The sequence below is a fragment of the Corvus cornix genome, chromosome 2 (genome assembly GCF_000738735.6).
Source record: "Corvus cornix cornix isolate S_Up_H32 chromosome 2, ASM73873v5, whole genome shotgun sequence".
Classification (NCBI taxonomy): domain Eukaryota; kingdom Metazoa; phylum Chordata; class Aves; order Passeriformes; family Corvidae; genus Corvus; species Corvus cornix.
Genome location: NC_046333.1, coordinates 117,277,195 through 117,421,373, shown reverse-complemented (window position 1 = coordinate 117,421,373; position 144,179 = coordinate 117,277,195). Strand labels below are relative to the sequence as shown.

The following is a 144,179-nucleotide window of genomic DNA, read 5'->3' as shown; positions in this document are numbered from 1 at the left end:
CGAGGCGTGGAGGGGCGGGGAGCGGCGGCCGCCGAGCGGCGGGGCGGGCCCGGAGCAGCCCGCCCGTGTGGCGGCCGGAGCTGCCCGGGGACGGCCGCGGGCCATTGTTCGCCGTCAGCGCTGTGCCGGGGTCGGAGCGGCCTCCAGGGGCAGGGGAAGCAGCCGGGACCCCGATCCTCAGGGATTCCCTCTGGCAGCGGCTGGGTGCTCTCTCGCAGCGGGTGGCGGGCGGTACCCCAGTGAGCCTATTCCCGTCCCGCTGCCCCGGCCGCGAGCGGGAGTGTCTGGGTGCCTGAGGCTGCTGCTCGGGCTGTTTGATCCCCTCCCTGACCTCGCACCAGTCATGCTGGGGGAAGGGGTTTCCTTCCCTGGCAACGCCATTGTGCCCGGACAGCCCGCCGGCTCCTGCTGTCCCTGGCGGGTATGAACTGGGAATGGGCTCCGGGGAGAGGGGCTCGGCTCTGGCAGTCACCGCTCCTGGAAATGGTAAATCGTAGAGTCGTTTAGGTTGGAAAAGATCTTTTAAATCGTTAAGTCCAAGCGTTAATCCAGTACTGCCAAGTCCACAGCGTACAAGGAGACGGATGAACAAACAGTGCTCTCCAGGGGCCTCTCCAGGGGCAGTTGAGAGAAACAGGATCAGTGGAGAAACTGTGGTCCCTACATCTACATACGTGGTCTGGTCATAGACAAGTAATGTTCTGGGGCGGGATAATAAATCCAAATATACACACCGACTCTTAAAAATACTTTCACACATGGACGAAGTATCGGCTACCTTCTTTTTTTCCCTCTCCAACAAAGTATAGATAAATTAGATCATTTTTTACAAGCATAAAGGCACGTTCCACTCACCAGACAGCACTTTCCTACAGCCTGTTACCAGCTGCTGTTCCACAATACAGAGACTTCTGCCGTGAAACACTGAAGCTTGCCCTGGGGAAAAAAAAAACCACAACACAAAAACAAAACCTTATCTTCTGCAAGGCATTTTAGTGAGATATCTGATTAATGTCTCAAATACACAGTACTGCATCCGCCAACTACATACAGCTGTTCATTTATATATTAAATGGTAGTGACAATAGTCAAATAATTACAGGACTACTGTAAAACAGTATTAGATTTGGAAAGCTGCTTTTTTTTCTACCCTTTTTTTTCACCCTTTTAAGTAGGAAAACATTAAGATAGTTTGATATACCAAACCAAAGGAACAAAAGGAAGACAAGTAAGAAGCAGCTTCTGCTCATCCAGGATATGTATTTGACTAGGTATGTATGTGAGGAGCACAAAATATAACCCACATTGCATAGTATAGAAAACTGTAATAAAACTACCTGAGATTTATATTTCTATGTATGGTTTTTAACACAAAATTCTACCTGGGGCTAAAGTTTACTAAAGTTTACTAAAGTTACTTGTTCTGAGAACATACATATTTTGAAGGATGAATACCTGAATATCTGAAAGTAAATTGAAAAGGTGATAGTTGCCAGAAATACATTGTGCCAGGCTCTGTGAGCTGATAAATTTTATGGATAATTGGTTTTCTATAGAGAAGACTTAGAGGAAGCATCATCTCTCTGGACTTCACTGAAGTATTTAGTAGACCACAAAATCTTTCTAGTTAAACCAAACAATACAGAGATTAATAATAAGAATGGCAGGATGGGTAAGGAGCCAGATAAATGAGCTAGTGCTGAAGAGATTTTACTTGTACTCACCATATTCAGGCCCTAATTTTACATCAATGGGATGAGGTCCATAACTTTCCTCCATTTCTCCCCAAGGATAGTGCTCTTCTGAGAAGTAGCTAAATCCTATGGAATAAGGGGAGTGGAGAACGTGATAGTTTTGGCTGTGATAGAGTTAATTTTCTTCACAGTAGCTAGTATGTGACTGTGGTTTGGATTTGTGCTGATACAGGGTTGGTAATTCAGGGATGCATTAGTCACTGCAGAGTAGGGCTCACACAGCTTCAAGGCCTTTTCTCACCCCTCACCACCAACAAGGGGCCTGGGGGTGCACAAGGAGTTGGGAGGGGACACAGCTGGGACAGCTGAGCCCAGCTGACCACAGGGATATTCTATACCATATGGCATCATGCTCAGCATGTAGTGCTAGGGGAAAAAGGAAGAGGGGGACATTTGGGGTGATGGCATTTGTCTTCCCAAGTCACTGTTACACGTGACAAGGCCCAGCTTTCCTGGAGATGGCTCAACACCTGTCTGCTCATGGGAAATGGTGAATGAATTCCTTGTCTTGCTTTGCTTGTATGCATGACTTTTGCTTTCCCTATTAAATTCTGTTTATCTCAACCCATGAGTTTTCTCACTTTTACCCTCTGACTCCCCTATTACATCAGGAGTGGGCGGGGGAAGAATGAGTAGCTGCATGAGGCTGAGTTTTCAGCCAAGGTTAAACCATGACAACCGAGAGTAAGTTTCATAGAGGCTTATGATTCTCTAATATTTTTCTGTTTGTTTTCCCATTTTCCTGAAGCATTTAGTTATTTATGTCCTCTAGCTAGTCAAAATTGATCCCCCCAGCCCCCAAAAAAGGATGGTGGTGATAAGAATTATCCCTGCATATTAGGTTTCACAAAGAAAAAAAATTACACAAGAGGATGCTGTAGAATATGATTTCCACAGCAGCACAAGGAACTAAAATATTAGAATAACCTTGCATTGCAGCTGAAAGCACTGGGCATAGGAGAGGTACAGGAGAAAGAACCTGGGTCAGAAGGAGGCTAAGAAATGAAGTATGGTTATGAGAAGGCATAGGATTTCTAGAACATCTCAGAGAATGCAATATAAGAATACAATAATGTATAAAGCAAATAGGATGGACTGTATTTTACAGATTTCTCTACCCATGTATTGGATATAGAAGCTGATAGTCAAGCAACCACAGAAAATAATTTCCAGCTTTATAATGAAACAGCCCTAATTCAGCACCATGCATGCCAAGTAGAAAAAGTGGTGTAAGTTCTAAAAAGCCCTGTGGACTCTCTTAATGCCTAACAAGACGTGCTGTATGGATGCAAATTCAGTGCACTTGAAAAGAAAGCATATCCTCAAAAGCTTTATGACATGTCCATGTACACATGGCCATACCCTCACATAAGTATATGATTTCCTATGCTAAAGCTGTAATCATAGGACATCAAAACTTGTGCTTTTCATCTGATTGCATTCAAAGCAGAAAGCCAAGGTTGTTCACATTCATAGAAATACAGCATCACAAGCAGTAAGAGATATTACAGGTATGTCATAGAGACTTCTAATTCCTATAGGTTTAATGCTTGTTATCTTCAGAATCAAAGATATGAAAACTTTCAGGTTTAAGAGCTGAAACCATCAGTAAAAAATCTCATATCAAGAGGATTAAGTGAAATTCATAATATTTGACTGTTCTTGTAGCACTTTAATGGCACATACTATTTGTCTAATAAGCATTTACTTGTCTGTCTTTCCTGGAGTTTTTCTCAGCTTGCACCAAATTAGCTGGTCATGGACCTAGGCTTAAGGAGGTGCATTTTGTTAACTCTGCCCATCGGACTAAAGTAATAATCACAGATGACAGCAGAAACACTTCCTTCGTAGTTTGACTTTTCCGTTTTTGATCATGAATATTAGTCAGAGGAAATTGGTGATGAAAATAAGTAAGAGTGTCAAAGGATAATCCTAATCCTGGGAAGATTTGTGTATTTACTTAATTTTAAACACCAAGCATAGCCCTCGATGCTGTAGGTAAGTACGGTTAGGGTCTGCATAATCAGAACTTAAGAACAGATTCGTGTGGCCTCAGATTTCACCTTTGATTCTGGCATTTTTTGCAGAAAGATTGAGAATCAGAAGCTTTGTAATACTTTTCAAGCTTTTCCAGAATAAGAGAGGATACAGGGATCCAAAAATGCACCTCCATAAAGCTATCAACAGGTCACTTCACTATCACTATCACACTTCAGGCAGACTTGCAGTTATGATAGCTTAGAAAAACATTCCACTGTGTATTCCCCAAGCAGTCTTGAAATACCTCAAGCAAACTAGAAAACCCATGAAATTTAATATTGCTTTAAAGACAAATGAGGGTTTCAAGATATTATCAGTGTTTTTAGTAAATCCTATTTTCAATTTATCCTTCTGAAAGCAGATACACAATATAATGATCTAATTTTTCATTTCGATGTTAACACCTGCTGCTAGGAAACTGCATTCTTCATTAAAATGCAAGTACTTTATGGAATGAAAATATATGTTCATTGTGAATGACCTTTTTTTTTATTTTGAAAGAGTGTTTTAAATGATCAGGCTCAGTGTGGGGAACCACAGTGAGGCACAGCCTCTCAGTGGCTAGGCAGGTCCATGGGGAAAGAGATGGGGACTGGTCAGTGTCAGAGACAGAAGATATCAGACCTGGCTGGGCTTGTCCCTGGGGAGACAGAGCTGTGGGAAGCTGTAGATCAGCCCTGCTGAGGCAACGCTAGAGCAGGGGTTGATGGCCCTTGTGGGGCTGAGATGGGGTCCTGGGCTGTGGGCAGGGTTGGGGGAGCCCAGGAGGTGGCCAGGAACAGGCAGGACTGGTGGTGCTGTCAGGGCCCTGACAATATGAAAGCAGTTTTAAAAACATGAGTGCTCTAAGTGCACCAGCTGACTCCCTATAATTCATTCTGGTTTGTTAGCGGTGGACTCCAGCTCAGCTTTGGATTTGTTTTTTCTGTATTTAGCTCTTCTTATCTTTTTCTCCTTTTTTTTTGTTTTTGGTACAATGCATAATACATGTCTCCATAGCCAGGAACAGAAAAACTAGAATAAAGCACAAGATCTTTACAACTGTCTCCCACATTAATTGCAGGAACCAAAAAGCTAGTAAATTATGGAGATCTAAATATAAATATGATATATATAAATATAAAGATATAAATGTACAGATCTCTTCACTGTCAGTGACAGGACTTGAGGACACGACATGAAGCTGAGTCAGGGGAGGTTTAGGTTGGATATGAGGAAAAGATTTTTCGCACAGACGGAGGTTGAGCACTGCAACAGGCTCCCAGGGAAGTCCTCACAGCCCCAAGCCTGACAGAGTTCAAGAAGTATTTGCATAACACTCTCTGGCACATGGTGTAACTCTTGGGGGGTCCTGTGCAAGGCCAGGAGTTGGACTTGATAATCCTGATGGGACCCTTCCAATTCAACATGTCCTATGACTCTATAAGGGTTTCTCCTTGCAGGTCAGTATTAATTTTGAACCATTCATTGTACATAAATGTTGGTACAATCCTCAATTTTAATACGGGAAAACTTGACAAGAAAACTGACATGCATATTTATGTGGAAAAGTCCTTCAAAATGCAAAGCTGAATTTATAGCTCTGAAATGGAACATAGAATGGATTGTTTTTCTTTGCTCACTGCAGCTTTTGCGTTAGACTCGAAAAGATGGCGCTGATACCAGCTGTGTTATTCACAACCAAGAATTTTAGATGCTAGGTTGGTCTTGTGACATTTGCTGCGCTCATGTTCTGCTCAGCTTTTGTGACCTGGTGAATGAGATTTTGAATCTGAGGGTCAGTGATAAACCATCACAGGTCACAGCAGAGGTTTTGCCACAGTATGAAATGTACTTCCTGTTCTAGAGACATTCAGAACTCCAGCTGAAGTCAATGGGGGTTTGGGAAGCAATGAACACATTGCTAAGGCCTGAATAGGGCTGGGAATTTAGGCTGAGAGGATGTTCCATGCAATTGTTCTAAAGTTTCTGTTGTCAGCAATATTTTTCTCTGAGTAATTCACACTCATTTCTCATCTATTTTCAGGCATTAAATGTCAGCTTTCAATAAGAAAAGCAAAGCTGACTTGCCCACTTGATTCTAAATAACAAAATTTACCTGAATTACAGTTATTATATTTGTAGTTTAAAAACCCTTTTTGTTATGATTGTGAAGCAGAATTTTTTTACATGAAGTTCTTTTTCCATAGAGTGCAAGGCTGTTGTTTGAATCAAGCCTCTGGACAGCGTCCGTCTGAGGAGATACACATGGGCAAGTGTGGTTCAGGGAAACTGTACATTGACTGACTCTCAGTGGAAAAGAGACTGGAAAAGGTTATCTGTTTCAAGACATCTTGGGGGCTTGGAATGCATGGTAGGTGATGAGTCAGACCTTGCTCTGGTGAGGTGGTGCCCTGTCCCCCATACCCCCCCAGCCCCACAGTATCTGTCAATCATGGCACACTCTAGGCAGCCCCAGTTTTGCCTAACCCAGTCTCTGAGTGGCCGAGAGACTGGAAGTCCCTCCTGGCAGAAAGGCCCAGAATGGGCTAAAGAGGTTTAAGAAGGGTCACTACAAGGCAAGCACATTGTCCTTTAACCCTACCTTCATCTTGGAGCTTTACATCACTGGAAACCACAAGCTGGTAGTTATATGTCTGTTTTTCTATATCTTTCCTGTCTTTCTGTTTTTCTCCCTTTCTTCTTCTTCTAACTGTTGTCTCACAGAATGTAACATTGAATAGATTATTAGGTTTTCTATGTTCAATGGGAAAAGTCTATGCTGTGATAAGTGATGTTATTGTAGTATTTACTCTTTTGCCAATGTTCTTTAATTGTCTATAGTTTGCCAGTAAACTTTTGTGTATTTTTACCTCTTGAGAATATTTGGTCGGAATTTTCTCCTTTGCATCTACCCAAAGCAAAAGAACCTTGGTTTAGCCCAGGGTTTAAGAGACTGAGGTGTAACACAGAATTTTTAACCCTATGGAGCCAGCTGTATTCCTCAAAATAAGGGTTAAGGAACTACATATGCATCTGATGCAAATTTCCCTAACTCCATTACTGGCAAGTGAAATGCAGTGATAGATGCAAGTGGAAGATTTGACTGCATAAAGCTGCCTTACCATTACACAATCAATACTCAGAGTAAACAACTCGTGTCTTTTTGTGGAAAGCCATCAGATGAGGTACTGGTAACAATGAATTCCTGCAAATATGAATTAATTGGTGGGTTTTTTTCTAGAAGTATTTTTTGCTATGTTAATTTTTTTCCTTTCAGTGAGCTCATAGTACAAACAATAACTTTCTAGGATGTAATTGTCTCTTCTTTCAGTTTTTCATCAGAACAAATTTCTGTTTGCTAAATCAACCTGATTTACTAATTAGCATCTGGATCTTATGTACACACTGTGCACACACACAATAATACCACAATTATATTATATTAGCTTTTTAAGGGCTCATCTAATTTTACTCTATACATAATCCTTGAAAATGAGATTTGCATAAAGTAATTTAAATAGACAGGGCAAACTAGAAGTATATAATTATGTGCAGCTCTGAAATAAATACATTTTCAGTTTTCAATTTCCATAGCTGAGTTCATAATTTAGCCCCTGAATATCTGAATTAATAATAAAATGACAGTATTCCACTGTCATGTATGTACTTACACAGAATTTACAGACGGGGTCTCCTTTGTTATACTTAGTGGATTGCCTATGGAGTGAGTAAACCTTGATCCCCCTCTAGAAGCTGGAGGAAAGGGAGAAGCTGAGAGGCACTCTCCACTCTAGTCTGTTAAACAACTAAAGATACTTTTTCCTGTCAAGATTTCTACTGCTTCCAATGTGCAGAACTTGGGCTCCTAAACTTGGTTCTCTACATTCCATTGAAATGTGATGCTTGTAATAACCTTAAGACTACAACAAATGTGTCTACCTATCTTTCAAAGTGAACCTTTTCTTCAGACTCACTGTTTGTCTGAGACCAGCCTATTAAATTACTTTCAGAGATTTTAACAATTCTTCAAAGAGAGTTCATAATTATGGGTTTGCATGATGATCCGTGAGGCACAATGAGGTAAATACACTCCTTGGTTTTGTCTATCAATTTTCTACACCTTGTAGCTGCATTTCTATAACCTACTAGTTCTGTTGTAGACTTTGAATTGCCAATACATAAGCGTGCAGTTCAATGCCCATACATACTGGCAGTACATGTTACCACTTATGATGATTTTACCATGTTTGCTAATATTTGTTAGTTGTATAAAGCCATGTTCAGCAATCAAGTGATTACACAGGAAACTTAGTTTGCATAAAGAAAAATAAACTGAGTCTTCTCCATGACAAAGCTGTTAAATGTGTGAGGATAACAATAACACATCGGTTGAATGGAAGCTGAAGCAGTTCCAGGATCTGATAGCACACACTCTGACTGTTCAATGTGATCATGTATCTATATATTGATAAAGAAGGTGATGCTGATAAATTTTCAGCTTGGATGACCAATACTGTCTGAGAAGCTGGGTACTAGTTAATTATTTTAACACACATTATGTAGTCTCATAGTTTTGCATTAATTTGATATTTGTGAAAGTTATAGCCCTATGCTAAAGTTAAATATGTTGTTGGAACTTGTCACAACTGCATCAAGCTCTGCACTTGCTTTTAAAGGGCTCTTACAGGAAAAAACCCGCAGTGTGGGAGGCAGTATTATGACAATGACTCTATGCTGGGAATTAGGAGGACTCCAGCCAACAAAGGAATGAGATCCTAGAACAACTTTCCCAAAGCTATTTGGTGAAACAAATTAAGCCAATGACTTTTTAGACTGAGTTGACAAATTAATGAAGTGGATGACACATAGATACTTGCAATACCAGGACATTATAAAATACCAGGAAGTTGTCTTGGGGTGACCTTATGATGTATATCCCATATCGCTGCCTATGCCCAGAAATTAATTTTTGTGCCTTTCTATGCCTCTAAACTGAGCCTGAAAGGGGGAAGGAAAAAACTGAGCAAAACTTTCTCAAAGCAGTTTGCAGCTCGTTCAAGGTTACAAAAAGATAGCAGGTTTGTTTTTTTTTTTTCCCTAGCTGGGGCAGGGGAGGGAGGAAGCACCCGGCTTGTTTTTTTTCCAGTCAGTTTTTTTGGCCAGTTTTTCTTCTTCTTGTTCTCCGGAGAGAGACTGAGAGTTGAACTTTGGATTTCCTTCTCTGAAATTCCAGATTTTTTTCCCCTTTTCTACTGGACTACTTGATTGCTGTAACATCAGAGCACATCGGGAGGACTTTCCACCGGGCACAGAGGGCCTGGCCCCGGCCCAAGCCCCAGCTCCGAGGAGACCAAAGGGAGGACTCGAACACTTTCCCAGGTTTTTTCCTCTACCGCGAAAGATTTTACCATCTAACATTATTTTCCTTCCCATGTGTTTGTTAAATAAATAGTTTTATCTTCTTCACTTTCCTTCGAGGAAAATTTATTTTTTCCCGAACCTGGTGGGGGAGGGGTAGTTGTGCCTTCTCTCTGAGGATATATATATATTTCTAAATTTGCCCAAACTGGAACAGAAGTACCTTTGAACTATAGAAAACCATCAAAAATTCTAACACAAAAACAGCATGAGGAGCAAAGAAAAGGAGATATGTCAGAGATAGAAAGCCATCATGTCAGCCAGGATAGTTTATAAAGACTCTGGACAGCATGGATGCCTCTAGGCAACAGATCCTGCCCTAAGTTAAGCAGTCCTCCAGGATGCTCAGAAGAAAATGAAGGCAACATTAACAAACTTACTTGAATCATCTGCTGAAGAAATAGCAAATTATGACTGGCTCATACTTGAGAAAAATGGCCAGAGTGAGCAGCTCAGGAGCAGTGCATAAACCCTAACACAGCTGCATAAAGAACTTGCTAAATAACTCTAAATAATAGGACAGCACATAAAAATCAGACTGTTTGCAGATAAATTTCAACAGGAAAAAGCAAAAAAATAAAAGATTACATTCTCTGAACAAATGCTTTACTGCAAATACTTTTCCCAGCTCTAATGAAGAGAGTTTCCTCTAGCAGCAGAGAGAATAGGGCTGTGATGATAGATGATCATTTACACATTTAAAGCTGCAAGGATATTCTCTTCCATACCCGAATTTTACCCATTGCTAAATGAAAAGGACATCCTTAAGTCATTTAATATTACATGAAATGTGGAGTCCAAACAAATCAAGCAGATCTTCAATCAGCACTCAGGGAAGACATGGCCAGGCTAAGAGTAGAAGGAGCAACTTCCTGGGCATCAGGAGAAGGAGCAGTGCAAGCCCCCCTTTCCCTGCCCCCATTGCCACTGCAGCTGCAGCTCAGCCTAAGCCCTTAAGAGTAATTCCAATTTGACAGCTTGCATGGGTGTGAATACATTTAAGTAAAAAGAAACCCTGCCAACTTTAGATGAATTAAACAACTGTGACACACACTGGGCCAGATTCTCTAATGCACAACAAATTTACAACTGTGATTGTTAACTGGAGTCCCAGTTCATTTTTAATACTGTAGTTAACAAAGCTGTATACAGATGCAATGATTGCTATAGAGGTTAGAATGTTTCAGTGTTTCTGTCTGAGACTGCCTTTTGCAGTGGATTTTCATATCACATTTTAAAAATGGTAATCTGGATTGAGGGCCATATTTGCATTTTCATGTCTAATATCTGCTATTTATCCTTTCAAAAGCTTTCTGATATGTTGTGATACATACATACCACTTCTAGACAGAGACTTTGTTCCACTAACTAATCTCTCTTTGGCTCTTAATGTCTCAAAGAATGTTTCCATGATAAACATAAAAAAACTAAACTTCAGGAAAGTTTTTGTGGTGTTATTCTAAACAGCTTATACATCTGCTTTTTTTATCCACTTACCTATATAAAGCAAAAAGGACTTAAAACTTGGGAGCAAATAACAAGTTCCATAATGTTTCTGCAGAAGCCAATGAAATCCAAAATATCCGTGTCTGTCATTTGTTTGCTGAATCAAATATTTTAGAAGAAATGTAATATGTCAGTTTTAAATTTTCAAATGTCACTGTTCAATAGAAAATGTCATCTTTTCAGCAGGAACATGGAACTTAACAACAGCATAATGAAAGTGCAGTGAACTTCTGGATATGAATTTGACCTACCCGTAGTTCATTCTTCATGCCTGTGAAGGGTTCTGGTAGCCTTGAGGAACTGAAAGGTAATATGAGCCAGGCTGGAGACACACAGGGACTCAACACATGCAGCTCCATTGGTTTCTAGCTGTGAGGGTACTCTTGTAGCGCAAATATTAAATACTGAAATCTGAGAGAAATCTTTAAATTAAGATTAAATGTTTTGCTGTAATGTACAGATGTTATCAGCTTTGATCAGCTCTTCTCTGGCAGAAAAAGAAGTATTAAGAAAGTGGGAAGAATGAGGCAGCTGTTTAAAAGATGGCATCTTTCTATTCAACAGGTTCTGCTCCTCTGGGTGAGGGACTATGCTCTTTAATCTTTCTTGTGGAACAGGATTTGAAGCCAAGTACCTAAAATCTGAGTGGTAGAATTGTACAATCTTTTTTTATGACCACACATATGCCTTCTTCCTGATTCCAATAATACTATGCTTTTTTTTACTAAGTGCATCTCTGGAAGGTAAAAATAAAGGAATGGTCCTTTCTTTTTGGTTAAGTAGGTACTTACCAGGAAACCAATATGTCTGAACATGCAAAAGATATTCTGCTCATATTTGTCCATTCAGGAGTTTACACTATGTTTATTCCTCTGAAAAGACAGTTCCATGCAAAGTACATTGTCTGTGTTATGTATTGTCAATAAACATGTTTCTGTTATTGAACACTGATAGGATCAAACCAGGAAGAAAAGCACTTCATATTCCAAATCAAACTTCAGATGACAAGGGCCAATAAAGATACCTTAATGAATGTTTTTAAAAAGACCTTAAATGAGGATTGAGAGAAGTAGAGTAATAAGAACAGAATAATAGTGTCATTTTAAGAACAGGATCACTTTTATACCACATTTCTATGAGAAGTGTAAGCCAAGAACAGCAGCCTTGCCCTTCATCTGCCTCTAAATACAAACTGCTGCCCTCTCAATTGCCCTCTGCTTTAGGCTGACAAAGGCATTCTCATTACTGAGCAGCAGAACAGTTTGAATTAATCTGGATTAAAATTAATCATGACTATTTTTTCTTTCAAGTGAACTTTGAAGTGGACCCATTCTATTTAGCTCATTGCTTGGCAATGCAAATACTTATACTGGCAGCAGGCAGGGAGAAACAAAGGGACAAGGGCAAGCATTTGGGAACAGAGAAAGGGCAGGGCTGTTCTTTTTGGCAGCAGTGCTATACTGCTTGCAGAATTGCAATGTTAATGCATCCCATCCCAACTCTGTTAGGTTATTTCTGCTTATGCTAACAGAACCAAAGCAGAGCAAGCTATGCTGGGTGGGAAGCTTGAACAAGGCAATCAAACCCCACACTGTTAGAGTGGCAAGGGTGTTCATTGGTAATGAGGTCTCGAGTAGTAAATAGTTTAAAAGCCAACAGTGGAGCAATCAGTCATGCAGCTTTTGTGAAACGATGTGGAGACCAAATTCAGATTTGTGCTGCAGCTGGTTAGTACTGTGCTGCCGACACAAAGCAGCTCTAAAGCCAAGGTAGCCAATCAATGCAGACAACTGGCATAGCATGTCTTATACCATTGCTCTCCTGGCAGCTGGTTATTTCTCTGCCTGAAAAGGGAGTGTAGCCAGATCATCCCTGATCTGAGACTCTCTTATCTGTCCCAGGGGCTCTTATTTGTTGGTACAGTTCTGAGCCTATATATCTCATTTAAAATTGCCGTAAGAACAGCACAGGAGTGAATGTTTACACACCTTCAGGCTGCTTCTGCTCTAAGCAAGGTGTGGGCTCTTTGGCTGCACAGCTTTCCTTGTTCCACAAATATGCCCTCCAACAAAGAAAACCAGGAAAAGTAAATACCTACCAGTAAAAGAAAAATATTCTCGTTATTGTTTATGTATATTGGAACACTTGGAAAGTGATAGCTTAAAGCATGTATTTGATGGAAATGAGAAATTGCTTGTGATTTGGGGTACACAAAGCACTCGATAGCTATCTGATCATGTTACAGTGCATAGAAAGTTCACTTCCTAGGGCTCTCTGGGCAGGACAAGCTACATAGCTTGTTAAGGAGGTGTTTAAAGCACATAATTAATTCATCTTTTTCCATGAACATGAAGTATCTTTTACATGATCAAAAGTCACCTCCATTATGCAACAGATGTGTTTTCAGTCCAGAGTACAGGAATCTCATGCTTGATAGTTCCCAGTGCGATCAGTGGTGGGAAGAGCTGTGTGCTCGCCTGTGTGCTCAGTGTCCTGGCAGGCAGCCCACCATGTTAAGAGAAATTCTGCTGTGGTGGCACAGGACTGCTAGAGGATTCACCAAAGGACTCCTGGGAGGGTGCACTGACTTGTAGCCTGCTCACATCACTGTGTTTCCAAGAAAGTGGAAAACAGGGAGAAGGCCTGAGACTGGGAACTGGTCTCACTGCTTCTGCAAGTGACCAGCACTAGGGAAAAGCGAGAATTCATAATGCAGGATGACCTTATTGTCTTAATTACTATTGCATGATATTAAGAGGACATTTCTCGGAGGCGGCTAAACACCTGTAAATTATAGGGACACTGTGTGTTACCAATCCATGGATCTGAGCAGCATTCCTTACACTTATAAAATCATATTGTTGGACTGTCACATCTGGCTAAAAGAATTTACTGACAAGAGCTGATGAAGAGATGTGTTCCCTATGTGTTTGCTCATGCTGATGGTGATTCTGGGTTCATGAAATACATAGTTCAAGGTGCTCTTTCTGCAATCAACATGCTGCAGGAAACAATGAAACTGAAAAATTTCTGTTCATTCCCCATTCCAGCCTTAGAACCAAATTTTGCACTCAAGAAGAAAAATGTGCAGTTTCCTTTGTGCAGCTTTTAATCATATCTGCACATGTGAGAAGTGTTTGAAATAATTACGAACTTCTACCTCTTGATTACCTCAAGTCTGTATTGCATAAAAGGATGTTTTAAGGCTATGGACCCACATTTCTATCAAAATTCTTTGGATTTAAAATCTACCAATGGCCTCATATAGCATTCTTTTTACACGTTCCTATTCCTTCAGCTTTTCTACTCATCTGTTACAAACAATTAAATCACTGGATTTTTCATTGTTTGAAATAACTGGTTGCATTACCATCTGGAAACAATACATTTTAAGTGCATAATTACGGATGTTTAAAATCCCAGAAACCCAACTTTATATGCCCAGGACTAGGAGGCAGCATGCTTGGAAATGGGAAATGTATTGTCAGCTGTGTGATGAACAGTTAAGAGGAAAGGAGGCGCAATTCTCCATCACTTGTCTGCTGCCTTCACGCCATTAGCCTGAGAAAGCTAAATTCAGATTTGACTGCAGAGCAAAAGCAAATGTTTAGACTGCTCTCACTTGCACTGAATTTTAATGATTGCAGTGGCACAAAAGGACCCTAGTTGAGTTGTAGCCTTTAAGTCCTCACCCTTCTTATTACAAGGCTGGAAACCTGACTTTACGCTAATTTCCAGGAAGTGCAGAGATGAATGGAACACATTACATGACAGGACTCTGGAGGATAACCATGTGCATAATAATTTCACAGTGGAAAATGTTTCAATATTCTGAAACAGAAGTTGCAATATTGGATATTGAATGTCTGCAAAACCAGCATATCTCAATGATATGACAGTTAGTCAAAACTTAGCTAAAGCACTGCCTATTAGCTAAACTTTGACTAGTCTAAATGGCTGACTCCATCCCCTTTCCTACCATTCCTTGCCTTACATATGACCTATTTCACAATGTATTCATTTGCCAAAATGTATTCCAACTGAAAATAATCAGACAAGTCCTCCAACTTCACCAATGCCAGCTTCAGGCCCAGCTCAGCCTCAGGAATCACATCAGAGCAAGTACTTTATACTGACAAAAGGTATCAAGCAACTCAAAACAAAAAGCAAAAAAGAGTTCATTATATACAGGCCCAAACACACCATCAAATGTAAATTCTATTTAGCTTTGATTTCATAGTGTCTGTATTCCCACTTCTCCATTATCTTTCTGAATTTTTCCCCTAGGGTGTCTTGGGGTGACTTTGTGATGTGTATCCCATATCACTGCCCTATGCCCAGAAATTAATTTTTGTGCCTCTCTATGCCTTTAAACTGAGCCTGAGAGGGGGAAGGAAAAACTGAGCAAAACTTTTTCAGAGCAGTTTGCAGCTTGTTCAAGGTCACACAGAGATAGAGAATTTTTTTTCAGCTGCGGCAGGGGAGTGAGGAAGCACCCGGCTTGCTGCTTTCCAGTCAGCTTTTGACCAGTTGTTCAGTTTCTTTTTCTCCGGAGAGAGACTGAGAGTTGAACGTTTTTCTCCTTCCCTGGAATTTCAGGTTTTCTCCCATTTCTACTGGACTGGTTCAATATCAGAACACATCAGGAGGACTTTCCACCGGGCACAGAGGGCCTGGCCCTGGGCCAAGCCCCAGCTCCAAGGAGACCAAAAGGAGGACTCTAACACTTCTTCCCAGGTTTTTTTTCTCCACAGCGAGAGATTTTATTATTTAGCATTATTATCCTTTTCCCATGTGTTTGTTAAATAAATAGTTTTTATCTCTTTCACTTTCCTTCGAGGAAAATTTATTTTTTCCCAAACCTGGTGGAGAGGGATGGTTATGACCTGCCTTCTCTCAGAGGATATATTTCTAAATTTGGCCAAACCGGTACATAGGGTTACTTTGCCCTAAAAGACATTTAGCTTCTAGTTCTTTCAAGTTACTGTCTGACAGGGCACCCATCACTCCATTCCCTTCTATCAAACTTCAATACTAGTTGGCTGAGAAGAAAACCCCAAACCTCTGACCTGCATGAATGTCTGCTTGATTAAAAGTACTCCTCCTAAACCAACAAGTTAAAATCCACAAAACCAAGCTTACCTCTGTGAAATTTATTTCTCCATTTCCAAATCATTTTATTTCAGGGCAATAAACCATGCCTCTTCTGTTCACTTTTGTAATGCAGGTATCATTTTAATTTGAATTAATGTATAAAATGCACATGCAAAGATCAATATATTAAATTTCCTAAAACCCCCATGTGGAATTAGCTTTTCACACCAGTAATTTCCACATGCACCTCAGTTTTACTTTACCAGCAGCCTGGTACAAGCATGTAAGACTATGCAAGAGTACAGTTCATTGGAGGACGGCATAAGACACATGACAAGGAGGCCTTGACATAGTGAACGGGAAGGGACTAACATACTGCATTAAAAAGAGAACAAAGCCTGTTTTAAAATAAAAGTCAAAAGAAATCCCTATTCCAATTGAAAAAAAAAAAAACCCAAACCAAACATGCCCAAGCATCTGATGGAAGGACTAACTAGCTTTACATTCTTGGGCATTGAGAAAGAGCCTATCCACCTCCCTCAGACTGTGTATGTTTTATTGTATGAAGATATATTTCCTGCACTGCACTAAACCTCCTTAATATATTGTTAAAAGTTGTATATAATGCCAGATGTTTCTAAACATTTTAAAATATTTGTATATATTTTCTTAAAGAAAAAAGATTCAAAGAAAATCAAAATGGGAGCAACAATCAAACTGAATAAAGGCATTTCTTTTTGGAATAAAATAAATGGCATCTATTGGTTCATGATACACTGACTAAGACACACATAAGAAAGAATGTGATTAAATAGCATTCTTTTGGTGCATTGTTTATGTATTCAGCTCTGATTATAATGTTCCCAAAGACAATCAATCATTGATTTTAATTTACTTTATTGTGCTAAGGAAAAGAGTAAATTAAATGTAAAATTTATTTAGCCTTTCTCTTGTAGTCTGTAATAATCCAGATGGAGCATATACATTTTCTATTTAATGACACTAGCATGATTAAGCATTAAGACTTAATGAGTAGTGCATTTTTTATGGTTCATTAATAAAAGTTAGAGATAGAAAAGATGTATTGGTCATCAGCTTTATCTCCTTACTGTGTTTGTATGTTTATTATACAGTCAATAAACTTGTTTTTATATGATTGCTTTTGTGAGAGGGACCTTAACTGACTTTAAAGTACATGAAATCTTTCTCTCCCTGAATGGCTCAAAATTTAAGATGTGAAGACACAGACTGGATCTGGCACAGATGAATGAAAAAAGATGACAGTGAAGAAGAGCAATGCAGGAATAATTTATAGAAGAAACCAGTTTGACAGAGGAAAGAATTGTATGTAAAAAAGGGAAAAGATAATGCTGAAATGAGAACTAGGGGACTGATTTTAAAACAAAGCAATATACAAGAGAATGCACACAGAGAAGAGTGGGGGGTCTGGAAAAGGACTTGTTCAACTGGTTTATTAACTTGTTTCAATGTGGGGATGATAAATTACACCAAGCTTTAGAGTTGAACATTGTCTAGCTAAAACCAGAAAATGTCTACATTACAGTTGTAACATAGGTACAAGCATTTTCTGGAAGTGCATTTTGAAATGAAAAAAGACCCCAAACCTAATAGGCGGTTTATATCTCTCAAAACTACTTCTGAATCCAGAAGATTATCATATGAGAAAGGGGGCTATTGCAGAAAACCCCACATCAAGGGCAATACATTAGGTCTATAGGTACTCCATCTATTGTCTTCTCTCCTTAAGACAAAAAAATCATGATCAGAAACACCATGTAGAGGCATAATAAAGTAGTGAATGGTAACACAAAACAGAAAAGAAGTAGCAATGAAGGACTTTAAATTGCATATAGACTATACGTTCTGATAATATGTTTCTTGTTTTAATGATTAAATGAATTCACATTACCTGTTTTTACATATTTCCGTCTTTACCCCCTAACACACATACACTCTCAAGCCTCCAAAGCGTCCATCATTTTGGACTGTTGTAATTTGGTATGATGCTTGTCCTATTTTGAAGACAGTCTTGAGTAATGATGAATAATGACGATAGTATCAGATTTTATAGCTGTGAAAATAGAGTCTTGACATTAGAAAAGAAATTTTTACATCCTATGTAGCTTTGGATTTACCTGCAAAGTACTCTCTGCTGGACGTATTTCAATGAGCTTCTTCCTACTGCCTCCTCTTAAATACAAGTAAGTATTTTAGTTCTACAGTTGCCACTCTTTATAGTGCTTCCCCTGCTACAGTTACTGGAGGTATCCATACTCATAATGGTTTGTCTCCGGCCACTACACCTGGAAACAAAGCTGCATGCAAGCCCAGAGCCAGACGACTGCAACACTGAGGATGTGCATCAGTGACTGCACTATTTCAAAAGGGGTTGCTTCCCAAGTAAATTGTGCACAACATAATTAACAGTGTAAAACTTGTATTAAATTGTTATTTTCTTTCCTTGTTCATGAAGGAGTCAAATTGCTGGTCCACAGCCAGACTCAAACTTCAAATCTCGCTCAAGCTATATCTTGAGTTTCATTTTTAATAACACACTCCCCAGAATTTGCCCCACACTGCAATGTCTGCAATCAGTACTCAACTGCTTCATCAGCAGAAGACAGAAAATTGGTCATTGCAGATTTGTAACTAGCTGTGAGTCAGTGTCCTCCTGCAGAGACACAGGCACTCTGTGAGTGTCCCAGACTGACCATAACTCACTGTACAAGGACAGCTGAGGGATGCTTTGTGTGAAACAAGCTCTGGACATCCGCACCCACCCAGGTTCACCAGGAAATGGCAGGCACACCTTCCTCTTTAATGCCTGCATTGCTTCCTAAAGCTTTGTCTTAACTGCCCCACATTGCAGCATCCTAAACTTTCACAGACTGTACTGGAAGACAGTAAAAGCAACCACTTCTGTGTCCTCAGATTGTCAGGAGACAGAAATACAGCTACGTTTTCAAGCCTAGAAATGCAAAGCAGGAGCATGGCAAGGCACAGGCTATGGTGTGCTCTACCAATTGTTACATTGTATCTTCTGAAATCATTAAACTATTTCAAGTGTTCCTGAGTTTATTACAGGAGTACCAAGGGGCCCTAATCATGTATCAGAAGCTCATTATGAGAGCTGATATGCAAACAAATTTAATTAAAAGTTGTCAAGACTTGTATGGACAAACAAGGGGGAATTATTACACTAGCAGCTGTTCAAATTTGCCAAGCCACATTCTGGCAGAAACTGAATCAGTGTGAGAGAACAAGGGAGAACCAAAAAAAATTTCCTGATTAAAAAAAAAGATTAAATTGAAAAATTTCCTCAGGATGAAATTGAGGAAAAAAAAAAAAAAGATAAAAAAGAAGTCTACAGTCACGTAAATTTAAAAATTCAAAACACTTTTGAATGATCCCTGAAAAGTCATGTTTATGTCATTTATATGCAGATTAACTAATTCAATCTTTGCATAATTATTTTCTTATCTTCTCCCCCTTGAAAACCATTTTTAGTTTCAGGAAAATTATTTCCCTTACAACACTCTAAATTCTTTACTTTTCTGTTTTCAGCAGATTCCTTAAAAGCCAGTTATTTACTTATTCAATTTCCTTTCCCTTTAGCACATGCAGCATCTTGAGTAATGACTCACCGTTTTCTCTTGGGCAGGTAAAAAAATCCTTCTATAGATTATGGGAGCAATAAAAATCATGACAAGCTGCAGTAAATGTATGATAGTTATTGTTCCATGTTTGATGGTAGAATTTCAGTACGTTATGGGCTCATTCCTTCCATTTAGGGTAAATGTACCAGCATTTAACTAGCAGAAAATTGTGTTGATGGGGGACTCTGTTCTCCAGCACTAAGGAGGATCATTTCTCACTCCTATCCCCTGCTGCCTATCAGAAAAATAAGCAGGTGCAGAGAAGAAAAATCAAATCAGGCTATACTTTAGCATCCAGTAGTGTTGTGGGAATGTAGAAGATTAGGAGATCAGAACATGGATTTTTGTTGCTGGTGGCAGCAGCTGTAACAGTGCTCATCTATTAGTATCACCACTGCCAGTTTAGAGAGCTGGTAGCATTTGCCATATATAATCCTTGGGGCTTTCAAGGTGAATTGAAAGGTGAGTGAAGAGAGATGGGAGAGGGAGAGAAATGTTCCAGCCAGTGGCAAAACAGCTGGAGTGAGAGGTTATAGAGTACTCTCACTTACTATGCTTAGCTTATAAAGGAGCCTTCACTGTTACTGTTCTTTGTAGTTATACATAGTTACAAGTGTGGGAAATTATACAAGCAGTTGTCAATGCCCCCTGCCATAGCTCCTGCTACAATAAATTATTTATCCCACTATTCAGCCTACGATAATGCCTAGGAGTATTGTCTGTAAATCAGCACCCTACTATGTTAGCTGCTGTACACACACACGGTAAAAGTAAATCCCTCTGCCAGTGTCTTTGCACCTGAGGTAAAATAGCATGTGCTTGTTGCCAAGTTGCTTCCTGCAAAGCAGATACACATTTTGAACAGCGTCTAGAAAGCAGAATTGGCTTTCTTCTCATTTGGCCAGCTTTCAGGTGTGAAGTAGGCATGTAAATAACTGCACATTAGCATCATGGATCCTGTCTTCACTGGGAAACTGAAGAAGCAGCTCAGACATGTGGCACAGCTTGGCAAATTGTCACAACACTGCAGGACAGAACTACCATAGAGAAAGCAAGATATTGCACTGGCTTCTGAAAGGGTCTGTTTGTCTTTCCTTTTCACACACAGAAGTCCTGGGGACTTTTTAGGCTGTCTCCTGATCCACTGGATCCTGAAGTGAAAAGTTTAAATGGCATTATCTACATAATATACACTTGTGGGGATGAGGGCTAAAACCCTAACACATGCTGAGAAAGTCCAGTATTTTTTTATTCCTCTTTGATATTAATATGCATTCTAAATGTTGCTACATGATGCCACAAAATCAATTCTGCATTCTTAAAGCAGTAAGTATGAACCATAAAACCCCTTCAGCATCTACTAAAACCTTCCTTCCTCTTCTTCTTTCCCCTCAAATGCCCAGGAAAGGCTAGTAAGATTAAGCATTTCACCAAGGAAACCTATTAGATTGAGATGGCTTTCTTGAAAAGAGCTGACACTATTTCCAAACAAAGAAAATAGAAAATAACGAAAATCTGACAAATTAAATGTAAAAATTCCTTAAGACAGGCTAATAAAAATCTGATGAATATTTTTCAAAAAGCTTTGAAACTAAAAATAAATCTTGTTCAAATACACAAGGAAGAGGAAGCTGACCAGATAGTCTGTAAGGCTAATAGGTGATGAAGAAATAATGGAGCACATGAATTATGGCCACAGCAGAAAAGTTAGGTTAGCATTTTGCACCTCTCTTTGGCATGCAGGACTCTCTTCAATATCCAGGCAGAGTTCCACACTGAAACACAACAGCAGATGCACCACAGTCCTGTCTCAAATTGAAGTGTGAGTTGAAAACATTTTTGGCCAGATTGACATAATGCATTGTAACAAAACTCCAGGACCAGGGCTAAACGAACTTTACTACAAAACAGCTGAAATAAACATTGTAGGATGTAACCTCTCACTTAAAATTGCCTCAGTGTCAGCAGACATGATTGCTTCTGGGAAGTATCCAGGAAACATTAGAGGAAAAATATTATACTGCACAAAACACTGCAGCAGTGAATAGAATCAGTGGGCATCTGGAGAAACCCTGCTAAACTTTCAGTGGTACCTAGGAACTCTGCTCAAAGACCATGACCCCATTATGCCACACACTGCAAAAGCACAGAGCAGATTGCTTCTAGGCGAAACAACAAGCAGAAAAAATACACAAATACTGAAAAAGGAGGTGCAGTAACACAGACTGACTTTTGTAGACCTTTTGGATGCATTTCTGAATGCCTGTATTACAGCTTGTAAGTTAAGTGTTTAACATACACAGGCAAAAATAGAAATGCCAGGAGGAGGAGAATCTAAGGAGACAGACATTGGCAAGGAAAGAAGCTAACTACAAAACATTGCATCTGCTTGTCCTATTAGTGTTAAAGAGGTCTTACACTGGTGATGAGATGCCCCAGGTAGCATCCCTATGGCACTGACTTCTACTGAGATGTGTGGATGTGACAGCCTCACTTCTTTGCAACTTAACTCTGCTTTTTGAGTAACATTTAGCACCTACCATGTCAGGGTTTCTTAAAATTTTAAAATATGTTTAAAATTTAGTATTAAAGTTTATCCCCTTCTGTTAAGTTTAAAAGCATTGCATTATTTATATAGTACCATGGTATTATCATTACATTATTTTCAACACACTTTCTTTGGAGTGCTTGGGACCTGGTTTACTGCACATGGTTGGATGTCAATACTACAAAACATTTAAGAAGAGCTGATATGACTTTCATGAAGCAAAGTAATGTTTCTCATATCTGTGCCAGTTCTGTGAAGGAGTCAAGGACAGGTATGTGAATCTTGTGAATATAACTACTTAAATCTCCAGAAAAAGTGTCATGAAGACCCCTTGAAGAGCTCCTAGAAAAAAAAAAAGCTGCTTTGGGATAAAGGGAAGCTAACTGGCTGACTAAAGGGAATAGCAAATGGTTAATTTTCACAAAAGAAAGGAGTCAATAATGGAGTCTCTGTAGAGGACATATACTCAAGCTGATATGATTTGTCATATTCATAAATGATCATGAATGTCAAAGTGACAAAGTTTAAATCACTCACAGAACTAAAAATGAAGGCTGATTAAGAAGAGTTGCAGCAGGACTTCACAATACTGTGCAATAAAATACCAAATGAAATTCAATAAAGACAAATCTGAAGTAATGTCAGGGAAAAAATGACAATTCTAACTTTATAAAGTGAATGTGAAGCTCCTAGCTAGCTAATACCACTCAGAAACAGAATCTCAAGGTTATAGTAAATAGTTCTATAAAAATGTCAGCTCAGTGCCTCACATTGGTAAAAACAAAGACAAGCAAAAATGACCAACAGTTCAGGGAGAAATAGGAAAGAAACCAAAAAGATGTAGTGATGCATAATACTGGTGGCATCATTTGCAACAGTGATGAAGAAAATTAGGCAGTGGCTGTCAGGCAAGGAAAAATTAATTCAAACTAAATGCCTTAAGCTGGAAAGAAGATAACTGAGAGGACTATGACAAAGATCTATAAAATTACAAGAGGTTTAGAGAAGGTGCAAACCACCTACCCAAACCCAGGGAAGAGACTTCAGGACATTATGTACAATCAACATTCTTGTTTTAGGATATCATGGATACTGAAAGTTTCCAGGGCTCAAAAAGATTATTTTGTGGAAGAAAAATACATGAAGTAAAGATATACTTCTGAATAAGAAAACTCCCATGATCCATTTCAAAGGCTGGGATATCACATCCACAACAAAAGCTTTACCAGTTACATAATTATAACTTTTGAAGTTGCTTCTGATACAGTTCTGTGCTAGAGCAAAATTATAGACTTTATCAACAAAATAACGGAAGAAAAAGTCAATGAAGGATATTTAGGTATTTAAAAGTATGAAAACTAGAATCAGTCACAATCATCCTCTAATTGCACTAGATCCAAAATTTCAATGTAAGTGGGAAGAACTACTTTTGTTGGAAACTTAAGTGTCCAGGATCATCCAAAGTAAAAACAAGTAAGGCTGACATTGGTGAATTGCATGTAAACATACCTACACAGACAACTGCCTAAGAGCTGGATGTGCATTCAGATTTGCTTCACCTGTGACAACCTCCATTGCTTCTGTACTAGACACAGATTAAGTGTACTAGACACCTGATTAAGCAGCTGAAAAGCAGAAAACTGCATCGTGCCCACCTGTTGGCAGGTGCTTCAAAGACACTGTGAGTAAAATTATCAAGTCTAGAGATGGTCCCTCCAACTGTAGAACATTTCAGCCACTGTAAGAATACAAGTGCAAGCTCTATGCATTTGTCAAATAAACACTGAATTTCAATCTTCATGTCTGCCAATAACTAAACTCATACATAACTCAGGCTTGAAAATGAAGCATCATTGAATCACTTTAAAAGTACAGATGAGAACAAAGATAGGCTTACATTGTTTTAGGAAGCCATGGTTCTGAAAAAACATTGATTTAGTGCTGGTCCATGAAGGACATGAAACAGGCTTTTTAGCAAGAGTTTCAGGTAGGACTGTTCTATGGGACAGAGAAAAATTCTCCTCCCTGGCACACTGTTTCTGTACTGCTGTGCAGTCAAGCTAACACTCTAACTCATATAATGGAAGAAGAGGTGCACCAGCGCTGTCTTTTCCACGCTCCCTTCCAAGGAAGTTCTGGCTACTCCCAAAGGAGAGTTATCCACAAGGTCTGAAAGAGCATAGCAGAGAGTTCTGTGAAGGTCAGGTTGTCCTCTGTCTTTAATCTGGCATTCGTGATGGGTTGACACTGACTAGACGCCAGGTGCCCACTAAAGCTGCTCCATCGCTGTCCTCCTCAGCTGAGCAGGGAAGAGGAAATATAACCAAAGATTTGTGGGTTGATATAAGGGCAGGGAGACATCACTGAATGTCATAGGCAATAACACTTGACTTGGGAAAATTACTGGAATTTCCTACCAGTCAAATGAGAGTAGGATAATGAAAAGTAAAATCAAATCTTATAAAAACCTTAACCCCATCCCTCCCTTCTTATTGGGCTTAACTTAATTCCCAGTTCTCTACCTCCTCCCTGCCAGCAGCACGAGGGACAGGGAATGGGGGCTATGGTCAGTTCATCACACATTGTCTCTGCCACTGCTTCCTCCTCGGGGGCAGGACTTCTTTCCTTGCTCCAGTGTGGGGTCCCTTTCACAGGACATGGTCCTCCACAAACCTCTCCAATCTAAGTCCTTCCCACAGGCTACAGTTCTTCCAGAACTGCTCCAGCACAGGTCACTTCAGTGGGGTACAGTCCTTCAGGAACAGGCTATTCCAGTCTGGGTTCCCCATGGGGTCACAAGTCCTGCCAGCAAACCTGCACCAGCCTGGGCTCCTCTCTCCACAGGTTCTGCCAGGAGCCTGCTCCAGCAGGGGCTTTCCACGGGGTCACAGCCTCCTTTGGGCACCCACCTGCTCCAGAGCATGGCTCCTCCATGGGTTGCAGGTGTCTATCTGCTCCTCTATGGACCTCCATGGGCTACAGAGGCACAGCTGCCTCACCATTGGTTGCGCCATGGACTGCAGGGAAATCTCTGCTGTGGTGCCTGGAGCACCTCCTCCTCCTTCACTGATCCTGCAAGGTCTGCAGAGCTGTTTCTCTCACATATTCTCTCTCCTCTCTCTGGCTGTAATTGCTTCTGTAATTTCTTTTCCCTTATGAAATATGTTCTCCCAGAGGTGTTCTCACAATTGCTGATGGGTTCAGCCTTGCTTAGTGGGAGGTCCGTCTTGGAGCCTTCTGGCATTGGCTACGTCAGATGTGGGGGAAGCTTCTGGAAGCTTCTCATAGAAACTGCTCCTAAAGCCCCATTGCTACCAAAACACTATCCCAATACAGCATTTCAGATGTGGAAGGGTCAGAAAAGGCGGCCTCATGACAACAAAGTAGGTGTGTTTACAGGGCAGCGCAGGCACAGCTGTTCATAACCTTAGGTTTGAAATAAACATTATAGAGTGTTGCTACCTTCCAAATGTTTTCCTTTCTTATTTCAGAAATATAATTAGTACAATATTCCAACAACACATAATACCAAGTCACATATTTCAAAGAAATACATGACCAGAAACCAGTGTTTCTGTTACCTATGCTGTAGAATTCGTTTGCATTAAGTCTTGCCACAGCAAAACTGGACAAAAAATTTTGGCTAGGCATCCACAGATTCCTATGACTAGGTGGAGAACTGGCACCTGGAAGGCTCTAAAATGCCAGACTTCAAGGTCAAAGCAACAGAACTATGCACAAATTACAGTACCAGCAAAGAAACAACCAATAAATAACAGGTACTGAGATGATCAGTACACATCCTAAGCAAAGTTAATAGATGCATCTATGGAAAAATTATAAGCAGAGAAAAATTAAATCTAAAATGAGAATGTTGTCTTTTAAGTGAGTAAGTCTTGTGTAGAAGTAAGGCAGTGCCAAAATGATCAGTCAGAGGGGATGAGTGAGGGGCAGGAGGTGGCAATTTGCCATCCAGCAGTAGGGTTACATAAAAGTGCTGCTCTGGGTTTTCTACAAGGTTTTTATGGGCACTTATGTGTCTAATTAAAAAAGACTGCAAAAGACACCGAAATGGGAACACTGTTCCAGGCACACTTGAGTAGGGTAAAAGAAATAGTAAAAAAAAGCCCCCCCAAAAAAGCTGATGTCTTCTTAAGCCACAATCCTCAGATTCTAAAATGAATGCAATCTTTCCCCCTGTTTCTACACTTCCTTTTCATTCATGGCAGCTCTGCCAAATCACGTGAGAAAGTTAATGGCAAAAAAGATCATCTGTTTCCTCCAACTGGTTTGTTGAGTTAAAAATTGGCAGCCTGGAAATGTTTCAAGCCAGAAGGGAAAAGATTCATGTACCCACACATCCAAGTGTTTCTCAAGACTGAGCATACATAGTTCTGAACATTTCTCAGGTGATCTAAACAGATACGTTTCTAAGATGCTGCTGCTTGAAATACAACAGGCAGTAGGTCAGGGAACACAAAACTGGTTGATCAAAATGAAGCTTTGACTTTACAGCTAAATAAGAAGCAAAAAGGGTTCTCTGGAGGGCTGAGGGAAGGAGGAAATATTAGGTGAGAAATTTATTGGTACTATAAAGAGCAGAAGGGTAATCTTGCTAAAAGAGATGAGTTATATTAAGAAACAGAGCTATACAGCTAAAAAAACCCCAGGAAAATAGGGAGGATTAAATAGCCAGCTGTATGAGATAATTTTTGTTGTTGTTTTAAACTCAAGGCATTGCAATGTATCTGCAGACGGAATTAAGAGGTCTTTGGAAATAGATGTTTACATAAGGATGGTTTGCCCCACTTTTTGTTCCTACAAAATTGAAGCCCCAAATTAATTTGAATGAAAATTGAGCCCCAAATTAATCTGAATATTTAATTTTAATCCAAGATTACAAACCAGCTAACTATCAAATTTTCATGTATTCAGAATACTGTGCGTAGTTTTTCACATACTGCTTGCTATGTTATGCACTGAGGGAAGTCTCACCCAAATATTTTCTTAGGGAGACAATAGCTTCATAGTTGGCAGTGAATTAAGATTTAATATGTTCTGAGGAGATTCCCTTATCTCACCTTTCTCTAGCTTTCATTTCTGTTGTAAAGATGTACGTTATGATTCCACAGTGATATCCAGCATCTTGTACACACAGATGTCCTTTTGGAGCCCTCCCTTTACTGCAGTGTGTCAGCATGCAAAGCCACCACAACACTCTTCAGGACTTTACAAACATTTTAGAGAATATGACACAGGTAGAACAATTCACACACACTAACTTTGCCTAACAGTCCTGCACTTACTAGTGCAGATCAGCCTATAGTTAAATAATACAGCATTATGTGAGACAATACTTATATATCTGCCCTATGCAGCCATCCAAGGAAGCAGACATGATAGAGCTGCTTTTATTAGCAGATTACTCTTCTTTCTTCTTATCATGGAAATAGACTGGAAGTGTGATAGAAGACAGAAGCTTGATTGACTCCATCTTCTATATGAGAGTTATGTAAGCAGATTTTCACTGGCCCCGAGTGTTCTTTGGAGACACTTTAATTTCATGAGTTTCAATGTTTTCACAATGCAAATGTTGAGTTCCAAAATGAGCGAACTGAAACAAGTAACAAGGACCTGCAGTGTCAGCCAGCAAAAACATAACTGATGCTGGAACTGTGTTGGTAGATTAAGAAACACTGAGAGAAACAAGAGTTGAGTCAGCTTTGCTGTGAACCACATGAGAGCAATACTGTGTTAGCCCCCATTATGTGCTGCACCAACAATCTAAACTGAAAACATTGTTTTCAGAAATCAGAAATCAGAGTTGGTCCCAGACACTGCTCCTTAGATAACATTTAGCTTTCCTGCATTTCTAATATCAGGAAAATTTAACACCTCAGAAAACAGTCTGAAAGTGGTCAGAATGGATCAGCAGAAAGAAGCTGATCTGCTCTGTTTGGGTTTCCATTCTGCACTGGTGGCAGCAATGATGCTCAGAGTATCATACAAATCTTTAGTGGTTTTGTACAGGTGAGAGTAGGTACCAGAAGCAGCACAAGGAAAATATTACATCTAGTGCACTAGAAATTAAGAAGAAGGGCTCTAGAACGAAATACAGAAATGGATCTAAGCCAAACATTTTGTATCCAAATTGCTCCAAATGTTGTAGGGTTTTCGTTCAGACTCAATGGTTTGAGAAGAATTTGCCTCTAGACAGCTATTAAAAGGAAACCAAATCATCAAAAAGAAACTGGTCTGTGATGAATTTTGTGCAGCTGCCTAGGGGTAGAGATGGTGCTCATACATGCAAAGGAAACAGACTGAACAAGGCAGCAAGATCTTGGACACACACACAAAAAATTATTTTCTTTAATGAGGCTCTTCTTTTACCAAAGGCATATGAACAAGTGTGTAATAGTGGTCCTCCCCACAGTGGAGTTTCAGTGGATTTCAGAGGGTTAGAAATCTGGGACTATATGAATAATTTTGATGGTCAGCAAAGTCATAGTAGGGCACAACAGGCATACTAGAGTTTGGTGTCTGGTCACTAATGATGTTCTCCAGGGCTCAGTTTTGGGCATGGTCCTGTTTAACATCTTTGTCGATGATCTGGACAAGGGCATGGAGTGTACCCTCAGTAAGTTCACAGATGATACCAAGCTGGGTGGGAGTATGGATCTGCTGGAGGGTAGAAATGCTCTGCAGAGAGATCTGGACAGGCTGGATCAACGGATTGAGGTAAACTACATAGCGTTCAACAAGTTGAAGTGCCACATTGTGCTCTTGGGTCACAACAACCTCAAGCAGCTCTACAGGCTTGGGGAAGAGTGATTTGAGAGCTCAGCAGAAAGGGACTTGGGGTTGCTTGTTGACCTATGACTGGATATGAGCATCTATGTGGCCAGGTGGCCAAAAAGGCCAATGGAATCTTGGCCTGTATAAAGAAAAGGGTGGTCAGCAGGACCAGGGCAGTGATTGTTCCCCTGCACTCAGCACTGGTGAGGCCACACCTCAAACCCTCTATTCAGTTTTAGGCCACTCACTACAAGAAGGACATTGAGGTGCTGGAGTATGTCCAGAGAAGGACAATGGATCTGGTGAGGGGTCTGGAGCACAAATCTTATGAGGAGCAACTGAGGGAGATGGGGCTGTTTAACCTGGAGAAGAGGAGGAGGCTTAGGGGGATTTCACTGCTCTCTACAACTCTCTGAAAGGAGGCTGTGGTGAGGTGTGGGTTGGTCTCTTCTGCCAAGTCTCAAGTGAAAGGACAAGAGAAAATGGTCTTAAATTGCAGCAGGTGAAGTTCAGATTAGATATTAGAAAAAAAAATCACTTTAAGAATGGTTAGGCATTGGAATAACTTCCTCGGGGATGTGGTGGAGTCACCACCATGACACTGATGGTTGGACAAGATCATCTTGAAGGTCTCTTCCAACCTTGATGATTCTGTGATTCTTTGAGATAGGAACACATTTGACATATCTTAAAGTACATTATGGTCTGTACAGTTATTGAAGGTACAGAGCTAGAACTTAAATGCACAATTCTATTGTATGCTTTTTTTTTTTGTTCCTCATTGAGACTAGAAAACAGTATAAGGTAGGAGAACTAGCAGGCACCAGATATACCACTTCATGTCCTGCCTTAGCAACTTTGTCACAATTTCCTCCAGCTGTACCCTGGTCTGAGACAGATGACCTGCAGAATTGCTGTCTTCACCTAGCAAGGGTAGCGTAGTTTGCTGAGGACAAAAAAAAACACCACATGATTTTTCTGTTTTTCATCTTATGGCTGACGGCTCTGCACCAGGGGGGTAAAAAAGCAACCCTCACCCCCAGCCCACAGGCACTGAGAAGCCTATGGTTGACACCAACAGCCAGTAAAAGCTGTACTAATGCTGCCCTCAGGTTCTCATAGGGCCAGCTCCTCCTTCCTCACTTCTGCCTGCAGCTGTTTTGTGCAGCTTCCTCCATTATCTCCTACATGATCTGAAGCAGAATATGTTAAACATGCTACAGTTTACATTATCTCAAGCATGCAGATAAGCCTGTGGCATACATTCATTAAGTGTCTTGCATGGAGAAGGACAAAACTGGACAGTGAAAGTTTTATTTTTGCTTTCTTATTTGAAAGACAGTGACTTAGGTTGTCACGGTCTCCAGCTTGGCGGTGCCAGATAATGAGGCGCTGCGACCTTCCAAAAAGCGTCTCCAAGGCGAAGCTGCTCGGCAGGACCACCACACACTCACACGCGTGCACGCACACACACGGATAGCTCCTTAAAATGGGTTGACGGCAAAGAGGCAGCAAGGGTCTTCGTAGAGAGTTCCACGGGAGAGGTTTATTGCAGCCACACGCGTGAAGGGTACCAGGGACCAAGACAAAGAATATGGGAGGGTCCAGGTTTATATACTGGAGCAGGGCGAGCATCAGAGACCAATGATCTGAGGGCATGGGGGCAGTACACAGGCAGGACTAGGGTATGGGAGCCAATGGGAAACTCTGAGAGAGTGGCAATGGGGCAAGGGCCAATGGGGGAAACTTGGAGTGGAGAACCTTCTAGGGCAGGGACATGTAAAGTAACAAGGGGCAGGGAGGCCAACCAGGGAAGCAGAACTGGGGTACATTAACATAACAGAACAGGGCATCCTGGGAGAAGCCTTTTCTGTCACTCTAACCTGGGGAGGATCTTTTGGTACTAGGCACTGTCCCATCAGGAGATTTTCTTTGTCCTTTGTACCACAGGCCCACCAGCCACCACATTAGGTATTATCTTTCAGTGTTCAGAATGCAGAATACCGTAAACCAGTGTTCTGTCTAGGTCTGAGTCAGTGTAAGAAAGTGGCAGAATAGCTAATACATCCTAATACACGACACAGGATCCAGAACACCAGCCTGACCATTTCTGCACAACGTTATCTTTTTATTATACATACAACCAGAATTTTATTTAATGGGCATAACAGCGATCCCAGAACATGAGAACTGACACCATGTTTTACTTGTTACTGGGAAGGCTTTGCTCCATAGGACCTGTCTATCTAATCTGCGCTAGTGCAAACACAGATCAAATTCATACCAAAGAGCAGTAGGGTGAAACAAGCACCAAGAATTTCATATCTGTTTAACCTGACATTGAAAATTTTTCACCATCAACAGCTCTTTGGGTTTTTTACTCTGATGAGTGGTACAAGACAAAGGAAACAGGTTTCAGTGCCCTACAGTATTAACAGGCCTATGAAGTCTGTATCCTTCCCTTTGCTACCTCTCTTAGAAAGAGGAATATGGGAACCAGCTGTGTCTGTCCCACCACTGCTCTTCCCATCAAGACAGTGATGGGAGGAAAACTAGAGCAGACCTTCCCTTGTGATACTGAAAACCACAAAACTTGTGAAGAAGGAGGTGAATGGAATGGAAATGATTTTGTCCACTACCTTGTATCCTCCTTGTGTTACCAGGCCCACGCATACCAGGAGAGCCCTGGTGTAAGCGCTCTCCAAGGTTGTGCATTATCCCTGCTGTGAAGCAGGAAAAAATCGGGCTCTTGAGCTGTCAGATCCTACTTCCTCTGCAACATTTTAAATGAAACAATTTTTCACTCTCTGAGTCCTTGTAAACAAGTTTTATAGTGCTTTCAACTTGACTCTATTCTGTGTTGCAGAAGAATTGCAAGTGTTTAGGATTTAAACTCTTTTCTCAGAACATCAGGCTGGAAGAACGAATGAAGTCTTTAACAGCTTTCAGAACCTTCCGAGATAAAGTTCTTGGATCTATCAGCATGAGCTGGCATGAGACACCTGGTGAACAAATTGCTCACTCAAAAAGCACGAATGAGAAATGAATACAGAGTTTTGAAGTTCTCTGTTGCATCTCTTTCCACCTACACTCTCTGTTCATTATTGGAAACACTTCAGGCATGGACCCATCTTTTCATATCTGTACTAAGTGCCAAATCCAAGGTGCGCCACTACTGATGCACAAGCTTCTATACTTCAACAAGCTTCAGTTTAGGCCAAATATAAATAGCTATATACAGGAAAGCTCCTGCCAAAATATTTGGAAGCTTTGACTCTCTAAACTTTGCACAATTGTTGCACAATAATCCTTTCTGCTACCACCAGGCTACTTCTTCCACCTCTCTCACTATCCTCCTAGTGCATACATGGGCCCTAGAAGAGTACCCATGAAACTCATTGCAAAGGAAAGAGGCACTGACTGTAGGTCACAGTCACAGGCGAGTTGAGGTCTCAGCATGAAGTATGGAGTAACACACATTCTCCAGTCAAAGCCCAGGAACCAGTTCATTGACTCTGAGTCTTAGGGCATGCAAGGTCTTAGGGCATGCAAGGTCACAGTCCATTCTGCTGAATTTTGTTTTGAGAAACACTCATTTGTACTTTTATTTATGGAGCTAGATTACTGTATTGGAAAATCTAATGAACTCTATATCCAAGTCTTGGAAAAGACCGGGCAACATTTGGAGGCAAATGATTCACTTAGTTGGCTCCTCGGACACTGAATGGGGACACCAAATCCAAGTGACTGCCAGATTGGCAGTTTGTGTCCAAGTCTTGCAGTTCTTTAAGGAATGAATCAAGATAAGCATCAATGGCACAAATTCTGCTGCACCAAGATCAATGCAAAACCTCCTACTGACCTCAGGCACTCGGACTGTGTGGATGTTCTGGGAAGTCTGTATTCTCCTTTACTGGGAAAGGATTTAGTTTCTTTCCAGAAACAGAAACATTCTTAGTGTGACACCTAGTGTCAGAAACAAACACCTTATAGACTCAGATATGACAGACCAAGGAAATAGCTAAGTCAACAGAACTGAAAATTCAAGTAACAAAATTACAACAAAACATTATAAATGCGAACTAACATCTAAAATACAGAAAATTCTGAGGATAAAAGGTTTTTTTGATAAATAAATCCATTAAAATACATACTGGTCATCCTCTGTACCCAAACCCAACTCTGACCTTATTATTTCTTTGGTCAGCTCAGTATATTCTGTTCTCTGGACTCTGCTTATACAGCAACTACCACAGTCCGGTTTTATGGGAGTATTTCAGGTGTCATTGTGGGATGTAAATCATTCCTGCTGACTTCAAAGTGCACAAAAAGAAACTACAGGGAAGCAGACTTTAGAGGTCAACATATTGACTTGAACTATTGTTGTGTTTGTATGTTTGTAGGTGCACATGAAACAAATTCAAAAAGAAAGTTAAGATAAAAAAAGGATTAGGAAATGATGTTCAAAATGTTAAAGTCTCTTCAAAATCAAGCTAATAGCACCTCAAGAAAGGTGCGGGGAAATGTCTCTGAATCATTTACAAGTCAGCAATTCAGGAAAGCTATTAATTCTAAATAGTAATTACAATTGATTAAGATCTGGCACTTTTAGGCCTAGATCTGTTTAAACTCAGAGGATAACACTGTTGGAAAGTGGACTACATAACTGCTGGTGTCTTTTGACCATTTTTTTGGTAAATGCAGGCCAAATACAAAGGGGAACATAGGTTTGGTGCCAAGTTTTTGCAATCTGAAGGCTAATCTGGCAGTCAGGCTTCTGGAGGCTGACTGATGGCTGGATTTCTTGATTTAGCAAAGAGGAATTATGTTTTGAGCAGGCACAGTGACATTCACTGCCATCTTCTGGAAGTGCTTCTGAAGCACTCATGCTGGAAGCATTCAGAGCAATGTCAAGGACTTAGTATCTGTTAAAAGCACAAACAAATCACTGAATTGATGTCAGGTCTCTTTCAAAACCAAAACTTCGTCCCAAAACAGAAATTTTCCTAAACAAAGTTTTCATTTTTATAGAATAAACTTTTCCACTAAAGATTTGCAATGGCAAATCCCTTAGTACTTACACATACCAGCTCAATTGCTGAACAACTATACAGAAAGCCCTTACAACAGCAAACTTACACCCATTTTAAAAAGTTCTGTTGATAAAGGCACCTGTGCAGAAGCTCACTGCCATGATCATATTGATCTGACCATTTCATTCTATGAACAAATGTAGTTACAATGCAGCAAAAGCAGCAACCCTACAATATCTCTACAAGCATTATATAAAGGGAAACCAGCAAAATATGTCAAATTTGTAAGTTACATACATTAAATACATACATAGATATTTATATGAAAGTGGGTAATTTATTTTTAGCTGCCTCAATGTCAGGCCATTATTTCCTGGTTAGCTGGCTAAGTTCCTGTAGGGATCATGATTTTAAAAGACCAGGAGTAATAAGTTCAAGGAAGCTCTTCTAGCCATGAAAGTCAAGGCCGTTGTTAAACGTATCTGTGCAAAGGAACTTGTGGACATAAAATCTATCTGCACAATATTTGATGATGACAATATTAAAAATGATGAGAACAAAATAAAATCTCATATCCTGAATTGCAAGGAGCTCATTTCTCTTGTACCAAAGTTCCCTTCTCACCAGGGTCCTTTTTGTGCACAACACACAGATCCTCCTCCTGGATCTGGTTTTCTACAGCTACAAAAAGCAAAACAAAGTCAGGATGAAAGGTATCCACTGCTACCAGCCTGTGAGGAGGCCACAAAAACAATAAAACAGATCTAGAATCTCTGGCTTTTCAGCATATCTTTGCATGAAATTGTGTTTCCTTCTGCAGGAATCAGATAGGTTAGGCAAGCCATGGACGTAGGATATTGCAGGACTCTTATTCCCAAGGGCTGGAGAGCCCACCAAGTGCTGGAAGGTGTTGGGTATCCTCACCCATATTGCTGGTCCCCCAGTACTGACATCACTATGACAAGGTCGGGGTATGAGAACTTTTTGTCTTCTTCAGTGTACTCATCACGTAAGTGTTAAAGAGGTTAGAAAACATGTAAAGCAGAGCATAAAGAGATCTATTTTTACTGGTTGCTCCGCATGGGTCTTACTTCATGAGTCTTCGATTCCAGCCAAAACCTCTTACTTAGCTGTAAGAGAAATATAGATATTCAGTTGTGAAAATTGATTTTTTCCCTCAGCTATTTTAATTGGAGGTGACTTTGAAAAAGACAGAACTCTAAAAATATTTTTGGTAAGTTTAAACTTACATCTGTATGCAAGATGTTCAGCAGAAATTAATTATCTCAATTTATTAGGGAACTGCTGGTAACACTAAGGTGTCTGCTTCTTCCATGTAACACATTTAATGTCCACTCCATGGGCAGTGTGAAACACATTTACTCTTTAATTATGGTTACAACAGATTTATTCTGCTGCATCGTTGAGTAATCAGTCACCTGTTATCTTCATGAATTTGAATTATTTCTATGACTAATAATGAAATCACAGAGCAGAAAAATAAGATCACAAAAGGGTTTGTATTTTCTCTATAAGTTTGTTATAAGGATTGTGAAAGGTAAATTAATTCTGACTTGAAATCTTTCACTCTTTTAAATATTTCCATAGGTATCTTCTAATAGAAAGTACAGCCAATGCGGTCTTTAAATGTTTAGATACAAACGCAGAGCCCAAACAAAGAAACAGCTCAAATTTCATTTCAAAAATCTACTTTACAGCAGACAGATAGTATTTTAACACAGAACATTTCTTTTGAGAGGTCTTCTTCCTAGCGAAAATAAGAAATTCCCAAAGGAAAGGGTTCAGTCACATGTTTTCTAGAAATCATACATGCACTAACAGTGAATAACAACTTACACTACTTAGTATGTATGACACACATTGAAGGCCTTATTCACGAACTCAGTCTAATACAGGCTGAAATATTTTCTTAATTTTTTTTAGAATCACTCATTAAAATCAGTGTCCAAGCTCTAACTGAGCAAAGATGCTCTATCACGTCCCTAAAACATATGCTTAGCTCTAAGAGTATGTTTAAATCTAATTAAGTGTTCTTTAGAATCCACAGTGTGGGTAAAGAGTTCAGCTCATATAAATGTGAATAAATATTCCTGACATTCTTTGTGGCATAAATATTTTACTTTTTCATGTGGAACTTAAGAAAATTGTTTATGCAAAAACACCATTTTGAGAAACAGCCTAAAACTTCTGTACATTTCAAAATTAAACTTTTCATCTTCTTCAAATACTTTCAGCATTCTTTCCAGATATTCCTCTTCCCCAAACTTGACATCCATCATGAACAATTTTGTCCCTTCCTAAACAGCATTTTTCAGTTAATTTATTTTCAAATGAAAGGAGTTATCCAGTTCTACTGGTATTTTAAATTGGCACAAGTTTTACTTTTCCAAATACAGAGTTTTATTTCAGAGAAGTTTAAAGCACAACTGTCAGGAGCAGAAAACTACAAAGTAGACCTAAGAACTACAGCTTTGTCTGGAACACAGCAGGAAATTTGGCGGGTGACTAATATCCTAATAAAAAGACCTCGTTGTCTTGATAGTATTAATTACTTTAGCACTGCTATGATGTGATCATACTTCCTACTTATGATCCTGGGACACTGTAACCGTCCACAATCCTACATACTTTCCCTCTGAAGGGTGGAATTTTGCGTTTGTGAAATGCTCCTCTGTGAACATCACTTCCTTGTTCCTCAATGCCATAAAAATTCTTTTCTAGAAACTCTGTGAAGCCTCAAGACTAGAGGGGTCAGCTTAAATGCAAATGGACAAGAATATAAGCATTCTTTAATTTTTTGCTTTCTCAAACACATGGATTTATACTGCCTACCACTACCCTACACATAAGTAAGCAATAGTTCAAGAGGAAAACTTGAAAGTACTCCCGACTGTTGCATTTCAGATATGGGTCCTTGTTGCTGGATGTTTTAGTACATCTGGGCTGTTCATCATAGCTTGGAAGCAATATGGTTTTAGTCTTTCCCTGCTTGGTGAGTCAAATGCTGTTTCTTTTTACACTGTTGAAACAATGAAATCATAGCATCATAGAATATGTTGAGTTGGAAGGGTCCCATCAGGATCATCCAGTCCAACTCCTGGCCCTGCATAGGACACCCCTTGTGCCTGAGAGTGTTATCCAAATACTTCTTGAACTCTGTCAGGCTTGGGGCTGTGACCACTTCCCTGGGGAGTCGTTCCAGTGCTAAACCACCCTTTGTGTGAAAAATCTTTTCCTGATATCCAACCTAAACCTCCCTGACCCAGCTTCGTGCCATTTTCTCTGGTTCTGTCTGGATGAAGAGATCAGTACCTTCCCCTCTGCTTCTCCTCTTGAGGATTTTGAAGACCACTATGAGGTCTCCCCTCAGTCTCCTCTTCTCCAGACTGAATAAACCAAGTGACCTCAGCCACTCCTCACAAGAGTTGCCCTTCAGACTCATCACCATCCTCATGGCCCTCCTTTGGACACTCATTTATAGCTTAATGTATTTTTCGTATTGTTGGTGCCCAAATCTGCACACATCACTTAAGGTGAGGGCACACCAGTGCAGAGCAGAGCGAGACAATCCCCTTCCTTGCCCAGCTGGTGATGCTGTGCCTGATGCCCCCCAGGACACGCTTGGCCCTCCTGGCTGCCAGGGCTCTACTGACGCATGCTCAACTTGCCATTGACCAGGACCTCAGGTCCCTTTCCACAGCACTTGTTTCCAAGCTCTTTTTCCCCACACTATTCACACAACCAGGGTTACCCCATCCCAGGTGCAGAATCCAGCGACAAATCACCCAGCAATTACATTCCTCCACCACAGACCAGAAACTGCCCATAGGGCTTGCTGGCTTACATTTTGATTGTGCATTCTAAAACAAGATACTTTTAAAAACCCACTTGGATGTAGATGTCAATTTTTGATCTAAGGAATAACTCAGTTAGAACTGTTCTGCTCCAGAATTAGTCCCAGGACAATGTTCCTGATGCATGTGCATTACTATATAGGCAGTAGTCATTGCTCTACTCACCAAAATGCCACCTGACTTTTGCAGCATGGCCTGTCAATGAATGCTGTGCATTCATTGTCCTTTCCATCTTTTTTACAGCTTCTTTCTTAGAGGCAAAGATGTAACTTTTGAGCTTTCAGAGAAGGTCACGCAGTAGTCATAAAAGAAAACTCTCTACATGGTATGAGTCTGTGAAAGGACTATCCAGAGTTTAGCCAACAATAGCTTACTATTGATTATTTGATATTAAGATATTATTTAATTTTTGCCTACTTTTTTACAATCTGTCTTTACCACAGCCCAGAATACGCAAATTGTCTTTAATCCTGTACCAAAAACTTAAATGGGGAAGGAGCATCCCCCTCAGATTTCTGTCAAGGCTAGAGACAGCCATCTGTCCTTCACAGAAACAATTCTTCACAAAAGAAAAATTAAATGGATGTTGATTGAGAGTTCACCTAAGCTAATGGTTCGATCAGACATTAATGTGACTAATGGTAATGGCCCCTCTAGATGAGTTACGTGTAATAGTGCTCCAGCTGCTTTGGCTTTGCAGAAACCAGTCAGATGACTGAGAATAACTTTTCTGGTCTTCAATTAATCTCTGGTGACTGAAATAACAAATTAAAATTATGAGCAGTTCTGAATCTGGGGGGCGGGGGGTGGTTATTACTATTTCTGTAAGGCTTTAAAGGACATTTAAAATCTCCTTCGCTACTTGGAGTTCAAATACTCACTTAACAGCTTCTCAGGACTTAGACTTAGTGCTGCAGTTACCCAAAACGACAGCCTGATATGGCAATCTGCATTCAGTAAAAGGCCACTGTAACATACAACTGTATCATGAACTTGTTACAAAAAACAACTGCCCCAAGCCCCTTTGCAGTTATGTAGCAATGTAAAGGTTACAAATAAAACCTGCAAGGCTATTAAATTTCAAAGTCATTATATTGTATTTCTATTATGCTCTTGATCATTTTCTAACAAAGTATTTTGAACCAAAACTGCCTATTACTTCTCACTGCCCCATATTTCTGGCCAGTGTGTGGGTTCTCAATACCCCAAAGTTTCATTTTCAAAAAGTCTTTGTCCTCAAATGCTCAAGTAAATACTTCAAGAGTAGAGCTTCTTTTCAGTGATTTAGAGAACAATGAAATTTGGTCTAAGGTACAATAATTTGGTAAATGCTATGGTGCAAGATGCTGATGGTACAGATTACCAAAATAGATACCTTGCTTCACAGACACCATAAGAGATGTCTGAACAAAACTTTTCAGGGCTACAGTATAGATGCATGTGAAGTTGGTATCTTTTGATATAAAATTACTGATTTTTCTTTTTAATTACTGAAATAGTTAGTGGAACAAATTCCAGTGTTGTTGGGGAAAAAGTATCTTATTTCCCAAAATGCAATTACTGAGATTAAGTCTGAGTGTAGTCTGATTATATACACAAGGGAAATGCTGCCTACATGTCCAGTAGAGTGGTTATGAAAGAAAAGAGTGCTTGCAATGACCCTTTTATCATCTATCCAGTATTCATTAGTATTACATACTGACTCCCTTCCTGAACACACATGAAGAAGTGGCAACACAGATGAAGAGTAAGGATAGACCTGAGTAGGTTTTTAGGAACATAACTAGAGACAGAAACAGTATGTGGTAAAGCTACAGCATATTACTAAACATAAAGTGTTGAATTTGCCAGTTTTCCCATAAGTGCTGAAAATACAAAAAAAAAAAAAAATTAAAAATGTAAAATAGAAAAAAAATGTTCAATGGTCTTTTATTTAGGCATCTTAACTTGCCATAGTTATGTAATACTGCAAATAGGAAGATGCCTAAAGAAATACCCTTTCTGGTTCCCTTCCACTCCTTTTCTGCATGAACTTTCTTTTGCCTCTGGGTTGGGTCTTACATTGTGAAATAATTTGGGAAAAAATAACGTTTTGTTAGTGCAGAGTGTTTTCAGATCAGGATTTTCAACACTTTGGCACATTTAACATCATATTACATAGAACAAAGTGCCAGCAAATTAGAAGGTGAGGACAAGTTGGGTCCACAGCACACTTGCTGTGTTAGACCGTTGCTCTGGAACATTTTCTGGAGAGCAGACCAGCACAATTGCACTGAACCAAGCGTGGACTGCCTGGGAAGACAGAGCAGTTTTTAGTGCGACCTGCAACAGTACCTGAAAGTTACAATTCTCTGTCAGACCAGCAAGTCCTCCCTGCTGTTTCACTGAAAGAGAAATAAGGATAAAAGATCAAAATATGTTATAATACTCTGGAAGTTTAAATCCAGCATAGAAAAAATTTCCCCCCATGCTTCAGTCTAGGAAATAAGAGTAAATACAGAACATACGTCCTCCACAATTTAAACAAATGCAGCTCCATGCTGCCATGGCCAAGTGCTAGGACTGTCCTCATTAGCTACTGTTCCGGTTTGGCCAAATTTAGAAATATATCCTCTGAGAGAAGACAGGTCACAACCATCCCTCCCCCACCAGGTTCGGGAAAAAATAAATTCTCCTCGAAGGAAAGTGGAGGAGATAAAAACTATTTATTTAACAAACACACGGGAAAAGGAAAATAATGCTAAATAATAAAAATCTCTCGCTGTGGAAAAAAAATCTGGGAAAGTGTTAGAGTCCTCCCTTTGGTCTCCTTCCTCCTCGGAGCTGGGGCTTGGCCCAGGGCCAGGCCCTCTGTGCTCAGTGGAAAGTCCTCCTGATGTGTTCTGATCTTGAAGCAGTCCAGCAGAAAGGGGAGAAAACCTGAAATTCCAGCGAAGGAAAAAAAGTTCAACCCGCAGTCTCTCTCCAGAAAAAAAGAAGCTGAAACTGACCAAAAGCTGACTGGAAAGCAGCAAGCCGGGTGCTTCCTCGCTCCCCTGCCGCAGCTGAAAAAAAAGTCTCTGTCTCTGTATGACCTTGAACAAGCTGCAAACTGCTTTGAAGAAGTTTTGCTTAGGGTTTCCTCCCCCCTCTCAGGCTCAGTTTAAAGGCATAGAAAGGTACAAAATTAATTCCTGGGCATAGGGCAGCGATATGGGATACACATCATAAAATCACCTCAAGACAGCTACATTAAACAATATGGGAAATCTCTACACTATGCTGTAGTTACTTCTTGTGCATGTGCAATAGAAGCATGACATGATAAAGATAAGGAAACGATATTAAACTACTTTGTGCCTTTTTGCTTCTTTTTCTAAGTTCTCATAAGAAGAAAAAATAATAAGAAAAACAAACATTCAAACAAACATTTAAGAAGACTGATGAGCAGAACAAAACACCTCCTCTGCTATACCTGCTGTTCTCTTCCTCACAGTGGCCCTGAACTAGGGGAACCAAAATGCCAATTCAAATCAACTTAAGTCTAGCTGGCTATACAGGTTATATCTAATGGAGCAGAAAACCTGGCCTTTTATTTGCTGAATTAACCTCGAAACACTTGCACTGTGTAGCTCAAGCAGCCTGGAATCAGAACATGATGCCCCATCATTCCTCACCATGCACTGCCTAGAGGTTCTGCCCATGAAGACATGCTGGGGGCAACCAGGTATTTTGATATCTATAAAGCACTGTGCCCTTTCAGTATCTAAGAGCAATTTTTGCACTTAGGCAAAATCTACAAAGTCTCACAACTGTGCCATTACCCACCTGAAAGGAAGAGAAATGAGAGGGAGACAGAATTGCGTGATAATCACAAAGATTTCTTTTCTCATTGCCTCACAATACGCATTATAATTGCACTATATGCAGTAGAAAATTAAATAATTCTATATAATTTTTTCCTGGGGAGGGTGCATCTCTACTTCCCTAAAAACAGGTATGGTTGCTTCTTACCTTTGAGGCCCATCTATTGGGTCAGATCCCAAATATTTCTATTTTATTTACTAGTTCCCTGCTAAGAAACTTCCACAATTGAACCTTCATCTTAGGCAGTCTTCCACTGAACAGGACCAATTCCAGAAGCTGAATATACATGCAGTCCCTGAGATTCTTTCAAAAATACAGTTGGTCTTCACTTACTACATTGACTTTACCACCTCACTTTAAAAATGTTTATGTTCCTGGGAATAACTATCTCCTATGAGAATGGTAAGCAGGATATACTAATGGATTTCCTGGTACTTCAGTCTAAACAGGTAACTCTGTTCTGTCCATCAGAGCAAGATTCAGTTTTGAGTGACTAATTTCTTTAGGTATTTTAATGTACCATGTTTAACACAGGTCATATTCAAAACTGAAAAAAGGATTCCATTAGTTTCACTCTTGAGATTAATGTGATTGCAACCAGATAGCTTGGAAAGAGCAGTGGATGGAGATGGATGTATATGGAGAAGACAAGGAGTGAAGTTTTGGATTCTTAAGGGAACCCTTTTTATCTTTAAGTTAAAACCCAAAACTTCCATAAGAGAGAGGCACATGTTTGTGCTGACTGATTGTGATTTTTATTCTTATATGGAAAAGCTGAAATGTTTACTTGAAGCTTTGAGCAAAACCTGAAGAGGGGATAAGGAAGGAAGATGTTAACTGCAGAGACTGCTGGGAGAGGTTTATGAGGAACTGCCTTGGCAGCAGTTCACAGTACACCGAGTGCTGAAAAACTGTTTTTTGAAAAACTGTCTCAGACCATGTTCAGAAAGCACCAGAATGCAGTAAATGCTTCTATTGATTTTGCATTATTAAATCCAGAAAATGACCTACCTTTGCATGATACGCAATTTACTTGATTTAGTACACTAATAATTCTGTCTCTAAGACCAAAATGAAAATCACAGTGATTCTCCACTCTGAAATTGGATGACTGCAGAGGAATTATGTAAATTTCTCAAGGAAATTTAAAAGCACTTGTTTTAAACTGTTAAACTGCTTCACCATTCTTACCAATATGAACTGTTAGTCCCTTGGGCTCTACTATTTTAGGGTGCTGACAAAAAAGTTGGCAGGAGGCAGTGGAGTCTTAACAATGGTGAGATTTGGATTGGAGCCATAATGGGCCTTAGAAGAGAGGGGAGATGGGTCTTAATGGTGCATATTGAAACTGGAAGATCAGATGTCCATTCAGGACATCAGTAACCAAGTAAGAGTTACATTGCATGCATTTGTGATTTGAAATCCACATTAAAATACAAACGAAGTCATAAAACCTGAAACTTTTAGATGATACTCACCATATACTCACTATAGCACTGATTAGTCAGAACAGAAGATGAGTCACTGTCCTTAAGGCAGCCATGTGGCTTTCTCCCATGTAATGTATCTCTGTTGGGAGGCATACCGAGATAGTTATTACACCTTTAGTTTGTAATTTAAATCTGTTGGGTTTGCCTACAAAATCATCTAGCATGCATTCAATTCCTGGATACTGTACTAGAACATAAATATTACCAGAGACTAAATTACTTTTATGTTTTATCCAGTGTTCATAAACTATATCCTCATTCATTTTAACATGAAATCTCTTTTAAGAGACTATAATTAAATTCTACATCTGGAAACCAGATTTTTTTTCCGTCTCAAACCCCGAACAGAAGGGAACCAAGTTCTTTAATGCCTGCGCAACTCTTCTTTCCATCGTGCTTCATTACTGACCTCTAATGAGCAGTACGGAAATTGCCTGAAATTCTTAGCCCTTTACAGAGAAGAAATGCGCTTCCTAATACGGGTTTATCCTCTCAGAGTAAGCAGGAATGCTTGCAAGAGTTGCTGGGTTAGATTCCTGTGCTATTCTTCCTAAGAAGCTGCTTTCCAGAGGAACACGTTATGCAACCAGGAAATGGTATTTTTTAACCATGATAAGCTAGTAATATTTCCAAGATACTAGCAGATTAAAACAAATCTGCAAACATGGGACATGATACTGAAAGTCCAGAGTGCTCCTAGAATCAGGTTTGCAAACTCCACGTGAATACAGTGAAACCTGAGTATTTATGAGAAGCAGTTTTGTTGTATATTGTAGAAATAGCACACCATTGAAATAGTCTTACACATCTCTCCCTTGGTATGTGCTTGACTGGTCAGGAATTTTGCTCCTGAGGAATACTGTATACTGTGTCAAGCACATGACACTGAAAATGATGTAAGACTTTGAAAGTATTTTATAGACTTCAGATGGTTAAAGTATTTTTATTTTAGTATTTATTTTAAATGCCTGTCATTACCCCTCATCCTAGTTTACAACATAGTTGATATTATATAATTTGACAGTCTCGTAAGAATGTCTCGGTTAACAGCTCTTACAATTACAGTCCTTCCATCTTCAAATGGTCTATTAAGGTTATCATATTTTTGCACTATACAACTATCTTTACATGATACTGAAAGAGCCTCCATGCAAGGGTAAAAATAAAGCAGAAATGTTTCCATGTCCCAAACAACTTCAAATACCCAGGGACTGACAACGTCTAATTGTGGGAATTTCTGTAGGACTCCCACATGTTTTCATCCAGGGTTCCACGGGAACTTCACTAGCTGTAGTGTTTTTAGCAGTCCAATACAAGATTTCTATTTCTAGTGACTGAGCAATTCAACTCCCAGGAAGAATACAGTATACCTGAAAATTGCGACAAGATATTTCCTAAATTGCTGACAATAACAACATCTACAGGATTTAAGATTAAAAAAAAAAAAAATTTGGAAGTTTTAACAGTTTCAACTGCCATCAAAAAAATCAAAGGAGGACATTATATTACTCAAAATAGTCTGGTGATAATTAGTAGAACGAGAAGGGTTTTTTTAAGAAGAGACAGGGGAATACCAGCACAAGTGAATGACAGGGTCAGTTGTGTGCTATGAACTCCCACAGAAAATATTGTGGAATGAGGGTAAAGTTGCACTCTCTCCCAGAGGGCTGCAGTCCCTTTGGACCTGCAACACACAACAAGCTTGACCAAAACCAGATGCTGCAGTAAAAGCCATTTTGCAACAGCCACAATGGGCGTCTGCATGCCATTGTATTCTGGAGTAAGCAGTCATAACAGGATATTATTCCAGAAGTGCTATTGAGTTTTAAATTCTCTATGTCACTGGATAATAACTTCCCTCAGCTGAGGAGGCTGTAGGCAGTTTTAAACTTATGCACAGATTGGGACTTGGTAAAAGTCATGGGAACAGCAGTATGTTACTTGTACCACTGGGAAAAGGACAAACAACACTATGAAAAAGACAAACAACACTACGAAAAGACACATATTAATGAGGTCTCTGTGTACACAGCACCAAGACAGACACTGAAAAGTGTTGAATCACTCAGTAGGAACTCGGAGCACTCTTTTCCCTTGGTGCTGCCTGTTAAGGAAAGGCAGAAAAGCCTGGGCAGAGGTTTTTGTCAGAACTATCACTGAAATTAACGCTTTCCAATTAATGCCGCAGTGTTGCGCTGCATGACTGCCGCAGTACATTACTGTTACGGCCGTTGTGTTACAGTCTCTGTGCTTCAACAGCAAGGCACCGCCAACACTTCACTCAAGTGTTTGCTTCACCCCAAGGTGGTGGTAGGCTTTCACCTATCCACTGAACCAGGGCAGGAACTCAGTCACAGTAAGAGGAGCTGCAGAAGCTACCAAGTCTGCAACCTCGCTGCACTCAGCAGGAGCTTAAACTGGCAAAGAGAGAATCACACTTTTCCTCAGCCTCAAACTGAGCATTGCTGTTGGGTAGAAATATCTTCAGAAAAACTTCAGGAAGTTTTCTAACCCCTGCCCTGGATTAGTTTGGCTGGAAAACAAATGAGTGGGTTTATGGAATTATAATTGCAAATGTACAACCTTTAAAATTTGAATTATATTTCTTACTTCAAGAAAAAACATACATTCACACCAGAAAACCAGCATGGCTGTAATTACTCTCAAAAACTTAATAATCAAGTAACCAGCATAAACTGAAAAATTAACACAAAAGAAGGGTTGGCTACCTGCAATATATCATATAACTAGGATACAAAGAGGATAATAACTTCTAACATATTTTTGAAAATAACGAAAAAATAATTCTGCCCATACTACAAATAACAGCTGGGTTACATGTGAGAGGCATATAACTTGCATTAGCATTTTGCCATTTTCTAAATAAGACTGTGAAAAACAAACCAGTTAATTCTCCTTTTGTTTTTAAAGACTGTTTAATAGCACTATAATGTTTTTATGTATTTTGCCAAAGCTCCACATTTTGTCAGTAGGAAAGGTGAATATTTTATGCCAATCAATCCTAAAAGTATTCATATTAATGTATCAAAAAAGCTCATGATCAATGAGCAAGCAATAGTCTTGAGCAAGATACCTTACTTTTTCCAAAATAAATAAAATTTCAATCATACTCTTACTAAAAGAGGCACTATGGCACTATGTAGGGGTCCTAAAAGGTAACCACATGCTCACACAGAATAAATAGGACTTATTTGTTGCCATAGAGGTAAAAGACTAATTCACTAGGTAGTGTCTCAGGTGTCAGTAAGATACTTGAGCATAGATGAGATGTTAAAGTTCCTTGGAGGAAAAAAAACCCCAGGTGATAGAGTAAACACTGCCTTATATTATTTAAGAAGAACAGAGAATGTACCTGTGAATGCAAACACAACGTAGGGATTTTGGTGCCTGCTCCACGAAGAACACATGCTTTCTGCTAAAGCCCGTTGTTACTTATAGCTGCTCTGTGCTCAAACTAGCTCATGGTACTAGTTTGGAGAACTGCAACCAGAAAGCAGAATTTCACCCCAGGACAGAGTTATGGGTACAACCTGAGCACTGTCAAGGGTGTCCTATATAGTGGGGTAGTATAAAAGTCCCTAGAGAAACTCGGGTTGCAAAACCCGCTCTGCTCTCAGCCTGTGAAAGATACAAGTCTATTTCCACTTCCAAGGTATGAAAATTGGCTTTTCAGTTTACACTTCCATTTAGTAGTCCCTAGTAAAATCCCAAAACACTGGCCAAAGGCACTGCCATTATACAAACCAGAAATAAATCTGGAAACATTGCTTCAGGTGAAGAGGTGAGTTAATGTTTAAATGACGGCAGTGTCAGAACATTCTTGGGATACAACAAAATGTAAGCCATTCTCTCCCTTTGAGAGCCAAAAGTGATCCTACAGACTGACAAATACCTTCCTCTACCAGAGTGTCCCCATTGTCAGTCCATGGTCTACACTCATCTTCATCTCAGATAAAACCTTTTGTATTCTGCAAATCTTTTTCTGATCTTTGAATGTAAGCAGCCCAGATCACCATCATCAGGCAAAATGAATCCAAGCCTCCTCTTTCTTCTAATCCCAATGTAGTCCTAAGGAAGTTTCTTAAGAGAACCATAGAAATCATGCCTCAGCAGAAACCTGAATGTGTCAGCATAACATCTTTAGCAACCACAGAAGTCTTTGGGACACTCTGGACTTGGGCATCTGCATAAGTGTTCTGAGTCTCAGATAGGAGACAACCTGGACACTTCTAGCACAAAATCCACTGTCGAAATTTGGACTGAAGCAAACTAGAAATCTCTATTAAACCTTCATTTGCTCAATCACGATTTTCTTTTCTTTCAAAAGCCTTACCAACAGACACAACTGAAAAGAGGAAAGAGCATATCTAACATGAGTGTTCAGTTGATAATTTATTCATCTCATTATTTTATTTTGTCTCTCTTAATGTTATATTATAGCATAAGGGTAATTTCTTGACAGATGAATTACATAAACATTGATTAAAAAATTCATTTCTCTCATTAAATTGCATTTATCCAATTACCCATTAAAGTGACTTGTAATGCGAATGCACATTTCTCACATGACATTCCAAAGCAATGAACTGGAAAATGACACCTTGCCAAACTGGCACATTCATACATCTGATAATAGAATTGAAAGACAAAAATAAAAAAACAACAACAAAAAACCCATGAAAAAAAACCCCACCCAAACCCCAAACAAATCCCCAAACTATTGCCAGCTGTTTATATCAGTTTTCGTCACTATCTCAGAATCCAGCATGGTGTTTTGAACTAATATTTGTCTAGAATAAAGTAATTTTATTCTTCACCAAATGGTGGTAAATCAGAAGCCTGAAAAACACTCTACTTAGTGCCCAAAAGAATTTTGGAACTAGAGGAGTTCTAAAGAGCAGAAGAACCAGACTCATCTGCAACTCATTCAAAGGACACTGGAAACAACCTCCCAAATCACTCTGCAATGATGGGTGCAGACAGATCTCAATGGGCTCTGACTGTGCTGAGCATGGTGTGGGCCCAGCATTCTCATAGGAATCTAAGAACAATGAGCCAGCTCCAGGCCACAGAGCAACAAAGCTGCATTAGTGCAGCTCTGTGCCCCAGTTATCGTGCAGTAGCAAGAGTCAGAGCTCATTAGCTCAGGAACTCTGCTAATAAGCTCATTTATACACACAGTGTCTTCAAAACTGAGCTGCTAAGTCTGTGAAATGCTGAACTGTATTTGTGAAGCTACTAGGTCAGACTGCATCTCTGCACTTCGTGCCTCTTCTTAGCAAGAAGATTCTCCTCTGATCTCAGCCATGGTCTGAGGTAGTGCAAATTGACTCTAGAATCTAAACATCACATAGACAGCTATACCTCAGAAAAATCCCTGACCTTTTATCCCTATGCATACACTTAAAAAGCCCCACTTAAAACCTTTCTACTAATACAAAACATATGACTACAACTAGTCTTCTTTTTTTTTTCTGTCAGTATCAGTACTCAGAATAATCTCTCAGAAAAGACTCAGACTAAAGTGTAGTCTCTCAAAAGAGATGAGACATTTTAAATACAAAGACTGAGCCAGCAGAGATATGTGCAGGTATTACTGGGCAGATCTTATGGGTTGAGCGTCTTTTATAGATCTTTTCACATTCCCTCGAGTGACCTGACTCTGTATCTGCTTTATTTTGTCACAGAAGCAGCAATCGCTCTTTGGTGCTCAGCTGCATCAGCAGTGAGCTAGGAACTGTTCTCATTTATGACAGCCTTCTGAGTATTGCTTACAGGCTGCTTTTAGAGGTCTGAGCAGCCCCAGATCTTCATGCTACTGCAACAACTGAATTCCTGGAACTACTCTTTGTTAATACAGGTGCTATGGTTAAATAACACTGAAGAAAGTCTATCCTATTCCAATCCTGTTGGGATTGAACCTTCTTTATAACACTACTGTGTCAAATTTTATACGATCTGCTTTGTACCTTCAGGCACAAAGCAGGTGATCAGGCCTCTGCTTCTGGATTTGAGAAGATAAACCATCACCCTGTTCAGTTTTTCTTTATTCAAAAATCCTGAGATACTTTGTGAGCAGGGAGCCACATATTTGCATGATAGCCAACTGTTCAAAACATCTCTGGTGACTTTATCTAGGTTATCTAGGAGGCGGCTCAACCACATTATTGGAGGCAGAACTGAACTGCCTCGTGCAGGCCAGCCATGTTCTAAAAGAAGTACAGCCACACCTTCACTATCCAGACCTACCAGTTTGGCTCAGCTAAAGGTTCTCTGGTTTCCATGGCCAATGAAGCTTTCTCCTTTTTCCAGTTATATCTTGCATCACAGTTTGCTGGATTTGCTTGTTCATTAATCACATTTACCATGTTTCTGCCTATCCAGCCCCTGGAAAACTGAGCTCTGATAGTACATATGAAAAAGAGGAGCGAAGAAAGAAGACACACAATCACATTTCTATTAAATGTGTAAATTTATGAGCAATACACTCAATAAAAGCAGCAAAATCTACCATGTAACAGAAGTATGTTCATAACTTCATTCCAAACGCTATCAGGTTTACTGAGCTACAATGTAGCCACAAAAGAATTGTGACCATAGGTCCCAATAGTCATTATCTCAAGTTGGCTCTTTTCTCACATCTGTTTCAGTCCAGCAACACATGTATCACACAGTTCTGCTTCTGTGCGCTTTGCCATGATTAATTTCTGCAGCACAGCTACACCTGCAGATCCTTCCTGCAGATCATCTCAGTGTTACCATTGGGCAACTATGACTCTTCTTCCTGAGCTAGCCAAGGAAAGTCCCTTCTCTGCTGCAGTAATTGCCACTATTTCAGCCTGGCCCCATGCCAGTCCAAGCCTACAGGATCTCACGGACCACATCTTCTGTCCTCAAAATGAAGGATTTGGAACAAGAATGCTAGACTTGGTCTTGTTTATTCAGAGAGGCTTTTCTGGTTTCTTGCACAGAACTACTGATGCTTCCCTCAAAATGACAGAAAAACTTTGGCTGGAAGGGAACTTTGGAGGTTATACTTAAATACCTTCAAACTTAAATACCATTCGCAATTCACAAATCCCTGCCTATTATGTCAGGATAACTTTTAACACTGAAACAAAGCACAAAATCTGTATTTGTACTATCATTATTACAAAATATTAACTTAGCAAGAAGATCTAAAGCAGAAAGAAAACAGTACTGTGTAGAACTAGGAATAAATAACAGAATGATTTATGTAAATTGTCAGACATGGTAGGTTGTTCCCCTTTGCTGCCAAACAGTTAATCTTCGCTCCCAGCTCTGATGTTTCTGTCCAGAAGAATTGAACATATTGATTTACAAACCTCTTGAAAACATTTAGCATTCTTTTGGTTATTTTAGTTTAAAATACGTAAATGCTTGACAGAAGCAAAGACCAAAAATAAAGACAGTGGAATATCAAGATTTTCCTAGATTAAAAAATAATGAATAGAAGAATCTCTCGCTCTAGGGAAAGTAAAGCTATGTTTCCAGAGAATTATGAAGTTCCTAATAAAAACAGACTTCTGTTTTGTGGAATTAGAAGTAATTAATCACATTTCTAACTAAAGGACATGCAATTTAACATAAAAGGGATTTATATTAGTACCATTACATTCCCTATTACATGAATACAACACATACAGATTGTAAGACTTTTTAAGGGGCTGGATGATTTGTCGACAAATCAAGAATAGTTCCTTGCTGAGCCAGCTTATGGTAATATGAGCACTCCAGGGTCCCATGCCAGGGCACAACCCAATCACCTACAAAGATTAGAAAGGAATGTTCCTCACATGTGCAGTCCTGAGTAGCTGGCTCTCTGTATCACAGATCTTGATACTTGTTTTTTAACCTTTTCCTTGAGCAGAAGCTTATTACTGTTTCTAGACTAGGTGCACAACAGAACTGATTCCGTATACTAAATCTTGTTCTCTTATCTTTTTACTGTTATAGGATTCTTTGGCGAGAAGGAATAAAGTTCTATTATATATTATATTTCAATATGCAGATGACTTCCAAGGTAATTGCATTTACATTAAATATTTTACTTCCAATTTATTTTCATGGTCCACCAGGCATTGCAAATGAGATGTTATACAAAATAAAAATGCATAGCTGTACACTCAGGCAAATAAGCTCAGCATCATAAAGTTATTCAAATTTATAGAAAATATGAAAGACTTCCTTGATTGTAACTTGCAAGTATGCACTTTTACACAATTTAATTGGATTATACTTACTAGATAACATGATTTAAAAGCCACCCTTCAGTGCTGTAGGCATCACTGGTAATATTTTAAAGGTTTCAATAATACATAAACAAGATAATAAATACTCCTCAGACCAAATCACATAATTCAATAAGAGTGTAAAGTAAACAGATCCTCCTACTCCCCAGAGCCTCCATATTACCACTGGCAACCCCCAATGAAAATCCTGCTGCTCACAGTCACGGGGGTGAGCAGAAGGGCCAGCTTTGCAATCAGTCCAGGAAACTCAGATATCAGATATTTTACAGATATTACAAGATAGAAGGGGGGGGGGGGGGGGGGAAGGAAAATACTTCACCTGCCACTTTCTCTTCGTATTTTAATTATGACTTAAGATAAGTTCCTCCTTTGCCCGTATAGGCTAGCATGGGATGGAAAACATTCCAAGACACATCTTGGCATATGTAGGTCAAAACAAACACTTTAGCATTATTTTAAAAACTTGTGAAGTTCTATGAGAAAATTTTTATCAATAGCCTGTTTATAGAGAGGCTTTAATAAACAGATAGGTATACATATATTTAAGCTCACACACAGAACTACCACATACAAACTCATACATTAGGACTGTGTACAAACTGTGTTTGAACCTGAGCTATTATATATTGCACAAACAAAAAGATGGTACTTATATCCTGCCCTTGGAATGATGTGAACAAAAGAGAGAGCCTAGAGTGTGCTGCATTGAAAGAAGATGTGAAGGTGACAGCAAAGACACTCACTTTGTTCATTATGTCTTGAGATACCCCTCTTTCACTACAGGATCCTGGGATAAAGCAAAGATAAAAGTGGGCAGAACCACCTAAAGAATGACACTTCAAGTATGCAAAAGAATTTTTTTTGTTTGACTTGATCTCTGTGCAGGTTTTCCCCATGAGGCAAGAATGGTCTTCCAGTAGAGATGCAAACATCACTTTTGCTCTCACAGAAATAAAACTTCAGACCCTTAGCTGCTTTCACAGAGAGCAGCAAGATCCTACACCTCCCCCGATGGGATCCCTCAACCCATTTCTGTCACTGCATTACAGTTGTGCAGCTCTATCCTCTTCTTCGTTAATCCAAGTGGAAGTGGCAGCCTACTATGAAGAAGAGAAACAGACTTAGCTGGTCTATACTTGGATGCCACAAGTGGAGGGAGTACCTATACAATAAGGGATTCAAAACACAGCCACAGTTCTGCTGTGGTGCTAACCCCATCACCTGTAGGCTGCTCTCATTTGTGATACGAAATTTCGCTGAGAAACCCCATGGACTTCTGGAGTAGGCAGGTGACTACCTGTCTTGCCTTTCCGTCATAGCAATATCCTCCAGCCAGACCACCAACGGCCACTGATGGGTCTATTTGTCTAATGGAATTGTCTAATTCATAGATACATAGAATATCATAAGTTGGAAGGGACCCACAAAGATCATCAAAGTCCAAATCCTTAGAGTAATTAGCTGCTTATTAATACTTTTGATTGGATTAACGAAGCACAGCGCCATCAATCTACCTTTCTTCTCAGCTTCACTGCATGTGAACTTCTCAGATGCCATTTCTTTGGCTTCCACACTCCCCTTAAGGTCTCAATATTCCCCTTTCAAACAACAACCATCTCTCCCAAGATCATGTTGGACACACCATATTTGCCAGCATTACATTAATCTCAAGTGTGGGTATGTTCTACTCCTTTTCTTAGTTCTTAGGACATGTCCTCCCCATGCAGAGCAAGGTCTCAGTGTTAGGAACTCTCTGCTACCTTGTATTCTTCTGGTAATGTACCTTCAATGTCCACATTATGGCTTACAGTTAGATTTTATAAAAATGTACTTAAAGACAGTTAAATCAATTTAGTAAAGTACATTTGGGTTTAAAAAATTAAAATTTTGTTTGGCTCATGTTTACCCACCTGAGCACATAAAATTCCCTAACTGTACTTACCACTTCTTCTCACTTGCTCCTTCCCTGCATCCCCACCCTTCTCAGCTCCATCCCAAAGCCCAAATACCTTTCCATTGAGAAAACACTTTGTTCCAAATGCACCAGCATGCAAAAGGTTCACAGGCTGTTACTCTAAATTAACATTAATGCCATTTTAGTAGCCAGTCATGAGTAAACCAAACAGGTTCTTGAAATAAGATATCTTCTTTACAACATTAGGCTCAACACTTCACTACTTCAGTTAATGTGTTGTGATAGGAGTTGTAGGTCCATATTACTATCTTCCTGTACATCTGCAGTGAAGTCTCACAGTGCAGTGTAATTGGATCTTCACAACATCACCTTCCACCTACTGGCAAGGGATAATGGCACAGTTTGTAAAACAGCTTACTACAAAGAAAGTAGCAGTCTGATAAATTCAGAAAGATAAACAATGACTGTGTAAACAGAAGTCAGTGGAAATTTTAACACTAAAAAACTAATTTGAATTTGCATTAGAGAAATACATAGCAAGAAATTTGAGGAAAAAAGCATCAGAACTGTAAGCCCTTCACCAAGATGAAGATTTAATGGTAGCTTGATCTTAGACTCCACAGGCAAGTACGTTCCAAACCAGATAATATAGTTTGAGGGCTACAGACCTATGGCCAGAAAGTTTACAGAGGTAAATCAGGAATGGTTAATGAAACAAGAGTTACAGTTGGTATGATCCAGCTCTGTGTGCCATTCAATACTATCTTGGAGCCAGTATAGGAGCTATGCTTATAAATTTCACACGGGAAACAAAAAAGCAGTAACACAGGGCAGATTCTGTTGCTGGCATTACTCTATTCAGCTATTTCTCACTCATATTGCTGTATCAGCTAAGATCAAAAGAACTCTACTATCACAATAAAAGACAGGCTCCCCCTCCCAGCAAAGGAAGACATTCTGTAAGTCAGCCACCCTGTAAGTAAGGACCACATATGGATGGCCAAGAAGTACTAGGAAACCATACCATCCTATTGATTACAGTGCACCAGTCCTCACCATGGGCTAATATTTTTTGTGCCCAAGAGTTTTAAGGTGTTATGTGAAGTAGAAAAAAGAACATAGAAGAAAATACACCAGTGCTTATTATAAAATACAACATATGGGCAAATGAAGTCAGCATCTTAACTGATGAGAAACAATAACTTTAATCCTTGTATGGTGAGTCAAATGTCAGACAAATGACAGGCATCTGTCAGCTTGTGGAGCTGGTACCCACTCATGCTCTGAATGCCAGTCTGGTATTTGTGACTCTATAATATACAGAACTTGGCACCCTGCCCTCATTCCACACAAAGCAAGGGAATGAAAGTTGAAGGCCCTCAAAAATGAAGGAACTTTTGCATGTGTAATGGTAAAAGATTCTGCCTAAAGATCTTTCTAGCTTTTTTTAAACTTGCTATTTTGAATGTTAGTTTTCCTGGACTTAGTCTTAAATTTGACTAGCTTGACTAATCAGATGAAAATAGGAGCAGTTTCAAAGTTCAGAGTCATCTGAATTATTAAGAATGAATGATAACCATTCAATGTAACTGATTTTCCATAACCACAAACCAGAAAACTTCTCATTGGAATGATAGTGCACTTCCACTGCAAAGTAGTCTCTCCCCACAATCTACAGGATACACTGTCATGACCACCACACCTACAAGATACCCAAGTTGTAAGGTGAATTACTACTACCTGCTTCCCCAGAGGAAAACACTAGCTTATACCTGCCAGATGGAACTGGCAGCTGGCAACTCAGTGCACTACAAAGATGTTATGCAAATAGGCTCTTAACAAATGGGTATTCTAGCTTTCTGTTCCCACTCCATTTAAATCTAACGCCTCTGACTCCCACTCCCCACCTTGGCTGGCTCTTTGTTCCTGCCCAGTTCAGACTGCTTAATACACACACACACACACACAATTTTTATTATTTACATAGTTTATCACAGCAAATATTAATTACATGTATTTACTCAAAGACATTGCTTTCAGTTTGCTTGCAAACAGACCTGCTTTGGCTGCATCATGTCAAGCAAAAGAAGTCACACATTTCTGTGTCACAGACTTTACTCTTTTGATTGCGAAATACATATCCCCATTCTCTCACTGAGGGGGGACAAGATTAATAGTACAGCAAATATATATACTGCTGCCCTGAATGTTCAGTACTGCCAAGTGTTTGCCTAAGTTAGGCTGCACCTAAACAAAAGTTAGCATGCCTAACTACTTCAAATAAATGAAGTAATTGCTCTTCCAGTTTGAAAAGTTTAGCAAAAAATTGGCTTTTACTTGTCATTAAGTGCAATCATGCATAAACCTTACCAGTCCAGTAATTTTTGTTAGGAGAAATTTCTGAAACTATTATAGTGAAATACACAAGAAAAAAAAAATAAAAAACAACAAACCAAAACAAATAAAAACCCCGGGGTATGTAAGGAAACAGCAAAATGAACCACTCTTGAAAGTGTTCTGCTTCAGTAGGAGAGAAAGACATACCTGTAGAAAACTGAAGTAGATCTGATAGAAGCACACAGCTGGCAGAAAATGCCTATTGCAGAATGCTTTAAAAATACACAATTTTTAAAAAAGAAGTATTCAAATACATTATTTACAGTCATACAGTAAAAGCTAACCTGACAAAATATAAGAAGAAACTTCATTATCTATCTCAAGAGAGTAATGAAATACAGTGGGTTTTAGACTGACTCCTCTCAGATCTGTCCACATCCTACTCACATCATCAAGCTCCAAAGCTCCATCAAATTCATTCAGTAATGAATAAAACATGGCAAATTTTATTACTGAGAGTCACTTGCCTAATGAATAAAGGATATTGAGTGCGCCAAGATTCTATGATTAAGTTACATTTCTTCAACTGCTACATGTATCACTGAAAAGTGAAATAGGCTTTAAGAGAAACAGAAGTAGTTTGAGACAAATAGAAATGGTTTGCTTCATGAAAACAGCACCCTTAAGCTGTATTCTTTAACCTTGTAAAATGAAAGACCAGGTGAGGGTTAGAAATGCTAGCACTAACTGATATATCTAAGACTTCGTCTCTATGCTAAGAAGTCCCATTTCTTGCGGGTTTGTGGGTGTGGGCGTGTGCTTACCCTAGGCAGAAGTAGTTTCCAGAAGCTGGGAAAAACTCTCAGGCGTGAGAGCTCATGCTACAGGCTATTCCCCCCAAAATTACTTGCAAAGAAAGAGCATGACAGAGTTCTAGCATTTGATCAGTTCTAGTTTACTGAAATGTGTAATTTTGAAGAGAATACTACTCATTTTCTGCCTTGCCCCTTTACTACAGCCAGACTGAAACTAGCTGTGGGGGATCCCTAAGCAAGTGGCCTGGACTGAAAAAGCTTCCTACAGGGCAAGCTCTATCAATTACAGCTCTTTTTAAAAACAATACGAGCTACTGTTTACCTTAAAAACAATATTAACTATTGTTTACCTATTTTTTGCCGGTGTTTTCGGTTTTTAGATTCTTCTAAATCCAGCTAAGTGAAGTCTCTCTGCTTTTTTTCTGGAATGACAGAGTATGTAAAAGCCTCTCAAGGCCACAGAACTTTCCATATGTTAAATAAACTTGAGCAGTATTTATTTATAACTGAAGATACAAAGTTCACTAGAGAGGACTCAGTTCTTTAATTTGCCAACAGGATGACTAATCAGCAAGTATGTGCTGGCCAGAGCATGGCAGCCATTCAGCTATGCACTAACCAGACACACTGGTACACACTACCTGAATATTCCACAGGGATGATCACAATTCTCTGTGGAAGACAGGAGGCTACTGAAGCAGAGGTGGGAGAGAACTCGGGGAAAGAAAGGAAACAAATCTCCAGGAATTTAGGCACAGTGTATCCTGCTGCTCCCTGGACAATTTGTTTTCTTTCCTAATGTGGAAAATTCACAAAATTATTTTATTGGACAGTGTGAACTAGCAAGACTAGTTCAGACATGGCATCTGGGGTAAGCAGCTATTGGTGATGGCTGATTTAATAAGAATATTCCAGGTTGATTTTGGAAAGCTGCCACGTCACTCACAGAAATGTACCATCCATCAGGACAACTTATTAAATCCATTGCTATTTCTGTTCATCTATTCTTCAAGCTTAAGAATCCTAATTTATGGCCAACAGCACTTTTTGCTTTTTAAACAAACAAAACTCTAGAGCTTCTGACCAGAAATTTTTGCTATTCAGATAGCTCTTTTAATATTACTACTTTTGCTCTAGTCTGTACAGCAGTTGTACCAAATGCAATTGTGGGCTAGAGAAGACCTTTTTGATTCTTTCCTGCTTTGGCTAAACAATTCAGATACCTTGAAAAGATCAGGCAGTACGTTGTCAGGAAAGTACCTTCCCCTTATTTTTCCTGCTAATTTCAGTGGCACGTATGCTGGCATGTGCTGGGAATGGCTGACTGAGCTTCATTCTCTCGTTGCCACTCTAATGAGGATTGTATCTAAGATAACAGAAATAATACTGATTCTGGTTTGTTGTAGTGTTTTATCTGTAGTGTTTTACTATTTGAGCTCCATCAGCTGCTCTCCATCTGGAAGGTATGACTTCAAGTTTAAATACCTTTCAAGGCTTATTTCTGATGGTCTTCCAAGCATACACATTACAAGTAACTGTTAAAAGTGCACAAATAAATGTTTACTCTTTTCTTCTGGGAATCTCATGCTGTAGGAAACAAATCCACACATTACTGTGCAGGTGCATAGGGACATGACAAAAGGCATCACTTAAATTCCAAATACCTTCACAGTTTATGCAAAATCTAATCACCAGATGAAAATTATTTCTCTGAGAAGTTTTCTTCATTCTCAGCTTTGATTACACTCACAGGGATCAATTTACCTGAATCAGACCTGGCAAAATCTGCAGTAAGACCTCCAGAATCCAAGCAATGCTGTAACAAATCCCAGGCTACTAGGTCACACCGCTGATCCAAAGGCCAAATGTTATTTGAGTTACTCCTTGTCAATACAAATCAGCTGAGAGCAAGGAGAGCAAGCTATTGACCTACATTTTACCTTCACAATTTAAAACCAAACTTTACTTCAGCCTTAGCTGTGCCTGAACCAGACATGCTCCACCTGGCTCAAGTTCTTTGTGCTTATATTCTGGATAAGTACATACTTCTGAATGCCTTTCAGACAAATGGCTGTGTTCTATTTGTCAGTATCACCAACTATTTAGAAAATGTTCTAAGTTTTTATAGGAATGCACAAATCTAATAACAGGTGTCTACTGACATAGAAGTACTGTTAAAATAAATACATTTAAAAAATAAATAAAAGAGAGATTTCATCCTTAAGAGTAACCAGCTCAACTACACCTTACTTTACTGCAGATTCACCTAGCTGTAAGTGGAACACCAACACAGAAAATGAAGTTGTTTATGTTTGGATAACCGAGACACTCTTCACCTTCTCTTGTCTCTCCCTCTTCCCAAAACATCCGATCTGTTTTTCCACAAGTGGTTAGTGAAGTTTGGCTGATAAATGAAAACATCTGGATGTTGATTCTCTGAACTGCCCGTAACCAGAAAGATGATCAGCATTTCAAGTGTCAACTTGATAATCCAGAAAACAAACAGTAAAACCTGTTCATCACCCTCTTTGCTCTATAGTTATCCAATGCACATTTTTAAACACAGCCTGCTGGTGGGAACACCTTTTCCAACTGGCTAGCAAGGTGCATAGTTCACCCACCATGCACGAAAAAAATATTATCTAAGCAATCAAAAACCTTAAAATTCTACATACCTAAGTTTTCAATCGAAAATCTTATACTACCTTGGAGTTTTTAACATAGTATTTTTAATGCCATCCTGAGAATTCTCTCCCTCTTTTCAATGCAACGTATTATGACATAAAATAATTTTTCCTCTCTTGCTGGAGAATGAGCTTTCCCTTAAAAATCAATTGAAGCTCATTTATTTATGAGAAACATATATAATTGAATGGACAGCTGTATGTCACTTAGAATGATCAACATGATTAACAGGGACACCAATAGAATGAGGGTGAACCCCTTAAGCCTTCAATTATCATACTTTTTCATACAAGAAATGTCACGGCCTATTAACAGCACAACAGATGCCTTCATGACAAACTCAGATAAAAACTGTGAATAGAAATAAACTCACCATAGCACTGATTTTGGCACAGGTGCAGGGGGATTTAAAATGGGTTATTCAGCTATGATACAGGAAGTAAAAATTATAGGCCTAATTTAATGGTTCCTTTAAGGAGATGTCACTCATTCATTCATATTAACACTTTTCACTCTGCATCCCATTTCACTGTTATAGACAGGTCATATATTTGCAGTTCTTTTAGAAATTAGGAGATTAGAGGCTGAACCCTCTTCTTGTGTAATTGTTTCATTGCTGCTTCTGCTTATCACCTTGGATGTATTTCTTTCTGTCAAACAGCAGAGTCACTGTGCTTGAATGAATCAGGACAGCAAAACAGCCGTGACTGCACTAATGCAAAGGTATTTATGGAAACAAAATGCACAGTAAAAACATGCATTTATTTTCCAAGCAGGGCTCATTATTGGTGGCATTCTTTTAATAAAATGATTTATGATATGCAGTATAATTTAAACTTAGTTTAGCTGTAGTCTCAACAAGGAGTCAATTAGGACAGTTTGGAGTGAGGGTAAATGTGATTCTTGCCAAGAGAAAGGATTTTTTATTTTCTCTTTTTAAAAGCCTGATACCAGTAGAAAGACTCCAACTGACTGCTGTGCGGTCTGTCTCATAGCCCTTGTCTTTATTTATAACTCCTGTTTTTATGGCTTTTTTTTTTGCCTTTGCCTTACTAACTTGCTCCTTCCTCATTGTTACATTCTTTTTTCTGCCCTGTTTCTCTTCCTCCTACAAACAAAGACAATATTTCTCTTCTTGTGGTTTCCTGCACACCCTTACAATGTACCAAACACTTAGCTCTAAAACAAATGAGCAGATTAAAAAGTGATGAGCCGTTCACATGCACATTCACCTACCCACACTGATGGCTTTTCTCTTTGCCACTTCTCCCAAAAATGACATTTAAAATATTTGCTTCAATTTTCATTACATTTCAGATCAGAAGTGTTTGTCATATCATTTGTAGCAACACTCACCCTGCCAAATTTAAATCAAATTAGGTGTTACTTTCTCTAAAAGAACCGATATCAAGCTGTCCCAAGCTTCTTCAATGGCACATCATGGATCCCATAGCCTGGACGTATATGGTACTCAGGTGATCCCAGTAGGAAAATCAGGCCTGCTGCTTTCTGCAAATTAATCTGAAAGTCTGCTTAGTCCAAAACCACATATCATGATCACATTTTAAGTGCATGATCAGAGATATCAGGCAGAAATAATAAAAAAAAAGACTCTCTGGTCAGTGGAGGACAATAGCCCCTCTTATCTAACATTCCTCCTCAGTTTACAGTTGTCTGGGGACTGGGAGGAAAAAGTCCTGATGCTATAGGAGATCAACACAAACCTCCAAATGACAAGATCATGCAGAAGGATAGTGATCAGCATGAACATACAATACTGTATGAGCATTTGTACCTCTGGGTGTATATTTAAATCTTGCAAGGGAGACTTCTTGGTCAGAAGTACAAGCAGGTTCTGAGTACACCAATTACAAAATGCTGGCAACTGTGTGCCAAAGTAAACAGAAGTAAGGAATTTGACAATCCATTTAAAGCCCAGAAGTTTTTTCACAGTAAAACATTAGCAATATCCTTCTGAATGTCCTATCCTATCTGCATGTCCAGGGGCTTCAATGTTCTCAGTATCTCTTTTCTTATCAAACTGTCATTTCCAGTAGTTCAGCTTCAGGAAACTGCATCCCACATTAACCACAAACAGCTGTTGTCTCAATTGACAGTAATTGCTACTTTCAAGAATATAGTCACACATCTATTTTTTACTAATTATTGTATTTTCAGTAATCCCAGTACCAGATTTTTTTTTTTTTCTTTTCCTTTCAGGCAGCAACACCTTAGGACAGTTCACTCCTTGCATTGTACTTCCCAATTTGCTGAAATGTTAGTAATTCATCCTGTTAGCTTTTTTCTGATAAATTCTACACAGTCATGAGTACATCTACTCCTCCCTAACAGCTTTTAAACTTGTCCAGCAGCTTTAGCCTCACCAAGTAAAAGGGAAGCATCTCAAAAAATATTAAGTACTTACACATCATGTGAAAATAAGACTGGTAGAGTGCCATAACCAAGCAAAAAGTTCAGATACTCAACTGTACTTGATACCAATTAAGTCACATGAGAGATACCAAGAAGTAGGGTTCATTGGTTTTGATGTTCCCAAAACTTGTTGCTTTTACTTCTACTGTCTGAAGTGATATCAGTGTGCGCACACTGATATCCCATTACTTGACTAAGCATCTAAGTGCAAATCCCATTAAAAAATACTGATTAACGCTCTCCAGTAAATTACTGTTTCTGGTTAGCTTCATGGCATTACTATTCAAAACACAGTGCTGACCTTCGATTTGAGAAAAGGCTTCCTTCTCCACACATCCACTTGCAAAGGCTCTAACTTTCAAAATTGTTTGTTTTGACCTGAAACACTGTATTTATGGTCAGGACTCAAAGCTGGGTTTTGCTTTATTCTTTCAGACTTTGTGTTACACCAAACTGGTATTTAACCCAGTCTCAAACGGAATCATCAGTACCAAAAGGCATCCTGAACCCCTGCAAAAAAAGAGGCTTATTTTGTCACAGGCAATTAAAAGTATTTTTAAAGCCTCAGAAAAGCCTTGTTGGGGAACTTATTGTCTGATACGACAAACTTCAAACTCTTTCACTCTGCTGATTGCAAAGGCGCTCTCTTCGGTTTGACAAGCTGTTCCATAGAATCAGTCACAGAATGGGTCAGGTTGGAAGGGACCACAGTGGGTCATCTGGTCCAACCTCCTGCTCAAGCAGGGTCCTCCTACAGCACATGGCACAGGATTGTGTCTGGACGGTTCTGGAATATTTCCAGTGAGGGAGACTCCACAACCTCTCCGGGCAATATCTTCCAGTCCTCAGTCACCCACACAATAAAGAAGCTCTACCTCATGTTCAGGTAGAACTTTCTGTGCATCAGTTTCTGCCCGTTGCTTCTTGTCTTACTGTTTGGCATCATCGAAAAGAGCCTGGCTCCATCCTCTTGGCCGTTAGGTATTTATACACATCGATGATGTTTCCCACAGTCTGGGGGCTTAACCGGATGAGGAGCGCGGTTTAAGACACAGGACGGGATGCTTTAGGCGGTGTCGCCATATAAATGCCGCCCTGCCGCCCACCCCGCTCTGCCTCCCACCCCGCTCTGCCTCCCCGAGCTCCCCAGCCTCTCCTCCCTCAGCGGCGGGCTCGACCCCGCTCCCCCGCGGCGCGCGCGCGGCCGAACCCTCGCGAGAGGCCGCGGCTCGCGCCCGCGTTTGCCACGTTCAAACGGGCCGGCGGCGGCGGGGGAGCGCGGCGGGCACGCGCAACCGCTGGGCCGCCGCCCCGCCCCCTCGCTGCGCCGCCGCCAATCAGAGACGAGGGGCGTCACGCCTCGCTGGCGCGATTGGCTGGCGGCGGGCGCGGGGCGGGGCCGCGGAGCGCTCGGGGTCGCGCTGCCGTGGCCTCAGCGCGTTCCTGCCGCAGGCAGGGCTCGGGCGGTGGCGGCGGCTCCCGACGCGCTCCCGCTCCGCCCCCCTGCGCTGCCCGACGGGAGGTGCGATGGCTTCCCGCAGGAGCTCCAGGGCCGCCGGCGGCAGCCCCAGCCCTGCTCCAAGAGAGGTGAGCAGTGCAGCTGCTGCGAGAGCGAAGCAGTAGCTCTGCGGAGAAGGGGCGGGGGCTCCAGCGGCGGCCGGAGCCGGGGGAAGGGAAGGGGCAATGTCGCCCCTGCCCGCGATGCGGGGCAGCCGGCGGGCGAAGCGCTGGGATGCTGCGCCTTCTCCCCGCCTCTCCCGCCCTTCACTTCCCTCCCGCCGGCCCCCTCTGGTTCCTCCCGCGCTGCGGGAGCTGGGGACGGGGACACAGGGATAGATGGCCGTGATGTGTCCCTCGCGTTTCCGCCGTTCCCTGTCCAGGGAGTTCACGTGGAGGGGAAAGTTGTCGGGCCTGGGTGGCGGGGACGCCCCTCGAAGGCTCCCTAGAAGGAATGAGATGAACGCCGGGCAGGCCTCAGCATCTGTGAGTATCCCTGAGACCTCTTCCTCCGGGACATGGGGGTAGAACCGGGATGCCCCAATCTCAAGTCTTTGTTATTCTCGTATCCACACTTGGATGTGGACTATCTCCTTAGACTGACCTGGTTAGGTCAAAATTATTAAATCAGTTGTAGATGGAGCACCTAAGCTGATGGTTTCTGTAGCTATCGAGGCAAGGAGGAAGAATCCATAAAAATGGAAGCAGGAGGATTTTTGGGGCAGTGATCCCCACACCTCCCACCCCGCCAGTAAAGAACCCCTCACCAAATCTGACTGTTCACAGACCACTGTGTGTGGACAGTTTATGTAGGGAAAGTTTTATGTGCATTGGCATTTCTCAGCATAGCAGTACACGCCTGAAAGAGGGAAAAAACTGTCTGTACTTCTGGAGTCACTATGCAGCCATGTACACTGTACTGGAGAAAGGAGGTGTTTTTATCACAGATTGAGCGTTTCCACGTCGTAGCTTCTTTGGATTTGAGCTTGGTGTGCATAGAGCTCCAGTGGTAAAATGTGGTGATGACACAGAAATAATATCTGTTGTCCCTCTTTGAATTTAGCAATAATAGTGAGAACAGTGTTCATTAAAGGATGAACCATACAGGATTAGTTTACCTATCACATGATGAATTAAGAGGGAAAGATTTCAAATATTCTTAAGCTTAAAAGAGTTTAGAGATAATATTGCTATCTTTGTAGAAGTGGTTTTTTTTAATTTTAATTCCTTTTTTCAATTGCTGACCTCTGCTATGCAGTTTATGTTAATTACAGTTTTTGCTTGGACTGGAGGTGCTGTGATGATCACCCAGTATTAAGCATGCTGAATACAGATTTTCAATTTTAATGCCTTAAAAACATACATCCCTGTTGTAATTTTGAATACTGAATATGGTAGTTAATATTTTAAACATCACTTTAAACGTTTGTCAATGGCTGAAAAATAAATTTATTGGTAAACTGAATCTCTGACTGAATAAAAAAAGCATTCCATGGGTTTTTATTTGTAGTCTGAGTAAAATTTTCTCTCTTTATATTAAAAGATGCCTTTGAGGGGATGAAGCAGTATGGGCAATGTATTAGGCACTCTACTAACATGTAACCTCTTAAATTTGTTAGTATATGACACTCCTAATTAGAATCCCTTGGACAGCCATAGGAATTACAGCATGAAGCTGATGCTGTTTTCATAATTGCAGCTGCAGAAAGAGGTAAGGGATGGTAACTCTTGTGTGAATAAAGGAACAGCTGGAGCAGCGGAGCCCTCACAACAGCAAGCTTTCCGCAGTCAAGGGATGTGAAAATGAGATGAGGAAATGGTTTTGAGATGGCAAGTAATTGAGACTGGGAAGTATGAAAACCTCAAGTCTGAAGCAGTTTTTGCTTGATAGAAGTATTCACTTTCGCAGCAGTTCTTGAGAGAGGATGTGGCTTCTTGCCAAGGCCTTGCTCACAGCTCTCAAACCACTGAGGCTAACAGCTTATTTCAAAATCTGTGCACTCAAGACAATGCCAGCATCTGAATGTAGTAATCTGCTTTTAGGTTTCTGCATCAGAAAATATTTACAGTAATCTACAAATAGATTAAGTCCAAAATAGTTCTAACTATAGTTTATGTAGGTGTTTTCAGGTACATTGTAATGTCAGAAGTGGAACTAAATATCTTTTAGAAATAGAACTCTAACTTTTACTTTCAGAAGTCATATACTAGAAACTGCCGAATCAGTCCTAATTAAAAAAAAATCTTTATTTGAGCTTTGTAGTGCTACTCATTCTTTGAAAATTACATTTGCAGAATTTTATGACTATACCATTGATTTTATTTAGAGTACAGAAGTGAAAACCAGGGAAAAATTTGAAAGTTTGGGGATACTTAGAGAGGGAAACATGTGTTTGTTATTATCCTTACTGGAAAGTTTGGCTGCTTGTTACTAGCTTGCAGAACCCATTGTAAAGACGTGGCCTCTCAAAAAGAAGAATATCAGTTTTAAACACTAGATGAAGTAATAGATAGTTGCTCCATTGTTAGTTGAAGCATCATTAGATGAGGGACAGTTTTGTTACAGAAACAAATGCATAACACCTGGTCATGAATCAACTCCCTCAAATTTCATGAGATGTGAAATGTGGAAATGTCTTGGGCATTAGCAGGTGCCTGTGGAGGAGCCTTCCAGCAAGACTGAGGATCAGCAGCCCAGCTACTTTTCAAATACAGATGGCTGAAAAAATATGGATGACTTTGTAAGCTATGCTTACCTATAGAAGTCCAGATTATAAGTCAACTATCATTAGGTTGCTGTGTGGGTGTATTGTGTCTTACAGTATGTAAGTGAGGACTTACTTAAACATAATTCTTATTGAAGATAAGTTGTGCAATAATTGTTTTCTTTGCATTTCTGATGGTAGGTGGGAGAGGAATTCTCCGTTAAGCTAGGCACCATACACACCCCACATTTCCAATGCAAGGCATCATCTCTATCTACAGACAACTGTAATTTATATTTAAAAACCCATAGTCCTACCTCAGCTAGTTCTGAGGCTGTGTTGACTTCAGTCTCCAGGATATCAAAGAACTCTACTGTTGCTTTGATAAATTTTCTTTAATCTCTGGAATAACGATTAAGAATCTTTTGACATCCCCTACTTTTCTCTACAAGATCCGAGGAGATGTTAGTTTTCTCATTTTGCTGTTTTAACCATGTGGTTTCCTTACATGTGCAAATGTATTGCAAAGTTTTTAACTCCTTTTACTCATCCTCTGGACCCTCTAGTGCCCCTTACTGTAATTCTTTGATTAATTTTTGGCATTTCAACTTTCTTCAAGTTTGTTTGGGGCTTTTTTTGGTATGCATTCAAGGTGACCTGATGTACTTATCCAAATGCAATTTTGTGCTATCATTACAAATGGTTTAGTTAACTGTATCACTTCTAGAAGTTGTGCCTGTTAATTTGCAAGAACGTCTACTTTTTATCTCATCTCCATTGTAAAGGCTACTTTGGAGTGTGCTTTTATCTGGATGAGGCTCTCCATTAGCTTTTTAATTTACCTAAAGAGCAGGGAAAATTCATCAACTAAACAGGTCACATTTTGCTGCTGAAGTTATTTCGTTGGGAGCATTGAACTTCACATCAGTGCTTCTAATGCTTGAAGTGGGATTGCCCATCCATTCTGTGGTGTCTCTCAGCTACACATTTGTGCTATGGTATAACATCTCATTTTTTTACACCATGGATTCTGTTTAAATACGATATCTACCTAAAAATTTGGTCTCTGTAACTTCTGACCTCAACTACTGTCCAGTGTGCTTGTTTATGATCTTTACAGTTGTGTAGTCATCTGATTTCTTGTATTACAATCTATCAATTATTTCCTTCTTCATGTTAGTTGAAACCCTTAGGAAGAAGGGTGTTAAGGTGTTGGAGGTCATAAGTGAGATGTAAATTCGGGATGCTGTGTGGGGCTTAAAAAATGTTTTGACTTGTCAAACTGTTCGTTGAGCAAAAGTGACCAAAGTCCAAGTGTTTGCTGAACCAAAAAGAATTCTCATGATTCAATTAGCATGCTGCTCCGTGCTTTGTTTTGGCTTTTGAAACTCAGTGTCAAAGTGTTTTCTTGTAACATTATTGGTCTTCAGAAATATACAATGAATTGTTATTACTATGTTAGAGTTTCTGTATGTCTATTGTAGACAAATGAGAAATACTTTGTGTCTTACTGGTGGAAACTTTGTATACTGTTTAAGAAATTCTGCAGTGATTTCTTCTGGAAGTTTGTCCTATTGCCTAGTTTAGTTGCTCACAACTAGTTGAAGGTCTTGTATTTTTACCATTAATGCCAGATGCTAATACAAATAGCAAAATCATGAAAATGTTGACAGCCACCTCCTTGTAATTCATCTGTCTGCCTTGGGTCTTATTCAGGGTGGCTTTTCTGGAAAACATTTTAATATCTTGTAAAATAATCTGCCAAATTAAAAAATTTTAGCAATAGTAATGGTTCAAACATCTGTAATTTGCATGGTATGTTGCAGCAGTGCCACTGGTGAAATTATTACATTTGCTGATTCTCCTTCCTTCTTCTCTTTTTTTTTTCTTCTATTTTTTAAATGTCCTGTACAAAACTGGAGACAGTAACTCTTCAAACAAGCCAATTTGCTTATATCTGATTAAATGAAAGTGATATAAAAACCATGCTTAAAATGGTTAACACAGGTATTCATCATCTTATTGAGCAGATTTGCATTGAAACACTGAATCCTCGATACACTCTTGATTCATTTGTCTGATACTAGAGTCAAGTGAGCTCTAGAAAGACAACACTTCAGGTTTATCTGAATGAAACTTTCTCTACACTGCACATTAACTGTGGAAAGGTGCAGTAGCTGATTGCCGAGGTTACTCTGGAAGTAAAAACAATCTATTTGAACACAGTACATGCTTTTATGCTTTTTTGTTTTTCCCTTGTTGCCTGGTGTTTGTACATCCTTTGCTTTTTCTCAAGGATGTATTATTTTGGGTTTTAGGATTGATGCTTAAGTGTAGCAGGATGGACATAAATGCAAAGAGCCTGATACTTTCCTCTCTATCGCTTTTCTCCTGAAGAATTCTGAAGCACTGAGAGATTCCTCTCCAAACTTCCAGAGATGAATTCTGAAGCACTGAGAGATTCCTCTCCAAACTTCCAGAGATGCTAACACTTGATAAAGACATCAGAGTTCTCATGCCCCTTTTGATCTAGCGTGGGCTGAAATCTTGGGTCTGCTCTGTCTTTTCTAATGGATCTTACATGGGTGCAGGAAGCCATTGTGGGCTAAAAGAAATTATTCACAGTGCTTCAAATATGGAGGAAAGTTGCACTTCATGTCTGTAAGGATGTTTAATATATTTTCTGAGCGTTTTGTTAAGTGTTTAAATTGCAACTTTTTCAATAGCCTTTTGAGGATAGGGCTTGTTTAAAATGCTAGGTGAAAAACCTAAACTATCTCTAGTATCAGGGAGACAGGAAGCTGGAGTATGTTTTCTCACTTTTGGCAATTACTCAGAGAATGCAGGCAAAGATTCCCCATCAGAGGACATAGCTACTCACTGTTCAGACACCAAGGATGTACATCATGTTGGGGGATTAAGAAGTTAAATTTTTTTTACCAGTTTAATACTACAGGTCTGCAGTCAGCTTAATCTAGTTTGAGGCTGCTCTGCAGTCTTCCTCTTTTCAATACCACTTCTCTGTACCTGAGTTATTGACTGTGCAGGTGCAAGATGAATCACCCAGGGAACTGATAAGCAGAAATCTGATTTTTTAATTTCCCCCCCCTCCCTGCTAGACTGTCTCAATGCACAGCTTTATGGAAGGTCATTTGGGGAGGAGGGAAGAGTTGACAATGAGTGGGTGGGCATTAGGAGAGTGTGAGGTTAATCTAGAGTTTTAGGTTTGATCATATAGTCATGGAGCCATGGTGCGAACACAAAAAGTTGACTGGTTTGGTTGGCTATGCTAGTATAATAGCTGGATATATAAGGGCTTCCGTAATGATAGCAAAATTTACTAGCAGTAGAAGGCCTATATGTCAAGATTATTTCTAATTACAGAGCGCATAAAGAGGTGACATTTCAATAATGCTGTCTCTTTAAAGTGAAAACCCCTTGGCCGATCACCTGTATGAGACAAAAAAGGGTTCATTTTCAGCTGGAATCAATTTGAAACATGTAATAAGAGTTCCTGTGCTAATTCTTATGTTGAATTCTTCATTTTAGAGAACTTGAGCAATGAAGTTCTGGTTTGCCCCAAGCAGTTCTTTCCTGACGAAGATCACAATCTGGTAATCTGTGTGATAGCCTGCAGCAATCTTTTTCCTAACTGCATCTATGGGATAGCTCTTTGCATGGAAAAGTTTTGAGCTATGCTTTGAAGTGGAAATCATAATATTATGTGTCTTTAAACATGTTGGAAATGAGTTATGTAGATAACTATGGACTGAGTTTGAACATACTGCAGTACGTGTGGTTCAACTTCGTTAGAGCTTCAAAGATTAAACAAATTTTAGTTTTCTTTATATGGAGTTGCACTCTTACTCTGCATGTACTTAACCTGATGCAACAAATGCTACCAAGTTGTTTGTTTGAAGCCTTTCTTTACAAAACATCTAATAGCTGGGGGGGGTTTAACTATTCAGTAGTGGTTTTCTGGTTTTGCAGTTTTATTTCCTGAGGTTCTGTCTGTTAATTGACAGTTAATTACTAATGCAACATGCCTCACTTTTTAAATTTAAAAATTCTTAAAGAAAGTTCACATAGCAGGTTGTAACTGTAGTCCTATTTCTTTCCATAGTAGCGAGAAGACACAGATACATCTTTTGAAGCCAGAAGTTTCTGTAAACAGCAATTTCTCTGCAACTGAGATCTCCTAAAAACATATTTTAGTAATGTATGAGACACCTAAATCCTCTTTTGTACGCTGTAAGAGTTGCAGGTACATCGCACCCTTGTGGACAAACACCTAATTAAATTGGCTTAGTATCAGACTTGAAACTCTGATAAGTTTTAGGCATTTTAGTCATTTTAATATGATCTTTTTTTTCAATGAGCAGAAACTTGTGAAAAGCAGAGTTGTAGGTGCTTGCATGGCAGCTGGAGTTTTTCTATTTGAACTGCCTCAAAGCATGAGAAAAATTTAAAGTAAACCAACCATAGTCTGTTTTCTTTATTTTGTGGCTTAATTAGGACTTGTTGTTAAAACAAATTGATGTGACCCACATTACAGGATTGGAAAATGGAACAAGGAAAAAATATCCTTAAATTAATGCCAGCATATTATGTACGGAGATGAGGATTTTCAACCTTATGTAATAGAATCTTTTTTAAAGGTCACCACCAGCAAAATTTGCATGTTCTAGGCCCAAGTATTTCTTGTATTTCCTCTCCACATTTACCTTCCCTGAACTCTGTTCCGTCCTAAATACAACCAACCATTTAATTAACCTAGTAATTATGTAGGACTGTTGGCTGCATTAAATCATTCAAATGCAAGATAGGTAGATTGTATAATTTTAGATTTTATTTCCAGATGTTCTGTGGGAGAGAGCGGGTTAATCAAAATAGCAGCCATTAAAAATCTTTAAGCAATTTGTACAGTTAAAATCAGTATTTTGTCTACTCATTGGTGTTACAGAGATACTGTTCTTATAGCAGGAGGCAAACTAAAATTTCTTTTTAGGCATGTGGTCTTAACCTTGAACTTCTTGTCTTGATGTTTGACTCAAGTAAGTTTACAAGAGGCACGTTCTACATTCAGTTTTGGACTTTAATTCTATTTTGTGCTTATATATACATAAAAACAAAACTAGAGAAAATTGACTGAAGTGTTTGGGAAAAAAATGCGTACTTTTCTGTACAAATCTATTTAGATTAGGTAAATGTATTACAAAATATTTTTGTTCTGTCTTTACAGGACTACAGGTTTTTTTTTCCCTCCGGTGCTAACTATTTAAGCCTGTTATTGTACTATCTTTAAGTTTGTGGGGAAAAGGTTTAAAAGAAAAAAAGTAATCCAAAGTATTTAGATAGTGATAAATGCATTAAATATTGCTTAAAATATATTCCTGTTGAAAGCATTCATTATAAAACTCTTTGAAGTTGTAAGCAATGTAGTTTTTAGTCATTTAAGCTGTGTGCACATCTGTATGTATTTCTTACTTGTAATAAATCCTGCTTGAGGAACTACCCAAAAGATAAGTCATCCAAACAGCCAAAAATTGAATAAAAAGCCAAAACATGGCTTGGACAAAATTTGGCTAGGTTTTGGAAGTGATCATCTTTCTATCACATTTAGAAAAGAAGCAGGTACAGATTCAGGATTTTCTCTCATGAATTTACATCTCTGTATTCCTTTCTCCTTCTGACTTCAGTAGTTATGCTTGGATAAATAAGACTTGAGAAGAAAGTTGTTAACAGCAGCAGCTCTTAAGGGGCAAACAGCTGGTGTCTCCAAACCTCATGGAGAAGTGTGGAGCCACCACTGCAAATAGAGCCCACTGCTGTGTTGTATTTAGATCAAGTGCTTTTGACAAGTCTCTTGAAACTGTGCAACCTCCTAGGACAGACTTTCTCACTAAATTTCTCCTTTTCTTTCATTTGTGACTGTTTTTCTCTTAGAGACAAATCCTTAGGTTTTTTAAAAAAACCCAAACAACCAACAACCCTGAAGCTAGTCATTATTGGAATGGGTTTTCTGAGTAGATTTCTTGGGAATAAATTTTATTATTTTTGTTGTGTATATATGTCTTAGAAGAATCATGCAAATGGAAAGCAATAGGATTTATTTATGGTAAGAAAAAATGTAACTGCTGAAGAATAATAAATAAATAAATGTAAAAAACCCCAGCCTGGAAATAATGCTTAACGTCAATCAGACAGATTATAATCTTATTCTTGTTTTGGATTTTTTTTTTCTGAAGAATAATTAATTCTGACTTAGTAATACATCACCTTAGCTTGCAACTAAAAAACTCTTCTAAATATTGTGGTGTTCCCTGTGAGTCAGAAAGCTATCTCTAGGCTTAAAAGTACTTTGAAATGTAGCAGCTTATATTCAGAAGTTGGGTTATTGACTATCTCTTTATAAACTGAATATAAGCCAGGTAAAAACCTATATGTATTTATTTTACTTGAAGCATATTTTCAGATAATAGGATCGGAAATTTGAGTCTTGGGGAACTAAAATGGTTTTGTTCTTATACCTTTGGGTATACTTAGAAATGTCTTTTAGACCTATAAAGAAGTTCAAACAGTGTTCCCTAGAGAAGAGAACTAAGTCTGACCTTTCGCATCCTTACTAAGTGAGGACTTGGAGGAGATGTTTCAATGGAATCACTTCATCTCATGAGGGGAGGAGCTTCCTTTCACTAGGGAAGTTCAGCGGGGTGCTTATGATCCTAGCGGTTTTCTACATATTTTGTGATGCATCCCTTTTTTTGCCATTTATTTGTTTTTTCCCCTCCAGCTGGCCGTTCCCAGCATCTCCATGATCAGCCTGCTTAGTCATCTAATCCTGAACTTGCAACTTTGCTCTTGCTTTCAGTATTTATGTTATTTGATTGTATGTATAGTAGGATATTTTACTGTGAGAAATCTTGTAGGGATTGAAAATTAGGGACCATAAAGGTTTATGTTTGGATTGATTATATGTGAAATAAGGAAAAGTTCCTCAAATACTAATGTAAAAATCTGGTAAGTGTCAGCAGGAGAGCCAAAATTGCATTTCAGTTAGTTAATTTTTATTTCAAATTTATGTTTTGGTCTTTGTGTTTCCTTTGAAGTTAGTGCTTTTTCTGTTCCATCAGTTTCCCTGTTCCTAATCAGTAAGTTTCTGATCTAGGTTATTAAAGTCATTTGATAGCTTGCAGAGGTATCTTTATAACCATATAGTCTAGATTATACAAAGTTTAGACTGGAGATCTAGTTTTTAATGAGAGAATAGTAATTAAAAAAGCTATTTTTCCCACCTCCTAATTTCTGTTAAGGATGTAGTGCTGAAGAAAGTTTCCTAGAAACTAAAAGGAGGAATCAATTTTGTATTGCAAAGAATTTTTATTGAATTTATTGAAAGTAAAACTTTACCTTAAACTTTAGATCTTACCTCTAAAGACTCTGCTGCTATGATTGTTTGTAAACAAACTAAAATTTCTGAGTATTGATATTTTTGAAAATTTAAGATTGGAATATTTCATGAATGGTATTTTAAGTATTTTAGTAAAAATCTCTGTTCCATCTGTAAAGTAAACACAGAAAATAGTAACCCTGTCTCACTTTAAAAAATAAAATAGAGTTCATAAAAGCACAATTTTGTCCATTGAAAGTGTATTATTCTACTCCTGATGTAGAATAACACTGAATGAAAATAGAAGATGAAAATTTTTATTTCAGGATAGCACTTGGAGTCATGATGGTTTAGGGACTTCTTAAAATGCAACAATTCAATATGTGCTTATTGAGTCAATTATAAAATACATATTACAAAAAGTGTGTGTGTGTATACACTTACATGACCTGTCTCTCAGTAGTGAGAGAGTGAAAAAAAGCTTGTATTTTAATAGAAAGGGGGAAATAGTATCAACAGAGAAGGCTGTGAATTTCCTGAGACACTTAAGCAAAATACTTGTTACTGACCCAACTCAAAAAACCCTCTGTGTAAAACCAGTTTAAAATAATTACCTGCAGTTCTATTACTGGAAATGGCTTGCAACACTTGCTTTATCATTAATTATATTGGACAAGATAATTTAGCAAAAATGTCAAGCAGTAGTAGACCATGCTCATAAAACAGAGGTTGCTTTCTGTCTTTGCAATGCTACTAGTTCTGCTCTACTGGTGATAACATGGTTCTTTTGTACCTTATTTTAGCTTTTTAGTTCTCTCCCATATCTGCATTTTATCACACTGCATTTCCTTCTTAAAACAGCTTGTTCTGAAGTCTCCCTGTAATCTAGCTAATTGATAGTTTTTACTTCTGAAATGTGATTTTTAGTTGTTTCTTTGAGGTTAGTGTTTTATTGCTTTTCCTTTTAATGTGTCTTTTTAATTTCTAGTAAGTGCCTGCTTGTGTGCACCCTTATCTTCAAGTGATAAACTATAATTTCTTCCGTATTACTTCCTAATCACCTTTGTGGGAAATAATTATACACATTACAAAAGCTTAGCTTGATGAATTGAAGCCTGACATTTTATGTTCATAATTGACTATTTTTTCCCCTCTAGGCTTCTTTGCTTGCACTTTGGTGGTGAGCTAGAGGTTTAACTAATGCTGCTAGTCTTAATTGTCAATTATGCTTCTGTAAAATTAATTAAAGTACATGGGCTGCATAGTTGTAGCACAACTAACTTGAAAATAGTTTTAAAATTTTGGAATGTGTTTATAAACCAGGTGAAGAATAATAACTTTGAGTGTTAGTGAAGCAATTTGAGTTGCTTCAAAAAGAACCAGCAGTCACAACATTTGAACACAGCAGAAATGAGACATTGTAAGAAGTCTACACTGTTGACTTAGATATCCCAATCCCAAATTGCATTGTAAGTACATATTTGTTCAACTTAACCTTTGTTTTTCATAAAACTAACCAAAATGATATCATTTGGTATATTGAGCTAACCTTGGTCCATATTTGTCTTGGTCCTTTTTCCTTTTGATGAGTTTGAAGAGTTTCCCCATTTTAGCTGTAGCCTTCTTTTTCAGTAAGGAAGATGCTTTTCATTCTTACAGTCAATTAATTTTTAAAGGGCACAAGATTAAAGCTGTGGGTACTTGGCTGGAGGTTGACATATACGTGTTAGTTCAGATTTGGAGTGTACATTTGAAATCAATTTCTTGATTCTCTCAGCTTATTTTGCTTATAAGCCTTGTGCTTGTCCTTGAATGCTCACTTAGATCTGAGTGAAAGATGCAAAAACATGGGCTGAAATAATTATGAGTATTCAGCCAGGTAAGTTCTAATTCAGACCAATCCCCCCAAAATATATATTAGTGGACTGGGAGGTTCTCAGCATCAGTTAAATGCTTTATGAATGTACTTGTAGTGAGATCTGGTGTCTGCAAGTGCAGGTGCAGCTGAAGTGAAGTTGCAATGAATTGCCTAATCTGATGCCTGTCAAAACACTGTATGGTTTATATACAATAGAGTACATATCACTGCATGTAACATTATTTTTCTTAATAATTTTGATTTCTCCATGTTCGGTTACTGTCACTCTGTGTAAATTTTCCCCATGTGCATCAGTTACGTTACTGAAATGTAGTAGTCAGGAGGTCTTTCTTAAAGCAGCTGATTGGTTTAATGTATTCAAGTAGCTTTGAAGATAGTTGAAAGATACACTAGTTATAGAATCAACTGCCTGTAGTTCCTTTTCATCCATTTGAAAAGTCTTAAGCTGTAGTGCTGTTTCTCAATTTTTCTCCCTTGAGCTATTGGGAATTGCATTTGGTAATTCATTGCTGGATGTTAAAACCACAGGAGGTATGTGTTGTTTTTCAAAGTAGCTGTAACGTTCTTCTGTTCACTCCATCTACCTGTTAGCTGTGTTATTTAAAGAAGCATGGGGATGGAAATGTAGAGTGCTAGATCCTAAACCTTTTATTAGTGTTGTAGTGGATGAGAAGTAAGTTCGGTTCTGACTTCCACTTAAGAGGAGCTGGCTTTTGTTTGATAAGCAACAGGAAAAGAATAGTTTGCTAACTGAAGATGTAAAAAAAGTTGAAAAGTGTATTAGTGGGTTTTTCCTCTTTTTCTGGTCCTTAAGAAGAGGGTGTATTGGTGATTAATCATTTATATTAGGTTTAAATTGTACAGGCAGTATGCATGTTGTCAGAATTTAAGGAGGGGGGTGAGTGGGATGAGTTAGTATTAGCCCCTTCTGGAAAGGGTCTGCCAGAAGCAAATACAATGTGTACAGTTCTGATATGAAAATTCTTCGGCAAGAATGCGTGAGGTTGGTTTCGAGTAATTCTTTTAGAAGACTCAAAACTACATTATAGAAATTAGTTGTCTCTTTATTTCTTAAAGTAGTACGTTTGAAATGAGCAGTCTCTGCAGGATACTCAGGAAGCCTGGTAGGGGAGTGCCAACATGGAGAAAGTTTCTTGGATGAGGGCCAACTTAACAAATGCAAACAGGCAAGCTTTGTGTCCAGACTTGTGTTTCAGCTTATGCGCGTGGGTTTAATGTCCTTAGAGATCAGGCACTGTGGCATAAATTGCAGCAAAAGTACTACGGTACATGTGCTTGGTTTCATTTGCTGTTGTTTTTGATGTTGGAGGATTAAGGGGAGGGGAAAGGATCAACTACCCAGGATGCTGTGTGGAGGAGTAAGTGAATTTCATTGTCGTCAGAACCAGATTGCCATATGAGTTCTGAAAAGCGTTTGGCTCTTGAGGATAACTGCTCTAAAAATAGTACTGGAGGAGAGGTTTCTCTTGGGTCCCGTTTCGGGTTCCAGCTGAGCTGGCTTTAGGAAACTTGTTTGCTCCTGTTGCAAGACTACAGTGAGGGTATTTCTTATTCTGCCTTCAGCATTAATTTTTGGAAATACTGACACACTCGCTCTGTTGGTGGAAATCAAGCACTAATGTTATGGCTGACGACACAGGTATAATCCTAACCTTTTTTTGTGAGCAAATGGAAAATGTGTACTTGCAAATACTGGTTATGTCTGATTTTATAATTGGCAAAACGACTGGCTTACTGTTGTCTGTTTGTTTTCTTGCCAGTTTGCTGTTCTAGAATGTTACAGGCTGCTTCTGTTCACTTTGATTGCATGTTCTCTGGACTAGGGGTGTTCCATGAGTTTATGGCAGGTGGTTGATCGTAAATAATTTTTTGCCTAATAGAGTATCTTATTAACATAAGAGACATTGTTTTGTCTTCAAATATCTGTCTTCAAAGTTATTTTTAGAGTATGTAAAACTGCTAGATGTCTTGAAGGTAGGCTAAACTAAAAAGGTTTTCCTACATTTTTAGCTAGATGTGACTTAATGGGGGGTGGGTGAGGTATAGGATTTTATAGATTTGCTGTTGAGCAATAGACCGTGCTTTAAGACTTTCTGATGTCTGCATAAAGACATCTGGTGGTGTAAGCACAGGCTTACCAGATATGGCAAGTGACCTACTTCTGACATGGCTGGCAGCATGTGCAGGGAAAGGGCTTGAGTTGAGAATTAACTGTTTGGAATGAGCTCTGAGCCAGCTTCAGTCCTCGCAGTGTTTTGTTCTAACCCTGCATGTAGCATTATTTGTGCAGATCATAGGTAAATTTTTTGTTACATAACCTCCATTTATATAAAAGTGTTGCGTGATCAAGCTGCCGTGGTTGAGTGGTTGTTCAAGAGTTTTGTAAATAATTTTGCTATAAGGTAGAAAACCACAGCATAAAAATATATTTTTATGAACTACATTCTTATAGCAGAATCTATTTTTGAGGAATGTACATGAAACAGTCTTTGATACTTGAAAAAAATATGAATAGTGCTCCTTGATTACTTAAGTAAGTTGTCTTTTCCTTCATTTTCCTGTTCTTCTGATAAGTAAAGCTTCTTTCCTCAGAGGCAACTAGCAGTAAACGGTAGAAAACAGGCAAATGAGTGTGAAATGCAATAAGATCCTCTTTCCTGTTTGCTCTAGAACCAAGTTGCAATCTGGAATAATTTAAATTGTTTTTAACCTAAGGCTTTCATTTAAATATATACAAAGCTTTCATTAACTGCCTTGGTACACAGGTGTAGTGAAGCCCTGATATTACATACTGTAATTGTTTATTTCTCAATATTAACATTACCAGCTCAATAGTACTGTAAATAATTTTCATATGGTTGGGCATATGTCTGAATGCAGACGCTGCTTGTCTGTCGCTCAATTTTCAGGCTACCCATACATTTCTCACAAGAGAGATATTACAATGAGCTTTGTATATGGACCCTGCACATATGTAGTTAGAGGACTGTGCAGTAGCAAATGATGTGTGCCTGATGTGAGGCTGAGTTGCCTCAGTTTCTCCCTGAATATTATTGGGCATTTGTGTTTAATGTAGAAAAGAAACTTAAATAGTTAGTGTTTGATCTTTGAAGGGAGTAGTCTTAATAAAAGAATTCTTTTCTTCAATAAAATGCTGAGCTGAGTAAGAGTTGATGTGGGTCAGTGGTTTCTTTATTGGTCTGAACTCAGTATATAGCACAATTAATGTAATAAAAGAGTATTTTATTATGGCTGTAAACCTGATGGCAAGCAGGGTAAGTAAGTACTTATATATAGTTCCTGTTACAAAAATAAGTCAGTCGCCCATCTCTCATTACTTATCGTTCAGAGCTACCCTATTTTATTCTAAAAAACAATTGTGTTGACATTTAGCTTGAGAGTATTTTTTTGGTCTTCTATGATCAGTGTGATAAATACATCAAAAACTACTTGCAATTAGTATAATAAGGATAACTCCTTATATTATCACAACATTCATGACGAAGTTTCTTGAAACAGTCTTTAAATCATGTAAAAAATAATTTTGCTTGAATAACTGGGCCTGCATGTGGCTGAACAAGCAAAAGTTGCTTCTTACAATGGAATGAAGTGGAATAGGTTAATGGTCATGAAACTGCAGCCAAGTGCCACCCTTGCAGCAGTAATGTCAGGGGACAGAAGAGCAGACCTTGAGCTTTGGAGGAAGGCCACAGGCAGGCATCTTTTTCAGTACATATTTATTTACTCATATATATATATATATATACATATATATCTCCCTCTTTCACTAAAACAGTCCTAAAACAACAGACCAAGCAATTCATGCCTTCTCTAGTGAGGATGCCCATTTGAAACTTGCCACACATATGCTAGGTCAAGGCCTGTCTTTCGCAGTTATTTGTTTACAACTACGTGTAATTTTTTATATATATTTACTTTCTGTATGTGCAGTTATAAGTGAAACCGTGATTTGTGTTATGTCTCTGTGTCATCCTTTTACTGGTATGTTCCGTAGGACTGAAATTCTGGAGTTATTTAGCATGGAGTGAATCTCTGCTTAATTCTAAGCATCAGGGAAGATGATTTTAGTTGGTTAAGTATCTGAATTTGAAGTCTTACCCTTAAAATAGTTCAGGTTTTAGGGTTTTCTTAGGCTATTTGAATTTTCATGTTGGTTCTGTGAGCTATTTCGACTGGTTTTGAAACTCGATTAAGGAGAAATGCTTCTCTTGCAAAGCTTTTCTGCTGGCCACAGTGTCCTCTGGTGGCAGTCTGGGAACCGCAGGGAACAAATGCAAAGCATCTCAAAAATGTGAAGCTCTGTGTAAATACACATCAAAGGGGAGAGCAAGGCAGAATTTCCAGCTAAGTTGTAAGACAAATCAGATGGGGGCTTTTGGTGTTTGGTTGGTTATGAGGCTTTTGCTTGGATAATTATCAAGCTTCTCATGGTAATTCACAGTGAAATGGAAACCAAGTGAAGGTGGTGAAATTTAAAAAAAAGAACAACCAAAAAACTCCACGACAGCAACAAAACCCACCAAAAAATTGTTGCTCAAATGTCTTGTATTCTGTGTAGTCATAAGCAACAAGTTTTATAATTGTATCCTCAATAATAGTTTTCTAACTCTTACATACATTTTCTTTCCTGTCTTTTTTTAACAGAGACTAAGCATGGAGGAAGCAAGAATGGAAAGAAGGAAGGCCTCTCTGGAAGCTCATTTTTCACCTGGTTTATGGTAATTGCTTTGCTGGGAGTTTGGACATCAGTAGCAGTTGTCTGGTTTGAACTTGTAGATTATGAAGAAGTTCTAGGTAAGAATTTTAAATCTTAAGATTTTTCTAGTAATATTATGATATGCATTAAATGAATGTCACTTTATATTTTTAGATAGATGATTTGTCTACTGCAGCATTTGCAAATGACCTACATGATAAGAATAGGCAGTGTAGTTCAAAATGTATGTTTTAATGCTGAACACTACTATGATGTTAAAATGGGGTTCTCAAAAAGGGTATTAATATCCTGTAGGATGTCTTTGTAACAGGTTGTAGCGGGTTGACCCTGGCTGGGGTATACTGTAGTTCATTGGAGAGGTCAGCTAAATATGCAGTTTGAATTAAAGCTCTCAGAAATTCTCAGCAGTGATTGAAAGCTGACAGCTAATGTTAGCTCTCTTCTGATGGACTGTGGTGCATGTAGGGTCAGGACAACTGATCAGTCATCCTCTCACGAGTGAGATGCTGAATGACCTCAATTGTCCTCAGTTTTGACCTTATAGCGGTGATAACTGTCTCTCAATATGACAATTTGAAGACAGTACTGTTAATATAATATTTAAGGTTTAACAAATTAATATCTCAAATTTCTAGATGTATGTCCATAGGTACAGCTGATGTCCCTGATGTTGTAGGATTCAACATGCACTTTTGCACCTGGTGGCTTTACAAAATTTACAAATTTGTTAGTACATGCTTTTTTTTGATCCGGACTGATTTTTTTAAGAGAAGCTTCTGGTTTGAAACTTAATTGGGTCTAGTGATGCAAATAATGTTTTTTGTATTTTTACCATGCATGCAGCCAAAGCAAAGGATTTCCGTTATAACTTGTCAGAGGTCCTACAAGGTAGGATATTAGAGAAATACACTTGCTTTTTACAGTCTCTTGGCTGAAAGTGTTGGTTTACTTTATTATGGTTTTAATTTTTTTTTAAGAATTACTCTTCTTCTGCAATGACATGAAGCTCAGTCATGTCTCATGTCTCATTCTTCATGATTTTGAAGATAATATAATTCTTATTTCTAGAGAGTTAAATTTTTACACCAGTCTGCTGTGTTTATCCCTGAACAGATACGGCTCCTTTCTAATGGGTTGCTTCCATACAATGGTGATGGACATATTTGTGTCTATTCCAGACCCAAGTCTGAATTTTTTCTTCCACAAAACTGTTTTCTAATTTTCTAAGTGCCATATTAAGAACTATGTTTCATTTATTTTGAAAGCAAGAAAGTTCTATCTCCATGTAGAGAATGACAAGTGTAGTAAACTGTCAGACTATAAGGACACAGAGTTCTGCAAGCTCTGCAGGGTTTGATCCTGTTGCAAGTTGTGTCTGAATTTTTTCAAGCCTATAATTAGATAACTCTCTACTTGTTTGGTGGTCCCAGGACACTTCAAATCCTGGATACCACAATTCTATGCTGAAAATTCCCTTTTAATAGAAACTTTTTAATATTTTAGGAGCTCTCCTTTTGCATATACCTAGGGCTGATAGAGCTGCAGTTTCAAGAACAAAAAGTGAGAAAACTGATTTATTAGTAATATATGAAAGGATGGACAACTTTTTTTGTCTGCATTGAAGGTTATACAATTGTTGGTAAAATTTATGAATGGTTTTCCTTCGTCTGGGAAGTAGGCTGTTTACTTTCTACTGACTTGGCACTAAACATTATATACCTATGTACCTTCTAATTCTAATTCTTCTCCAAGAATTTAGAATTGCAGGAAGAATGTAATCAGAAAACAAATGGTGATTCTTTTATGAATTTTTGTTTTACTGTTTTTTCTTAAACATGTTGAATGTTTCTTGTGAACTTAAATTTTATTCTGAGCAAAGCATGTCCATGTAAGGTCCATAATTACAGACATGTTTTAAATCTGCCGGCTGCAAAATAAATGTGCAGGAAAAAGACAAACTTGTATTTGGTCTCAGGTCCAGGAAATACAGAAAGAAACTTGAAATATTTCTAGTATTTCCCAGGAAATTTAAAACGTGGTTAAGAAGATTACAGCTAAATTGTTAAAAAACATATGGTAGCAACCTAGCATTGGCGGTCAACCATTGCACATTGAAAACTGTCCTGGAAACAAATGGCCAGATCCCTAATTGTCTTGTCTTCCTCTCTTTGCACTTCTAGGCAAGCTTGGGATATATGATGCTGATGGAGATGGAGATTTTGATGTGGAAGATGCTAAAGTATTGCTAGGCAAGTACAAATACAGGTGGAACAATCTATATAATTTAGTTGGCATGTTCATGTTTGGCTTTTTTTTTTTTTTAAAGTCAAAACAATATTTCTGGTTTGTTTGTTTGTTTATTTTTCCTAGTTTGAAAACTTAAATTGATTTCATTGTGATGGGTTTTTTTTCTTAATGCAAGTTGTAGGATTGGGTGTGTACCTCATAGCATTTTTTGTTCTTTTTCTTCTAATATAGCAATGTTAGTGGAAAGCATTTAATTACTTACAGGATGATTTTGAAATTAGGTGGTTGATGCTGCTGTATTGAATGTTGAAAGATGGTTGTGATTATCAGCGAATTTCTCAGATGCAGGACCTAGGGTGCTTCAAGAGTGAAAACACTGTTTTTGTTAACATGTTAAGCCAGGTCCACTTTAAATGTGCCTTTGTACTTCTTAGATGACTAGTTGTGTAGTGTATTTTTGTACTGTCTTTCCTCTATTCTGAATTCTCCACAAGTCTGTTCATTTTCTTTGCCCTTCAGAAACAGTACATGACATGAATTTTTCTTCTCTGACATTGAAACATTTGGTTGAGGTTTCTCTTCCTTGTAATTTGTGAGAATGTCTTTCTGCTCACTGTGTATCTTCAAAGGGAAATGTCAATCACTAGACATGCTTTATGATACTGTTCTTTACTTACATCTTTTAAAGCACTGCCTTCTCCAGCTTCACAGTCAAGCATTGGATAGATACTTCTTGCATACCTGATGGTAGAAATTTTACTTAAGTTTATTTTTCTTTAGTTGGTTTGCTCAAATTTGAACCTATGCTGAGCACACAAACAATTCAAATTAAAAAATGAACAAAACAACAAAACCCCCAGCATAGTAACTAATAGCTTGAGCAGTGGACAAAATGGAATGTATCAAACTGCTCAGTTATCAGCAGTACATTAGGATGTTATGGTTTGCTATTTCAAATTCATACTGCATAAAAATCAGCTTATCGTAATTTTTTTTTCCTACTTTTATCTGGAGATATAAGCAAGAGTTTGGGAGGATATGTGTTCATTTGTTTAATCCCTTCACAGTTTATAGAAAACCCATGTAATCAGCTGAATCAGTTTGCAGAGTGAGAGTCACTCCAAAGAATCTCCAGCATTCTGAATGGCTTCAGAGCTACAGATTGGGTGTTAATTATAATTGGTGACTAAGATAATACTTGGTATAGTTATAATCCTGATCTTTCTCTGTCTATTCTGTAGTGTACAGAAACTGGATATCCCTTCCTTGATGGTCATATACAGCCAGAAACATTCTGCTGCTTTGTTACGTCTCTGTTTTATGCAGCCTGATATAGCTGGGAGTTCTGCCAGTACATGAAAGTGTTTCTATTATAAGCTTGTCTTATCATACATTTAAACCTTATACTTCAAATGTGACATTAAAAGGTCACAGATCAAAATTTATTTTTATTATTTTTGAAAAGTTGCTTAGAAATAGGATTTAATCTCATTTAAATTTGAGAATAATTTTTGCAGCATGACAGAAATGACAAATTCTAAGTTTTGTGACACTGAGAAAATTATTAATATAGAAAATACATTTTTTCTAATAACTAGCATGTTATATTATTAACTGAATTTCCCTGTAAGTTACTGTGCTTGTTTGCAGTTAAAATTTAATATGAAATAAAAAATGAGCACTACAATGCAGACTGAGATTATTTCGTTGATGCAGAAACTAGAAGATTGGATTCCTTCTTGAGGAATTTGTCTTCCAGAATTAAGTCTTTGTAGTAACAGAAACTGTATAGTAAGCCTATGTTCAACTGCATTAGGGTAACTTTCTGAATATTGAATGCAAAGCTCCTTTTATTTGTGAGGATTTTGTTAGTACATGTGCTGTATTTGAAGGCTTATTACTCTCTGGGATTTTTCTCTGGGTCAGAGTGCCATAACAGCAAGTGGTTTCTGCAATACAAAAGGCGTTACTGTACTTTGATGTCTAATGATGGGAATTCATATGCTTTTTTCTCTTCTGTTCTTTAGCTATTACAGCACTAGTATTGTATATTGAAGTTTTGACATGCACAGTGGTTTAATGTTGTCCACTACCGTAACCTTTAGTTTTCACTACAAATTTCAAGATTGAATTTCATATTAATGGTAAATATCTTGGAAGTTTAAATTAACTTAATTAATATTTTGAGAAATGCTTCTACTGGCACGAGTTTATTTTGTATTTCAAATAATGGTTTAGTAGTTGGTAATTTAATAATTTTCTGTACTACTTGGCCATACCTAAATAAAAGAATTAGAATTTATTATTTTATTTCTTGTTTGTAGGTGATATGATAGGATCTGTTCTTTTTATTTGTTGGAATCAAAGGAGGTTTCATGAGTAAGTTCTCTTGAGGGATTTGTATAATTTTAAAAAGGGTGTGCGAGAAGTTTGTTCTTCCCCTCTTCCCCCACTCCCCATGTAAGAGAAGTAAAAAACCCATAAAACCCAAGCCAACTGCACCCCCTCCAGTCAACTAACCCCAAGTACTTATGGAGTATTGTAGCATTTATTAACAAATTATCTGTAGTGGGAATGCAAACTTGTTGAAGCTAGCCTGCCATTATCTTGCAGATTTTGTCTTTTCCATAGATATTTGTTAGGTTCTGTTTACAGAATTCCTTCTGGTAATGGGAGGAGAGGCTTTGTACTCTGCTCTTTTGGGGGCTGCTGTTTGCAGTACTTTGCTTCCCAGTTTTTGTCCACTTCACTCTTGATTGTCCTCTGAAGGGTGTTATTCTTAGGGGGAGTGCTATACCTCTGACCTTGCTTTAGATCAGTACAGGGAAGCAGTGGCTTTAGTGGTATTACCAAAACATGGCGTGTATAGGAGTAGCAATGTCTGTTGTCATAGAGACTTTGGAGCCAAGCTGTTTCTTTTGTGCTTCAGTCCCTTTTAACAAGCAGCAATATCCTGAGAAATTCTGCTTAAACGGTTGCAGTAGTTAGTATAGTTACAGAAGTGCAGCTACAGAAAACAATCCCTTTATTGTACTTGTGCTTTTAGTTCAGTGTGATCCAGCTATGCAGAAAATGGAAAAACCCCATCCTAGTTTATCAGCAGTCAAAGGGTTATAAGCAGTAGAATCCAAGTAAAAAATATTCTTTTCCACTGGTTCACCTACAGTAGAAAAATATGTTTGCAGGCAGTCACGCTGAGATTGCGCATTCAAAAAATCTGTAGTGACATAATAGGTGTTAAAAGAATGGTTTTGCACAGTTCAGCTGTTTAGGATAAGTTTCATGCTCATCCCTATTTTTCTCATGTTCTACTGTAGCACTTTCAAGTATTGATGGTTGGCTTGTGCTCATTCTCATAAAAAGAGGTGTTTACAGGGGAAGAAAGGCTTTGTCTTGTTAAATGCATGTAGGGAAGTCCTGTGCCGTAGTACTTGTGTTAACTTTTGAACAGATAAATATTTTGACTCCTTTGTTCATTTGGATTTAAATTGTCATGTTAAGACTTCTCTTGAAATAAAATAGCTATATCCTGTGAGTCCCTGCTTTAGTAGGGTATGGCTGCCTGCTTGGGCAGCTCTGGTTTTGTCACTGTTTTCAGACACTTGTTACGATGCTTTTGTGAGCTTATCAGTTTTTACTTTGAAAAGCAGTTCTTCTTGCTTATGGGGGTGAATGAGGATGAAAAGTAGAGTATTAATTAGTTGGGGGTTTTTTGTACTCTTTCTTAGAAAAAAAGATAAAACATATGAAATACTGTGTTTTTTTCTTTAACTCAGGCTGAAGTGTTGTCTGAGGGTTTTTTTGGTTTTGTTCTTGGGTTTTTTTGTTCAATTCAAAGGCCATTATCTTAATCTTGTATAATTTTTGCAAAGAATTGTAAAGAAAGGGTTTAGGTTTTTTTGTCTGCTGTGTTTTTTTGGTGAAGACACATGCTTCCAGTTCCTGTGGTTCCCTTTGGTGTCCTAGTATTTTCAAAGAAAATATGCTACTGTACTCTATTTTATAAAGGTAATTGCCCAAAGGTCTTATTCTTGACTTAGTGCAAGAACAGGGGTATCTATATGATTATGCACGTGAACAGAAATAACTTCTAAAGCCTGAGGTCATTTGGGAGTAGTGTGTTGTTTTGGGGGGGGGTTTTGTTGGTTTTTTTGGTTGGGTTGTTTTGTTTTGGGTTTGGGTTTTTTTTTTTTTATATGAGATTCTGACAGACTAGAATGACACAAGTATTATTAATTCTGTATTTATAACTTAGATTGTACTTTAAGGATTTTTGGATTCAAGTGTCCATTCTTAAATTGAGATTTTGTTCTTCAGTAAATACCCTTACTTTAGTATGCCTTTGCATCTTGCTTGATCCAAATTTTGAAAACAAATTAGAATGACTGACTACTGTGCATAAAGTTGTTTATAAAATTTAATTTTTATAGAACTAAGCCATGGAAGAAGTTGGAGAGGGATATTTATAATACCTTGATTGCCTCCTGGATTCAATCTGTCATTTTTAAACCTTTGGGCTATCCAGTGAAAAATTAAAGAGAATGGCTGGTCACTCAAGTAGAGGTTCTGGACATCCAGGTACAAGGATGTGGAATATCATGGACTTGGAAGTTTCCTCAGAATTATCATTGATACTTTCACTATGTGCTGTAAGAAAAACATGTTGAAATGTGTTAAATGTCTCTGCCATGAACTTCTCTATCTTGAATGTTTCATTAACCTGCATCTAATATTGCTTTGTAATCTGCATGTGCAATGTGTTCACTTAATTTTATGTTTCAACAATCTGTCTTCACCTTTAGCTCACTTTTCTGCTTGTCCTTTCAACACAAATGGAGGTTTGTTCTGGTTAGAAGTGGGGGAAATTCCTCCCTCTGCAGCTTTAAAGCATACCAGTAATTGTTTATTGTTACCGGGTCATTCTGTTGTGCTTTTCCTAGAATGGAAAATTTGAAAAGTTATGTAGTAACAACTGTAAAACAGTGATTTTAATTAAAAAAAAACAACCCGAGCAAGATCTCCCCAAAAAACAGGAGGGAAAAAAGCATTAGCCATGGATTATTTGTACTTTACAAATGCCAGTTAGATTAGTGGGTCTTGTAACATAAAGTAGTAACTTTTAATATTAGGGAGTTTAGCAGTGATGAACTCTTTCCTGTTCCGGCCATCTCTACTTTAGCTCTTTACCCTGCTTTAGATTTTCTATATAACAAAACTTATACCCTGTATTGGCTACCTATTCATTTTTATCTAGTGTTCTGTATATCCTCAGGTGTGGAAATAATTCCCGAGGATCAAGTATATTGTGTAGAATATCTATCATAGAAAAAAATGATTGAGAAACTTGTTAAAAAACCCAAACAAGCAAACAAACTGCAAAATTACACCCTCTCCCCAGCAATTAGAATCCTCACTTCTAAGCAAAATTCAAAATTCTGCATGATAGAATGTTATCCTTAACAGTGTGTCTGTGACAGGTTTTTTTATATACTCTTTGCTTTTAAATGTTATTCTCGGCCATCAGTTGCAAGCTCTCAAATTTGAACATGATGGTTTAAAAAAATAAAAAAGGCAAATTGAGTGATTTTAAAGTAGTAGAAGATTACTGATAAAAAGTTGTCTAAAGGTGAATGATGTGGTAAAAAACCTGAATATAAGTGGTTTAGTCTTAGGACTAGGAACAAAGGAAAGCAAAGCTACTGCCTTTTTTTTTTTTTTTTTTTTTTTTTTAAGTAAGATTGTGGCCTAATGTTTTGCATGTTTATTGCCCAAATTATAGTCTGTATTGGAAAGATTCAACTTTCTTAACATCCTTCTATTTCCTAGTTAGCATTCCTGTAAAGACTTCTGTCTGTGACAAGAGATGTCTTTCACAGATCCTCCTTTTACAGTTTCCTCTTTCCACCTAACTGCTGTCTCTTTTTTCCCCTTCCCTCTCTCTCTCTCTTTCCTCTATTCTTGTATAGGCCTGACCAAAGATGGCAGTAATGAAAATATTGATTCCCTTGAGGAAGTCCTTAATATTTTAGCAGAGGAAAGCTCTGATTGGTTTTATGGCTTTCTCTCATTTCTCTATGATGTATTGACTCCTTTTGAAATACTAGAAGAAGAAGAGAGCGAATCTGCAGATGATGTTGATGGCACGTCACAGAATGAAGGGGTTCAGGGAAAAAAGACTTGTGTTATTTTGGATTTACAGAACCAGTGACTGAGAGACTAATCTGATTGGCTTTCGAAAATGTCCATGAAAATCATCAGTATTAATATAACAAGAATTTATGGCATTGAGGGAAACTTCCCAAACGGACACTATAAAGATTGAACTAGAGTTAGGCATGCAATGCTGTTTCAGTAGTTGAAAGCCATTCAATAATTTTTCCATTTTTGTGACAGGATGGCAAGTATTTTGCAGGTGTGTAAATATGTAGAATAAAACATGTATCTGTGGTTGTGTAGTTGGTTTCTGTATGTGCTTCAATTTGTGCATTTTATGCACAAAACTTACAAAGCTTAAGTGTAATAATCTCTACTGTTAACAGTATAACATTTGTCTTTCTAGCAAACATTAACTGAAGCATTTTGTAACAGCCTTGATTATAAAGTGTTCTAGCATGACTGCATTTTGTAAATACATATTTATATGTTAATCATTAATATAGACATGACAATGATAATTCTCTTGTGAAATATAATTTTAATAAATAACTTATTTTGTGATTCACTGATTTCTCAGATAGATTCTTTTTACTTGTTCAAAGAAAAGCACTTAATTTATAAGTGCTTAAAAATTCTACAGAAACATTTATTTTTAAGTTAGCTAACATCTGTTGTATTCAGAAGCTACTGTCATATGGTTTATTCCCACTGATTTGTCTGTTTTCAAACTAAGTCTTCAGTCATTTCTTTATTATGACAATCATATCACAAGGGCTGTTCTAAATTTTTTTAGTTTTTAAGGTGGGCCTTCTATGGAAGTGGGAAGCTGTGATTATGTATTTCTAATGTAATACTGAATATATTAAAGACTAATTGGAAATTAGAATTTAATGTCTTCTATTTCTTGAGAAATTGAAATATTTAATATAGTTTTGCAAATTCAAATTGTTTTCTTGTGACACTGTTTTATGACAGTTGTTCCAAAAATACTTTCCATGTATGTGAATTCTGTCTGCTATCATGAAGTTACTGGTATAGAAAAGGCAGTTTATAATTGTGTCCTGCAGTTTTTTTCAGGTATCAAGTTGAAATTGAGCTGTCCTTTTAAAACATGAATAATGTACTCAAACAAATCACTATTAAAATTATATCAAGTTGTTTTTTGTAATGCCTGCTTTGCTTAAGTTTGTATTGGTTTCCTATATGAAGTTGATACTCAAGTTTTAACACTAGTAGTTGCAGGCTGAAATTTTAACTTCTTTTAAAAATAAATAAATTTTCACTTACTTTGGCATGACAATTTTAAACAATTTGACATGCCTGTTTCAAAAAAACTTCCTCTACGTCATCCAGTTCAGGTTACTGTATAATCTTTTAAAAGTAATAAAAATGTGTTAGTGTTAAGTAAGTGAAATGTTGTGATGGGCTAATACCGCTGCTCAGGGTTTATGATGAGAGCATTGGTCACCTTTTCTTCCAAATATTTGGGGATTAAGATATAAGAAAGTTAACCACATATAAATGTAATGGTTATTAAAAAAAAGATATATAAAGTGTAAGGCAAAGAAAATAAATAAATGCCCAAACATTATAAAAATAAATTCTAGCAGATATCTGGCATGTTACTGAGCAGTTTGTTAGCAAGTGCAAAAAACTTGCAATGTCTGAGATGTAGGAAATAAGCAAGCTTGGGTTGTTTTATTTTGTTTGGGAAGTTTTTGATCTTAATTTTAGAAACAGATTTGAATTAGAAATAAGAGTTTCATCACTGTTTTTGGATAATAGCACGTCTCAGTGTGAATTAAAAAATTGTTATGGAACATTGAATTCTATTGTAGATGCTTCAGTAATGGAGCTAGATAGCCAAAAAGAGAAGGGAAACATCTGCTATAGGAATTCTATATAATGAAGTTTATACAAAGTAGTTAAAATATGAATTGATAAACTGGAAAATTTTCAAGGGAAATCGAGGTGGATTGCTTGAATCACAAGAAAGCTACAGGCACTGAGATAGATCAATAAACAGTGAATTAGTTTAATGTGGGCTACAGAGATGAAATTCCAGCCAACAGAGTTCTAATTTGATATCATGCAACTTCCTTGTTGGTTTTATTGTGTGTAGACATCTGCTCGAAAACAATTCGAGTGGGAATGAAGAATTTGTCAGAAGAGAAGAAGGGGTTAGGGGTGGGTGCAAAGACCTAGGGTAAGTAAATAACTTTGCGTTAGGGTACCTTGTTTCTGGAATATAGTCTTGTTTTTGGAAGTGCTCACTCTTGCCTGGGGTTGTTCCTGTTAACAATTAAACCCTCACCAGTGGTGAGTGGAGCTCTCAAAACTCCCCGAAAGTTTGGGTTAGAGGAGTTTGGTTTTCATGTGTTCTATTAATGGTTGTGATTGCAAGCAGAACTTGGCTAGTATGGGTGGTAATAAGATTTAGTTGAACCTTCAGTTATATCAGCATGGCAGGTTGGTTTGTTTGTTTGTTCATCTGTTCTAAAAAAAAGCATTTAACAGCAAAACACATTAAGCTGAGTATGACGTGTAAATAAGCAAAGAAAACTGAACAGTATCCCAATTTGCTTGTGAGTCCACACAAATAGTTTGAAATTAGTTCAGGAACCTGAAAACTAAATTTTTAGTTTGCTTGTTTGTGACTATACAAATACAGTCAGTATATTGTTTTTAAAGTATTTTAAAAATATGGGTTGAAAGCCACAGGAGCTTTGACTTCTATTATTTTAGAATAATTATTTTAGAAGGCAAGGTTGCTGCTTTCCCATGCAGTTTCTGGTGTGAGAATTTAAAATAGGAGAAAATTAGTAGCAATCAATGTTTTTTATATGGAAAATATTTACTGATTTTATATTAAATTGGACGTGCAGTTTTCATTAGATACCTTCATATTCCTTACAGTTAATTTATATTAAATTTTACAGACCTGCAGAAATAAATGTCTGTGACTAAAATTGTAGTCTTCCAGTTTGTCCAGCATTTTTAGAAATATGTGGGATGTTTTACTTTGTCGTTTGTTGGTAAATGTCTGATATTTTAATTGCCAATCTTCAAACAAAATACTGCATTGACCTTTGTAGCAAAGCTTTTGCTTGCTTTCTTGTGATACTAATGAAAATATATTTATAGGGGAAAAAACCCTTAATACCCATAAATCTGAAATGGCTGAAAACTTTTGGAAGCTTTGAACCCCAGATTTCTGTGACCACCTTCAGCAGTATTTAATTTGAAAGTAGGAGAGTGTTTTATATGGCAAAGAGAAATCACAATGCTCATAATGTATAGAATAACTTTGAATTGAAGAGAATAAAGAGTACATTGCTTGCATACCTGTTGAAATTCTTATTGCAAAAAGTTTTCTTGCCAGTATTTCACCCCTGCCCCTTTTAAAAAAAATTCATTATTAGTTAGTCTCAATTGATTGGCTATAGAAGAAATCAAATTTTCCTAACAGTTACTGGTATAGGTTGCATTTAGATGGCAGTATAGAAGAAGAACGTATTGAAGCATTAGAAAGATTTAAATTTCATTTAATGGTCAGATGGGAGAGGTAAAACCCACCTGTATTGCAATGTAATTTGAGAGCTGGGGAAAGCTGTTGTGTACAGATCAGTCATTTTGGGCAGATGTGTTACTGTATTCCCTGTTCGGTTACCATCAGATAAGCAGGTATCATAAAGATGTCACAGCAGCATGAAATACATTAAATACTGTCTTTCTCGTGGTCAGTTAGGATGTATGTCTCAAGATGAGGCTAATAAAGGCAAGATTTCCATGTTGGTTTCTTGTATCTGCTTGTATAGAATGCAGCATAAGCATCTGTGACTTCAGGAAACACAAATGCTTTCTACCATGTGTATCCGATCTGGATTTTTCTTCTGACATTAGGCAGTTAAATAAGCAAGAGATACTACAGCAATGTATGGAGAATGTACTGAAGCTTGGTGTTTTGTTGTTTGGGAGTTTTTTATGCTAGTTGTATGAATTAAAACTCTTGCTCTTGGGAGAGTTACAGGCTGTGGTAACACAAGTGCTGAGCTCAGTTTAAGGTAAGTGGGTGCTGGCTTTCTATCAGTAAACTAATTTTGTTTAGCAGATGACCTTGTATATCTACTATAACGTATTATAAATGCACAATCATAGTAATAATTATGTGTGGGAGGCTATGCAAACAATCATAAATTTTTCTGACTTGCAGTTCTTCTGGAGAAGGGAAATAAAAAGGAAAGAAAAAATGTTAATAATGATTTTGGCTTACAGATTTGTGTTTCCTTTTTCAGTATTGCATTTTTAACATCATTTGCTAATTTTCTGTGTAGTTAAGGATGGAACATCGTAAATTGAGGAAAGAACACAAAGCCCTAGTGTTTAAAACTTGACACTAAATAAATATTCTGTTATCCAGGCTTTGAACAATGTGCAGAAGGGTAGCAAGTGCTGCCTGTTGGCTGTTTAGTGCTAACCTGGCCCATGTGCTTTGTATGGTAAATGCAAAGTATCCTCTCCCTTTTTCACATCCAAGTGGATAAGCCACCTTAATTAGCTTACATTTGTTTCATGGTGCTGCAGGTTGGAAGTGTTTATGCAGGTAGATGCAGTGGAGAAATTGACTTACAGGAATTTTTTCACATGGCAAAGCCTTTTGTCTAGCAAGGCTCTTAAAGTTGTCAGGATTATTAAGTGAATAAAATAGTATTTGCGTATCAGGTTGCTCAGTATATTGTTAAATATGAGAATATTACCTGTCAACATCTAGGAAACTGCTCAAAACCAGTGCTTTTTACCTATTTTTGTTTTGCAATGCTTATATTTCTGAATAAAAATAGTATTTATATATTTTTCTTTGATGCTTAAGTTCTAAATCTGTGCTCTCTCTTGAGGGTTGTTTGTGGAGAATGCTCTTGAAGGTTTTTATGGGGAAAAATAGAGGAAATGACTGGACTTTGTTGCAGAATAAGAATGGTTTGTAATACTCCTAAGCTTCAAAGAACCAGTTAAGATAGCAAGTTGACCACCTTTAAGCATTATGTGAAAATAACCACTTTGACAGTATTTAATTTTTAGAATGACCGTTTAAAGCAGTTATTTAGAAAATATTGTAAACCTATCCACCTATGCTAATTTTGAACTCAACTTTTTAATTAACTGACTCCAATAGTAGCCATTTCTGACATTTCATTACACCCACATTTGATGTTATAAATTGTATATTTTCTTCTTGTATTGCCAGCATTGGACATTTGTAATGTGGGATTGAGTGGAAAAAAGAAGGAATTTTAAAACTAGCTCAAAACAAGTGTGAAGCCACTTGAATTGGACCTTAGAACAAGAATCTACAAGTTCAACTACATGATTTATAAAATTCTGGACACTGGTTTGTGTGCTCCCAAGCTGTAAGAGCCTAAATCTTTGCCATGAATTCCCTTAGGTGCCAGATTTTGTCACATGCTCTGGGCATTGCTGTATTGGAAAATCAGGTGTTTTGCACCCATCTTGCTTCAGGCTAATTGGGGCTGACAAATGAGATTTTCCTCTGTAGGGATTTCCCCTTGTAGGGATCATGACCAGGTGGAAATCAAGACGCAGCAGGATTTCTGTCTTGAGATTATTGCATAATACTAACATTTTACAATATATTATTTTACATACTTTCCTTGTAAACAGGTCTATTAAGAATATGTTAGAATTTACATGATTTATGTAATTATGTCATTAATTGGTAATTTGCTGAGAACCTTAGTGCTATTCATTGCATAAAAGCACATTGAAACAAAAGTACTGGTTGTCTGAATATTTAACAAATGAAATAACAGTAATCAGTGAACAAGGTATTTTGTAATCTTTCAACATAGTGCATATGTGGTTATTTAAAAATAATTTGAAATATTTGTATGATAGTTTTTGTGTATACTGATCCTTGTAAAATTTTGCAGTTTTCCTTATCAACACATGCTTTTAAGAGTGTCTTAAAATATCCAGTAATGTTTAATTTTAATATGAAAAGAGGGGAGGAGCTGGAAATTTACATACGGCTTTGCAACTTTGCTGAGTATCTTTTATTGTTTATATTTTCATTGATGTTGTAATAAAAGGAAGTGAGAGTCTATTTTTCCTTTTATATGAAAAAATTGTTAACTTATTCTTCCACGCTCTGCTTAGAAATAGTAAGACTGAATAATGATTTTAGTCAAGTTAGAGCGCTGGACTTCAGCAATGGTGGTAAATCTATGAGGGAAGAGCTTGAAAAAACTCATATCCCAGGTATGAGTTTGTAAGGAAATTAATTTATAAATTATATTTTTACTTGACTGACCCTTTTTAAAACAATTTTGGCCATAATGTCAATGCTTGATATTTTGAAAATGTGTGGTATAGAAGTTAGATGCAAAGTGACTACAATGACTACATTCTTTAAATTTATGATTTTATTTATTTAGTATAGGCTATTGGAATACTGTTTGTTTTTCAGAATAAGTGTTGATATATAATGACACAATTTAGGTAGATACTGTTTTCTGGAAACCTAAACTCAAGGTGCAGATGTTCAGTGTAGGTGTTTTGTATGTCTGAATGAGAAGCCTAATGTTGAGATGTGGGAATATCTCTTCTCATTTAATAAGATTATGTATGAGTTTAAAAATAAATAGTTACTGTATTTTTTCAGCTTTTCTTTACTTTCTAGTTGGCTTTTAGGTAGCAACCTACATGATTTTTATGGTTAAAATTGCTGTGTTTGTGGGGTTTAAGTCTTAATCCACAGCATCATGATAGCGATAATCCAGTCTCTTTTAATGGTTTAAAAAAGATGAAGCTAATTGTTATTTATATTTTTGGAAAGGCTTTTGCCTTATGCCTCTTGTGGTACTAGGTATAAAGCACAATCAAGATGCTGAATGCCCTCAGTTTGTTAGCTACAATGGGAAAAGAAGACAGCACCTGATTTTGGAGAATCAGGTTTATTTTTTAAAATAAAAATCTTAACAGTCTTAAGTAGTCTGAAGTAATGCAGTAAGTATTTTAACTGAAATGAAATGGCAACTGCATTTTGGATCTGAGCAATACCTTTGCCAAAACATTTATTTTCCACTGGATAAAGAAATATATGTTGTAATTTATTGTAAGAAAACAATCAATTTATATACTCTACAATACCTATGCACTTGAAGACCTTTTGAGTTAATATGTTTATAAAATATTTATAAAATTTTATAGAAGCATAAATTAGTGTGTTTGAGAGGGATCTGACAAGTACTTTGCAGAGAAATCAGAGGGGTGTTGGTCATAATTACATGGCAGCACTTGTCTGGAGAGAACTGAGCTATCTCCAAGTCAAGAAGCTTCACAAGTAGCATGCATCTGGTAATGTGGTACTTTTCTTTGATTAGTTAGTCTTTCATATCAGTACTTGTGATGGTCCTGCAACTGAACTTGCTTTATTCTTAATCAGTTAATATTTTGTTTTTTTCCATAGCATTGTAGTGTGCTATGTAAAGTGAACTTTTTACATAACATAGCAGCTTGGGAAATTTCATGTCAAGTTTGTTAAACATCACAAATATGTTCATAACCTATTTCAATTTTGCAACAAATTAGGTGAGGAGCCTGGAGGGGTAGCCAAGAAAAAAAGTAAACCCAAAGGTATTTTTAATGCTCTTTTTATTGCGGAACTTTATGCAGATAATGATGAATGTGCATGCGCATTACAAATACCAGGTCTGGGTTATAATAATGGTTACTAATACCAGCTATGTTGGCTAAATATTGTCTAATGGTGCAGCAAACTATTGTTCTTGCAATTTTTTGGTATTTTTTTTTGCTACTGATTGTAATTTAGTGGCAATGCAAGTGCTTTGCTAACTAGAGATTATATTTAGTTTGTGTGGATTTTTTTTACAACAGATGTCTTGTTTGGATTGTAAGGAGTTTATGATAATTTGATATTCTGCATGTTTTTAAGTAAGGTTTTGCTCTGTGTGAAATCCTCTTTTAGTTGTCTTCCATGAATTCATGATACTATTACTATATTGTGATTGGACTCAAATGCCTTAATTCTTCTAAGGCTGTACTTTGATAGTTTCATCTGTTTTTTTTTCTTGTGGGAGGAGAAATGAAGGCAAAGTTCAATAACTTCCCCTTTAATATTATTTGCAGGATGGATTGCAAAATTTTCTAAAAGCTTAACGTAGGATAGCTTGCAACCAATTTATGCCATATATTTATTTATAATTACATTGCTATATGAACAGGCCATATGGTCTAAGTGTGTTAAAGACAAAAAAAGCTAATTAGCCTCAGCAAACACCAAAGTACCAGATATTATTCAGGTGCTTAGCTTTTTATACCTGCTCAGTTATCTCCAGGCAGCATGGGGCTATGTATATTACAAGTCTTTATGTTGCATTAAAGACACATCGATTTAAAGGTGGTTTTTTTCCAGCAGTATGTGAAAAATGCATGCTGTTTACCATACAAACCGTCATGAGAAAAAAAGTGTATTTGCTAAGGAAAGCTCTCTGCTCATTTCAATGTGACTTTTCTTGCATCAAGTTGAAATTTTTAGGATCTGTTCCACATTGTGCTTGGTATAACTTGGTTGCAAACCGTGTGTTTCCGAGAATGTAATAAATGTCACTTAGCAATTCTTTCCTGAGTTTTGGATTATTTTCCATGTTTGATATGAGAATAAAGAAATGGCATGTCATATTTCAAATGTTTTATATCAAAAGCCATTTGGAAGGAAATGTGATGTCATTCCTTTTAGACTGAGCTATGTAATTGAATTGTTCACTCCACAGAAACGTTACACAGCACCTAGAGGCAAACCTGCTTTTTTGCCTCAACAGACTGCAGTTTCTCTCAAAAGTCTGAATAAAAATAGAGCTGTTTATATGTAAAAGTCATTATCACATTCTTAATAGTGAGGGAGTATTAATTTTAAAATTAAATGCTAATATTGCATACAGATTTAATGGAAAAACCTTTAAATTTTATTGACTTAAGAATTCCTTATTCTGGAGAATTCTGCTGGTACTGACAAATATTCCAAAACTGTGGCAAAATGGAAGTAAATATTGAACATTAAACGTATTGAACATAAATTTCAAGGATTCTATTCTGACTGTTCTTATGACATATTATCTGGATACATTGTCACAGCCAAATATGAATTGAAATAGAGAAAAGAAGCACAAGAGACACAACTCCAAAAGTAAAACAAAGAAAAAAGTGTTACTGATAACTGAAAAGCAAAGTTGTAAGAACCAATTTACAATTATTGCTTTGATTTCACTGAGTGTAGTCAAACCCAGTTAACTTTTTTGGACTTGATTTAATTCATCGGGACATTGCTGTTTCTTCTCACTTGTACTTCTCAATACATACTTCCATTATCTTTTTTAAGTCTTTGCTTAATATGAGGCAGTAGTATCAGTAAAACATTTTATTATAGCTTTGTGTTATAATGCTTTAACTATAACTTCTACAACTGTTATGCTGTTGTCAAAGGTTCAAAATTTATTGTGATTTTCATGCTCACAGGCAAAAGTGGTTTTAACATTGTGCAGAAGTTAGCAGTAAGATAATAGAGGCATGGTTTTCTCTAGATTAGGGCTTCATTTGGATGCAGCTGCAGTATGAGCCAAGGTTATTTGCTGGCTGCATGGTGTGAGATGTTGCTAAAAGTCAAAACTAATTTGTTTAAATTGCTTAAAGCTTAGAAGTTAATTATACAAGTTTATATCTAACAAACATTAAATAATAATTTGATCAAAAGCTTTTACTTGGTTGTTCATAAGATGTTTTGTGGCCTAAGAATGGTTCTCTTATTGAACGTTTCCTCTTTTTTAAATGAAAAAATAAAAAGTAAAAGAAGCTATTAAAGAATCACTCAAGAAATTAAGGGAGAAGCAGGAATCCAAGAAGGAGGAAAATGAAGAAGAAAGAAAGAAAACCAGGAAAGGAAAAGATGCTACTGATCGAAAGGACAAGAAAGCTGTTGATATGAATAAATTAAAGAAAGATTCTGACAAGGCTAAAAGAGACAGAGGAAAGGAAAAAGGCCTAGACAAAAGTGTAAAACCCAAGGAGACTACAAAAAAGTCAAGCAGTGAAAAGGATGGCACTGTTCAGGTGGGAAAAGACAAAGAAACAAAAAAGATAGTTAAAAACCAATCCAAGGAAGACAAGAAAGAAAAGAAATAAACAGAGTTCCTCTTCTGCTAATGAGGAACAGACCTCAAGAATGAAAAATTCAGCATATTTATATGGATGTGGTAAATATGGCAATAAGAAAATAATGTTTTCTGGAAATAAGTGTGAAAAAAGGCTATATATAATATATTTTTAAAACTGTTCAGTGTGTGCTGGTATTATAAACACAAAGCAGAAACATCTGCTGTGAAACTCAAGTATGTACATATGTTAATGGGCCTGGCTACCGGTGTGTGTTGAAAACATTCAGATTGATGCCAGTTACTTCAAGCCTACTCTAAATATGGGTTTAGATTTTTTTGGTTGTGGGGTTTTTTTTCCTTCCTTGTTTACTTGTATTTGCTTAATGTGGAGATGAAAGTCTAGTGTTCTATATGAAATGCAAGTTCAAAAGCAATATTAACAGGCTTATCTGGACACATGTAGTGGAAACTCACACATAAAATATTTCTATTTCACAGAAACAACCAAGAGGAGCATTAATGGACTCTAGTGTCATAGGAACTAAGCAAATAAATGTAACTTATTCTCTGCCAAACTTTTTCCCTGAGGGAACTACTTTTTTCCTGGGAAAACTATTTTATACACAAATAGTCAAACCAACTTGAGTGTTGCACTTGTTCATGAGACCCCAGGGTGTACTCAGCAAAATGTTCCAAGGTTTTTGTCTGTTGATCCCATGACAATGTTTCTGCCCTTCTTCCATTCCCTATTTATTTAATTATTTTATTTAGCTATCTTTGGGTTGGAAAACTTGATTCATTATCACTTTTTATTTAACTGTGTCCTGATTTTTTCCTAAGTTTGCCACCCTTTTGGTAATGAATACTGCTGAAAATTGATAAGTATTGTTGTATTCCAGTTACATTTAAAATGTGATATGCTACTGCTACTCTATTCTGGTTGAATTTGTTTAGAGAACAGCTTATGTATTTTTGCAACTATTATTTTCTTCAACACTTTTCAAGTTCATGATGTTTCTATAAGCAAGCTCTTGTGTTAGTTTACTCTTACAGCTTCTGTATTTTTAGCATCAAGGAAGGATTTATCTAGCAGTCTCATTAGAATAAATAAAGTTGCACAACATTTCTGCAGAGATATTAAAGAGATTTCAGAATATTATTGACTCTATGGTTGGTTTCAAGTTTATTTAGAAATAAATATTTTCTAAATGAATTTGAAAGCAAGTATATTGCAAGCAATTGTACAATATAATTACACAGGATTCAGAACAAAATTTGTAATGGAAGATTTATTCTTGATATACCGCAGCATTAGTTTCAAGAAAGCAAAACTAAGGAGTGAAATTGAGAATGAGTATATATATATATATATGCATGTGGATGGTAATGTAATATTGAAGTCCTGAAGGTTAATTCTGTTTGTGGTTTTGCTAAAATTTTGTGTATAACAGTTAGCAATACACTTATCTCAGCTGTTCCATACATATGTCTGCAACATCCTCTGATCCCTAGAGTTATAAGATGTGATAATAAGGTTAAAGATGATTTGGTTTGTTTTTTTTTTTTTTAGAGAAAATGAAATGTTGTTCAAATAGTCATGAAAAATAGTTCTAATTAAAGCTGTAGAAAACAGTACAGTAGCTTAAGATTCTGGCTGTGATAATTAACAGAGATGATATGCTTAGGTATTTTCTAAATATTTATAAATGCATGAAGAGGGAGGGAAGAGATGTGCATTGTGAACATTATAGTGCTTAGCAAAAAATATGAGAGAATGAAGATCTAATAAATGCACTTTCATAATGAACATTCTCTGTTAGGTTTTGGTGATGGCTTTGCTCTGGTAAGCGTTGAAATGTGTATTTGACCAGAGGAGCATTCAAATCACACTTCTCAAGGATGGTGGCACAGTGGTATAGTGCACATGACTTTTTATTTTCTCCCATAATGTGACAGGACTTGTAACTGTGTGGGAGTGAAATTTGAAATTAATTGCTGTTCTGATTAACATATTATTGTATCTATGACCCAAAGTTTATCTGGTTCTGAAAAAGTTGGGTTGTTTTATTTTTTTCTTTCCAAAGAAAATTTTATTTGACCAGCACTCAAGGCTATATAGATAGCCACAAAATAAAGTATTTTTGCCCCAGAGATCTGTTGTGTTGTTGTATATCTCTATGAAATATTACTGTATTAAACTTAATGCAGCAAGTTACCACATAAGCTCAAAAAATGCACCAGACAAGTAAAAGCTAAGTGCAACATAATTTTAATAAACAGAAGAGAGAAAATAATATCTTACAAAAAGCAAATGATGTAATATATTCCATACTTGACAGGATTGAATAGAAATCAGTGATAAATACAATAGATGTGTATAAAAAGCTTGAAGGTCAAGTTGAGAAATGTGTGAGTGAAACAAAGACACACTCTTGCTAGTTCCTTCTTTCCTGTTAAATACCCATAGTGCTTGTTGGGTGTGGAGTATTGGCTGTCTTTTGAAATGCTTTGAATTCATTTATTGTTCATGGAGCAGAGTAAGTGGTTGTCTGGAACTGGACATGTGGGTTATTGAGGATATGAATACTTACTTGAAGCAGTGTATGTGTAAGGGAACTGAGCTGTGTTTGTGAAAGCAAGGTGGCTGTTCCCATGCTTATGGATTCTGAAGTGTGAGAGAGTGGCTAATATGACTGACTGGTTTTGTCTTCATCCAAAGATGATTGTAGAAGGATGTAACTTCTTACTCTTGTAGCCATTAATATTCCTGCAGCAAAAGATGAATGTCTTAATAATATTTTTTTAATATTCTAGGTGGATGGTTTTTTAATGACAGAAGAAAATTGACCAAAAACCAAGTGTAAATTTGGCATTTTTCTTCTAGCTTTTGAATCCAAAGTGGTGGACTCTTAGTTACAGTACTTTTGGATACAGCCTAACTACTTACCTTTAAGTAGTTTAAATTTAAATAATATAAAAAGATAGACTTAATTCTGTTATCCTGTAACTTGAAATAAACACGTTTTTCTCACAATGCATAAAATAGTAACATCTCTCTAGTCTACAACAAATTTGGTTTGAGACACACTAGTCCAATTTGTATTGAGATATGTTTGACTCCAATAGAAATGTGGTAATTATTATTTTTTTAAATTGTACTTACTTTAAATATAATATTTATTCCACTTAACAGTTGCTTTTACAAGATTGATAGTACTACAGGAGTATTCATCATAGTTTAGCCTCTGCTTTCTTACATACTATCTTTTCTATTGATTTCTGTGTATACAGCTGTTGAAAAACGAGTTTGCTTTGGGCAGTGTGTGTATGTGTGTTGAGAAGGGAGTCTTTTCTTAATTGACCTTGGATGTAGGATTATAGGTGAATGCAGTTTGGAAGGGACTTCAGGATATCCTTATTCCAACACCCTGCTCAAAACAGAGTCATTTCGGAGGAATGACCAGGTTGCTCTGGCCATTATCCAGTGTGGTCTTTGAAACCTCCAAGGTTTATGCACAACCTCTCTGTGCAGTCTTTTCCACTGATTTCACTGCCCTTGTGGTGGGAGAGTGTGGATGTGTAATTTTTTTCTTATACCCAGTCTGAACTTCCTGTATAAGTCTTGCTTGAACCTTCCTAAAGGAGAGTTGAGAGGAGAATTAGTCTAATACCAACACATTCTTGAGCATATGGTGTCTTAAGATGTGACATGATCTATCACAGCTGTATCTTTATCTCCTGCCATGATGATGCTGTTGATCACTGCATTTATTGATTGCTCTATTTTCATTGTGTTTTGATCTAGAAAGACTCTGTGGTATAGATAGTCAGGATCTTAGTGGTAAAATTCCATCAGTCATACTTTTTCTACACTCATTTAGTTGTCAAAACAAACTAATCTTAATCAGGTCTTCTAAGATGTAACATATGAATTTAAAATACCTCTTCTCATTCTGTGCAGCTTTTCATAAAGTTCAAATTAGTTCTTCATAGAACCTATAAAATTGATCATATGAAGCACTTTTTGCCCAAATTGAAAACAGAGAGAAAAATTTGCTGCCTGTTTTTTTACTGGATACTGAATAGATGTTGAGAATACCATAGTCATTTGTTCAGTTACTTTGAAATAAAGGCAAGTGCTTAAATTTCTGTACCTTTTATCCTCCTCATTGTATGTTTGTCTTCCAGACATCTTTTACTATCTGAATACTCTAGTCTTTGTATATATCACTGTGTATATTATGACAGCCCTATAACTGATTGTTTGAATGCATTTTTGGAGAGTGTAACATCAGTTAATTTAGTTGAAAGAACTTTCTTAGTTTATAGCTGAATCAGTTCAAAAAGGGCATAAAGTTAACTTTATAACTGAAAAATGCAGGCCTTAAAGAAAGATCTGTCCCAGCACAGCCAGCATCACCAGAATCCGAGGAGACTGTCCAGCCTGCTGAAAAGTCCTATGTCGAATCAGGTAAGACCTTTCATGAATCATAGGCGAAACAAAAGACATGATGCTTCCTTTGAATTATAATTCTGTGTCATTAACATGCAAACCCTTTTATAGATTTTGTTTTGCTTATCTGCTAAAGTTTATTTAACAGGAATCACTATTTATAACTCTGTATAAATCACTGACGATGAAAAGTGTAAAATTTCATGGTTACCATTGTAGCAGTATCACATCAGAATAACTTTCTGATGATGTACGGTTGTGGTTTAAAGATACATTTCCAACTGTATATCCAACCAGAATAACAGCAGATTCTTCACCTTAAAGCAACCAAATAAAACCCCCTCAACAATCAACTTAATAAGATAATAAAGTACTCACTTTACTGCTAAAACCACTAGTATATAATAAGTACAATAAATGGAGCTCCTACTGTTAAAAAAAATTAAATATTTTTAAAGCCCTATACTATTAGTAGAATGTATTAGAATTAAGAGGGATTCAAGAAAAAATGTTTTACACGTCACATTTCACGTATGTGATTTGCATTAGTGTTATTCAGAGAGTACATGTTTTTTCCTGTTTATTGAAGAGGCTTACCCTGTGTGATGTTTAAGTGAGTCTAATACATAAACCTACAAATACAGAGCATATGGCCAGTGGAATCTATGGAATATAGGTTTTGTTTTAAAAGACTTTCATTACTTTTCTTGGGATATAATTTCTAAAATATATCGAATGAGGTTATGGTTTCCTGGTTGTGGGGTTTTTTTGTTTGTTTTTTGGGGTTTTTTTTGTTTGTTTGGTGTTTTTTGTGTGTGTGTGTTTTCTGTTTTTGTGGGATCGTTTTTTGTAACTGGTACCATTTTGGATCTTTATTTGAAAATGCAGCTGTTATCTGGTTTAGAGCTTTTTTTTGTCAAATGTCAAATTGTAGGGTTTCTCAATGTTAATTTCAGGACATTCATATGAAGACAACACTTCATACAAATTCCTGGGCTTATGTGTTAGATGCCAATCACTTGTCCATGAAACCAGTTTGTGATTTCTTCTGGCAATTTGTAGCGGAATTGATATTGTAATGTTAATATCTATTTTCCCTGTTTATTAAGTCGATAAGACCCTACTTCTGCAACTCGCATTTTGTTGTCAAATGTGACTTGCTAGTGCTGCTGCCTAAATTCTAGGAACATAATAGATGAAAGTGTTAGTGAATTAATTCCTTAGAAGAAAGTTCTTGGTTTGAATAGTTATCTGAAGTTGTTACTACCCCGGAAAAAATGCATGTGCAAAAAATGCAGTGTAGATAATTTCTTCCAATTCATCTTCAGATGGATGAATCTGATGTGATTGTTGTAATACTTTCTATATTGGAGAGTATGCAAGACAAAATTCTTTTTCTAATTGTGTGAGTTGCAGAGGTTCACCAGGTCAGTCTCTAGGGAACTTTGTGAAAGGGATTAAGAACATTATGGAGCCTACTAAAAGCTGCAAGCTTTGAGTTAATGTTTAGGTTTTGCCTTTTGCACTTACCTTCACTGCAATTTGTAATCCTTTTAGAGCACAAGACTGCTGACGTAGAGTTGGAAGAGGAAATTCAATCTGTTCTTCATGAAGCTCTCCATTCCCAGCCTGGTAATGCATTAACACTTAGAAATTGCCGAAGAGTTTATAAATACTGCCACAGGCTAGAGGAATCTCAGAGTCTGGTTTTGGTATGCAGTTAAAGTACTTTTGCCTGCACAAAACATTCAAATCAGCTCATTTGTCATTTTCAAGAAAATTCAAAAAGTTCAGTCACCAAATCCTAAAACTGTGTCTTCTTATCCAGACTTGTTTGGTGGCAGTAACTCAAATCAGTCATTTAACAAAAACTTCCTCAAAATACTGGATAGAGGGCAAGAATGGGTAGACCAGAGATGGCCTTTACTGTGAGCAAAGAAGGTCCTGGCAAGTTTGGTTTATAATGCTGGACTGTGTAGATAAGTCATCTGTCAATCCCCATTCCCATTGGAGACTAGCTGGAAAACACAAAGGGTGTACTGGAGACTGAATATTTGCTGGTAATAGAACATACCAAAGAAAATTTATTCACTAACAATCTGCATTATTGATTAGGAGAGAGACATGAAGATGAAAGTGTAAGTGACCAGTGGCAAGTAAAGGAAGAAATACATGGAGAAACTTTTGAAGCTCCTGCAACAGATGACATGCTCAGAGAATTTGAGAATGAAATACCAGACGCGTATGAGACACCAGACTCGGTTCAGAAAGGTATCTGAATGACTAAATACATTTAAAAATAAATTTACAAAAGCAAACCCAACCCAGACAAATGAAAATACATCTCATTAAAACCTGGACTTGTAATTTCTACTTAAAATATAGAGCCATAGCAAGTGTCAACTACAGCATTATTTAGCAAATAAATATATTTTAAGTCAAAATGGAGTATTTTAATGCTATGTGTTTTGGCATCCAGGTAACCATATATTATTAATTACTATTCTACCAGCTTTCAACAAAATTAATCTGTGCTCCAAATATGCATATATCTCCCCAATAGAGGAATGAATATAATCATATAGAATGGTTTTGAATAGTTTGGTTTAAAGATGTCCTAGTTCCAACCCTTCTGCCATTGAGGACACCTTTCATTAGACCAGGTTCCTCAAAGCCCCACCCAGCCTGGCCTTGAACACTTCCTGGGCTGAAGCATCCAAAGCTTCTCTGGGCAACCTGTTCCAGTGCCTCACCACCCTCATAGTGAATAATTTTTTCTTTATATCCGATCTAAACCTGCCCCTTTTCAGTTTAAAGCCAAAACCCTTGCATTATCACTACGTGCCCTTGTAAAACGTCTCTCTTCAGCTCCTTTGTAGGCCCCTTAAGATACTGAAAGGCTGCAGTTAGGTCACCCCACAATGTTCTGTTCTCTAGGCTGAACCCCAGTTCTCAGACTTTTCTCACACCTCTGGAGAGGTGTTCCATGTCCGGTCTCTTATCTACCAGCACCCCCAAGTGCTTCTTGGCATGGCTGCTCGCAATCTGTTCATCTCCTATCAGTAATACCTGTATGGAGTCTGCTTCTGGACCTTTTGGTTTATTAAATGCAATTTTAAAGTTTATTAACCCAGTCTTTTCTAGACTTTATTCTCATTCTTCTTTCATTGAAATATGGCTCCCTAAGAAAATGTTATGCATTAACTATATTTAAGTCCTGCGGAGATGAAGATATTGTATAAAGATGACACTCATATCTTGTCACCTTGGGGCATTGACTGGATGATAAAAATTGTAGTGAAAATATTAAAGTGGAATCATATGATCTAAATCCAACTAGGGGAAAATTTTTCTGAATGCCTTTTATTTGTACTACTGAAAATTTTACCTATCTCTTAATACCTCTTGATACCTTTTGAAAAAACCCATGTTATGGATGTCATCTAAAAGTTTTGATTGCCGGAAGTGCACTGAGATTCTTTCTTCACAACCAGAGTAACTCTTCAGTCTGGGTGTGTGATACCTCCTTGTTTCTGTATCTCTTATTCATCCACAGCGCAAGTCAAAGTAGGAGACTAGAAGAGAAATTCAAATTCTGTTTACTTTAAATCTTTGCAATTAAGAAGGCAAAGTGAATATATTCTCCTTTCCTCCAGTTTAGTCAGAAATTTCTGGGGAGAGTCCTCTTATTTTGAGGAAATGTGTATAGAGTTTATTCATATCTACACATTCTCAATATTGTATATAAAAAAAATGGTATTTTTTTTCAGTCTCTATACATATCTTGCTACCATTAGGAAAAAATTGCTTAGAATTTCAGCTTAGAAATATGACTGTTCTTACATAATATCTGTTAGGGGGTTTGTGGTGCTGTTTGTTGATTTTTAAAATGTTAAAATTTGTGCAAACATATTTGTTTCTCAGATGCTGATCCTATGGCAGATGATGTTGGAGCAGTGGAATCTGAACCATATGAAATTCCAGGTGTCATTTTGTTTTTCCATACTCAGTAATAATGGTTTTCTGCCTCAATGTAGCAAATTATATGAGAAAGAAAAATAGAAAAGGTTAGACTGGTTTAGGAATATATAATTTTGAATTTGGTTTTTTTTTTCTCCAATAACTAGTTCTTACTCTCTTGGAGAATTGTACTTTGGGATGACTGTATCATACTTGCTATTGAAAGTCTTTATTACAAATAACAGGAGACAGGTATGGAAACTGCTTTCATTGGTGCAAAAACTTTTTATTTACTGTGTGTTTCTGACTGTTGTGTATGATTGGGGACTTGGTAGGCAAGTGATCTGTGGTTTTACAGTCTAAGAAAGTGAGAATGAGATTTATTGCTTATATTGTCTTTGTACAGTCTATAATACTAAGATTCTTCTAGGCTATTTTTCTTGGCATTAGGAGCATCCAGTTATTTGTAGTTTTCCTTCAGGACTGTTTGTTTCTGTGTGGCTGACTACTGTCAGAGAGTGAGTCAACACCAAGAACATAATTCTGAACTATCTTTGTTCTGTCTTTCTGCACACCTTAATGCATCTTGAAAGCTTTTTGAAATTTGGCTTGGACTAATCCAATTACCCTATAGTCATCTTCATATTATGCTTGATGTCACGTACAATGGCATTAGCTCATCTTTCCCATTATGAAGAAGCTTTAAATGGATATTGCAGTTTCTCTACTGTCTGATAAGTGTTTTCTTCAGGATTCTAACAGTGTTTTTTTTATAGTATGGGCAGTCTCTTGCATTGACATTAAAAATTGATTTATATTTGGACTAGTCTTATGTTTGATTCACTGTTAGCTCTGGACCTCACAATTGTATTTGATGTCACAGATGTGACAGAAGAGTAGTTTTATTTGTTTGATGCAGCTAAAACTGTTTATTCCAAATGATGTGGGAGATTACTGGTTTAGAATCCAAGCTATTATACTTCCCAAGTAAAAGGATAAGTTACTTTATCTTCAGTACTGTGTTTTCTCAGATGTGTCATAGTGAGTATATTAACAGCATTGAAAAGAATTGTAGTTATAGAGGAAAATAATCCCCAAATTTAGCTAGGTAATGAAAGGAAGTAAATTGCTCTAAATCTGAGATGCCAGAAGTGAAGCACATATTTTGCAAGGTCAGTTTCTGGTTCATATCTTGTCTTCTATAGATCCATCACCAAGTGAGCCCCCTGCACATTAGTAAAGAAACTACTTTACAATTTTGAGAATAGAGGATGTTTGCATTTTTTATTAATATTAGAAACATTATTAAAAAATATTGATGGAGACTAATGGCACTTGTTGCTCTAGTTTTGCTACAGAGAGCGTAGCAGAAGGCTAAAAGAGAGAGTGGCCCAAGGCCTTCCGTTAGATTGCCATGTGTCAAGTTGCAAATGTCAGTTTATAAAGTTTTAGTTTTTCATTTTTCAACTAAGGAGCTACATTTAGGCATTGAAAGACTGATTATGGATACAAGTTAAAACAATGAAATATTAAACATATTTCATGTTTTTAATTTCAAGATTTTTATTTGTTCATATTTAATTTACATCTTTAGATGAGTATGTTGCAGATTTGGAAGAGAGAGTAAGTGATCCAGACACTCCAGGTTTGTAAATTTTCATTACTTCAAATGATAATCACACTTTTTAAAATGTGCTACAAAGCAATGTGTCATATTGACTGTTTCATCAGTTTTATTTTCAAAGGATTTTTAGATAGTTTCAAGTAAGCCTGATTTTTAGGCCACTATGTTACCATTACATTTGTGAGCATAACACTCCATGAATTCAATCTACAAACTTACATAAATATTTTGTTCTGTCACGAGTTTCCCAGTCTAATCAATGGATTGATCATCCAACACCTGCTTATATTCCTAACTTTAGGCCTAAATACAAATATGCATAAACTTACTGTACTGTGTGTTTTATGGTGTAGTTCCTGGATGTGTTTTATAATTCAGCAGTCACTTTCAAATAAAGCACTGTAGTAAGTCAGTATGATTATTTCTGTTATTTTTGAGCTAAATAAGTGACCTTTCTAAGTTCTCTTGTGTTATTAAGCTGTCACATGAAAATTCAGTTGGAATATAAAACATTAAATATTTCTATTTAAGGTGACTCTGAGGTACTGCCAGAAGATGCTATGGAACATTACACAGGTACAGTCCAAAGTCTTCTTTCTTTCTATTAAAAGTTCATTGAATTTTGGCCCCAAACCAAGACAGTCACACACACAAAAATACCTCCCCAAAACAAACAAACAAACAAAACAAACCACAAAACCACACAACACCCAAGACTTTGGTGCTTCTAGATAGCATTTTTTCAGTATGTAAATTAAAAATGTAGACATAATAACTTTGAGGAAATTATGCTAAAACCTACATGAGTACTACTACTCTGTAATGTCAGCCAAATGGGCAGAATAATATTTTGAAGGTTGAATTTTCAGGGGAATGAATATTGGAATTTTAAATTGTATAGAAATGTTCTTGTGATAAAAAAGAATTTAAACTTGCCAGAGATGTTGCAGTTAGTGTGATGTCAAGAAGAAAGTAGTATCTCTAAAATTTTTTTTAAAAGCAAGTAAGCCATAACAAGTAGATGCCAAAATTACACTGTAGAAGTTAGCTATATATAGAAATGATTTATAGATACTTCAATTCCAAACTATAGGTATTTTTTAGATGGCTTCATGAACTGTATAAGAAAGCCTGCTGATACTGCTTTTTTTTTTTAAGTCTATCTTCTTATGCCAGAAAATCAATCAGTTTTTTTTACAGGATCTTTTAGAAATTTTCACCTTTGCACTCTTACTAACTTATTACAGTATGAACTACTATAGTTTCAAATATTTTTTTTGGTCTGAAAAAACTTGACACTATATTGCATTATTTGTTGCATCTTTATTTTCTTAAAATTCCATGAATTTTCCTACTAATTTTCTTTTTCTTTAAACAGAGGATAGAGCTCATGAAGATTATAGTGAAGACCAAGGTATGACAACTTCTATATTTAGTAAAATTACAGTATCAAAATGTTTCATTAATATGCAAGTGGAATTAGTTTTAAAATTTCCTATGCTGTCACATTACTTTGCAAGTTCTCACTTAAGGTTTTGGGTTGTTGTCTGTTCAAACCCCCTGTGTTTGTAATCAATCAATCAATCAATCTTTTAACACTGATTCATGTGTAGAGTATGCATATGCATTATATTCCCATATTGGTCCTCTTTGCCATACTTTGTGCCTATGTGGAATAAGAATGTTGAAGGCTTTGCATACCCTTTTCCTTGTGAAACCCTGGCCAGGTCAGCTGTGGTTTATTGCGTCTGTTTAACTCAATATCACCATGTCATCTTGTCTGCCATTACCAGTTCTTTGGGAATTACTCTTTTTTAGTGTGATTTGGTTGATGATTTGCTAATGATTACTGAGACCAAATCAAAAAGTAAACAAGAAGAATAGCAGTCACAGCCTTGAAACAAAGGTGTGTGGTTGTGGCTCCTGCTGTGATATCCTTCTGGAGACTACCATACTTCAGAATAGTTAAACATATCTTTGTTTATTGTTTATTTCCCATGTTTGTGTAACCTGAGCAAAGGACAGCGTTTCTTAACTTCCAAATACTTGCAACAGAAAACTTTGAGGTTCATTCTTTGTTATCAGGAGGTAAATTCCAACATCCGTCTTTGGGATAGAAGTCAAAATTCCACTGAAAGACTTTCAGTGGCCCAAGGATGTATTTAGCCCTTAGCCTGTGTCTTTCTCAGTCTGCAGAAGATATTTATTTGCCTCAGTTATGGTGCCTGTGACAAAATGTCTCAGCATTAATAGGATAGAAAAGCAAGAGACTCTAGGTTTTTCCCAGGGCTTAATTTTTACTTGCCTTTCTAGGTGATAGTTATTTTATGATCAGTTCCTAATCAAGAATCACTTCTCTTGCTTCTCACACCTAGATATGAAGAAGTGCAACTTCTAATCTTTCCTTTTCATGCTCCTTCGTATGTAGGGGTAACACGAACAGAAAATGCTTCTGTGTCCTTGTGAGGAGACATCTCTATCTGCTTTTTGACTTAGTTGATCAGGAAGGTTGCAAAGGAAATTGCATCAGCTTTTTTTAAAATCAGTTCCAACAGCATTTCATATTCTGCAGTCTCTTCTGGCACCCCAGCACAATAACAGTGAATCACTGTATTTTGTGAGTCATTCATGTGCTTCTTGCACTTCAGAAAGCAGTGGTTTCATGTACAGTTGCCTCTCTGTGCTGCAATGAGAGTTTTAAATAGTATCAGATAAATCCCTCTACTCTTTCTTTATTCTTGCCAGTCCTCTGATTAGGATGATAAGGAGAATAGAAACTTCCATTGTTTTCCTCAAAAGGAAATTCTAAGGTAGCATGTGACTGTCAAAAAAATTATTATTCTTGGCTATTAAATTGTCAGGCTTCTTTATGCAGTAACGTATTCCCACAGTTCAACATAAGCCATGGAGAACTGCTTTTCTCTTGAAAAAAGTTCTCATTTTCACAACATAATTTTACTTTGCTTTCAAGTTCCACCTTGAAGACATTCTGGTTGTGAGAGAAAACACAATGTGTCCTTTTGTACTATTTAGAGGAATTTCATTTCAGAGCTGCAGACTGGAGCAGTGTAGAAGAAAAAGACCAGTCAGATGAGGCTCCCTTTCTGTCACACACCATTTTTTCCCTCTGAGTTCAGTCTATGGAGTTTCAGGGCATGTTCGTGTTCATATGCTAGACACCATTTTAGCAGTTGTACCTATTTTTCATCCCTGTTGTCTCTAGGCCCATCTTTCTTGTACCTTTTGACATGGTTTTGGTTGGATTGAAAGTGAAACAGATTTACCTTGTTCATGGAGAAGAGCAATTATGGCACAGTTTTTCTAAAGTCAAAGAACAGTTGGAGGCCAATGTGGAGATCTGAAATTCTTTATCTCAAATGTAAAGCTTGTGGTTTTGCCATGGGCTCCAAAACTGCAGTAGAATTCCACAAGAAGATTCACATTAAAGCCTTTATATGCAATTGTCTGTGAAATCAACAGAAGTATAAGCTTTGGGTCATTGTATCTTCCCCATCTATATTGCATTTGTTTCCCCTCTTCTGGCAGGACCCTCTGGTAAAATATTTTTCCCAATCCTGGTGCTTTCTAGAGTTCTCAAAGCTGAAGGCAGTGCAAGGTGATTGTTGGCCAGAGCAGTCCAGTTTCTTTTGTGACTCTTGCTTTGTGTGGCTTGGTTCTTAATTCAGATCAGGAGCTGCTCTAATAAGATTGCTGTAATTGCATCACTGAGGTTATTGCTAAAGCTAAAAATTCTTTAGTTGAAATCAGTGCCCACAGTGGAGTGTGTAAATGGATTGATTATAGGACTTGGAATACAAGAACTCAGTTACTGTACATAACTTTCAGTAGTTTTATGAAGAATTTCCTACAGTTCATCACCAGGAAAGTAGAGAAAGAAAGCAAGTTTGAGATTTTCATTAGAAATAAAGAGTTCTTGATGTTTTTTTAAGCATATTCTGTAAGATCTTTCTAAGGTGCGTAGGGAGAGCCATGTGACCATTAGAACCATGTAAGATACAACAATAGTATTAAGGTGGGAGGGTTGTTTGGTTTTTTACAAATGTTATGTAAATAACCTTTTTAAGATGAGGATTAGTACCTGTTAGATAATGAAATTATCCAAAACACTGAATGAACTTTGAACTTGTTTAGTTCTAAAATTTTCAATAAGTGTATATTGAAAATTCAGACAATGGATAGCATTTTGTCTATTTTCAGACATTATTTAAAATTAAATATTGAATATTCTTAACCTATTTCTTCTTTGGAATTACAAAAATTAGATGGACTGTATGCAAAGATTAAGAATGTGGGAGAATCGTAACAACTGTGCAGAATGATAGAGTTATTTTTGTAATTATTTTCAACATTTCATCTGTGTGGTAGAAAGTCTTGAAATTTCAGCAATATGTACACATATAGTATTTTTTTTAATGTAGAATTTCTAGTACAAGCTTCTGAAAGAGCTCATGTATCTATTCAGGCCCCCAAACTAGGGAAGGTTTTTTAAGGAGTTTGCATTTATCATTAATGAAAGGAACTGGATGTTTAACAACCAAATTTTTAGGATACTTTGTGCATATCAGCCACTGTATTTTTTTCTTTCCTTTCAGAACCCAAACATGAAAAGCAAACTGAGACTCAAGATACAGGTATACACCTATATACCTATATAAATATTTTAGGCAAATTAGCATAAAAATTGTAAACTTAATCTTGCCGTTTATATATATTGAAGTACATAATCTGTGTGACCTTCAGTCAAGACATTGTCAGTTATGGCAAAGGTTCATTACAGTCTGTATTGTTCTAAACTTAGATTTTTAACTACGAACTTAGAAACTTTGTTTTAATATGCCGTCCTTGAGGATTCATCTTTAAGGTCTCAAGTGACACAAAGTGGGGTATCTGAGGCTTTTAATGGACAGCTGGACCGCAGTAATCACAGACACTCAGCCTACTTCTTGCGATGAGCCTTGCTCATAATCTTGCAACCAGTGTGTAAGGTCATTCAAAATGTACAGGCTGTCAGTACTAGCTCTGCTTTGATGCAGACTTCTTGCTGGTGCATGTCTCATTAGTAGAAGCAATTACAAATTATTTGTCTGCAGTATTCTCGCTGCAGTATTCCATACGCTTTATTGTCTTGAAGTGCCAGCTCTTTTGAGAGTCATCTCAGACAACCGACTGAAAAAACCCACAGTCATTTAGTTTAGAAGGAAGTCAAGAAGTTCTCTACTGTAAATAAATTGTGTCTGTTTTGTCACCTTTGTTATCATAATCTTAAGAGGACAGCAAAATGAATTAAAAGGTGCCATATTAAGAGAAAACAAAAAGAACTTATTTTTTCTGTAGAATCCGTAATTCAAATTGTAGAATTTCTTTGTTGTCCTTCAAGAAGGAAGTTAGGACTCACAAATGAATTGCATGTTTATCCAAATAAAAACTTTTAAAGTTTATAGGTTTGCAGGTTTTTTGGTTGGTTTTCACTATGTCTAGTGGATGGAGTTGATGCTGTAAAAGATGAAAGTGGGAGTACTTGAATGTATTTAGAAAGAGTAAGGAGAGGTTTTAAAATTTCAGTTATTGTGTCATAGTCCAAACAACAATTGTTGAAAAGGTACAATTTTGAAATAACTAGCTGATGAATAGAACAGTTATTTAGTGAAACAGGAAACAGTATTTAAGATGTATTTTTTTCCCCTGGAATTCATCAAAGTATCTGTTTGTTAATAGCAGGTAAACATGTCTATGTGCTAGCTACATGTTCTTTTGTGTAGCATGTAAGTTCCATCACTTGAGGGCTTGATTTCATTATTGCTCTGAATTGAATGTTTTCTTAGCTGTTGAGGACCTTCCAAAGGAGGTGAATGAAGCCACAGGGCCAGGCATATATTTTGTAATTGTGATCTTAGTGTTTTGATGAAATGTATACATTTGAAAATTAGATGTTTAAAAAAATAGCAAGCTGATTATACACTTTTTCCTTTTTATACTTATAGAGGAAATTAATGAAGATTTTGATATTGCTAAAGACCTCTCAGGTATGAAATTTTATAGTTTATAAAAACTTTTTTTCTTCCATTTATATTGGTTAATATAATTAAAAAACAAACAAATGAAAAACACAGCAGAGTATAGAATCGTGGAACACTTTGGGTTGGAAGGGATATTTAAAGATCATCTGGTTCAATCCCTCTGCCATGTCCAGGGACATCTTTCTTTAGTCAACTTGCTCAAAGCTCTGTGCAGCCTGACTTTAAACACATCCAGGGGTGGGGCATCCACTACTGCTCTGGGCACCTGTTCCAGTGTCTTACTACACTCATCATAAAAATTTTGCTTCTTATGTCCAATCTCTATCTACTGTCTTTCACTTTAAAATCCAATGCTACAGGCATCAGTAAAAAATTTCTGCCTTTCTTACAAGATCCCTTATTGAAAGGCTGCAATAAGGTCTCGCTAGAGTCTTCTCTTCTCCAGGCTGAACAAGCCCAAGTCTCTCAGCCTGCCTTCCTAGGAGAATTGCTCCAGCCCTCTGATCATCTTCATGGACCTCATCTGAACCTGTTCTAACAGGTCCATGCCTGTCCTCTACTAAAAACTCCAGAGCTGGATGCAGCACTCCATGGGGGGTGTCATGAGAGACACCTCTTTAGATGCAGCCATGGATGCAGTTGGCCTTCTGGGCTGGGGGTGCACACTTTTGGCTCATGTCCAGTGTTTTATCCACCAGAATACCCAAGTCATTCTCCACAGGGGTGCTCTCAATCCCTTCTTCCCCCAATGTTTATTGATACTGGAGGTTGCCCTGACCCTGGTGCAGGACCTTGTACTTGGCCTTTTTGAACCTCATGACATTCGTAAGAAGTACTTATTCTGTTGCTCAAACTGGAGCTCTGTGGTAATTTCCCACATTGCTGCTCAGAAAGATTACATTGTAAATTTTTGTTTGCTGTATTGTTCTTGAGGAATTTTAAATGAGTACTGTGTGAAATGTAATTTAAAGATACGCTCTAAGAAGTTAAAAATCTTGTTAAAGCAGTTTTTCTCAAACATGATGTTGATTGAGTCAGCAAAGTGATCTAAGCAGTTTAGCCTGAGCACTGTGTGTAGGATTTGATGCTATATTTATTTTGATTTTCTATTTGAAAAATGCATTCTTGTATAATTAAAAGGGGTAACATACATTGTTTCACTCAAACAACGATTGTAAAATCCTTCTGGTGTGTGCAACAGAAGTCCTACTTCTAGTAGCTAAACTTTTGGATGTGAAATGCATTCAGTACCCTATTTCCTACTCTTCAGTTAACCAAATTGGTTAGTTTATAATTTAAGCCTTCCTTTTTGTTTGATACTAATTCGATTGTGTGGCTGCTGGGAAATAAAAACAAAATTATGGATGTAATGTGAATAACTTTCAACACTCATTTTCTGTCTAGGAGTAGAAAGTAAGCAAACAGAAGATGATATGGCCATTGAACCAGAGGAATCAGGTTTGTATATTGTGTTTTCCATGCTTTTGCTACTTAAAAAAATTAATAATCGAGAATGTTAAATATTATGGAATACAATTCTATGCTGCAATAAAAATGCATTCATAACTTTTTCTGCAGCTGTTTTCTTCTGAGGACAAACACATCTGTGTTTTTGGAATCTAGCATCTTGGGATTTTTAATGACAATATTCAATGGCTTAGAAAGCACTCTTCAGTTTTAGAAGTTTCTTGAACTGGGAGCACTGGGAGAGTGCTCCCAGTTCAGAAAAACTTATATTGATAAAAATTACTATATTTGGCCATATGATGGAACTAAAAATTTCTTTTCCATGCTCTGTTTTCCACCAGCCGGTCAGGAGTGCGTACTCAGAGAAGAGGGTATATGTAAGGAATAAAGTGGAATGTCCCACCCAGCTTTGAGCTCTTTGTTTATGGGCTTCCCAAATCAGAGAATGTATTTCCCTCTCTTCAATTCTTCCTATTATCTACAGCCAGCATCCTGGCTATTGGGAGGTTTTTTCTGGTGAGCCTGACTCCCTCCAAGCATGAGCAGGGACTGTGTGCAGCCTTCAGTCTATTAGCAGTAATAGCACTAAGTGATGTGTGACATGTCTAATTTAAACATACATATGGAAATAAAAGTAATTGAATTTTGAAGTCAAGTATTTCACAGTTACAGCTGGGAACATAATAGGTATATATGGATGTTTTCTACGCCCATACTGTAGTAGCATGTGAAACTGTGGAATATGTGTGCTTTGGATAATATAGTTTCAGAACTTTGAAGTATCATTTTTGAAATTGCGCAATCCTACAGTATGCTCACTGGCCTACTTAAGTATGAGTCTTTCCCTTGGAAAAATTCAACTGAGGAAGAAGTTTGCATCCCACTTCTGCAAAAGTAGTATTACAGAGCAGTCTTGATAGGTCACTACTTGGAGTATAAGTGAAAAAAAAAGAGGCTTTTTGTAAATATTTAGGGATCAGTCCAGTTTGAATTATTTTTACGTTTTTTATTTACAGAAAAACCTGCTAAAGCTGAAGATTATTCAAATGATGTTCAAGTGGGTAAGTCAATCTTGGGTGCCTGGTTTTTTTTCCTAAAAAAATGAAGCTGTAGCTACATGGAAATTAGTAATGAAGTTACTTTGTGGAGAGGCATGAAAGGATACCATTATTGTCAAAGTTGCTTTAGTTGGTTTAGAAGCAATAATTTTTCTGTTGTACTTGATAAATTCCAATGGTAGTTACTGGGTTGTATGAAAGCATTCCAAATAAACTGAGTATTTTTAATTTAAAACTTAATTTTTAATGATTTCAGATAGAGTGGAATACTTTTGAAAGGGAAACACCACAATTTCAGGTCTCGATATGTGTATGCTTCCTCTCCAGAGCAAGTATTGTGGACGATGATAGTGTTACTTCTCTGTGTGTCAGTTGGATCTATTGGAGTCTGACTGTGGCACATTCTTTAGGCACTGATCTGGAAACAGGGACTGTTTTGTCATGCCATCACATTTTTCTTGGCATAACTTTTTAAGAACAAGAGCACTTCCAGTTCTTCCATCTGTTGCCTGACAGTAGTAGACATAGCTTTTACCAAAACCATTTTAGGGTAGTTAAGTGGCTTCTAAATTCAAGGACTGCATATTGTTACATTTCTTGGAGTTAACTATTACAGTTTGCTGATTTGTTAGTTGTAGCAAACTAGTTGTGTTGGGTGAAACAGTTACACCTCAGGGCATCAGAGAAATGGCAATCCAAGACCTTTAACATCTGTATTTTTGTTCTGTGCTGATTAGCCTGACCACCTTTCTGGTTAGTTAATCTTTGTACTATGCAGGTCTTACAAGATGTGGTACCCAGAGAGTTCTGGGTTGGTGTTTTTTTTTTTTCCTTGCAGTATTTGTGTTTGGTTCTTAGTCATGCCAAAAGTAGCCAGAGAAGTGAAAAAAACACAGGAGGCCTTTTGTGGTTGTCCAGGACAGATTGTTTTAGTTCATGTTTGAATTTGTATGCTGAACCAGAGCTGAGGTGGTTTGAAATGCGCTCACATTGGTGCATAACTGTGTTGTCTACAAGGTCTTTCCAACCTGTTTATCACAACAGCCACATGGTGTGTTGAAATATTTCAACCCATAGCTGTTAATTAATAGATGCATTAGCTGAAAGTGTTTTGTTTCATGATGGGTATGAAGTATTCTTAACCAAAGCTTATGATCAGTATAGGAACAAACAGTACTTATCTTTGACAGCATGGGCAAGAAGTTCAGCAAAGGTAGTCTTCACTCTGCTTGTTGTGCATTAAGTTGGAGGAACTGGAGAAGAGGAAAAGATGTTTGCTCTCAGAAAAGATTGCTGTTTAAAGTTAAAATAACAAAAAGGGACAGACAGAACTATTACAAAATTTCAACAGTAGATAATTCTACCACACAATGTCAGTTGAGGATACTGAAATGATTTCTTGACTTACACATACTATTTTAAAATTAAATTCAGAATAGAAGTGCCAAATTGAAATATTGGGGGTTTGGACCATATTTCTATCAGTTTTTGTGTTGTAATTTATGGCTCAGTCTTGCAGCAGTAAATTAATTTTCCTACCTTCGCAAAAAAAAAAAATCTTAGGTGTTTTATATAGTAGTGGTGGATTTTGAAATACGCCATTTTGAATCATAGCATCATTTAGGTTGGAAAAGACCCTAAAGTCAAGTCCGGCTATAGACCTAACACTGCCAAGTCCACCATTTTAAACCATGTCCCCAAATGTCACATCTGCACATCCTTTAAATACCTCCAGGGTGGGAACTCCACCTCTTCCTTGGGCAGCCTGTTCCATTGCTTGACCACCCTTTTGGGGAAGAAATTCTTCCTCACACCCAATCTAAACCTCCCCTGGTGCAACTCAAGGCTGCTTCCTTGAACTATCTCTTGCTACTTGGCAGAAGAGACTGACTGTCACCTGGCTACAACCTCATTTCAGATATTTATGGAGAGCGATAAGGTTCCTCCTGAGCCTCCTTTACTCCAGACTGAACAACCCCAGCTCCCTCAGCTGCTCCTTATGAGACTTGTGCTCCAGACCCTCCACCAGCTCTGTCCTTGGCTGGACATGCTTCAGCACCTCAGTGTCCTTCTTGCAGTGGGGGGCCCAAATCCAAACACAGAATTTGAGATACAGCCTCACCAGTGCTAAGTAGAGGGGAATGATCACTCCTTTAATTGCAGATGTATTTGCAAATAAGATGGTGGAATTGAACCTAGTTATCCACTCTCCTTTTGTTGTATTGTGATGCTAAGAGACTCCTTGCCATTTTCAAGCACTGTTAGAATGAGAAAGAGCTTGTTCTATTTTGAAATGGTACGTATTTCTGAATAAATCTTTTAGATTTTTTTTTCTTACCTGTGGTTGTTTTCAAAATTAGTGTAACACACCACTGAAATCACAAGAGTATCTTGATGTCTATCCTGGCATATCTTTTAGAAACACATAGTAGCAGCAGCACTAGAAGAAATTAATTGTTTTGTCAGGGGCCTTCACAGGGAAAAAGTGAGTGAATCAATCAAAATGTGTTTTAAAGACAGTTATTAAAGATGTAAGTAATTATTAGAGGTAGTACAATGTACATGATCCTTTGTTTAGGAACTAGAAAATGAAAATAATTTGAGCAGCACAAAATCTGAGCCTGCACTAACTTAAGAATCCTTATAATTTGTGTAGTTGTGTGGGAACCACTCGAAAGGCAGAAGAACCAGTATTTCTAACTTTTTCTAATAATTTTATTGCTTCAGCACATAAAGTAAAATTCAAGTAGCATCATGGGAAACTGACAAAAGAAACATAGGACATAAACTACTGGCAACGAATAAAATTTTCATTAAATTATTGGTTCTTCCTGCTCTTAAGTATATTTGCTTGTCTTTTTTGGATGTGAATATTTCAGTTTGAAAGCAAGATTACTCTCAAATTTTCCTCTGAGATTATGACATTCATGTTTACCAGGTTTTTCTGTTTTAGTATCTTCTTTGTGATAGAGGATTCAGTATGCGGGATTTTGTTGTCAGAAGTCTATCTTTTTTGTTTATGTGATTTAATTTCATCAGTTGTTCAAAGCTAATATTTCCTGTTCTTTAAGCAGTAATAAACATAACTTCAGGCAGTGTAAAATAAATTCAGAAATGTCACTATACATTCCTTATTCTTCAGTAGTTTAAATTCGTGCAACTGCATTTGAAGCATGGTGGCACCAGTTTTTATCAGGTTTGGAGCAGTTGTTTGGTTTTTTGGAAAGAAAATGGGAGATAGCTCAGAGGTTGAATTTAGCTGTGAGGAACATTCTCACATCACCAGGGAAGAGACTGGGTGTGGGATTTGAATATGCTGGAGTGCAAGTCAAAAGTTTCTTGCTGACTTCAGGTCACATCACAAAAAGGTCATACTAGTCAAGTACATCTTTAGGTATCTGTAAGTACTGTTTTCCAGTTCTCTGAGTTTACTTCTGGAATTATTGCCAGTGTTCTTTTCCAGATGTAGGCTTCTTTAGCTGCAGTTATAATCTGCATTTTTATAAACTAATGGACTTGGGTGGTATGATAAACTAGCTTGAAATATTACTGATACAGGTTTTCTGGCTAATCCTGCTTTACATTGGCACATAAATTGCAGTGGTTGTGATAGAGTGGTACTTGTTGGACACATATTTTAAGGGAGACATTGCAGGTTTAGGGGATACCATTACTCTCTGTATTTGGATTTTGATCCCTCTTGTACGTGTTTAGATTTAAAATATCTACGAGTTGTTCCACTCCTCCCCTTCACCTTGTATCCTTGACGTTTTTATAACCCTACATTTATTTTACCAGCTGCTGAAATGCCTTATGTGTGGAGAAGTTTCCACTTTAGCACTTCGGCCCTTCCTCATTCCCTGGCTCCTCTTTTCCGGTTGTCTTTGATTTTAACAAATAAAACCCAAAATCAAACCAACACAAAAAAACAAACTAAAACCAAAATCTAAATGTTTAAAAGGAATTGTGGCATGGCCTAGATATCCTTTACAAGGTAAATGAAGTGCCATATGGTAATAAAAAATTTACTGCCTAGAAAAATATTTAAAAGTTTGTTTCCCACCTTATACAGCAACTTTGTATATATTCATTAAGGTAGCTCTTAGTAATTATAGCTTTTCCATATTAACTAGTCTGATACAAAGTTGCATTTTTTAGCATTTAAGCTTTTTTTGTTGTTGTTTTAGAGGAAGTTGTGTTTTGGTTGGTCCTTTAATATAGATTTCCCCTTATTTTTTCAGATACTTAAAGCTTCAAAAGAAAAGTCCCTACATCAGGAGGACCAGTCCTAACCATACGCTACAAAAGGGGAGCAGATGGTTGTAATAGACCTTATGATGTAATTACCAAGCAGTTCAGGGTTTGGGGAATGAACACTAAGATGTTGTAAATGGGTTTTAGCCAACTGTCATTTTAGTAAGCATTTTTAACACTTGGATGTTTAGTTTACATTCCTGTCTGATTTTTTTTTTCCCTTGGTCAAGTTTAGTGAATTCATAATTTTTCTTCTGTGTTTGTGACAGTTACAACTTAGAGCTGCATTTCATGTACTGTTTAAGCAATTGTTAATATTCTATTTATAACGTAGCAGCAAGTACATTTTTTTCAGATTTTAATATATATCTTTTGTTGTGGATTCATACAGTATGTACAGAGCAGTTTGGTCAAATGAAACATATGATGTTATGAATTTTTAAATATTTCGTAACTGCTGATATAGCATACAGCCTAATTGCATTTTATTAAAAAAACACTAATCAGGCACACACTATGCTGTGAAGTTTGACTTCTATCTCTTTGCACTGATGTTATGTCAACAGTTAACTACATGAATTTCAGGTGATTTTAAAATACCCTAACAAGATATGAAATGTGTGTTTAATACTAGTAAAAAGCCAGATTACAAAATTACAGTTTTCAAAAACCCTTTATGTATGAATTAGCACTTTTTATTTATGCCCATTTGATTTTTCAAGGAAAAATGTCTAGAGACTAGATGCTAGCCTGGCAGGGAGTCAGTGGAGATTGCAACAAGACTGATTTGCTGGAATCAGGTTGAATTCAGTAAAATTATTCCATTTTGCTTTGCCTACCAATATAATGATCTCAAAGCTGGCTTTAATGGGCTTTATGTTCAGTAAATTATTTTAAAAGTCCATTTTGCATAAACACTTGATTTGCAAATTTTATTTAAAAAAAAAAGTTTTGGAAATTCAACCTTAAGAAAGATATGATGTCAGAACTTAAGACCTGCAGTTTTGAATGCTCTTAAAAATGGTACATCTGAAATTTAGGTACTGTGGGTGATTTAGAATTTTAATATAACAGGTGTGCTTTTTACCTGTTCTGTGCTGCTGTTCCACAATTATGAAGACATATTTTATTCTTTGATATTTTGCATGTGTTCCTTTTTGGCTCAGGAATAATTGCTGTGATTTTAGGAAGTTGCCAAGCCTGTTACAGGAGCTTAGGAGAAATAAAGTAAGATAAATTTATAAAAAGAAAAATCAGTATGGTAACCCTAACAGTTGGTTGCCTTTTGGTTTACAGGGAGACTTTCAATTTCTGTAACACTGTTTTGAAGTCAGGGTTTTAAATGCTTACATTTGTAGTGAAAGGGGCATCATATATGCTTGCCCTTTTTTTGGGTTTGGGATGTCAGTAAGACTCCTTGTGAGTGTTACCTGTGATCAAGAAATACAGATGTCCCGAAGTGATTTCTTTGGACTTTTCAGGAAAGCAATAATACTCTTAGACTGTGATGTGTTTTGGGATGGGATATTCTAGTAAAATTACCTGTGATTGTGAATTGCAGAGCAATAATTTTTACAAAGCCATATTTTGTGAGGAATCTTGGAAATTATTTTAGGATGGTGAATGGAGGACTTTTTATATAACAGTGGCAGCCAATTTGTAGAATTATGGGACTGTGAGAGTATATTATGCTGTGATTGTATTTTAAGTATTTTGTAACTGGGTATGTGATTTTACGTGCTTCATGTTTACAAAAATATGCCAAGCTGAGCAAGGTCAAGTGGACTATTAAAAGTATGTATATTTAATCCATTTTAATGTTTGGCTGCAATAAAACACAGAAGAATATCTTTGTCTTTCTAGTGTCATTATTTATTCCCAAATGTGGTAGATATTAACTATAGGGATAAATATTTGACTCAGCCACTAATTAATATTGATTTTTAAATTGTGAATTTGAATATTAAAAAATATATTTGAAAGTATTATTTACAAGGAGGAAGTAGCAAGTAAAATAAATGAATTTTATTTCTGGCTGGTGTTATGTGAAGGAAATGGGCAGTACGCTAAGGTCTGTGTTTTCGGCAGTTATGTTGTGATTGTCCTTTTGGAGTATTAACATTCTGCAACCAGTTTGGCCTGAATTTTTCTCATGAAACATCATTTCTGTTTGTAATTGAAAATGGATGAGATTTTAACGTGTCAAACCACGACAAACACACACAAATGCCTGGGGAAACTGATATACCTACTTTTCATACCGAATATTATGGTTACAGTCCATAGTTTAAATCAGACATCTAGTAAGGTCCATGCACTTCTGTGAAAGCAAAAATCTTCCTTGACCTTTACAGTTTTCAAACACCTCCATAGCTTTAATGATCTAGTATTGCTGAATAGTAGTTTAAGAAAAAGTCAGGAGATTACCTTTTTCTTTATATTTTCACATTGCTACATAGCCTCTTGTTATATGTCAGTGAATCTATGAAATCTTGGATTCAAATGCTTTTTTGGAAATCACAGGATGAAATACCAGTAAGCAAAGAGTAGAATACTGAAGCTGTATTTTAATATTGACAATTTACTGCAATTTAAGTGACTTTCTAACATTCTCTGTAATTGAAAAGGTACCATATCATGGCACTTCTTTCTAAGAAGTAAAGAAGATGGTTAAGATTTGATATAGGAAAGATACTGAAAAATGTAATGATTTTAGTGAACATCATTTGTGATTTTACATGTTTCAAAAATTATGTATCTGTAAATAAATTGTGTTGTACATTTATAGTGTTGATTGAGATTCATGTAAAATCTACAAGGTCTGAAACACATTTTTAACTGTGACTTGGGTCATTCTCATATGCCATCAAACATTTAGTATTGTATTGTAATATGAAAAATAAATTTATTCTTCCTGGTAGAAACCTTCTTGGGAACCCCTGGTGCATTCATTATATAGTGAAAACAGTCCTAGCCTATAGTGATTAGCTAAAGGTGTTTTGTCAGTGATTTTCATCTTGATTTATTTTGCTGGAAATGAAGAAATTGAGTCAAGGATGGGAGTGGTTTGAAGAGCTAAGATTTTTCTGCTTGTTTGCTTGAGCTACAATTGGTTTAAGTTGATGAAAAAATAGTCTCAAGATTTATCATCATATCCCTGTCTTTGAGGGAGCACATTTTTAAGCCTTCGTCAGAAATAGTGTAATTAAAGCCTTAAATTGAAATATGCTAGGGATCAATGTGGAAGGAACAAAGCAATATGTGCTGAATATGATGCTGAAGTGAAGTATTATTACTTCACTACACACTTCCCTTAGACCTTCAGAGCTAACAAGATCAAGTTGTGATGAATTTCAAAAGCAGCTACCTAGAAGGAGAATCTGGAGTATTTAAAGATCGTTGGAGAGGCTTTGGTGTAGTCAATGGCAACTAATTTAGCAGAATACTGACTGAAAAAGTCTGAGAGTTTGGAGAACTGATTCTAGTGCATAAATAGATATAGAGAGCTGTAGGTTCTATGTTGCATGAGTCTCAGGAATAAAGAAATGTGAAGCCAGACAAGAAGTGGGAGAGAGGAGCAGGCTTTAGATGGAGGAGGTTATACATTGTTCTTCCTGTGATGGCAAAGAAGTTGCAGAAATAACATCAATGTCCAAGATATGTGGAAGCAGGTTATGGAGTGAGCTAGAATGAAGTAGAGAGAAGAGGCCAGGTGAGAATCTCAAGTGTTGCTGATAAAGGAGAGGATACAGGGAAAATGGGTGACTAACTAGCATGGTGTGTCATGGTAATAGAGGTGGTAAAAATAGAAATATGGGTATATAAACTGCTTTGTTTGAAAACTGTAAAATTACTATTTCATCTGGGGCTGCATTATTGCTCTTTTTAAAATGTAGTGTTTTGGATGACATACAACCATTTTGCTGATAGTGTGATATGGGGAAAAAAATGCAGAAGCCAGGGTTTTAGGAAGTACTGCACAATGCTTTCATTAATATACTGCTACAGTAATAATTATCCTTAGCATGTAATTGACTCTATAGATCTTTTGTCATTTCTTTCAATTTAATTGACAATCTAGATCTCATATGTAATTGAAGAGGTGAATGACTTTCAGTGTGACCATATTTATTTAATTTGCCATATAATCAAGTTGATGCTCGTTCTGTCTTGTACTGAATATAAATTAGAGTTACAGTGTCCATACATTCAGTAATAGCAGTTTTCAGCCTATAGTAAAGGGTGAAATTAGAGTGTTAAAATTTTGTTTTCGTGTGTGCATAATCCAGTTTTTTCATGAAAAAATGCAATGTTTTCCAGCATTTTTAAATGTTGTATTCACACTACAATGCTTTTGAGTAGTCAGTTTAAAAAACAGTGAAGACTGAGTACTGACAGGGTGTGTCTAAATTAGTTGGAAATTAAATAAAATGGTTTTTATGTATATAAGAATACCCCAAAATTAAATAGTAAATGTTAAAGAGGACAGTAGCTAGCTAAAAAAGCAACAGACCCACTGTTTAGTGTTCTCTAAGTTTATTAGGAGGAAATATTGGAAGCTTATTGGGAAAAAAATTGAATCAGAAACAGAGTAACAGTGTTAAAATTGTGAGGCAAGATGCTTTATATGTTATAGGGTCAGGCAGGATCAAAAAGTGTTTGGAGAGGGAGAAAAAGACCTTTATGTATCTACCACCTTCATGAAATATGCATACATGATTTTTCTAAGGATTTAGTTTGCCTTTGCTACAGACTGTCTCAATACTTAGTTAACATCTACCTCTGCAGTGATATGTTTGCAAAATAGCTGTTAGATTATTTTAAAAGTTGAAGAAAGACAAAAGCTTCCCAGTGCCCAAGTCACTTCTAAAAATGCGGCTTAGGTTGCCAATTGATTTTGTTTTTCATGTTTTAATGTTTGTATTAAGCTGGTGTTCCCAATAGCTTTTAATTAATGAACAGATTTTCTTTCTTGCAAAATAGCTTGCACACTTGTAAGCTGAACAGATTTTCTTTCTTGCAAAATAGCTTGCACACTTGTAAGCGTATATCAACAAAATATATTAAATATCTACAGGGGAAATTCTGTGAAATGTTTTGTGATGGAAGCAATAAGGTAATACTTGAAGCATCTGCAGGGAAAGACCTTTTAGGTAACTATATAGTTCAGAAAATAATTGTGATTATTTTAAAAAATAAAAATGAAACATGAAGTCCTATAGACTCAATTATGTTTTGAATATAAATATTAATATTCTTGTATCTCTTATCATAAAATGTTAACATAAATTTATTTCAATGAAATTATATTTTTAATGTTCTAGGGAAAAGTGAAAAAGAAACTGAACAAGACAAAACAGAAAAAGGTAAGTCTGAAAGTAACATTCTGTTCTGAAATTCAAAACCATGCTTTCTGGGAGGATTGATTTAAATCAGATTAAAGAGTAGTGAAGCTTAGCTCCTGTACGTCTTATGTAGATAAACTGCAGTTGAATAAACATCCAGAGAGCATGTGCTTTTGTAAGTAAACACTTGGTTGTTTCCAAGGCTGGCATCCATGTACGTCAATCAATCTTACCTGGTCACAGAATAGAAGGATAGAATTGTTTAGGTTGGAAAAGGCCTTTAAGGTCTTCGAGTCCAACTCATAACCTAACACTGAACCATGTCCCTAAGTAACACATCTTTTAAATACCACCAGGACAGCCTGGCAACCCTTTCAGGTGAATAAATTTTTCCTAATATCCAATCTGAATCTCTCCAGGAGCAACTTAAGGCCATTGCCTCTTGTTCTGTCACTTGTTTCCTGGAGAAAAGACCAACCCCCACCTCACTACAACCTCCTTTCAGGGAGCTGTAGAGAGCAATAAGGTCCTTCCTCAGCCTCCTTTTCTCCAAGCTAAACACCCCCAAACACTCCCAGCTCCCTCATCAGACTTGTGCTCCAGACCCTTCACCAGCTTCTTTGCTGTTCTCTGGACTCACTCCAGCACCTCAATGTCTTTCGTGTAGTGAGGCGCCCAAAGCTGAACACAGGGTTTGAATGCAGCCTCACCAGTGCCGAGTACAGGGGAACAATCACTGCCCTGGTCCTGCTGGTCACCCTATTGCTGATACAGGCCAGGATGCCATTGGCTTTCTTGGCCATCTGGGCACAGCTGGCTTGTGTTCAGCCAGCTGTTGACCAGCAACCCCAGGTGTTTTTCTGAAGGGCAGCTTTCCAGCCACTCTTCCCCAAGCCTGTAGCGTTGCACCTGAGTCACGGGACAGTTGTGACAACTCCTGCTGTTTCAGGACTAAAATGTTCAGTGTCATACTCCTAGTTTAGTATTCTGGAGGTCAGAGTTTCACCAAGCCCCTTCTGCACCTGAGCACAACAAGGCAACCTGTGCTGCCTGGCCCCTGGAGCTGGGTTCAGCACTGCCAGCTGCACTAAGCATGAAGAGACAGATGCCATGCAAATCAGTCCTTGTCAACACCACGATTAGCTAGTCTGGCTTAGTTTAGGCAGGAAGATGCAGACAAATTAGATGGAAAAGAAGTGAGGTTTTGCTGAAGAGCGCTGTGAATCTGCTCTCCGTACGATGACATTTGTTCTGGCCCCATGCGTTCACTGTCACTGCACAAAGCTTGCACGGCCTCCTTCACTGGGCTTCATGGCTGGTTGCTGATGATGCCCAGAAACCTCAGGGCCTGTGCCAAGGGATTCAGTGGCTCTACTCCTTTTTTGTTCTGTTTCCATTTTCTGTGTGGCTGTTATTTTATATTTGAGTACTTAGGAATGCTGCTTTTCCAATATTTTGGTACGGTTTATTTGGTTTGGTTTTGTATATTGGTATTTTAAACATAAGTTCTAGGACTGACAAACTTTAAACATTTTATTTAAGTATTAAATATGTCATGTGTAAGCATTACATATAAAAAGTAAAAAAAACCCCAACCAAAACAACTTGGAAAGCTTGGCAATTATGCCTACTTTTCCTTTTATTGGCAGGGAATATCTTATTGCACTGTATTTACATACTTGATAGTAGGAAAAAACTCACCTTTATGTGCTGCTTTTATTGACCTGTTAGAACAGTATAATAAAAGGAATTACAAGAGACATCCAGTATGGGTAAAAAGCAGTCATAGGTAAAAATGCCAGCTTGTGTAAGAAACTTACTATTATGCAACATTATTAGTCAGAGCCTGTACAAGAACTTTAGGACATGAAAGTACAACAAAGGGCAGCTACTTTCCTTTTCTACCCTAAGTGCTTTGTGGTTTTGTTTCTTTTTAAACAGCAACTAAATAAATGCCATTGCAGATTACAAGGTTTCTGTAAGGTGGAAAAAGGGATGGTTTTGTTTTCCAGGTTAAATTGATAAAATTTTACATCCTACAGGGAAAAGCAACCCTGCATTTTTTAAAATGAACTTTGTTTATAGCTACACTGCTTGTGTGATTTTCATACAAGTTGAATTTTATTGGACTTTTTTCATAGTTTGAACTGTTTTAAATTTCCACTTTCATTAAAAGTGGGTAGCTATAGATGAGCTAGTCACAGGAAGTGCTATAAGGTACTAATGATTCGGTTTATTTTCAATTAGCCTAATAAGGTGAAGAAATAAATTAGTGAGAGCTGTATTATAAAATATACTGTACTGTGACTGGTATATGTAGAAAACTTGGAAATCTAAGGAGTAGGGAATTTGAAAATTCATGTTTGGCTTGGGTTTAGGGTTTGCTTCTGATTCTGATAGTGCATTCTGATGTGCAAGTCTGCATTTCTTTTGTGGTATTTGGACATACAAGCTCCAAAGAGCCTTCTGTGCAGAAAGTATTTATAGCTTTGAGTAGCTCTTGCAACATTTATCTTCTTTCCTGCTGCAGCCTTCATAGTACTTGGTTAGCAAAGTGTCGTAATTATTACGTAAATTTCAGTATTCAACAGTATTCCATCAAGTTTATTAAAAGTCTTACTGAAATTCTTTGATATTAGCAAAATCCCCCTCTGGAAAGTCCTCTAAAGAAACAAAAATGAAAATAAACTTGTTTCTAACATACAGTTGATTCAAGGTTTCTCTGTTGTATTTGAGGTGGATTCTGCATCTTCTCCCTAAGAATGTAATACTACTGTTTACTCCAGGTATTTACCTTTGAAGATATGTGGGATTCCACTGTGATACCAGTAGCTATCTAATCTGAGGAGGCTAAAGTGCTGTTCTTCTGACTAAATTTAGGGGTTTGCCAGAGGATAGGATCAGTTATCCCCTAAATTCCATTGGGAACCTTTACCAGAGCTCTGCTGTCTGGAGAAAGAGCTTACATGGTAAGCTCACCTCCAGCATTGTCACTTCAAGTTGGGTGGGCTGAGTTCCACCCTTGCAAGCTCTACTTTTAAGAGTATACATAGTACCTGTTGATTTGCAAATTTGATACAGGCTACAGTTAAATGTGAGCTGTGTGCAGAACGACCAACACAGAAGTGTACAGAAGTCTTAATTGTCCAAGTCCAAAACTGCTGCATAATGCCATTCTGAACTAAATATATAGGATATTAGACTATTACAGTGTATTTTTTAATAGAAAGTCAATGCAGAAATTTCTTTCTGGTTTGTCAAAGGATTGCTTGAGTCTAGCCTTCGAGTGAAGCCAAAGTCTTAATGGTTAAAAAGAGGTGAATGATGGAAATACATGCCAAAATTTAAATTATTCTGCAGTTGTTTCTTATGATCAACATCTAACCAACCAACAATAATTTCACACAGAAAGCCCTGTAGAATACTTTGTACTGCAAGGGAAATTGTTCTGGAACTGCAGCTAAGGATTTATTATAGTCATTAGATTCCAGCTTTATTAGTCCCTAAAATGCCTCAGTTTTTATTGTCTGATTACTTCCCCGGATAAGTTGATTATAGTGGTTTTGCCTGTTCTACCAGTACAGTTTAGAATGATCTTTTAATTATTGTAGTGCTCCTGGCTTTAAATTGTCTAGATGCAGTTACTTGGTTTTATACCTTCTAAGTTATCATTTATAGAAGCCCATAAAACAAGTGTAAAACACACTCTCTGTATCTCACCTAATGAGCTTCCCAAACAACAGGACAATGGCAGGATTTTTTCATCATCATCAAATTCTCATTCAAGTGCCCACTGAGAGGCAGCACAATTTCCAAAACTAATTTGGGTAATGATACGGGGCTAGTATCAGGAGGAAGGACAATTACTTGAGCAAATTTTGAATTTCAAGTAAAAGTCTACTAATATATGTGTATGTTTTTCTGAACATAATTGAAGCTTTGAAACTTGGACTGGGAAGGTGTAGTATTGGTGGTGGGTGGCAAAGGGAATTAGTAAAACAAAAGGTCACTTAATTTGTTGGAAAACAACTACGGACCATGATCATTGGTATCTACTTGTCATTGTCCCACGCTCAGAAGTTGCCAAGAGCATTATTACTGAATTTGTATCACAGCAGGGATGGGAGGGTGTTTAGAAAACAAGGCCTATGACCTGCCCTGGAAATTGCTTCCATAGTTTTTCAGAGTTTAAGACAGAGAACTGACAGGAGGAGCCTTTGCTGCAAGTGACTTATGAGATTGCATCACATGAAGGGGTTTTTATTTCAGATTGGCTTTAGAGATAGTGTAACATAAGGAGACATAACTATATTGTTATAGCCTCTACAGTTAAATAATTATAGCTTTTATTAAAACTTTATTTAATATTCAAATTATAGAATAGTTTGGGTTGGAAAGGACCTTTAAAGGCCACTTGTCCAACCCCTGCATTGAGCTCATTCAGTTTTCTGGCTGGCAGTAAGCACAGCATACAGTCAGTGCAGCAGGATTGTTCCAGTGTACTTTTCAATTCAACAACTGGGGATCATGTGTCCTCAAGGTGGCTGTAAAGACCAGCCTTTATCTTGAATCACTTATACCTTATAAAGTAATTAAAACTGGAGTCCTAATTCCTCGCTGTTTTGCATGCGAGTAATAGCAGATTTAACATCAAGGAAGCTGCCAGGAATCCTCCCTTAACATTATAATGACAATACGAATGAATCAATAGGTGAATAAAAAAATCTAATTACAAGAACCAAACCAAATTTATGAGGTGGTTTGTTAGATAGGGAGTAAAGTCTTTCCATCCTCAAGTCCACAGAGAGATTGTAATGTTATTGTCTTTCCATTTCTGAGGAACCAGAAATTTCATTAGAAGACATGTTTAACAAGAAATACTTATGCTAATATGTAATATGGACTCTCATAATCACTGAGCAGGCCCCTCTCAATTGACTGTAAATCCTACAGCATTAGTTTCCAAACACTGAAGCAAGACTTTTTATCCTGTGTGGAAGGCAACCTTCCCCACAAAACTCCAAGTTAGACCAGCCAGGCTATCAGTCATTGCTCTCAGTGAGCAGGCCAGGTTCAAAATGTCAGCTCCAGCACCACAGGTAAGCCTGCCCTCCCACCCCACCAGTTTTCCTAGGCTCTGAACATAAGAAAGGGAGTAGAAGGCTTAGGAAGGGAATCATTAGTACTGAGAGCAAAAGAGGGAGGAGGAGAAAAGGACAGCAAGATTGGGTGGAAAACTGCCTGAGCTAGTCCCAGTTGAGATTTCCTCCTGGCCATGGTTACACATCAGCTAACATGCTCTCTGTTTGCGGTGTACTTCCTGGCACGTCTGTTGGGTCAGAATAGAATCACAGAATTGTAGAATATCTGCTCCCAATATTTTGCAAGGCATAGGACTGAGATTTGTGTGAAGTGTATGGAAGTGCATACTGGTTTTTAGATACAAACGCTAATTGTTCTGGAAGTTTTAATAGCAGCGTGATGTTATCACCTACTTTGCTCAGGAAGAGAGCTCTACATGTATCCTTTGATCAGAGGCTCAAAGTGTGCCAGCAAGGACAGAACAGTTCATGCTATGTGTTGTGATAAAGATACCCCATCTTTTAAATTACCTTTTCAGGAAACAAGTTGAAGCCTTTACAGTGTATTTGACTTAAAAGTTGCTATCTGTTAAAATGCCAAGTGTGTGGTATCTCTCTAGGATAAAAAAAGTGTGTTAATTGTGAAAGATAATCAGGATAGTATTCAATATTTTTGTCCAATTCTGGCTAATGATGTTAACTGTTTTGACATACCGGGCTGATACCTACTCAGGCAGGTCATCAGTGTTTTCTCTTTCAGGAGAATGAAATTTTCCTTAGCCTGGATGATGGTGTTATATTTCAGATGAAAATGTGAAATGGAGAGATTTCATACACACAACCCTTCCCACTTCTCTGGAAGCTAGAGAGGATTCATTTACTCCATTATAGAAATAGTATTACTAGTTTTTTGTGACATTTCTATGAGTTTTTTTCTATTGCTTTGGTCTTAGGGTCATATGTAATCAATTTTTTTTGCCATGTACTAGTTATCTCTTTTTGTTTTCCTTGTTACTCTGTGTAATTGGTTCAGATGCACTTACTGCTTTAACATAATTGTCTACTTGGCATTTTATACTGATTTCAAACCTTGGGTTATGCTCAGTTACACAGGAATTTACAGACATTTGATCATTTGAGGGTGTTTGTCTAGAATTCTAGAAAAGTTTTAATTCCTTGATTATTACATCTTCAGGCAGCTTTTCACAATAAAAGCTGTCAAGTATCAAGAAATACAATTCTGTGAATAAATCAACAGTTTGCAAAAATATTTTTCTGATGTTATTTGGAGAGTTACTTAAGGTAAAAAGAAGAATATTTACAGAACTTGATTTTTTGAATGTTACTAGTGTTTTATTTTCACAGAAAAAGCTAATAATGGCAGTGGTAATGGAGATTGCTTTCAATCGCAAGACAGTGTTTCTAATAACTTATGGCTTTTCTGAAATTATAGCACTGAGGTGAAATTTTGCACTGGGAGAAGTTTTGGAGCTTCAATATTTTATTACTGGCATAGGGCTAGGAGGAATCTCAGCTGCTGTGATGACGGGCACTGTGAGCTGCTGTGGGAGTTTCTTTGGTTGTCAAATAACAGAATGCAAGCTACCAGTGTAATTCCAGTGTTGCCACTAAAGCACATTAACATGTAATAGTATATTACAGAACTTGTAGGACATATGACTAGGTGGGGCCCTAAAGCTTACTTTGTCTCTTTAGTTGACTGAAGGCCTTATCAGCTGTGTGCATTTTTCCTGGCAGATGCTTATACATCTTGTTACTGCAAATTTTCAGTAATTAGAATTCCACAGCTGCCCTCAGCAGCCTGTTCTACTGTGCTTGTTCAGAGATAGTAGTTCCAGATGTTCAAGCCAAATTTTCTGTTATAGCCATTTTGAGCCTTCTCTTCCTTCTCCTGACTATGATGATACAGAAAATAATTTATTCTTTTCATCTCTGTAGCTACACTTTACAGAGCAGTGTGTACCCCTCTTCCCATGGCAAACTCTTTATAACTGCCTTTTTACCCTTTGTTTTTGCTTATTGTTGCTCCCCTCCCCACCCCAATTAAAGAAAAAATATTTTTAAACCATTTTTCAAGACTGGTTCAATTATGTTTAACAATCCAGTTACTTTTCCTTAATTTTGATGTGATTCTCTTGTGGTCTGAAGAGTATTTTGCAGTGTGCCATTATTATTCAAAAATAATTTCTCTGTCCCTTGTAGAAGTAAGACTGTCACTGCTTTTGGTGATGACAAGGTGCTTTTCAACCTAAAACCAAAACATGCCTGGTATTTTAGTTTTCATATGCCAAAACAGTTATATGAAATATTTCATCAACTTTCATTGGATGATATGACAGGCTATTAAGTTTACTGCACATTTAATATACTACATTGCTACTTCTGAAATATTCTCCTATTTTTTTTTTTTAATGCTGTATCTTAGTAAGTGAGATATGAGATTGTTTGTCATCTCTGGTAATTGTTTATTCTCCAACACAAGAACTAGCATAAGAGTTTCTTATAAGACTTCTTCCTAGCTTGCTGCTTTTTCAGTGGAAACTCTTTTCTCTAAGGGAGTCTTCAGGAATCCTATGACAGCAGTCCTAGATAGAATGCCTGTTCTTGCATCCAAGGCTATTATTGAAAATCCTCAGTAGTACTGCTGGAAGTCCACAGTATGATACGTAAAAGGATTATTACCATTTTAATGCTCAACTTGATTTGGACTACAAACCAGCCAAGCAGTTGTGTGATCATGCATAACTTCACTGACATGGTGAAATTTGTCATTGATAAAAAATTACATATATTATCTGAAAACAGATAAGCTATCTTCTTTGTATCATTGAATTTAATATATTGGGTCACATCTGCTAAAAGATTATTGCACTAGAAGGAGGCAATGGATAATTTATTAAAATACCCCTGCAGGGAGATAGCAGGCTATCTGGTTAATATAGAGGAATGCTTGATGGTTACTCTGAAAGCTCCCTGGTGAATCCTTTAACATAGGAATAGAATGGGGGATGAAAATTATTGCTCATTATACAATGTTTACTGTGTTATATTGGTGCCTAGCAGATGAATAATATTTATGTTAACAGCTCCTTTCCAGCTTTTTATGTTGATCTCCTGCTGGTCTAGGGCTGATATATAATTGCACTAAAAATAGGAATACTTTTTTTTTTAATGGAGGGTGGTGAAAAGGTTCTTCCAACACATCACCCAAGTTGGATACGAAGGGAAAGATACTGTATCTTTGTGCCACAGACTTGTAAGATTTTTATTTATTTTTTTAGTTTACTTTTTTTTTCTGAGCATTTTCTCGTCTCCTTGTAAACTCAAATGACCTGCAGAGATGGTGTCCCACAGGCAGTGGGAGTTTCTTGGCGGGTGGGAAAGCTTCTTTCCGTTGCCTCAAAGTAACCTCACTGTTGCCATGCTTACTGAGTTTGAGAAGGACCAAATGACTCTGTCTTTCCATGAATGCTGAAAGCTTAGAAGCTGACAAATAGCTGTCCTGTCTCACTGAAATACAGTTCTTGTGTAGCTGGCCAGCCTTAGATCAAGATTTTCATTCATAAGAACTGAGAATTAACATTTTAGTTGCAGTTTATGTTACTTAGAGGACAGAAACTAAACCAAGTGTTTAGTGGCAATATCCAGTTGGAAGCTTCCCAGATACTGTACCCAGAGGAGCTGACATACCTCAGTTTTCTTGCTAACAGCAAAGGACAGTTTCACATGGCAGCTAAGAGCAAAATGAACCTAAAAAGTCCTCAAGGTCACTTGCTTTCATTGGTTCCTTGTCAGCGACTGAATCATGGACCCAGACCGGCAGGGGATCGAAGGAATGGGCTGCTTTTATACACTTTTCTAAGGCACAGTATTTCCTTATGTGGCGTGACCTACCCCGTGTTGCCACATCAGCAACACACTTCCTTCTATGGGGTGGTCACTTGCTGTTCACCCATCCAGCAGCCCCTCTCTGTAGGCCTCTGCTGTGTGACACCTCCTCCCCCCAGGGTTTGGTGGAGACAAGCCTCTCTGTGCCACCATGCGCTCCTTTGTGCTGCCATGCGCCTCTGCAGGCAGCTTTTACAGCTCACAACCTAATTCTCTCTTGTAGTTCCCCATAGTTCCTTGGGCTGATGTTTCTGGGTTCTTCCACTCCTGCTGTTTAGCAAGCCAGGCCTTAGAAATAGCAATGGTTTCTTGAAAAACTGAGCTGCCATATTTTTTAAAAAGAAAAAATCACAAAACCCAACAAGCCTTTTGCATGTTATGGATTGTTCTTTTCAGGCCCAATGACATTATGTATGAAACTCCTCACCATACCTGTTGGTCACTGTGGACTGAAGGGTTGGGGTGGAGGGATCCTTGCACTTGTAATAAGAGCTGGTTCTGTGAATTTGACTGAATTTAAGGGGTGTGAACACTTGGAAGATAGCCAGTGCTATGCTCCTTAACCATTACTATTATTAAATGCATGAAAAGGCAGTAAAGACATTGCTTTCCTATGAAATGGAGGACAGTAAAGTAAGACAAAGATAGGAATCAGTGACAGATTGGAAGGCATTTCTCCTACATAATTTATGGGGAATAACCAAAAGACATTAAAAACATCTATATTATTAAGAAAAATGCAACACATCTCTTTAGTCGATGCAGTTCCATGATAACTACATTCCTTAAGAGCATTACTGTGTGCTTCAGTATAAATGCTGGATTTCAAATCAGGTTACAATAAAAAACTTGGAAGTGTTTAGGGAAGCAAAAACAAGATATTAAACTATGCTATTTGTTAGTTTATCCTGTAAAAGGAGTAAATTCCTAAATGTCGGACAGTTCTATTTTGTTTTTTTTTTTTTCTTCTTGGTAGCTAATGTCATGGAAAACTACAGTCCCTACTATTATAAGAGGAATCAACAGAGATATAATAATACTAGTGCATTGCTGCTCTAATACCTTTCTTTTATAAATCTTAATTCCTTTTTTTGTATTTAAAGCTTTATACAACCTTTGTGAATAAATAAATGGAATTTAGTAGGATAGCTTAAATTCTGTTCCCCTCCTGCTCCTGGAAAGCAATAGCATCTATTCAACTGTGCATGCCAATACTTCAGAAGAGTTTAAAAAGTGATGTAAGAAAAACTCTTACACAGAGTTGTCCGAGTTCAGCATTGAACAGAACAGTAAAAGTCTTAACAGAAAAAACATAAAAAGGTGTTTATTTTTCACTCCATACAGAAGAAGTTCAGACTTATGACATCCTCTAATGAGCAGATGGACTTACTATTGGTTTAGCACTAGCCAAGGCATTGGTCTCTCTCTGAGGTTTAACACAGATGACGTGATTTATCTGCCTAAAACTCTGTGTAGGATCAGAGTCGCAGAGAGACCGTGTCATTTAATGAATCACGAGCACAGCTTCCAGTAGCATGTGGTGGCTCTTGTCATTCCTGAAGAGTGCACCTGAGGACCTGGGAAGCAGAATAAAACATGGCTAGTTACAATAACTTGTTATTCAAAATACTTGCTACTGCATTGCAGCAGTCTTGTGATGTTAAAACTGTAGGGTGTTTGCTTTAAACTTTATACGTACCAGTTACAGCATTCCCTATTGAAATTTCTACAAGGAAAATAGTAATTTTACTTTTTTTCCTGCTATTAATGACTTACTTTCCATAGAGGGGGAAAAAGCAGTAATGTATAATTAAAACAAAAAAGTTGTGCTACTAATTACAGATATACCTAACTAGTAGTGACTTGTGTCAGACAATACGTATTTCCACTAATTGTGTCAGAAAAGGTGGAAACTTCTTTTCTAGTGAAGTGCAAGTGCAGAGTTAAGCTGTAGCAAATGTGGAGGAAACCAGTCACCTGCTGTCATATCCTTTCAGTAGCATACTTGCATTTTTTTAACAACTAGTATACTTAATGCAACCAAGGAGACATTGTTTAGGAGTAAACTGCTATGAAATAAATAGCTGCTTAAACTGACACCATTTACTTAAATTTGCTTCAAATGCAGTTTACTTTACACAATTTGTTTCACGGCTGGTGTGCCACATACTGCTGCTGCTCTACTGCTGTGTGATAGCTTACTAAGCTGTAGAAACTTAATCTCGTAAAGGGGTCTTAACCTGACATTTCAGCACTGAACTTGTTTTCATCAGGAAGTTCAAGTACTCGACTTTTGGGGTCCCTCCTAACCTAAGTAACTATGATTTCTATGAACTCTTCTAAGCGCAGAATGGGTTAGGTTGGAAGGGACCACAGTGGGTCATGTGGTCCAACCTTCCTGCTCAAGCAAGGTCATCCTACAACATGTGGCACACGATTGTCTCCAGACAGTTCTTGAATATTTCCAGCGAGGGAGACCCCACACCCTCTCTGGGCAATATCTTCCAGTGCTTGGTGACCTGCACAGTAAAGAAGTTCTTCCTCATGTTCAGGTGGAACTTCCCATGCATCAGTTTCTTCCTGTTGCCTCTTGTCCTATTGCTTGGCAGCACTGAGAAGAGCCTGGATCCATCCTCTTGTCACCTACTCTTAAGATATTTATTTATACACGTTATTGAGGTCCCCTCTCAGTCGTCTCTTCTTGAGGCTGAACAGGCCCAGCTCCGTCAGCCTTTCCTCAAAAGAGAGGTGCTCCAGTCCCTTAATCATCTTCGTTTTCCTCCACTGGATGCACTCCAGGAGCTCCATGTCTCTCTTGTCCTGAGGAGCCCAGAACTGCACACAGCACTCCAGATGCAGCCTCAGTGATTGCTCTAGGCAAAGAAGTAGATGTATAGAGTCACAACTTTCAGAAATGACTAGTATGCCCTGATGATCAGGTTTTTCATGATACCATATAAATGTGGAAAAATAACAGTTCCCTTTGCTCTTCCACATCAATTGAACCATTTGGGAAAAAAAATCCTTGACTGTAATGTGATGAAGAATGCTTTTTGCTGAACTTAACTGCCAAGTTACTCAATTTGAATGACTGAAGTTTGCTTTTTCATATAGGAGTTTGTGATTGTAATAAGGAAGGAATCAGTTTCTTTTCAGTGTAATTTGAAACTGCCTCACATGAAAATGATGCACTTTGCCAGCACAGTCCCTAGCTAAGTGTTACTCCAGACAATTGAGATATGAAAGAAGTAATGAACTGTTTGTTAAATCTTCTAGCTAAAAAGAAGAAGCCAAAGCTCTTAAACAAGTTTGATAAGACCATTAAAGCTGAACTAGATGCTGCAGAAAAACTACGTAAAAAAGTAAGTTTTGAATGTTTGACTCAGAACTGTATGCAGTGCATGAAAATGAATAAATTAAAAACTTGGAAAAAGGGAGAATGAATTTTAAATTACTTTGTGTGAAATTAACTTTTTGAAATATTCAGTGCATATTTGTCCTTCAAGTTTAATTTCTGCTGAATAGTTTATCTTAATTTTTTTAAAGCCGGAAGTGTATGTCTGTTCATGTATGCTTGCTCACTGTTAACCTTGAAAATATGTAGCTTAATCACTGAATATCTGCTTTCCACGGATCACATGGAACAGGGTTAGTTCTGTCCTATCAGTGTTATCCACTTGACTACTGAAGTCATGTGTTACCAGAGACCTTTGTGTGTGTGTTAGCAGGATCTCTCAGTAAGTGTTCTGATGCCTTGTGAGCATTAGGTGCAGATCGTTGAAGTAGGTTGAGATTCCGTGTCCTGGGAGTGCCTTTGTTGCTGTACAGCTGCTTAGAGGATGAAACTGATGTTCCTGCTTCTCACCAGTGGCAGCAAGACCTTAACACCAGTCAGTTTGGGTAGTTCTGAGTTTAGTAACTTGACCGTGAAAAGCAAGCAAAAAACCTCCCAACAGTAAAAAAGCTCTTCAGTTATCTCCCCTCATAGCTTCCAATTTTGTACTTTTATTTGAGTATTTCAGAAAACAAGACCTTTGCAGACATGTCCCTTTTCCAGATGTGAGATTAAATAGTGAAGCAAGACTGTGGCTGTTAAAATTGAGAGACTCTAAGTCTTTTGAATGTAGTTCTTCTTAAAACTCTGATATGTCTCACAGACAGTCCTTGCACATAGAGAACAACTGCAGGGCTTTGTTATACCCTAGATTTTCAGTACAGTACAATAAAAACCAATTTGGTCATTCCAGGTGCAGGATTATTCTTGATTTTCAGGACACACTGTGCAGTTTTGACTTTATCAGGCCATCTATGCAGCCCCAGAGTTTTGGTAGGTCTGTGATGGGACTGGAGGGCTCTTGCATAGAGAGCACTAACCTCTGGCTGCTGCTGCTGCTGTTCCTTACTAGAAGCCTTCTTTACAGGTTAGAATACAAAAACAAAAGGAATTTTCATGCTTCTTGCTACTTAAGCAATTGGTTAATGAGAGAAAGGTGTAATAGAAATTTTGGCGAGCCTGTAGGGTCAGTTTGTTGACTCTATTGCTGCTGTGTCTCTTGGTTAGTTAGATAGTTATGCATGTCATGTAGGAATCAGGATAAATTTAGGAACAAATTGGACATGTGTAATATTTACAGATAGCAAGGCAGTTGTGTGTAATAGCCCACTCATATTTATAAAGCTGTAAAGAGGTGAAAGTGGCAGCAAGGTCTATTGCCAAATATTGCCAAGCAGTGCTTAGCACCTGTTTAACAGTGGGGCTGGTTCTTCTCAACTTCTATCTGTACTTGCTAGTCAACATCCATCAAGAGATCAACATCCATCATGAGAATACCACAGTTCCATTCGGACTTGTGTGAGATGTCCTCAGGGATGTTGTTCTGCAAAAGACATGGAGGAAATAGCCATACACTATGGATAAGTCTACAGAATTTCCCCTAGAAGAACTGTAGTTATGACACTGTTCATCATGGGAGGTATGCAGAGGGAAATTTTCCACCTATGTCCAGAATTTTCTTCCTATTCTCTATTATATCTGATCTGGAATTCGTTATTAGCAGTAGGATCTTCACATTTTTATATAGACAGGTTATTTTCGTCTCAGAATTTTATCCAGTCAACAAAGGGAAAGTGAGTAAAATAAGAAAAACCAAGCTATTCATTTTAACCATGGAAAGTAGATTATATTGTTTCATAAATAATGACAATGAATTTCTCTTAAATAAGAAGGCAATCCCAACCAAAGTATGAGTGAAAGCTGTTGATTCATTCTGCACTGTTTTGTGTTTGTTCTTTAATTGTGAAACCGATGTGTTATTAGGTCCTGCATCCTTCAGCATTTTTATTAGAGAGAATTGCTGATAAATATCTCTACTTTTCAGGGAAAAGTTGAAGAAGCTCTAAGGGCCTTTGAAGCATTAGTGAATCAATATCCACAGAGTCCTCGAGCAAGATATGGGAAAGCACAGGTACTTGGGAAAAAAGTGATAGGTGTTGAAAAAAGCTAAAATAAACATTTTGTTTTATCAATAGAGTTATAAACACCAGTCAGGATTAATTTAGAAATTTATGGAGGTTTCCTAGGTAAAAAAAGAATCATGTGATCTGTCATATTGTATCTCTTTCAGTCAACTATCCTTCCCCAATTACTTTGGCAGCTTTTATGTAACTTCAGTAGCAAGTACTGTAAATAACAACAAGATAAGGTACATCCTGTAGATCTCAGGAGAACTGTCAGGTGAATGGCAAGAGATAAATACCAACTAATGGCCCAGTGCAGGAACAACAGGCAGAACTTAGCTGTTACATGCTCTGTGCTGTAGCTGGTAAATCAACACATCAGTTAGCCTGGGATAAATGCTGCTTTTTGCTCTAGTGGGAATAGAGAAGAGGATTTGGAGTTTTTATAGACAGAGTATTAAAGAACACAAATTCCTAGGCAAGGTGTCTTAATTGGCTTTACTTGTGGAGTGAGTTATGTTTCAGGCGTTTCCCTTGAGAAAAAAACGAAAATCTCCAAAACCCAGAAGGCATCAGAAAATAATCTCTTTATTCATAATACTTTTAGGCTGTGTTGGGATGTCTCAAAAGGGAATAATCTTTGAATTTTCTTAAATAGTAAGATAATTCTGTTGCACTAGGAGTAATAAAAGACTCCTTGAACACATTTTAATCAACATGAACAAAGTGAAGCCCTCATTTAGGAAGGAATGGTGCTGTTAGACAATTGATGAGGGCCTTGGAGTCACAACCAGTGTCCACTTGGTTAATAATAGTCATGCTAAAATCAAAACCGTGATTATTCAAAAATCTGTCACGCAAGCACTTGATACACACCAGACCAAATTTTTCAGTGTTCTCTGTGGTGACAGTCTGCTGAACTCTTTGCCTCTTTGCAGTAGGAGACCACTTTGTTCATACATGTGATGGACTTATCTCTGTTAAGTTACACTTTTAATATTTACCATTTTTTACAAATCTACTCATTATATCTAATGGAATATGCTTCCTGCCTCCTCAGTGGTTTTATGGGGAAGGGCAGGTCACTGCAGCCAGTTGTGAGGTCTATTCTCATTCAGAATTCCCATCTCAGTGACCCAGCTTCATTTGTCCATTTACAGCAATTTTTAGTCACCCACTACTGCTTGAGTAATCCATGAAAGGCCAATATAGACCAATATCTGAAGTAATAATGAGATGCATTTTCTGGTAGTATATAAAAACAATGATGATTTCATTTTCTGTAGCCTTTGAAGGTTCATACTAGTCATTTTACTGAACAATCATATTAATATTACCAATGACAATTTTATTGAATCCAGTATGTGTCAGTTCAACCTGTTTGAAGGAATAGGAAAACCATGGGGTTCAGACGATGAATTATTCTTAAGATTTGCATTGTAACACAGTATTATTTTTAAATTGGTATTCGTGCCAACAAAATTCTTTTAAATTTTCTATTTCTCATCTAAAACTAAAACTGCAGAGAAGGGTAAGGTTAAAGGTCTTGAAGGTTAAAGGTAAAGAAGGTCAAAAATTCACCACAAAAGTGTACTTCTACACTTCTGTGAAGCATGAACCACCATTACACGCTGATTTTGTAGATTTGGTATTTAATAAGACCTGAAGATTGATTTTTTTTTTTCTGGATCTCTTAATGGCTTTAAAAGGCCAAAAGTTTTCCCAAAATAATCTGCAAATATTTCATTATTGGTGTGTTTTTCAGAAATATGAACAATTCTTTAATTGATGTCTGGATTACACTTGAGCCAGATACAATAATATTCTACAGAATTCATTAACATCTTTACAGCTGAAAAGAGCAACAGATGGGTTTTTAACCTCCATATATGATTTATACTGGTGAAGTTATGCAGATTTTATGCTGACAATTTTTTGCTTCTTTGTTATATATCTTTAATATTCTTTGCCCTGAAATTCCTTTGAAAAAAGGAGAAATAAATTTCCTAGTGAATGTACATCAGAAGAAATAAGGTATAGCTTAAAACTGATTTCTGAAGCTATCTCTGAAAGCTGCTTGATGAACTGTTGGCTGAATAACCGTATTTTTTGGTATTTCCAATACTAAGTTTTAAAGCAACTCAAGGGAAAAATTAAAGGACAGAAGTGCAAAAAGATTTCAGATACTCACTATAACATACACAGTTAAAGCAATTAACACAGTTGAAGCAATTTCATTTAAAGTGTGTGTTTGATGCAACAGTGAGTTTAAATAGAACAAGAGCTCGTGCACCATCATGCTTGTGATGCATCTCCCCTGGCTCTTGTCTTAAGAAAGAACATAAGCCAATAAATATAGGAGTATTTGGGAGGAATGCATTAAACACATGAAAATGCTTGCATTTATATAAACAATTCAAAGTAAGCCTTCAAAAATTCTGCATTTGAGTCATAGTCTTTTTCAGCTATGGAAGCAAATGAACATGCCTTACCACAGGTGAGATCAGTCATAGCTTCTGTTAGATTCACTGAAGCTGTAATCTCACTGTAGAGAGTTCATATATCCTTTGGTCTGCTTCTGAACTTGATGAACAAGTTTAACTTTTGAAGGAGTTGTAGGGTACATATTCTGTTAACATACACAAGACAAAAGGCAATTTCTAATTCATTTTGCAAGAAAGAATGTAAATAAATTCATGTCAGAATAGATGAAAATGTTTGTTGGTGTGTTTTGATCTGTGTGTTGCTTCCAGAGTGAGGCTTAGTATACAAATAGTCCACAGGCAAAATTTTGCATTTCTTCTGTGTTGTTGAAACAGAGTGCTTCATCTATTTTTGAAAGCAGAAATTATGAATTCTGCAAATATTAATCAAAAATCTGTGTTAATGTTTGTTTTAGGTGCAGATTTTCTCGTACTTTAAACACTTTGTCAGTAACAAGATTTAATGGTAATTCTAGTGTTCTTTCCCGTAAAGCACAACCCATAGTCTAACAATTGCATAGTTTGCCTGGTAAGAAAACAGTTGTGTTTCAGTCTAACAGGTTTGTGCCCACCTTGGGCAGCCGGGGGACCCCAAAAAAAAAAAAAAAAAAAAAAAAAAAAAAGGGTTGGGTTAGGGTTGGCTTAGGGTTAGGGTTGGGTTAGGTTTAGGGTTTGGGTTAGAGTTAGGGTTGG

At 37.4% G+C, this 144,179-nt stretch overlaps 1 protein-coding gene and 1 long non-coding RNA gene across 11 annotated transcripts in view; both read left to right on the top strand.

Annotated features, from left to right (window-relative positions):
* LOC109144812 overlaps nt 1-9,048 on the top strand; it is a 9,500-nt gene extending 452 nt beyond the window's left edge. Inside the window, exons 2-3 of the long non-coding RNA XR_005601479.1 lie at nt 5,984-6,147; nt 9,010-9,048. This is a non-coding gene — a long non-coding RNA (uncharacterized LOC109144812). The remainder of the gene's footprint in view (nt 1-5,983; nt 6,148-9,009) is intronic.
* A 67,331-nt stretch (nt 9,049-76,379) lies between these two features.
* Nucleotides 76,380-143,136, top strand: LOC104690358 (aspartyl/asparaginyl beta-hydroxylase). 10 transcript variants are annotated; one of them, XM_039548725.1, is made up of 18 exons: nt 76,408-76,668; nt 79,695-79,844; nt 80,611-80,655; nt 81,948-82,016; nt 102,739-102,828; nt 104,368-104,442; nt 104,926-105,081; nt 106,735-106,794; nt 108,365-108,415; nt 108,926-108,970; nt 109,773-109,808; nt 113,008-113,046; nt 114,397-114,438; nt 115,837-115,890; nt 116,916-116,960; nt 126,536-126,577; nt 138,823-138,908; nt 140,925-143,136. In XM_039548725.1, the coding sequence occupies exons 1-18, from the start codon at nt 76,653-76,655 to the stop codon at nt 141,048-141,050; spliced, it is 1,227 nt and encodes a 408-aa protein (XP_039404659.1). In that variant the 5' UTR covers nt 76,408-76,652; the 3' UTR covers nt 141,051-143,136. The 10 variants fall into 10 exon arrangements, with proteins under 10 accessions (XP_039404667.1, XP_039404665.1, XP_039404668.1 ...); XM_039548727.1 differs by lacking the exon at nt 108,926-108,970 and having other exon boundaries at nt 76,407-76,668; XM_039548726.1 differs by lacking the exon at nt 80,611-80,655.
* The last annotated feature ends 1,043 nt before the right edge of the window (nt 143,137-144,179 follow it).

Coding starts and splice junctions, on each gene's coding strand:
- LOC104690358 (XM_039548725.1), top strand. Junction 104,443..104,925: donor AGCTCTCCATTCCCAGCCTG/GTAATGCATTAA, acceptor ATTATTGATTAG/GAGAGAGACATGAAGATGAA. Junction 126,578..138,822: donor ACAAGACAAAACAGAAAAAG/GTAAGTCTGAAA, acceptor TAAATCTTCTAG/CTAAAAAGAAGAAGCCAAAG.